Source organism: Lagenorhynchus albirostris, chromosome 1 (assembly GCF_949774975.1).
Source record: "Lagenorhynchus albirostris chromosome 1, mLagAlb1.1, whole genome shotgun sequence".
In the NCBI taxonomy this organism is placed as follows: Eukaryota; Metazoa; Chordata; class Mammalia; order Artiodactyla; family Delphinidae; genus Lagenorhynchus; species Lagenorhynchus albirostris.
The window spans coordinates 659,348-794,660 of NC_083095.1; the positions used below are offsets into that span (position 1 = coordinate 659,348).

The 135,313-nt window shown below is 59.2% G+C and overlaps 4 protein-coding genes and 1 long non-coding RNA gene across 18 annotated transcripts in view; 3 read left to right on the forward strand and 2 right to left on the reverse strand.

Annotated features, from left to right (window-relative positions):
- The first annotated feature begins 11,459 nt into the window (after nucleotides 1-11,459).
- On the forward strand, nucleotides 11,460-81,298 carry BRF1 (BRF1 RNA polymerase III transcription initiation factor subunit). 9 transcript variants are annotated; one of them, XM_060145930.1, is made up of 18 exons: nucleotides 11,460-11,682; nucleotides 20,052-20,132; nucleotides 37,939-38,112; nucleotides 52,405-52,436; nucleotides 55,570-55,642; nucleotides 64,788-64,937; nucleotides 65,999-66,092; nucleotides 67,293-67,419; nucleotides 67,761-67,800; nucleotides 68,112-68,204; nucleotides 72,202-72,471; nucleotides 74,004-74,065; nucleotides 74,626-74,707; nucleotides 74,852-74,907; nucleotides 75,258-75,514; nucleotides 78,124-78,301; nucleotides 78,880-78,931; nucleotides 79,451-79,589. In XM_060145930.1, exons 1-17 carry the CDS (start codon nucleotides 11,499-11,501, stop codon nucleotides 78,910-78,912), a joined length of 1,986 nt encoding a protein of 661 aa, XP_060001913.1. In that variant the 5' UTR covers nucleotides 11,460-11,498; the 3' UTR covers nucleotides 78,913-78,931; nucleotides 79,451-79,589. The 9 variants fall into 9 exon arrangements, with proteins under 9 accessions (XP_060001913.1, XP_060001835.1, XP_060002069.1 ...); XM_060145852.1 differs by having other exon boundaries at nucleotides 11,461-11,682; nucleotides 79,454-79,592; XM_060145757.1 differs by lacking the exon at nucleotides 78,124-78,301 and adding an exon at nucleotides 80,202-81,298 and having other exon boundaries at nucleotides 11,463-11,682; nucleotides 74,007-74,065; nucleotides 79,451-79,625.
- On the reverse strand, nucleotides 56,674-59,147 carry BTBD6 (BTB domain containing 6). The gene is made up of 4 exons (XM_060144849.1): nucleotides 58,740-59,147; nucleotides 58,562-58,652; nucleotides 58,303-58,421; nucleotides 56,674-58,133 (listed from the first exon to the last, which is right to left on the reverse strand). The coding sequence occupies exons 1-4, from the start codon at nucleotides 59,108-59,110 to the stop codon at nucleotides 57,101-57,103; spliced, it is 1,614 nt and encodes a 537-aa protein (XP_060000832.1). The 5' UTR covers nucleotides 59,111-59,147; the 3' UTR covers nucleotides 56,674-57,100.
- Nucleotides 81,299-85,832: 4,534 nt separating the features above from the next.
- Nucleotides 85,833-102,692, reverse strand: LOC132518358 (uncharacterized). Of its 4 annotated transcripts, none has more exons than XR_009539898.1 (10): nucleotides 102,099-102,692; nucleotides 101,715-101,834; nucleotides 99,963-100,073; nucleotides 99,455-99,792; nucleotides 99,248-99,366; nucleotides 95,402-95,786; nucleotides 94,422-95,201; nucleotides 93,654-94,035; nucleotides 92,535-93,269; nucleotides 85,833-91,662 (listed from the first exon to the last, which is right to left on the reverse strand). It is a non-coding gene; the product is annotated as an uncharacterized LOC132518358 (long non-coding RNA). The 4 variants fall into 4 exon arrangements; XR_009539899.1 differs by having other exon boundaries at nucleotides 92,535-93,057; nucleotides 93,151-93,269; nucleotides 99,455-100,073; XR_009539896.1 differs by having other exon boundaries at nucleotides 99,455-100,073.
- Nucleotides 102,693-106,705: 4,013 nt separating this feature from the next.
- Nucleotides 106,706-114,238, forward strand: NUDT14 (nudix hydrolase 14). Of its 2 annotated transcripts, XM_060146235.1 has the most exons (6): nucleotides 106,706-106,870; nucleotides 108,769-108,897; nucleotides 109,890-109,933; nucleotides 110,528-110,592; nucleotides 110,794-111,031; nucleotides 113,924-114,238. In XM_060146235.1, exons 1-6 carry the CDS (start codon nucleotides 106,790-106,792, stop codon nucleotides 114,162-114,164), a joined length of 798 nt encoding a protein of 265 aa, XP_060002218.1. In that variant the 5' UTR covers nucleotides 106,706-106,789; the 3' UTR covers nucleotides 114,165-114,238. The 2 variants fall into 2 exon arrangements, with proteins under 2 accessions (XP_060002218.1, XP_060002275.1); XM_060146292.1 differs by lacking the exon at nucleotides 108,769-108,897.
- Nucleotides 114,239-119,563: 5,325 nt separating this feature from the next.
- Nucleotides 119,564-135,313, forward strand: part of JAG2 (jagged canonical Notch ligand 2) — a 23,126-nt gene continuing 7,376 nt past the window's right edge. Inside the window, exons 1-12 of one of the 2 annotated variants that reach the window (XM_060146496.1) lie at nucleotides 119,564-119,680; nucleotides 119,853-120,203; nucleotides 127,460-127,517; nucleotides 129,313-129,564; nucleotides 129,719-129,779; nucleotides 133,142-133,272; nucleotides 133,381-133,500; nucleotides 133,650-133,763; nucleotides 133,940-134,053; nucleotides 134,170-134,283; nucleotides 134,363-134,409; nucleotides 134,508-134,678. In XM_060146496.1, coding sequence (XP_060002479.1) covers nucleotides 119,615-119,680; nucleotides 119,853-120,203; nucleotides 127,460-127,517; nucleotides 129,313-129,564; nucleotides 129,719-129,779; nucleotides 133,142-133,272; nucleotides 133,381-133,500; nucleotides 133,650-133,763; nucleotides 133,940-134,053; nucleotides 134,170-134,283; nucleotides 134,363-134,409; nucleotides 134,508-134,678 — 1,599 coding nt within the window. In that variant the 5' untranslated portion in view covers nucleotides 119,564-119,614. The remainder of the gene's footprint in view (nucleotides 119,681-119,852; nucleotides 120,204-127,459; nucleotides 127,518-129,312; nucleotides 129,565-129,718; nucleotides 129,780-133,141; nucleotides 133,273-133,380; nucleotides 133,501-133,649; nucleotides 133,764-133,939; nucleotides 134,054-134,169; nucleotides 134,284-134,362; nucleotides 134,410-134,507; nucleotides 134,679-135,313) is intronic. The other variant, XM_060146564.1, reaches the window with a different exon arrangement.

Here is a 135,313-nt window from a genome sequence, read left to right on the forward strand (position 1 = left end):
TGGGTGGAAGATGTGGTGTGGCTGAGGCACCATCACTGAAGTAGGGATGGGAACTCTTCACAGAAGCCACAGCAGACGACAAAGAGTGGCCCGGGAGGCAGTCCTCTTACAGGGAAAGAACAGCTGTGACCTCCCAGGGCAGGGCAGGTGTGCTGGGAATGCTGCGAGCCCGAAGTCTGTGTCTGAGATGCTCCGGGAAGCTGCAACAGGATTGCGGGCATCTGGCACCAGAGCCGCAGGGGTGGGTGGGCTCAGCTTGAGGGCAGCACCAACACTCCTTCTGTTGATATCCAACACAGGGTTAGAGATTCAGACACTTAGGATGCCTGCCTGTCTCATTCACCTGTCCACCCCGGCTGAGCTTCGTAAGCCAGGATGGCATTCAGCATCTGTCTCCCTGGGATGCCCTCTAAGTGGCTGGCATGGAGCAGGTGCCCCACTGATCCCTACCATTGACTGACTGTGAAAGAAGCTGGAAATTCCATCAGGAGCTGCCCAGTGAAAACGTCTCAGGTGACCTTTACAGAGCTGAGTGGAAAGGTTCAGACATTTGTTCACTTCATAAATGATCATCGGGCTAGTTTCCAACCCTAGGGACACAGGAAAGAAAAAGCAGAACCTGGTTCTTACCCCCATGGAGCGTACATTCTCCCAGGGAGAGAATATGAACAGGTCAACCAACACACAAAAACATTGTACTTTCCGATAACGGGTGTTTGGACTGAGAGAGCGTGGGCAGGGAGGTGACGTGGGGCTGAGGATGGAAGGACAGTGAGGTGCCAGTGGGGGAGGGCAGTGCCGGCCTGGGAGCTCCCTAGAATCCTGTCTGCTGGGCTCAGGCTCTGGAGGGCTGGAGCGTCCCCAAGAGTTTAGGGCGGGCCTGCCCTCAGCCGGCTGAGTGTTACTGAATAACAGAGAACAGAGACTGAGGACCACGGGCAAAGGCACAGCGGAGTGTTTACAGAGGGGCCAACGGCATGTCGTCCAGTGCGCTGGGGGCACAGAACAGAGTACAGGGAAAGGAGCCACAAGCCAACCAGCCGGAGAGGTCTGCGCAGGGGCACATCTCGGCGGCCTTTTCTATGCATACCCATACTTCTTCAAAAAATCTGGGTGGAAGTACAAGTACTGTATTTTTTTTACCTAACAGCAAACTATGAGCATTTTGCTGTATCCTTGAATGTTTTTCTAGAGTGCGGTTTTCAACGGCCTTTTGCTATTCTGTGATGTGGATATGGCACAATCTGTTTACCCAGATGTCCCTTTGCGGGCATTTAGACCAGCATCATATATGTGGTAAAGTGTTAGTGGCATCCCATTAAAATGGTCAGTTAGTCCTTAAAACGTTAGTAAGGGCTAATGTTTTAGTGGGAGGAAGGAAGAGGTTATACCGTCATTATGAATAGAATTTGGTTATATCCTGAGAAAATGCAAGAGAAGAACCTGGAAGAGTGCTGTAACTAAGCAGAAGTAAGCATGTTACAGGTTGTAAGACGCAAAGGGACGGTCCACCCCTGAAACAGCAAACAATAAAACAAAGTACCCCTCGTGGCAGAGAGAGCTAGTTGGCCGCAACATCTGTTCTCTCTCTCCCAGAGGGACAGAGCTCTTGATCTGGGGCTGAACACAGGAGGAGAGATCCCTTTTCCAGCTTTGGGAGCATACAGCTGGGTTGTAAAGGAATATTTGCCTGTGTGGACAGCAGTGCCATGTGAGGAGGCTTCTCTGGGAGGGGACTCATCAAGTGCTCCCCACAAACGGACGGGTCCAAAATGGTCAGTGCAGGGGGCTCATAGGGAATTTTGTGTTGACCCAATGGCCACCGGTGCCCAGATTAAGCACTGTTTCTGGGTGTGTGTGAGGGTGTTACTGGATGAGATCAGCACTCGGACAGGTGGACCTGTAACACAGGTGACCCTCCCCAGTGCAGGTGACCCCCCCCCAGTACAGGTGGGCCTCATCCATCCGCTGAGGGTCTGAATAGAACAGAAGGTGGAGGAAGGAGGGATTTGCCCTTTTGCACCCGCCTCACCATTGAGCTGGTCTCGTCTCATCGCCTGTCCTCGGATGGGAGTGATGCCATCGGCTCCCCCAGGTTCTCAGGCCCTCGGACTTGGGATGAATCGCACCACCTGCTCCCTGGGTCCCCAGCCTGCGAATGGCAGCTCGTGGGACTTCTCGGCCTCCGTGACCGCGTGAGCCGACCCCTCATAACAAACCTCCCTGTCGGTGTACGTCCTATTCGTCTGCGCCTCTGGAGAACCCCAAGTACTACAGGGAGCTTGAGAAACTGGTGCTGAAGTTCACCTGGAAGAATAAACAAGGGGTCGTAGCTGTGAGATGGGGTGACTGCAGTAGTCCGCCTTCTCACTTGTGAGACGGGGTGACTATAGTGCCCACGCTGCCTTGTCGTGGGATCAGCACGGGGGTGGGTGTGAACGTGTGGAGCTGCTGCCCAGAAGGCACAGGAGAAATGGGCAGTGTTGGCGTCATCGCTACTACCAGGCTTTGGAAGGGAAGCGGAGGTGTCCTAACCAACTGTCTCATGAGATGACAGTGACCGAAGCCATGCCTGTCACTGCAAGAATCCAAGAGGTGGTCAGTAGCACAGAACAGGTGAGAGGAAGGCTCTTCTCAAGGCTGCTTGCCAGAAAATCAGGTGTGAGCCTCCCTCGTGCAGAGCACCTACGCAAAACCCAGGTGGACGACACTGTTAGGCGTCAAATACGGCAAAGCCACCTCTGGACTTGAGGGGACTTTCTGAGCATAGCAACACTCTAGGAAGTCACTGGCTGATAGCCAGTGGTATCTGTGTACCTGGAGATGTCCACTGTCTCCGAAGCCAAAAATCCACTGTCAGCAAAGTTAAAAGGGAGAAGAATGTATGTCGTAGGCCAAGGGTGGTAACCTGGTTACCTAACGACCACCTACAAATGGATAGGAGTGATGCAGACAGGGGAAGGCATTCCAGAAGACTGGTAGATGGAGGTGGGTTGGCCGGCAGTCATGGGAATCGAATTCCCACATACAGAGACACCCGTTTCGCCCTGAGAATTTGAGGATCTAACACTGGGATCCCTGTGTTGGTGCTGGTAGGAAACGGGTGCCGGTGCACCGGAGGGGCTGTATCAGGCCCCCTCTGGGGGAACCGGAGGAGGAGGGGTCAGGAGCACAGGACCCCGCAGGTGGCACTGCCCTACAGCCACACTGCAGGAGGTTCCTGAGGTCACCTCTGACCTGTGGGAGCCTCGTAGGCCCGGGGCTGGGCCAGCGGGGCTTCTCAGAGTGAAGCCTGGAATCATGTCCAGGGTCACAGAGCCAGGGGAGGTCAAGCCGGCCACCGCACAGCCACCCCCTGGAGCATACAGCTGTGCAAAATGGTAAGTTAGGACATGGCTAAAAATACGATCCTTTTTGGTTAACAAAATGTATGTGTAAATGCATGTACGTGTAAAATGTATATTTACATGTAAGTGATTATACGTGTAAAAGACCTATTTTCAAAGTACAAGGACAATACGGAAGGTTAAAAATGAATCCAAAGTGTTAAGAAATTATCTCTTTGGCAGGAATTCAGTTGATCGAGCTTTTCTTTCTGCTTCTCTTTACCTCATATTTTCTCTATGATGAATATGTATTAATTGTACCACGAAAATAAAGGAAAAGAGTAGCAGCTTCTGTGGTCAAATGGCACGGGCGGCCCGTGGAACATGAAGGTGCGGGTAAAACGGGTGACTGTGCAGCCTCAACAGCGGGGAGAAAGCCCACCGCACATGGCTGTGTGAGAAAATCAGGGCGTGCAGCTGAACAGACAGCACCCCTGGGGTCAGGAGAACGCATGGGAGCCCTGCTGCCTCTTACTGGGGGGTGTTCTGGGCCCTGAGTGTAAGGGGCGCCTTTGTAGTTACTTTTTTTTTTTTTTTTTTTTTTGTGCGGTACTTGGGCCTCTCACTGCTGTGGCCTCTCCCGTTGCGGAGCACAGGCTCCGGACGCGCAGGCTCAGCGGCCATGGCTCACGGGCCCAGCCGCTCCGCAGCATGTGGGATCTTCCCGGACCGGGGCACGAACCCGTGTCCCCTGCATGGGCAGGCGGACTCCCAACCACTGCCCCACCAGGGAAGCCCTGTAGTTACATTTTAATACTTTTCTGTGTTCCCCACAATGGAAATTGTGTCACAATAAGTCAGTACAAGAGTTAAATGTTGGAAAAGAAAACAGCAAGGCCCTAACACAGAAATCAACAGACGACATTCCCGGGTAATTCACAAAAGCTGGAACACCATGGTGGCAGTGCCCATGAATCAATGTTCGACCTCAGTGCTGTTCAGATTAACATAGGAATGATTTCCGGTTTTCCTTAGAATTTTCTTTGTTTTTCTGATGTTTTACAATTAGCAAACATGTTTTTGATGCTTGAAAGCAACATTATTTCTCAAGCAGAAGAAAAAAAGTCGGACCAGTGGAGGGTGGGCCCTGAATGCCGGGCTTTGTGCAGTTTTAAGCAAAAAGAGACCTGAGTGACACAGCATTTTTCAAATATTGGTGTTGGTCGCATGGCACATGGGACAGGGACATCTGGGGCACCCGGGGTGCACTGCCACTGCTGGGGGTGGGCCTAGCTGGCTGCTGAGAGCCAAGGGTAGGTGGGCCTGGGAACGACCTGGTGGTCGTTCGAACGACCTTGGGTTTGGGGCAGGGGGAAGAGAGGAGTAAAAACCAGCTCAGGCTTGGAAACTGACAGTCTCCCAGGAGAACGAGCAAAATTCCTGAGGGGGAGATGCAGTACAGAAAGCAAAACAAACACACAAAGGAAAAAACGGGAGAGTGTCTGGGATGCAGAACGGTCAGGTGGGGAGCCTGGCCCTGTGTTGTACGCTGCAAAGGGACACCGAATCACACAGACACAGCACATCTCCCAGGAAACTTCAGGCTCTGCGAACTAGTGAGAGTCCCCTGACAGGTCTGTCAAGGGGTAACTTTAGCTGGGATGGGGAGGAATTCACTGGAGGCACAGAGAGTGGCACATTCACCCCAAGGGCCACCTGCATGACGTGGAGGGCGGGCATGAGCTCTGCGTGGCCAAGCCAGCCCAGAGGAGAGCGGGTGCAGGGTGGTCCTCGTCCAAGGAGGAAAACTTACCCATCCAGCGAATAACTAGTAGGTGTCTTCCCCTTTGGGGAAGATTATGTGTTTGTACATAATATTAAATGTTGCTGTAGGCTGGAGGTTTGCAAAAACAGGTTCAGCTAAAAAAAAAAAGCAAAAAAATAACCCCAGCTATTCTACTAACATTGCATGCTGATTTCTCTCATCCAGTATGACCCTGGCGCAGGGGCTGTGTCACCGCTGTGCTGTTCCCTCCCCAGGTCCTTTCATTCTTGGGACATATATTGGAGTCACGGGGGTCAGCCAGGGCTTGGAGACATGAGGACATCCAGGGGACCCTGGGCTTTGACCTTGGGGTACACTCCCCAAGGAGGCCTGGTGCGGCATTCCTCTCTCAGACCTCTGGACCTGGAGCATGCACCTGAAGGGGGCCCTCAGTGTGGCCCCAGGAACTGTCAGGGGAGGCGACACCTTGGCTGTAGGCGGCCTCAGAGCCGGAGAACCTAGCACCCACGCGTCCTTAGATTCTTCGTTTGTGCCAAGTCCAGTCCTTAACACCTTGGTCTTGATGACCGTCTTGCACGGGTGAGGATGGGGTGCTTCCAGCCTTGCTAAACTGTACGCGGCTGGCCGTTGCTCTCCCTGGCCCATCTCGGCACATCCCCAGGTGAAGGTCCTCCCGACAGTCGAGGGGTCACCTTCTCTGAGCAGATGGAACCAGGAAAGCCTCTACCCCCGAAAGGCAGCTGCCGCGGCCACACCCCTCCTCCCGAGGAGGCTCACTGGGCCTGCGGACGTTCCAGATGTCTGGAGTCCAGGAGCTGTCCAGCGGCCGCAGAATTCAGGCGTGGAAGGAGCTGTAGAAAGGGGTCAGGCCCCCGCCACCCCGTCCACGGGAGGAACCAGAGAGATGCAGGTGGGGCAGGTGGCCCGCTACACCAGGGACCCCTCTCACCCCTGGTGGAGGCGGGAGCCTGTGACTCACTGTGCATCGGCCCAGGAGGTGGGACACGAGGGCGCCGGCCCATGGCTTCTGTGGCGGAAGATGGACTGCACCCCCCCTCAGTGGCACGTGATGAGGGTGGGCAGGACAGGCAGAGACAGGAGCCTGCGTTCTGGGTGGTCTGCGATCGTCACTGCAGTCTGTGGCACGTACGCCATTTCCCCTGCTCTGCCCCCGCCAGTGCTGGGATGGAGATGCCATGACCTCTGCTATGCAGACGAGGAGACAGAAGCTTGGAGACCTCGCCCACGGGCACTGAGCTGCTGATTTTCAGGTGCGGTGATGGAAGCTTGCGTGCCCAGCCCGGTCCTCTCACCTGTGCTGACCGCCACACGGTGGGGAAGTGTTGTAAATGTGTTACCGACCAGGGTTCTTGCCCTCCTTAGTCGATAGAAATTGATCAGAGGCCAGACAAGAAATTCACGCAAGGCTTTACTGGGGCCCCTGCTACAGCAGGGGAGAGGGAGAAGTAGCAGGCCCCCTTACTTGCTCCCCGACGTAGGGCAAGCTGGTTCCTTCTAACGGGTAAGGATAGGGGCGTGTCCAGGGGTCAGGCTGCAGGGGTGGCTGAGGTAGTTTGCCTACCCTCGGGCGGTGCTGTGTGCAGCAGGCATGCGCAGTACCCTGCTTTTGCTCTGGGCTCTTCAGAAGCATCAGCTGGGCTTTTTGGTCTTTTTGTATCTTGTTGTCCATAATTTGCCCCAGCTGTTTGCATGCACGCATTTATTTTCAGTTCCTTATAGTTTCTGTGTATTTCGTTGCCGGAGGAGAGGTGTGTCCAGGTGCAAGCCCTGCAGCAAAGGGTCCCAGGTCCCAGCCCATCTCAAATGTACCCGAGATGTGTTTTAATCAGGTGTGGTAAGGTGACAGACACAGAGACAACTGCCTTTGAAAGAAGGTGCCTGAAAAGCAGGAAGGCAGAGAACGCTGCAAAGCCTGGAGTAAAGCTTGGAATCCTATCAGCGCCTGACTGCATCAAGGTATAGGTCGCCCCCACCTGTGTGACTCACTGAAGGAAAATAAATTCTCTCTGAATAACAAAAACATCTCCGAGCCTCACAGTTTTTCTTTACAACGATCATCATTTAGTCCAAAATTACCAGGTGTGCCAGGAAACGATTTCACATAAGCCAAGAAAAACGACAGACATAAATCCATAGGCCACCAATATTGGAATGATTAGAATGAACCTTAAAAGGTGATTAATATATTCAAGAAAATAAATTTTAAAAATGGAGAATTTCATCAGAGAATTGAAATCTAAAGAAAAATAATCATGAAAATTCTAGAACTGAAATATAAAATAGCTGAAATGAACAACAGAATAGATGGTTTCAAAAGCAGATTACACACAGCAGAAGAGAGGATTAGTGAAATGAAAATTATGTAAGTAGAAAATACCCAGATGGAAACAAGGAGGGGAGGAAAGAATTTAAAATACAGAGTATAGTATGAGGAACGTGAGCAACAGAATAGATGGTTTTAAAAGCAGATTACACAGAGCAGAAGAGAGGATTGGTGAAATGGAAATTACATAAGTAGAAAATACCCAGATAGAAACAAGAAGGGGAAAAAAAAATGTGTCAAAATACAGAGGCATATAGGACATAGCAAAAATCTAACATGGGTGTAATTGGAATCCTAGAAAGAGATTTAAAAATTTTAAAAGCATCCAGGAAAAAAATTGTAGCTTAACTTCAAAGTGCAACAAAACAGATAAAAAACAGACTTTTTCAACAGAAATGATGCAAAGAAGACCATGGAATGAGCCTTGAAATTGCTGAAGGGAAATGACTGACAGCTTCCAATTCTATCTTGGTTGCCGGCAGCGTGGCCACTCCCGCAGGGCCCTGTCCCCTCTCCAGCTGCTCAGCTGCTCCCACCTGTGTCCCACCACCAAGGGCAGCGGCCAGGCTGCAGGGTCCCTCGTGCACCCTACACTCATCAAGCCCCCCACACCCTCTCATATCCCCACCTCGGGCGTCCACACTGAGGATTCCGGCAGCTGGGCAGGTTCCCAGCCAGGACGAGGGGCGGGCTCCCTCCTCCAGGCGTCCCCATGTCTCCTCACAAGACCCCGGGGTCGACCCCCCACCCCTCTCCCCGAGGGATGGGGAGGAGAAAAGCCACCTGCCCCCAGGACTCCCTGCAAGGCAGGCAGGTGTCTCTCCAGCACCGCCCTCCCCACCCCCCAGGCCTGCAGCCTGCACCTCGGCCTCAGGAGGGAGGTGCCCTCCAGCCTGGTGCTCCAGGTGGGGCCTGGGAGCCCACTGCTCTGACTCGGGGCCCAGATGGCTGGGGAACCCCGCCCCATGCCCGGGCAGCCTCTCCTCCTTCCCTCTATCGGGTGACAGGTGTGGGAGGGAGACAGCCGTCCAGCGTCCTCCGCATCTGCTCGTCCGGGGCTGGCCTGGCTCTCTGTTCTGGACACTTCCCTCCTCTGTGTGGGTCGCGAGGCACTCTCGGGGCTCCCGGACCCCAGGTCTCTCCCGCGCCGGCTGCAGTGGGGTCCCCGCGCTGTTCCCCCTCCCTCGGAAGCCTGCAGGGGTCTGGGCGCCCAGGGTGGCGCTGGACGTCTGGTGCCCCGTGTGTGTGTCAGGTCGGGTCAGGGGGGCGGCCGGTGGCGCTTTTAAACATGTTCTGGGTCCTCCTCCCTCGGGTGTGGATAGGACGCCCATGTGGAGCTGGTGCAGCGACGGCACTGGCAGGTTGGTCAGCCAAGCCTCGCATCTCCTGTCCTGTGGGTCCCGGCCCCCGGCGCCCCTGTGAGGACGCTGTGGGGGCTGCCGGGTGAGGCGCTCAGGCCCCACCAGGAGCCACGTGAGGGAGCTTGGAGGCAGAGCCCCTAGTTCCAGCCAAGTCTTCAGAGGTCGCGGCCCTGGCCAACACTTTGGCCGTGACCTCGGGAGACCCCGGGCCAGAACTGTCCCACGAAGCCTCTCCCAGACCCCTGACCCACGGAAACTGTGAGATGATAAGTTTGTCATTTGAAGCCGCGAACTTTTGTGGTTATTTGTTAGACAGCAGTTGATAATGAGCATACAAAAAGTTGGCCAAAATGTGGAACAGTATTGAACTAGGAGACAGTAATTTCATGGGACAATTTTGGGGATCAGTTTGCCCATGTGTGGTGTGTTGAGCATAGGAATACTCTGCGCTCCAGTGATGCCCCTTGGGGAACATCCATGTGTGCATGGGGGCACGAAGACAAGGGTCATCACTGCAGCAACCTCTGTTTCCTCAGCATGAGACCGGTGACCAAAATTCTGCTCTGTCCTTCCAACAAAAGACTATGTTGTCCCGACCATACATGCACTGTCTTCTAGCTTAACCAGCTCGACTGTCCACACCCTGCGGTGAGGGCGGCCACCTGCAGGGTGAGGCGATGATGAGCCACACATCAATGGGGCTCAGAGGCCAGGCACCTTCCCATCATGACAGAGATCCACTGCAGATTTACAATACCCTCTTGTATCTTATTCCAGGAGTCATTGCAGTTCTGTTTCTAAGCTCAGCATTTAATGCCATTTGGGATTTATTTTTAAAACAGGGTGAGGTCGGGGCTCAATTTACCCTTTTCCTCCTCTAAACGGAAACCCCAGCCCCACTGAAAAGTCTGTCTTTTCCACAATGATTGAGGCCCCTAAATTTCCGTGTATAGTTGGGTTTGTTTCTGGACTCCTGGTTTTATTCCACTTGTCCCTGTACAAATACCTCGTGGTTTAATGGATGTAATTTGATATAATACTTTGATATACAGAAGGGCAATTTTCCTCTTCTTTTAGAATTTTCTTTTTTTTTTTAAATAAATTTATTTATGTATGGCTGCGTTGGGTCTTCGTTGCTGCGCATGGGCTTCCTCTAGTTGTGGTGAGTGGGGACTACTCTTCGTTGTGGTGCACAGGCTTCTCATTGCGGTGGCTTCTCTTGTTGCGGAGCACAGGCTCTAGGTGCGCAGGCTTCAGTAGTTGTGGCACACGGGCTCAGTAGCTGTGGCTCGCGGGCTCTAGAGCGCAGGCTCAGTAGTTGTGGTGCACGAGCTTAGTTGCTCCACAGCATGTGGGATCTTCCCGGACCAGGGTTCAAACCCGTTTTCCTTGCATTGGCAGGTGGATTCTTAACCACTGCGCCACCAGGAAAGTCCTTTTTAGAATTTTCTTGACTGTTCTTGTGCAGTATCTCTTCCAGATGACTTTAGGGTCAGCTTATCAAGTCACTTGAAAATCCTGTTGACATTTTGGTGGGGATTAAATCGACTTTACAAACTGACTCGTGAAGATTTTAAGTATTTACAACATTGCTTTCAAGTGGGAATAAGGCATTTTCTAATTCAGTTAGAGCTCCTGTCAATCCTACAGTCAAGGTTTAACGGTTTTTGAAAAACGTGGTCTTGGGAGTTCCCCGTTGGCCTAGCGGTTAAAATTCTGGGCTTTCACTCCTGCGACCCGGGTTCGGTCCCTGTAACTGAAATGCCGCAAGCCGCGCGGCCAAAAAAAAAAAAAAAAAAAATGTCGTCTTGCACATTTCTTTTCAGGCTCATTCCCGGGGACCGCATGGGTGTTTCGGCGACCGTGAATGGCACCTGAAGGTAACTGAGGGCGCGGGTAGAGGGACACAGAAACGTGATAACACCGGTAACGTGGCACAAGTGACTGTCAGGGGGTGGGGAGACACGGGGGGGGTCCACACAACAGGGGGCGGGGTTGCATGGGGGCGTAAGGGCACCGCCAGACGGAGCCCACGGAGCCAGTAAGAGCCGCGGAGCCTGCCCACAAGCCCGGAGGGAGGGGCGGGCGGTGGCGGGCGGTGGCGGGCGGTCCCGGGCGAGGGTCTCCACCCTCAACCTGCGCCAACCCGTCGCAGAGCTCTGCTTCTCAGACCCCGCCTGAGGCCCCGCCCACAAGGTACGCCCACAGTCCCTGGTCCCGCCCATAAGGCCCTCAGGTCCCGCCCACCACTCCCCTGCTCTCGCTCCTAAGGCCCCGCCCACAAACCGCGGTCCCGCCCATCTGGCCCCGCCCCCGCAGGCCGCTCAGCCTTTCCTCCTGCTGCTGGCGCGCTGCCGTTGCGGACTGTAGGTCCCAAGTTCCGAGGCCTGGTGGCTGCGTCCTGGCCCGGAGGCCGCGGGTTCGAGTAGTCGCGTCTTCGCCGCGGCCCCGGAGCCCGTGCCCGTTCCGCGGGGCGCGACCGTGGCGGGCAGCGCCGTCCCGGCCCGCGCGGCGAATCTGCCGCTGCGAATCGGCGGGCTCGGCGGCGGCGGCCTCGCGAGAGTCTGGGCGGCGCGGACGCGGCTGCGGACGGGCCCGCAGACGGGCCCGGCGGACGCGCGGGCCGGCGGGCTGACTGGGGCCGGGGCCGGCGGGCGGGGGCCCGGCCTGGAGCCGCCGGCATGACTGGCCGCGTGTGCCGCGGCTGCGGCGGCACCGACATCGAGCTGGACGCGGCGCGCGGCGACGCCGTGTGCACCGGCTGCGGCTCGGTGCTCGAGGACAACATCATCGTGTCCGAGGTGCAGTTCGTGGAGAACAGCGGCGGAGGCTCGTCGGCCGTGGGCCAGTTCGTGTCGCTGGACGGTGGGTCCCGACGGGGCTGGCGGGGCGGAGGACCGCGTGGCCAGTGGCCTCCGTGCGTGTGCGGTTCTGGCTTTAGTAACGGAACTTACCGGAACAGGGGACAGGATGCGGCCTGGGGTCGGGGTCGTGGCCCATCCCCCTCAGCGCAGTCCCTTCGCTCCTTGGGGGGACAGTTGTTTGAATCTGGGGGTCGGGGACGTCAGCGCGTCCCCCGTCTCAGTCATCATAGTCGATCCAGCTCCTTTCGGGTTACAGTTGTATGAATTTAAACACATTTGGATTCGAGTAACACCACAGCGAGGATAGAGTTCCACAGCCCCACGCCTCCCCGCAGCGGCAGCTGCCCTCCGTCCCTGCAGTCTTGTTTTTCAGGAAGGCCGCGTAAATGGAACCAGCCCGTGGGCCACCTTCGGAGACTGGCATCTGTCCCTCAGCCCTGTGCCTTTGGGATTCGCCCAGGCTGTTGCGAGGATCTGGGCTCCTTCCTGTGCACGGCCCACGATTTGCTGAAGGACCTTTGGTTTGTTTCCAGTTGGGGGTGATTATGAATAGAGCTGCTAAAAACTTCGAGGATGGCTTCTTCCGTGGACATAGGTTTTCATTTCTCTAGGGTGGTTACCCAGGAGTGGATGGTAGCCGTATGTTTAACTTTATAACAAACCACCAAATGGATTTTCAATGTGGCTGGCACCGTTTTGCATTCTCACTAATTGCTTCACCAGAACTTGGTGTTGTCTCAGTATTTATATATATTTTGGGTGTGTTTTTAGTGTGTTGTGGTGCCTCATCTCCGTGTTGATGCATTTCCCTAATGCATAGTGATGTTAAACAGCATTTAATGTGCTTATTTGCCATCCTTTAATCCCCCTTGCTGAAATGTCTGTTCAAGTAGCTTTTTGCTCATTTTATATTCAGGTTGTTTGTTTCCTTACTGTTGAGTTTTGAGCATTCTTTAAATGTTGTAGTTACAAGTCCTTTGTTAGATACGTGATTTGCAGAGCAGAAGTTTAAAATTTTGATTAAAAGTTTTAAAATTTGATGCAGTCCACTTTATTGATTTTTTTTCTTTCATGGATTGTACTTTTCTCTTGTTGCAGAGCATGGGCTCTAGGCACGCGGACTCAGTAGTTGTGGATCGTGGGCTCTAGAGCACAGGAGCAGTAGTTGTGGCACATGGGCTTAGTTGCTTCGCAGCATGTGGGATCTTTCCAGACCAGGGCTCGAACCCGTGTCCCGTGCATTGGCAGGCAGATTCTTAACCAGTGCGCCACCAGGGAAGCCCCCGGTAGTAAGTCTTGAAATCAGATGTTGTGCTTCCTCCAGCTTTGCTCTTCCTTTTCAGAATTGTTTTAGTTATTGTAGTTCCCTTCCCTTTTCATTCAATTTTAGAATAAGTTTGTGTATATTTACAAAAAATCTTGCTGGGGCTTTGACTGGAATTGCATTAAATCTCTTGATAAATTTGGAGAGATTTGACATTTTTACTATATTGTGTCTTCCAGTCCATGAGCACAGATGTCTCTCCATTCATTAGGTTTCCTTTGATCTTCCATCATCGTTTGAAGTTTTCAGCATATAGCTCCTGTACATATTTTAGATGTTTACCTGAGACCCAAATAGAGCTGTTGTCAATAGTATTTTTCAGAAATTCAGTTTTCAGTTGTTCATGGCTGGCATATAGGAATACGGTTGATTTCTGCCATTGGCCTGTTTCCTGTGAGCTTGCTAAACTTATTAGTTCTAGGAGTATTTTTAAAAATAGATTCCTTGGGGCTTCCCTGGTGGCGCAGTGGTTGAGAGTCCGCCTGCCGATGCAGGGGACACGGGTTCGTGCCCCGGTCTGGGAAGATCCCACATGCCGCGGAGCGGCTGGGCCCGTGAGCCATGGCCGCTGAGCCTGTGCGTCCGGAGCCTGTGCTCCGCAACGGGAGAGGCCACAACAGTGAGAGGCCCACATACTGCAAAAAAAAAAAAAAAAAAAAAAAAAAAAATAGATTCCTTGGGATTCTTGATGTAGACAATCATATTATCTATAAATAGGGGCTGTTTTCTTTCTTTTGTTTCTGTTCCTTGCTTTTGAGCAGACATGCTTGCCTTCTTCCCAGTCTTAGAGGGAAGCATTCACTCTCCTCCCACGCAATATGATGTTAGCTATAGGTTTTTGGTACCTGTTCTTCATCAGTAAAGTTGAGGAAGTTCTCTTTCCACTCCTAGTTCGCTGAAAGTTTTTATCATGAGTGGATGATGAGTTTTGTTTTTCTTCCTTGGTCTGTCAGTGTGGCTGGTTTTTGAATGTTCAACGTGCTTTGCATTCCTAGGGTAAACCCAATTGATCACTGGGTATTATTCTTTGTATGTGTTGCTAAATTAGATTTGTTCATATTTTGTTGGGGATTCTTACATTTATGTTCATGTGGTATATTAGTGTGCAATTTTCTTGTAATGTCTTTGTCTGGTTTTGATATCAAGGTAATGCGCCTCCTGGAATGAGTTGGGAAATGTTCCCTTCTCTTCCGTTTTCTGGAAGGATTGTGTAAAATTGGTGTTATTTCTCCTTTGACTGTTTGGTGGAATCTACTGGTGTAGCTATCTGGGCCTGGAGGTTTCTTTTTCAGAAGTTTTTAGTTACAGGTTCAGTTTCTTTAATAGTTGTAGGTTTTATTTATATTTTAGAGTATCTCTTTCATGTCGGGTGAGTTTGTCGTTTTGAGGATTTGGTCCATTTGATCTAAGTTGCTGAATTTATGCACGTAGAGTTGTTGGTACTATTCCCTTATTCTTTGGATGTCCGCAGGGTCTGTAGTGGTGTCTCATTTTCCTTTCAGATATTGGTGTTTTGCATCTTTCTCTCTTTTTCCCTTTATTTCTCCTGCTGGAAGTTTATCAATTTTTTTGATCTTTCCAAAGAACCGGTTTGGGGTTTCATTGCTTTTTTTCTCCTGTTTTCTGCATGGCACACGTCTTTGTGTTCTTTTTTTTTGTTGTTCTTTGTTTTTTTTTCGTCTTTGTGTCCTTCCTGAGCAACTTCCTGGGACTGCTGTGGCGGAGTCTCCCTGGCACTGTGTTTGCAGCTTTGTCACATGTTGCCAAACTGCCCCCTCAGTCATCCAAGACTTTGATGCCTGTTGGGAAGAGAGTAACAACGACAGTAAGAAGGAATAATCATAGTAGCTGACACTTAGGGTTTCCCATGGGAGGCACTGTGCTGAGTGCATCCCTTGTACCTGATGACAGCCTGTCCTCACTGCAGACGACAAAGCTGGGTGCAGAGGAGTCCTGGACGTGAGAGATGTGCTGCCACCTGTGGGCAGTGACGTTGGTCCCACGGCCTGTGAGCACAGGCTCAGAGCTGGGTGCCCTTTGGTGGTGTGATTTAAAGGTGGTATGAACCCGGGCTGGCTCTGTCCGGTGGGCTCACTCTCTGGAGGGAAGCGCTGCAGGGGTTGTGGGTTCTCAGCTCCTGTGTAGAGGGCGGAGAGGGAGGGGCGAGGGGCGCTGCCTCCTCCAGCAGCCCCTCCCTCCCCTGGGTGGATCCCTCCCAGACTCCTGGCCTCCTCCCTTCCCCATCACAACAGCAGCCGCCCCGGTAGTCGGCTCTGGCTGCTGTCAGCCTGCCTGGTGCGGAGTGTATGCCCAGCTGGCCCCCCAGCTCTTCCTTCGCTCCAGCCTCATCCTGGAAGCTGGGCCTTCTCTCTGGGGTGCCCTTGTGCAGGGCCCAGGGCCGCTGTCTTTCTGAAGCGTTCTTGTTTACTCTTTGAGAAGGAGTGGTGGGTGGTTAGCTCCTCAGTTCACTTGAGAATATGTAAATTAGACGTCAGGGCCCTGTGGCCAGCGGCCCTGTCACCAGCTGGGTTTCTGACTGTGACCCAGGCCCAGGGTCCAGAGGCGAAGAATCCCAGTCCCCCTGGGTCCCCTGGTAGATGTTTGAGGATCGGCAAAGTGTGAGTCCAGCGTCCCAGGCTGGACTCGCAGAGTGGTGGCAGCTAGGGTGGTGCTGGGGACGCCTGGGCTGTGTCTTTCAGTTGATGGGCAGCTGGTGAGGGGATGGGCGTGGCTGAGAGAAGGGATGGATGTGAGGACTGCAGGATGGCAAGGTGGTGGGCAGAGCTGGGGCAGCTGGGCCTCTGCGGGCCTGAGGAGGGTCCTGCTGAGTCATGGGGGAAGGGCTCACCAGAGCGTCAAGGAGCTCAGGGGCAGAGTAGGGCTTCCTGGCACAGGCCCACGCCAGCATCCCGTCCCTGGTGTCGGTGCTGAAGGTCTCGAGGACAGCAGGTCTTTCCCCTGGGTGTCCCCTGCAGTTGATGGTGCACAGTGAGCCCGTGGGCCCCTCCCGGGAGCTGTACCTGCTGCTCCCCCAGGATGAAACCCAGAGGCAGAGGGAGCTCCTGCTTCCCTGGGTCCTTCCCTTCCTCTTCTGGGGTGCACCCCCATGGGTTCCATGACCACAGCTTTTAATCGCTGCAAACTTTGTCCCTGAAGTCAAGGTGTCTGTAAGTGCTAGTGTTCTCGTGGTTATGAGTAATGAGGTGCTTTCCATGCGTAAAACGATGAGGAAGGTTTGGTGCCCAGCTCTGGTGGGGGTGGAGCCTCTCTTGCTCGCTGGGGCAGCTCCCTGGGTCCTAAAGAACAGCAGACCCACCTGCCCTCTGCCTGGCTTGTGCCCTGCCCGGAGAGGGTTCTCTCGGGCACAGCCTACCAGGTGTCCTGGGCAAGCTCTGGTCCTGGAGTTTCAGAGGTTCTGCATCTCTGTTTCTATCTTGTGGCCCCTCAGAGCCCCACTGAGTCCCTGCGGGAAGGGACCTGCTCTCAGGAAATGGCCGAGTTTTGTCCTGGAGGCACTTGCGTGAGAGGAATGTTGTTCCTAAAATGTCATTTGCTGCTTTTATCACCTGCCATGCTGCATGCTGCGTGGTTTCCATAATCAGACTCTTAATCGTGACGAAACAGGCTCTTCAGGAGCTGTGTCTGGTTGACAGAGGTTTAGGCTGCCGCCACTGTTTAGCTGTTGATCACCGACCGCAAGAGGTCTGTGTCCAGCCACGGCCCCATGCCCGGGGCTCAAGGTGGACTTGCTGAGTGTTTCGGGTGCCTTAGGGGAGTTATGCCAACGTCCGAGCTCAGGTCGAGGGGCCACTGGAACCGCCCAGCTGGACCTCTGCAGTTGTCCCCCCTTAAAAGGAGTTTCACAGCAGTGACAGAAACCCCTCACTTTAAATAAAATGAATACAGACTTAGGAAAGGTTTCGCTGACCCACGTGGGAGGGATCCGTGAGTGAGCTGGAGGACGGGGCTTTGTGCTGCTCTTCTGTTTGTGGTCTTGGGGTGTTGGTGCTGCTGGCTTTGTCCTCGGCGCTCAGAGCGGCCGGGAAGCACCCGCCCCCACCAGGCGGCAGGGCTCAGGCCTTTGCGCCTTCTTGCTTTTGCGGCGGCAGCCGGGAGGGGCCCAGGCGCATCTGGGTGGAATTTCCGGCCCCTCCCCTGCTGTCCACAAGGGGGCAGTCTTGGCCCGGCTGTGCGGATAAGAACTGCAACTTCTACTTGTTAGATGTAGCTGGTTGTATCTTGTTTGTTACAGGATCTTGTTATAGAAAATACCAAATGTTTTTAGAAGTAGAGGGAATAATATGAAGGGCATCTGAAAGACAAGTACAGCGTGCATTGATGGTTTTGGTCAGAGGTGGTACTCAAGCTTTCTTTCACTCTTCAGGGGACCCTAGCCCCGTGGTGTTAGCTATTTGAGATTTGCTGAATAAGCACTTTTCATAGGCGCCACCACTGCTTTCCAGATGTTATCTACTGTAACCAAATCCCCAGTGGGTAGTATTTGTTGAATAAAAGAATATGCATCCATTTGGCAAGCAGGTTTTGACCTGCCCCCTCCCTTCCCCCAGCTGGCCGGACCTAGTAAGGCACCTTCCTTGCCAGGACTTAGTCCCCGTTTCCCTTGGGAGCACATGCAGGACTGAGGCTACGTACAAGGGCCTTGGAGAGCACCAGGGTGGTGTGTGTGTATATGTGAGCGTGTGTGAGTGTGCACGGGGGCAGGAAGCATCAGCTCCCAGAGCAGGTGGGGCCGGAGCAGCCCCAGGAAGCGTGACTGGGGCGTTGGGGAGAGACAGGGAAGGACAGCACCGCAGCAGGAAACAGAGGTCCTGGAAGTGCAGGGGGGAGCGCCTGCAGAGAGTGCAGGGGGGGAGTGAGGGGAGAGGGTGAGGGGAGGGCGTGACCTCTCAAGGTCTTGCAGTGCCTTTAACGCTCACCCAGAACGAGGCTCTGCTCTTACTCAGCAGCATCTTCGGGTGACCTGCCCTGGTCGCTTCCCATCTGTGTCTAAGCAGGGAGAGGTGGCTGGGAGGAAGGCCCCCCAGGGTCCTCGTGCCTGGAAGGTGGGGCTTCAGGGGATTTATACCCTTACGTTGTTCTTTTTCTAATGCAACATTATTGTAATTGTTTGCTTAAAACATGTGCTGATTTCCGCTAAAACAATGTGGTGATTTTTTTTCCTTTTTCTCAAATAAAAGTTGGGCAGCACTGCACGCAGGTCAAAATGTGGCCGTCCTCGTCAGGGGGGCTGAGGGGTTGTGGCCTTCTTCAGTGGTTCCTACGTCCAAAAGATCACAAATATAACAATCCTGAAGTGTATAAAAGCTGCCACAAAATAGGGGGGTACAAGATGCAGACCCCCAGTCTCAGGCCGGTGAGCCCCTGTCGGGCTTCTGCAGAGTCAGAGGTAACACTGGAGTGTTGGAGGCTTCTCATTTCTGGGCCGGGTGGACAGGTCTCCCCTGGGCCCTGCACTGCTCCTGGCCCTCTCCAGGCCCCCAGTGTGCCCTGCCTGGCCCTCTCCCTCCCTGCCCTCTATGGCCAGCTTCTTGAAGACACTAAGTTTGTGGTAACTTGTCAGGGCAGTGATAGAAAGCCAACACACCCAGGGTGACAGCAAAACCTTCCCCAGGCACTGCCACCTGTCCCCAGGCTCCACATCCTACTGTGAGAGAGCCATGGGCTCCCTGCCAGTACCCACTGGGGCCGGCGCCTAGACCCCACCATCGGACCACAGGAGTTGGTGGGGGACGCTGCCCAGTCCTGGGCCTCAGCCCCAGGGAAGCTGCTGAGGCAGGGACGCTGGGTGCTGGGGCCACCACCCAGCCAGCCCCCTGCTATGCTCCCGGCTGCTTCCAGCTGCTCGTAGCCCACTAACTGCCCAGCCAGGCCTATTTGTTGCTCGTTTCAAAGTTTTCTTAGCCCGTCTGATTTCTTTCTTTCCCAGCTGACCTTCAGAATCGTTTTGCTGAGATCTTTAAAGAATCTTGTTAGTGCTGGTTTGGGATTTGGTTGCAGTCACAGAGAAGCCGAAGGCCGACTTGTTCTCCGCTGTCTGTGCTGGTAGCCGGCCTATGGATGACCCAGAGGTCCCTGCTGGCCCCAGGAGGTGGGCCACGTGTTCTCCTCAGGGGCCTATTCTCAGACTTCAGTGATCTGGCTTCCCAGATCCCTGTCACTTCTGAGTTTCCATTTCATCCTCCAGCAGGCCCTGCACCCTTACCTCCCCCACGTGGCTAACAGTGTGGGGTTGTGTTCCCTAACTTCAGGAGCCTCTAATCCTTTGCTCTGTACTTCGTAACAGACACACTGGCCTGTGGGATGCGCAGCGCTTCCCCGCTCCCCCGCCTGTGCCTGGCCGCCTGCGCCCCTCACTTAGGCGTGGCGCTCGTTTGAAGATCGCGCTTCAGCGCTGGGGTTTGTAAGTCTGGTGAACAATCTGGATGTCCACCTGGCTGTCTTCACAGGGTATCAGGGCAGAAGTCCCCGCCCTGAAGCCTTGCAGAGTGGAGCACGTGAGACGTCCTGGGGGGGCTTGCCGTTGGTGGGAGGTTCAGAACAGAGCGCCCGTAGGTGCAGCTATAGCTACGCGTTGGGTTCCAGGGCTTCCTAGGTTGCTGCTCTGTGGGCGGGCAGCACACAGATGGGTAGAGGTGCGAGCGTCTCCTGCAGACTGGCTCCTGCCCTCCCCCCCCGCCCCCCGGGAGATGGATGCGATAATAAATGTGAATTGGCTGGCCCGCGGCCCGCAGAGGGCCAAGGTGAGGGGCTGGGCTGGGCCGGGCCAGGCCTGGGCCGTAGTTGGGAGAGCTGTGTGACAGTCTCTTCTGGGACATGGTTAGAGAATGCAGATGGGCATGGTCCACGCCCTCAGCTCCAGGTCAAGGCCACGACCCTGTCAGCAGGGCAGAGGTGTGAGTGGTGCGGTGAGATGCTCGCTGCTGCCTGCTGCTCTGAGTCTTGCTCCAGAGACACTGATGCACGAAAGGGCTGTTGACACAGATCTCTGCCCAGTGTCGGCTCATGAGTCTGATTTGTGTCTCCAGGTGCTGGCAAAACCCCGACCCTGGGCGGCGGCTTCCACGTGAACCTGGGAAAGGAGTCAAGAGCACAGACCCTGCAGAACGGTATTTCCCGCCGTGGGTGCTGCTGGAAGAGGGTGGGCTCCTGAGGCGGGACAGGGACGTGGGACGAAGGATAAGAGTGACAGCCTGCCGTGACCCCCCGCATCCTTGTCACCAAGCCAGTGCAGGCCCCACTTCTGGGAGGACTTGTTGGCGGAGTCCCCTCCCCGGGTCGTCAGGACCCTGCCTGGGTGCCCTGCAGTGCCCTGGGCCTCCTGTAGGGGCTCTCTGCCAGGGCTACTCTGAGGTCTCTGGACCCTAAGGGGCCCACACCTGTTACAGTTTCAGTCGCGATAAGCACAGGAAAAACAAATTTATAGCAGTTTGATGTGTGGTGCCACTTTTGTTGTATTTTGTAACCATCCCAGTCCACAACAGATTGGAGAAATGTCTGTTCAAACCTTGGCCTGGGGGCTTCCCTGGTGGCGCAGTGGTTGCGAGTCCGCCTGCCGATGCAGGGGACGCGGGTTCGTGCCCCGGTCTGGGAGGATCCCACATGCCGCGGAGCAGCTGGGCCCGTGAGCCATGGCCACTGAGCCTGCGCGTCCGGAGCCTGTGCCCCGCAACGGGAGAGGCCACAGCAGTGAGAGGCCCAAGTGCCGCTAAAAAAAAAACAAACCTTGGCCTGTTTTTAATTGGGTTATTTGTCTTCTTATTGAATCGTAAAAATTCTTTATGTGTTTTAGATACAAGTCTCTCTTATCAGTTATATGACGTGCAGAAAATTTTCACCCGTTCTGTGGGTTTCTTCACTCTCTTGGTGGTATGCTTTGAAGCACAAAGGTTTTCAATTTTGATGATGTGCGGTTTATTTACTCCTTTGTTGCCTGTGCTTTTTGTGTCGTAAGAAAGGTTGCCTGATTCAATCCAAATCACAAAGATTTATGCTTATGTTTCCTTCTGAGTGTTGTGGTTTTAGCTCTTAGGTTGAGGTTTTGATCCCCTCTTAGTTTTTGTGTCTAGTGTAAGGTAAGGGCCCTACTTCACTCTGTTGCATGTGGATATCCAGCTTTCTCAGCATCATTTGCTGAACAGACTGTATTCAGTTGGCACCCTTGTCAAAAGTCAGTGACCGTAAACGTGAGGGTTTGGATTCTCACCTCTGTTCCATTGGCCTGTGTCTGTCCTTTTGCTAGTATCACACTGTTTTGGTTATTGCATCTTTGTAGCAAGTTCTGAAATCAGGAAGTGTGAGTCCTCCCAATTTGTTCTTCATTTTTAACATTGTTTTGTTGACTATTCTGAGTCCCTTGAATTTACATATGAATTTTAGGTTCAGTTTGTCAGTTTCTGCAAAGCAGCCAACTGGGATTCTGATAGGGATTTACATTGACTCTGTAGACCAATTCGGGGAGTATTGCTGTCTTAACAAGATGAAGTCCTCTGAGACCTGAACGTGGAATGTCTTTCCATTGATTTAGGTCTTCCATAATTTGTTTCAACAATTTTTATGGTTTTCAGAGTATAAGTTGTACATTTCTTTGCTAAATTTATTCCTAAATATTTTATTCTTTTTGACTATTGTAAATTGAATTGCTCTTTAAATTTCATTTTTTGGTTGTTTGTTGCCAGTGTATAGAAATATGAGAGGTATTTGTATATTGATCTTGTATCCTGCAGCCCTTGAAAAACCCACATATTATAATAGTTTTTTTAGCGGATTCCTGAGAATTTTCTATATATAAGATCATGACATCTGAAAATAGATATAGCTTTGCTATACTTTCTAATCTAGACACTTTTATTTATTTATTTTTTTGCGGTACGCGGGCCTCTCACTGCTGTGGCCTCTCCCGTTGCGGAGCACAGGCTCCGGACGCGCAGGCTCAGCGGCCATGGATCATGGGCCCAGCCGCTCCGCGGCATGTGGGATCCTCCCGGACCGGGGCATGAACCCACGTCCCCTGCATCGGCAGGTGGACTCTCAACCGCTGCACCACAAGGGAAGCCCTAGACACCTTTTAATTTTCTTCCCTGACAGCCCTGGCTAGAACCTCCAGCACCACGGTGAATCCAGGTGTCTTATTCCTGATTTCAGGAGAAGTGTCCAGTCTCTCACCATTAAGTGTGATGTTGGCTGTGGTGAGCTCAGGCAGGGCCACCCTCTGCTGGGACCTCTCAGACACTCTGTGAGGACGCTGTCAGGAAGGTTATGGCACATAAGAGTGCCTCCGTCTTGGGCATGTCCCTAAGCGCCGCGATCTTCACTTGCACGCTGGGAAGATGGGCTTGGTGACTTCCAGCATCCTTACCTATATGCTGGTCACCTTCTCCTTGGCTCTCGAGGACCCGCCTCCTGTTGCTGCTGTGGATGGGAGTGGCCAGCATAGACTCGGCCAGCAACTCCTCCGTCCAGTAGGGCTGACATCCACGTCGGCTGACTACCGTGAGGGCAGGTGGTGGGCTTCCAATTATGACTCGCATCAAAATGTTTTAGTTTTTCCATTGAGCTTTTTCCTTTGACCCCATGGGTTTATTAGTGTTGTTGGCTCTTCCAGCTTGAATCTTCTGTGTTTAGAGCTCATACTCTGTTGGATTTCAGTCTTTTGAAATGATTTGACGCTTGCGTTATGGCCCAACATATGGTCAATTACAATCAGTTTGGGCACTTGAAAATATTTTTCTGCAAAAAGTGGGGTGTTCTGTACATGTCACTTGGGTCAGATTTCCTCCCAGTGCTCACTGATTTTGGTTCTGCTTGTCTGTCTGTCTGTCACTGAAAGGGCATATTAAGATCTCCATGATGATTGTGGGTTTGTCCATTTCTACCCATAGTTTTGTTGGTCTTTTGTTTTGCCTGTTTTAAGACTATGTGTATAGAAGTTTAGCGCATACAAACTTATTTATTTATTTAGGCCGCTTGCCTAAATAAAGGCAGCTTGCAGGATCTCAGTTCCTAAACCAGGGACTGAACCCAGGCCACGGTGGTGAAAGCCCGGAATCCTAACCACTAGGCCACCAGGGAACTCCTTAGTGAACACAAATTCACAATTATTCCTGGCTGGTAGCTTGAGTCTCCATTGCTAAAGTAGTGCTCTGGCCTTCAATCCCACTTGTACTGGCCTACTTCCACCTGCTTTCTTCTAGCTGGTGCTATCACATAATGTTTCTTTTTCTCTGTGGCTGACTTTAAGATCTTCTGCACATGAAGAAGTTTATCCCCTATAGAGAATGTATCTATTTCCAGACTTCCCTGGTGGCACAGTGGTTAAGAATCCGCCTGCCGGGCTTCCCTGGTGGTGCAGTGGTTGAGAGTCTGCCTGCCAATGCAGGGGACACGGGTTCGAGCTCTGGTCTGGGAATATCCCACATGCTGCAGAGCAGCTAAGCCCATGCACCACAGCTGCTGAGCCTGAGCTCTAGAGCCTGCGAGCCACAACTGCTGAGCCCATGTGCCACAACTACTGAAACCCACGCGCCTAGAGCCTATGCCCGGCAACAAGAGATGCCACCGCAATGAGAAACCTGTGCACCACAACGAAGAGCAGCCCCTGCTCGCCGCAACTAGAGAAAGCCTGCACGCAGCAACAAAGACCTAACACAGCCAAAAATAAATAAATAAATAAATTTATAAGGAAAAAAAAAAGAACGTATATATTTCCAAAAACCTAGAGTAGGTGGTACATTGGACTCAAATCAGTTGTAGTTGTAAAGAGCAGCATTCATGCAGACGTATTCATGGAAGTGAAACTGGAAACTAGCAATAAAGGAAGAGAAATAACCCACCTAATTAAAAAAAACTTCAGATAGCCCTTGGTTTAAGTACAAAATCAAAGCAGAACTCGCGGACTCCTCGGAACGGGCTCGCTGAGGTCTGAGGCCGAGGTGGAGCCCACTCAGCTGTTCGGGGAGGCCCAGAGCCTGGGGGGCAGCCTACTCTGTCGTCTTCCTCACACCTTTCCTGGGGCTCCTGCCTGGGGTCAGCGGCCAGCGGCCTGGCCCCTGAGGAGGGGCTGGCCCTCCCTCCGCCCACCGTGGTAGGTGTACCCTTCTGTCTTCGGCTGCCTTCCCCGGTGTTATCGTCCTATCTCTGTCTGGGTGGGGGCTGCAGGGACCGAGGGGTGCCGTCTCTCCACAAGGTGCCTCTTTTCTCCGGACCGGACCGGAGCTGACCTGTTGTCCTCCCCCGGGGAAGACTCCTGTCTTTTCACTTCCCACCACCCACCCCCAGTCTGTTGGATTGGGTTGAAATCTATGGATTTAACTTCAGCTGTTACTCTTTGTGTTAGGTTTTGGGTGCCTTTCTTAGAAAACAAGAGTTGGGAGAGGAACAGACGGCTTGGACTGTGATTCCGTTCACGCGGGGGTCTGCGCCTCCTGGCCCCCCTCCCTCCCTGGAGGTGTGGTGCCCGCGCAGGTCCCTCTCTAGGGCCGTCTCTGGTTTACTGGGAACGTGCTCAGGTCCCAACTGAGGTGCAGCTCAGTGAGAGAGAAGCCCTGGACTCTTCCCTCCGGGTGCCTGGGCGGGGCTGGAGCGGGCGCCCCACTTAGCATGGAAAGGGCATCCTGGGTGCCAGCGAGGCGATTTGGTCCAATCTGAGTGTCCGTCTCACTCTCTTTTTCTTGCTTAATTTGGCCCTTTTGGGGTTTTCTGTCTATCTTGGAAGTTCTGAAATGCTTCTAGGCTGGAGCATTGGTCACTGACTTGATGAACCCTTTCACATGGGAGGCATTTCTCAGGGAAACTTTTTATTCTGTTCTTTTTGTTTGTCTGTTTTTCTTCATATAACGTATGTATAGTAAAGTGCGTAAAATATACCAGCCTTAAGTGAACTGCTTGATTAATGTGTATGACTTAAGGCCTGGGCTCAGATCATGGTTGAGCATGTTTCTTGTACCCCAGGAAGCTCCCCACTGTCGATTAGTTTTACTTGGTTTTCTGCTTCAGACAATTAGAATCACATAGAATGTCCTTTTGGTGTGTGTATTTCAGCAGTTTGTTTATTGCCACGTAGGATTTCATTTGTGAATATACCACAACTTATTTATCTGCTTTTCCTATCCATGGACGTTTGGCATCTCCAATTTTGGCTGCCGTGTGTGTTCTTTTTTTTTTTTAATACGTTTTTACATTCTTTATTTTTAACATTTATTTTATTTTTTTGGCTGCATTGGGTCTTAGTTGTGGCACGCAGGATCTTTGTTGAGGTGTGCAGGATCTTTCTTTGTGGCGCTTGGGCTCTTCGTTGCAGCGCTGGACTTCTCTCTAGTTGCGGCATGTGGACTCTGTAGTTTGCGGCGCATGGGCTCTCTCGTTGAGGTGCACGAGTTCAGTAGTTGTGGTGTGAGGGCTTAGTTGCCCAGCAGCACGTGGGATGTTAATTCTCTGACCAGGGATCTACCCGAGTCCCCTGCATTGGAAGGCAGATTCTTTATCACTGGTTTCCTTTGCTGTGCAAAAGCTTGTAAGTTTGATTAGGTCCCATTTGTTTATTTTTGTTTTTATTTCTGTTGCCTTGGGAGACTGACCTAAGAAAACAGTGGTACAATTTATGTCAGAGAATGTTTTGACTGTGATCTCTTCTAGGAGTTTTACGGTGTCATGTCCTTTATTTATTTATTTATTTGGTTGTGCCGGGTCTTAGTTGTGACAGGCAGCCTCCTTAGTTGCAGCTCTCAGGCTCCTTAGTTGCGGCTCACCAGCTCCTTGGTTGCAGCATGCAGGCTCCTTAGCTGTGGCATGCAAACTCTTAGTTGTGGCATGCATGTGGCATCTAGTTCCCTGACTAGGAATCAAACCCAGGCCCCCTGCATTGGGAGCATGGAGTCTTATCCACTGCGCCACCAGGGAAGTCCCTATGGTGTCATGTCTTATGTTTAAGTCTTTAAGCTATTTTGAGTTTATTTTTGTGTATGGTGTGAGTGTGTGTTCTAACTTCATTGATTTACATGCATCTGTCCAACTTTCCCAGCACCACTTGCTGAAGAGATTATCTTTTTCCCATTTTATTTTCTTGCCTCCTTTGTCGAAGATTAATTGACTGTAGGTGTATGGGTTTATTTCTGGGCTCTCTATTGTGTTCCATTGATCTGTAAGTCTGTTTTTGTACCAATACCACACCATTTTGATTACTGTAGCTTCGCAGTATTGTCTGAAGTCTGGGCGAGTTATGCCTCCTGCTGTGTTTTTTTTCCTCAGGATTGCTTTGGCAATTCTGGGTCTTTTATGGTTCCATATAAATTTTTGGGTTATCTGTTCCTGTTCTGTGAAAAACGTCATGGGTATTTTGATAGGGATCACATTAAATCTGTAGATTGCTTTGGATAGTACTGCCCTTTTAACAATATTAATTCTTCCAGTCCAACAGCATGGGATATCTTTCCATTTCTTTGAATCCTCTTTAATTTCCTTTATTAATGCTTTATAGTTCTCAGCATATAAGTCTTTTACCTCCTTGATCAGGTTTATTCCTAGGTGTATATGTATATATATATTTTTTGGTGTTATTTCAAAAGGTATTTTTTTTTTACATTCCCTTTCTGATATTTCATTGTTGGTGTAAAGAAATGCAGCCAATTTTTGAATGTTGGTCTTGTATCGTGCTACTTTGCTGAATTCATTTATTAGGTCTAGTAGTTTTTGTGTGGAGTCTTTAGGGTTTTCTATATATAGTATCCTGTCATCTGCATGTAGTGACAATTTTACGTCTTCCCTTCCAATTTAGATACGTTTTATTTCTTTTTCTCGTCTGATTGCTCTGGCTAGGACTTCCAATACTACGTTGAATAGAAGTGGTGAGAGTGGGCATCCTTGTCTTGTTTGAGATTTTAGCAGGAAGGCTTTTAGCTTTTCACTGTTGAGTATTATATTGGCTGTGGGTTTGTCATAAGTGGCTTTTATTATGTTGAGATATGTTCCCTCTATTCCCACTTGGATAAGAGTTTTGATCATAAATGGATGTTGAATCATGTCAAATGCTTTTCTGCATCATTTGAGATGACCATGTGGTTTTGGACTTTTCTTTTGTTAATGTGGTGTATTACATTGATTGACTTGCGAATGTTGAACCATCCTTGTGAACTTGGGATAAATCCCACTTGGTCGTGGTGTATGATCTTTTTTATTTTTATTTTTTTTGTGGTACGCGGGCCTCTCACTGTTGTGGCCTCTCCCGTTGCAGAGCACTGGCTCCGGACACGCAGGCTCAGTGGCCATGGCTCACAGGCCTAGCCGCTCTGCGGCATGTGGTATCTTCCCGGACCGGGGCATGAACCCGTGTCCCCTGCATCGGCAGGCAGACTCTCAATCACTGCGCCACCAGGGAAGCCCTGTATGATCTTTTTTATGTGTTATTGGATTCGGTTTGCTAATATTTTGTTGAGAATTTTTGCATCTGTGTTCATCAGAGATATTGGCCTGTCACTTTCTTTTTTGGTGGTGTCTTTGTCTGGTTTTGGTATCAAGGTGATGGTGGCTTCATAGAATGTCTTTGGGAGTGTTCCCTCCTCTTTATTCTTTTGGAAGAGTTTGAGAAGGATTGGTATAAATTCATCTTTGTATGTTTGGTAGAATTTGCTTGTGAAGCCATCTGGTCCTGGACTTTTGTTTGTAGGGAGGTTTTTGTTTTGTTTTGTTTTTTTAACAGATTCTATTTCACTTCTAGTGATTGGTCTGTTCAAATCATCTATTTCTTCTTGATTCAGTTTTGGTGGGCAGTATGTTTCTAGAAAGTTGTTCATTTCTTCTAGGTTGTCAAATTTGTTGCTGTATAGTTGTTCATAGTATTCTCTTATTTTTTTTTTTTTTGTATTTCTGCGGTGTCACGTGAGATTTCTCCTTTTTCATTTCTTATTATGTTTATCTGGGTTCTCTTTTCTTCTTGCTGAGCCTGGCCAGAGGTTTGCCAATTGTGTTTACCCTTTCAAAGAACCAGCTCTTGGTTTTACTGATTTTTTTCCCTATTTTTTAAAATCTCTATCTCATTTATTTCCTCCATGATCTTTATTATTTCCTTCCTTCTGCTGATTTTAGGTTTTGTTTGTTCTTCTTTTTCTAATTCTTTTAGGTGGTAGGTTAGGTTGTTTACTTGAGATTTTTCCTGTTTTTTGAAGGCCTGTATTGCTATGAACTTCCCTCTAAGAATTGCTCATGCTGTATCCCATAGATTTTGTATGGTTGTGCTTTCATTGTTGTCTGTCTTAAGGTATTTGTAGCATGTTAGTCTTCATGTAGTCTTCTTTTTTTTCCTCATTTCTTTCCTGTGGTTGATGTCTAGTTTCATTGGCATTTTGGTCAGAGAAGATGCTTGAAATAATTCCTGTAGTTTTAAATTTGTTGAGGTTAGTTTTGTGCCCTAGTATGTGGTCAGTCCTAGAGAGTGTTCCATGTACGTTTGAAAAGAATGTGTATTCTGGTGGTTTTTTATTGGATGTAATGTCCTGAAAGTATCAATTAAGTCTAACTGTTGTATTATTTAGGACCTCTGTTGCCTTATTGATTCTGTCTGGAAGATCTGTCCATTGAATGAGTAGGATGTTAAAGTCTTCTACTGTTATTGTATTCCTATCTTTGTCTGCCTTTATCTGTTAGTATTTGTTTTATGTATTTGGTGCTCCTATATTAGGTGCATGTATGTTGATGAGTGTAAAATCCTTTTCTTGTATTGATCCTTTTATCATTATATAGTGTCCTTTATCTTTCCTCATGGCCTTTGTTTTAAAGTCTATTTTGTCTGATACGAATAGTGTGACTCCCACTTTTTTGTCATTTCAGTTTGCACGAAATGTCTTTTTCCATTCCCTCACTTCCAATATGTGTGTGTCCTTTGCCCTAAAGTGGGTCTCCTGTAGGCAGCGTGTTATAGGCTCTTTTTTTTAAAAAAAAATTATTTATTTATTTTTGGCTGTGTTGGGTCTTTGTTGCTGTGCGTGGGCTTTCTCTAGTTGTGGTGAGCGGGGGCTACTCTTTGTTGCGGTGTGTGAGTTTCTCATTTCGGTGGCTTTTCTTGCTGTGGAGCACAGGCTCTAGGCGCGTGGGCTTCAGTAGTTGTGGCACATGGGCTCAGTAGTTGTGGCTCACGGGCTTAGTTGCTCCGCGGCATGTGCGATCTTCCCGGACCAGGTCTCGAACCCGTGTCCCAGGCATTGGCAGGCGGATTCCTAACCACTGATCCACCACCAAGGAAGCCTGGCTCTTGTTTTTTTAAACTCCAGTCTGCCACTCTGTGTCTTTTGATTGGAGCATTCAGTCTATTGACATTTAAGGTAATTATTGATACATATATATTTATTTCCATTTCAGACCTTGTTTTGCAGTTGATTCTTTGTTTCTTCTTTGTTCCTTTCTTTTTGTTTTTCTTTTTGTGGTTTGATGATTTCCTTTCATGCTTGTGTTCTTTTCGGTTTTGGTAAATCTGTTGTATATTTTTGATTTGCGGTTGCCCTGTTTTTCAAGTGTGTCAACGCCTTCTTATATCTGCTTGCTTTAGACTGATAGTCATATAGGCTTAAACACATTCCAAAAAAAAGAAAAAGAAAAAGAATCTGCATTTTCTTACTGTCCTTCCCCACATTTTATGATTTTGTTGTCCCTTTTTACATCTTCATGTTTATCCTTTTGTTGTTCCTTGTGTTTATCATTGCTTTCACATATAGGTTTTTTTTCTTTTTGATCTGTTAACTGGATAATTTAAGTGATTTACTGTCCGATTGTGATTTCCTCCTTCCTATATCTTCTTGCTGCTTTTCTATTTGGAGATGACCTTTCAGTATTTCTTTCAGGAGAGGTTTAGTATTGCTGTATTCTTTTCGTTTTTGCTTGTCTGAGAAGTTCCTTATCTCTCCTATTCTACCTGGCAGTCTCGCTGGGTAGCGCGTCCTCCAGGCGGTGGCAGAGGTTTCTCTTTCAAGACTTTGAGTGTATTTTGCCACTCGCTTCTGGCCTGCAGTGTTTCTGCAGAGAAATCAGCTGATCGCCTTACGGGAGTTCCCTTGTAATTAACTCTGTTTTCCTCTTGCTGCCTTTAGAATCCTCTCTTTATCTCTACATTTGTCATTTTCATTGCAGTATTTCTTGGTGTAGGTCTGTCTGGGTTCATCTTGTTTGGGACCCTCTATACTTCCTGTATCTGGATGTCTGTTTCCTGCTTTAGGTTTGGGAATTTCTCAGCCATAATTTCTTCAGACACATTCTCGGTCCCCTTTTCTCTTTCTTCTCCTTCTGGAATCCCTATTATGTGTACATTGGCTTGCTTTATATTATCCCATATGTCTCTTATATTGCTTTCATTCTTCTCATTTGGCTTTCTGTCTGCTGATTTGATTGGGTAATTTCCACTATTCTGTCCTCCAGGTCACTTATTCTTTCTTCTGCATTATTCATTCTGCTTTTCTGCCTTTAGCTCAGCTTTTGTCTCGGCAAGTGAATTTTCTAATTTTCTTTGCTCCTCTCTCTGGTTCTAGTTCCTTTTTACAGTAATCTGCATTTCTGTCAATAGTCTTTCTTAACTCTTTCAGTGTTTTCACTGCTGACTTTTTGAACCTGGTGTCTGTTAGACTGAAGAGGTCTCGCTGTCCTCCTCTGTGAGAGTGCCTCCTCTTGCCTCTTCATTTTGTCTGCCCCCTGCCCTGTGAGCGCAGGAGAGACAGATCTCTACTGCCGCCCCGGAGGGCCCTGTATATGCTGGCGCACCTCTGCGTAGCTTGCGGGTTTCATGCGTGTTTATCCCCTTGAGAGGGGCGTGCAGGAGCATGGCCCACGCGCATGCTCCCGGGGGGGCGGGGCAGCGGTTGGCTTCTGGTCACGGGTCCCTGGTGGAGGCAGCTGGCTGCACGTACTCCGGGGAGACGGGGCAGTGGTTGGCGCCGGGTCGAGGGACCCTTGGCAGTGGTGGGCTGCCCATGCTCCGGGAAGGTGGGGGCAGTGACCTGCACCTGCTCACAGGACCCTCGGCAGCGCTGGCCCGCACTGCCTCTGAGGTCTGAGACGGCAGCAGCGACTAGCGCCTGCCCCTAGAGCTCTTGCAGGCGGTGCCCTGCCGCGTGAGAGCATGGACAGAGAAGCTCCTATGGTGGGCCTGTTCCTCTCCTTGCGTGCCCCCCAACAGTGGTGCCCTGCCTCTCTGGACTCCCTCATTTGTGGCGCACCACACCCCAGCCCCCTCAGGCTGTCTTCGTGCAGCCAAGCCCGGTCCTCTCCCCAGGGTCTGACCTCCAAAGCCCAAGCCTCAGCACCCAGCCCTCACCGGTCCCCGTGGACGGGCGTCTCAGACTGTGGAGAGCCTGTCGGCACCGATCCTCTGTGCAGGTCTCTCTCTGCTCTGCGCTCCCCTCTGTCCTGACAGATCTCCCCACCAGTGAGGGGACTTCCCATATGTGGAAAGCTTTCCTCTTTCACAGCTCCCTCCCAGGGCAGAGGTCCTGTCCTGATTCCCTTCTCTCTTTCTTTTTTCCCTTGTTTTTTTGTCCTACCCAGTTACGTGGAGATTTTCTTGCCCTTTTGGAGGTCTGAGGTCTTTTGCCAGCATTCAGTAGATGTTCTGTGAGAGTTCCACAGGTAGATGTATTTTTTATTTTTTATTTTAAAAAATTTTTTGCCGCACCTCGCAGCATGTGGGATCTCAGTTCCCTGACCAGGGATCGAACCCGCGCCCCCTGCCGTGGAAGCGCAGAGTCTTAACCACTGGACCGCCAGGGAAGCCCCTGTAGATGTATTTTTGATGTATCTGTGGGAGGTGAGCTCTGCGTCCTACTTCTCCACCATCTTGATCCGCTCCCTTGAGGTTTGCATTTTTCACTGTGGACATCCAGTTACAACACCGTTTATCAAAGAGACCATTCTTTCCTAGTCAATTGCATTGGTCCATTTGCCATAAATAAAGTGGCCGTAGACAGAGGAGTCAATTCCAGACTCTGGTAAGACACCACAGACACACTCTGTAACTGCTGTCGGTTGGTCTGTCTGTCCTGAGCTAGTGCTACATCGTCCTGATCGCTGGGCATTCCAGTGATAACGTGGTGGTGTGAGTTCTCCAGCTTTGTTGTTCTAGCTCGTTCATTCTAGCTCCTTTGCGTTTCAAAATAAATGTTAGAATCAGCTTGTTGGTTTCCACAGGGAAACCTGCCGGTTTTTTGATTGGGATTTGCATTGAATCTATAGATCAATTTGTGGAGAATTGTTTCGTTTACTTATGAAATCTAATAGTTTATAAATTCTCTCCTTCATTAACACTCATGTGGTCTGGGACTAGACATTATTGCTTCTTCCTTTCCCGTCTTTATGGTCATCATTTATTTTCAGGGCTTTGTTACACTTTTATTGCTGTGTGTTGCTACACTCTCCAGGGAGGTGCTGAATAGAATGGTGGGATTGGGTGTTCTTGTCTGATTCCTGACAGTGATGGGAAGTGGTCAGTATTTCTCTGTTATTGAGAATGATGTTAGCATTTTGTCACATGCTTCTTTGTATTATTGAAATGATGATATATTTTTTCTGTTAATTTTGTTATTGTAATTGATTACGCCGATTGATTTTGTGAATGGGAAGCTCACCCCACATTTCTGGAATAAATCTCATTGGGTCTTGACACCTTGTTCTTTTTTTTGTTCTCTTAAGAGCTGTGTGTGATTTACCTGTTTCTTCTTTAAATGTGTGGAAGAATTTACTAGCGAAGCCATCTGGGCTTTGAGTTTTCCTTGTAAGGAGATTTTAATTACAGATACATTTCTTTAACAGGACAATTTTAAATAGGATTTTACTGGGCCCACTTAGGTTTTCTATTTCTTCTTGTCAGTTTTGGTAAGATGTGCTTTTCAATTTAATATCTGTTTCAGTAATTCAAATTCAGATTTGTTGCCATAGTCTTTCATAATATTCTCTTATGCTTTTAATGTGTTTCCTGGATTTTTAGTGATGTTCTCCTTTTATTCCTGACATTAGTAATTTATGATTTATCCCTTTTTCTCTTGATTGATCTTGCTAGGAATTTATCAGTTTAGCAATTGTGTTAATCTTTTCAAAGAGTGCATTTGGCTTTGTTGATCTGCTGTCTGTTTGCTATTTGATTGGGTTCTGTTCTTTATTATTCTCTTTCTTCCACATCTTCTGTGTAGTTCATTATTCTTTTTTGGCTTCTTAAGTTGGAAACTTCATCAGTTTTTCAGGCTTTCTTTTTCTAATATTTGCATTTAAGATGTACATTTCTCTAAGCTTTGGTCTAGCTGTAACGTCCAAGTTTTGAGATAGCTATTTCTTTTTTTGTTTTTTTTTGTTGTTGTTGTTGTTGTCGAAGTATAGTTGATTTACCATGTTGTGTTACAGATAGCTATTTCTCCTTTTAGTTCTATGGATTTTTTTAAAGTTTTTATTTAAAATGGTGTCAGACCTGCAGACTTACAGCAGAGTTGCAGATACAGCGTCCTGAGCATTCCGGTTCCCAGCTTTCCCGGTAACACACACATGGTCCGTAACCTTGGCACAGTGATCCATGCTGAGAAGGTGTGGCACGTGGCACAGGGCTGCTGACGACGCTGCACACCTGGCTCCCTGTCCCGGTCTGCCCACTCATGCCCTCTCTGCTTCAGGGTCCAGTCAGGGCCCCCGGGATGCATGTAGCCTCACCTTCCATAGTCTCCTCCCATCTGTGACAGTTTCTCCCAACCTGGACACACGGGAAGAGTCCTGGGTGGGTGTTTTATAGAAGGTTCCTCAGTTTGAGTTTGCTGTGGATTCTGGGGGGAGATCCCACAAAGACGTGGCGCCTTTCTCTTTGCCCCATAACAGGGCTACCTCAGGTCATGTGACTTGGCTCTGGTGATGTTGGCCTAGAACACTGCCAGGGTCCTCCACAAAATGTCTCACGTGTTTCTTTTCCATCCTCTGTCCCTTAGAAGCAACTGAGTCCAGCCGCACTCAGAAACGGGAGGGAAACTGAGTCCACCTCCCCGGGGAGGGGGGATGTTAATGTGCACATGTTACTGCGAGATTGCAGGGAGGAACTTAGTGGCTGTGCAATACCCTGCTTCTCCCTGAAGCCTTGCCTGCTGCTCCCAGTGGCCCTCAGCAGATCTTTCCTGCAGCAGCGCCTTTTGTGCTAAGGCCCTCATCCCTGCACCATTTTAGTCTTCGGAATTCTGTCAGGTAGCATTGTCCCTTTCCTGTTAGTTCTGTCAAGTTTTACTTTGTATGTTTTGAAGGTAAGCTATTAAGTACATACTGTTGCCCACCTTCAAATACAACAGCCAGTTATGTTACCAGCAACATGAGTTTACTCGGGAGAGGCAGGGGAATTGCAGTTCGGGACCCCCAAGCTATGGCAAACCACAGGCAAGTCCTGCAACAATGGAGAAGAGCCTTATTTTATGGGTGGGGGGGGCGGGGGAAGGAGGAAGTTGGGCGGGACTGCTTTGAAGGTTTTCCAGTCTCCATTGAAGGAAAGTGAGAGTTGAGGGTGGTGGCGGTTTCTCATTGGCTGGGCTGTTGCTGGGCCGGGAGAAAATCTTCCTTCCTCTTCCCAGGGCAGCGCACCAGCTTCTTCCTGCCCAGAAGCGCGAAGCAAGCTGGGAAGGGAGCGCCCCTTTTAGGGATTCCTGCCTCCGTTTTAAGCGAGTTGCCCTTATTAATTTCCACACTGTAGGGCTGTTATTTCTTCCTGTGGTGTTCGTATGTTCTTATCACATGCCCTCTTTATTTCTAATAATCCTTCTTGCCTAAGAGTCTGCTCCCTGTCTGGAGGGAGAGGCCTGCCCATGTCAGCTGTGAGCCTCCCTCTGTGGTTTGTCACCTGGCAGCTGCCCTTCTCCTTTGGGGCTGCATTCTGGGAGGGTCCCTTCCTCCAACTCCTAGCTCTCTTTTTATTTTTATTTATTTATTTATAAATTTATTTTATTTACTTATTTTTGGCTGCGTTGGGTCTTCGTTGCTACACTTGGACTTTCTCTGTTTGCGGCGAGCGGGGGCTATTCTTCGTTGCGGTGCGTGGGCTTCTCACTGCGGTAGCTTCTCTTGTTACGGAGCACGGGCTCTAGGCGCACGGGCTTCAGTAGTCATGGTGCACGGGCTCAGTAGTTGTGGCTTGCGGGCTCTAGTGCACAGGCTCGGTAATTGTGGCACATGGGCTTAGTTGCTCCACTGCATGTGGGATCTTCCTGGACCAGGGCTCGAACCCGTGTCCCCCGCATTGGCAGGCGGATTCTTAACTGCTGTGCGACCAAGGAAGCCCCGGACTGTGTCTTTTTAATTACAGCCTATTCATACATTTCTATGAATCGACATCTTTCTAATATTTTGAGGTTATGATGGGGCTTGCCAAGCTCTCTTCTGTTAGCAGTCTGCTTGTGGAGCTTGGTGTTTCTCCCTCTTCATGTTGGCGTTTTCTACAGATTCTCAGTTGTTAGTTCATGTTTATACGAACGCGGGTCTTAAACTGAACTCTTTACATCTGTCGCCCACCTGGGGCACCCATTGGCTTCTGAGTGCCCCTGGATGTGACCATGGGAGTGGCTTCTAGTGTGTCGCTGCGTGGGGACAGGTGTGACATGCTAGTGCACCGTGAGTCAGGCCAGCTGCACAGGCCTGGCTGGCGCTGTGAAGGTCCTTCTGGCCCGAGGGAGGCTTCTGGGGGAAGCCCTGTGATGTCGTGGCTTAGCTTCCTGAGCTGGGCCAGGTTAGACCCTCCTTCCACATGTTCCCGGGGCACTTGCCTGCCCGCATGCTGCTCTGTGTTCATTCTCGTGCTCTCTGCCGTCACCACCGTCCTGGAAGGATGCTGTTTGGCCACCGTCTCGAAGGGAGAAGCAGGCCTTATTTTTACAAAATGTCAAAAATTTGAACACCCTATGTGCTAGTGCGTTGCCTTTTTGCATTCATTTACTATTCCAAGGAGAGGAAGCTGTGGTTGGTTAATCAGGAGTCTGTTTTACATGAGTTTGCATTTGTTAATAACATCTTCGTGCATTTGAAAGCTGCACACATGCCTGTGTCATATGATTTGTTCAGTCTGCCAATTGTGCTGCTGAACTTGCATGAATTAAAAACTCATTTGGGGGGGTGGGGAGTAACTGCCAGTGGGTACAGGGTTTCCTTTTGGGTGATGAAAATGTACCAAGGTGTGGTAAGGGTCGCACAACTCTGTGAACATACTAAACCACTCAACCTATAAACATTTTAAGTGGGCAAATGTTACAGTACGTGACTTACATTGCAATAAAGATGTTATAACTTACTGTAATAACTTCAAGCCCCCCAAGCTGCTGGGGGGGCCCTGGCCCATGGTGTGGGGGGTGGGGTGGGTCCTGGCGTCTGTGAGCTCCTCTGGGGAGCATCTCTCTCTCACCTTCCGTTGCAGGAGCTCCCAAACGCGCACTGAGGAGCTGGCTGGGAGCGAGACCCCGGCATTAGCAGGTCTCCCATCCGCCGCCCCGTTTACCTCCGAGCCGGCTGGGCTGCGGAGTGGACCGCGTTTGTCTGTCTGGTGTGTCTGGCGTGAGAGCATGCAGTGCTGACGGGGAGCCAGTGCCCAGCCTCTCTGTCTCTCTGTCCAGATGGTCAGTATGTCGGCTGTTCCCCGGACTCGGCTCTGGCGCGGCGAGCGTGATCCCTTGTCACTGCAACCTGACCAGAGGCCTCAGAGCTGTGTGGGCTCCAGGCGAGCTTTGCTGGGGGTCGAGGGAGCAGGGCCACAAAGGGCAGGGACGCTTCTGGGACATGCTGACTGCCTGATGCCACGGTCGTCAGGCCCATCCCTGGGCTGCCAGTCTGCGTGCCTGTGGCCGGCTCCCCGGGGCGCTGGCTCTCTGGGTGCCCACCTTTGGCCGGCGGTCAGTGTTGGCGTGTGTGGGGTGTGTGGGCCATACCGTTAGCGGCCGAGGCTGGAGGAGACCACACAGCCCTCGCTCCCCTGAGCCCATGGTCCTTGTCAAAGAGCGCAGCGGAATCGGCTCTTAGCTCTTTGTGGGCGAAGCAGAGGTCCCTGGCCCAGTGTAGGGCGGCCTTTGCCAGAGGAGAGAGGGTCTCGGGTGCCGAGGACACTGGGTGGAACTGGAGTCTGTGCTGGGACCTGTCTGCTCGCTGTGCCAACACAGCACATGGAGGTGGGTGTGGGCTGGGCCTGGAGCAGAGACGTAGGAAGCTGTGGGCGCTCTGGCTCACAAGGGCAACGCGCTGCCGCGTGCGGGATGGCCCACGATGGCTCGCTGGTGTGTGGGCAGCATGTCTGCTTCCTCTCTTGCTGCCGTCTTTTGGCCCACAGCTTCTGAGATGGCCTTGCTTCATTAAGAGGTGTGGACGCAGACTGTGGCCCGGGTCAGCTGACATCCTGGCCGTGCGAGGGCCCGCGCCCCTCCCTCCCTGAATCTGCCTGTGCTGTCCGTGGCCTCACCGAGGCTGGCGGGGGGGGCCTTAGGGAAGGCTGGGTGGGCGTGACCCACCCCCTGGCTGTGGGAGCAGGAGGCAGAGCCTGGGGAGCTCACCCACGGGGAGGGGGCGTTTGAGGTTGAGTGTGTGGAACTTGCTGGCCATATTGTTTAATGGTGTTCAGCACCAGGCTGGCCGGCCTGCACAGAGCCCTTTCCAGACACACTGAGCTCAGGGCCCTTGAGAAGGGCCCTTGCCCCCTGGGCCTGATGCCACTCCAGCCTGGAGGAGAGCGTCTCACTGCACGTGAAATAATAGGAAATTTGCATCCAGTGTCCATACATAAAATTTTACTGGAACCCATGCAAAAAGTGAACTTAAAAGTGTAAAAGGAAAAGGGTAGATCTTCACTTTCCATCTTAAATTGCTGAGGCGGTCGTGTGACCCTTTTATTTTTAACAAAGTTGTCAGTTAACGGACAGTTGGGAACCCGCGGTAACGTTTCATGTTGTGTCCTAGGGAGGCGTCAGATCCATCATCTGGGGAACCAGCTGCAGCTGAACCAACACTGCCTGGACACAGCCTTCAACTTCTTCAAGATGGCCGTGAGCAAGCACCTGACCCGTGGCCGGAAGATGGCCCACGTGATCGCGGCCTGCCTCTACCTGGTGTGCCGGACGGAAGGCACCCCGCGTATCCTTTGGTTTGGGGACCTCTTGGAGGACCCCATCTTGGCTCTTGGTCAGCCTCCCTCTGCTGTCGGGCTCCGTGTCCCAGTAGCTTAGTGTTTGTGTTTAATTGGAGCACCTTGTTGGATTAACCGTCTGGACGGATAGGAGACTTTCACAGATTGAGGAGCTGGGCAGCTGGGTGCCCGTCCCCCCTCGGCCCCTGGGGAGGACTCTTCAGCATCTTCCTGCGGTTGGCCAGTTGTAGCCAGGCCGGTGTCCCGAGGGGCTGCTGCCCTCATCCCCTCCTCGCCAGCCCCGCCTTCTCCGAGAGCACGGTGCTCTGCTCTCCCCTTGTGCCTGGACGGTGGGGCGCCCTCGGCTGCCCTGCAGGCGTTTGCGTGTGTCGGGAATTCTGTCCATCGCGCCTTCCTGAAGAGGGCCTTCTGGGGCTTTCTGGCCCCTCCACTTGGCCTCTGCTCTCGCTGCCTCCTCGTGTCTCTTTTCCCCTCGCCTCTCCTTGCAGGACCCACGCTCCTGGCCCTGTGTCCTCGTACTTATGTGACAGCACTTGCCCCGTGGCTTCTGAGAACGGGCGCCTCTGAGCATCTGACCCTCTGTGGTCTTCCTTCTGCCCAAGCTTTGGGGATAGTCTGGCAGGATTCTGGGCTGGAAGTTGGTCTCCCCAGCACTTGGACAGTGGTGCCCCTAGTCTCCCTGCGTCCCGCGCGCCTGTGGGACAGGTAGGTGGATGCCCTGGTTCGGCGTCCTCTGTGTGGGACGCTGCGTTGCTCTCCGGGCTGTAGCACCTCCTGTTTGTCTTCAGGCTCAGAGGTCCACGTGCGGTGCCCCCAGCGGCCCTTCCCCCGCGGCCTCCCGTCTCCGGCTTCTGGAGTCACTGTGGCTTCTCCCTTTGTGTCTTCTTTGTTCACTCTGCTGCCCTGCTGACCTGTCTTCTGGTCTCCTTTCCTGTTTCCCACTTACTTACCTTCTGCTTTGAGAGAGTTTATCTTCCAGCCAGGCCTGCGTTTCTGCTTTCACCGTTTCAGCTGGAGCAGCTCCGTGTTATCCGCACCCTTCCTTGTGAGGCGGTCCTGCGAGGCTCTCGTGGGAGCCACGGCGTCTGGTCTCTCGTGGGAGCGGTGGCCTCTTCGAGCTCTGTCCTCCCCTGCTGTTCCTTCCGTGTGCCGCGCAGGCTTTCCCCGATGGCGGGTGGCCTGGCCGTCGCCCCCGTTTGCATGGAGTGCTGGAAGGGTCCTCGAGACAGTGTGCGTGGGTGGGCGACCCTCAATATCAGAATCTTTCACTAAAATGTCTTTCAGTTTTTGAAAGGTACCGTTTCAGCATAAAAGCGTTTGTTGCTTGACGGGATGAAGCTGCGCGCTCTGCCGGTCCCACGAGGTGGCGCAGTGGAGCTCCGTCCGTGGTCACCGCCTTGCCCCGCGGCGAGGCCTGCCCCGGCCTGGCTCGGGCGGGGTGGGGAGCCGGGGGGGGGGGGGGAGGGGGGCTGCAGGGAGGTGCGGGCGCTCGGGTCAGGGCCCCGCTCTGCCTCCTGAGCGTGGCCCGAGCCGGAGCCGGAGCCGCGGGGGCCGCAGGGGCGGTCGGGGAGCGGACACAGGTGTACGGGCGGGCGGGGCTCTGGAGGCGGCTGCTCCATTCCCCGCCTCGCGCTCCTCCCGCCCCCCTGGGGCGAAGGGGCGGGCACCTCGTCCAGGGGTCCAGACGTGGCCCCGCCCCCGGGTGGAGGAGAGTGAGCGGGGCCCAGCAGCCCCGGCTCGCCCACACCCGAGGGGTGGGTGCCTCCCACACGGTGGAGCGGCGTGCCGCCTGCAGAGAAACGTGACCCTGGATGCGGCGCGGCGCCCCGTGGAGGAGCCGCACTGGAGGCCGCACGTTGTGTGATTCCCTGAATACCAAACGTCCAGATGAGGCAGATCCAGACAGAGCAGATCCGTGGGTGCCGGGGACTGGGGGTGGTGACGGGGGTGGGTGGGGGTAGGGGCGGTTCTTTTTGAGGGATAAAAATGTCTTTAAGTTAGATTATGGTGATGTTTGCATAGCTCTGTAAATAGACTAAGAGCCATTGAAGTGAACACCTTGAACAGGTGCATTTGTGGCCCTGACCTTGTGAAGCTGTTGAAGATGAGACAGCAGTGTGCGGGGAGTCCAGCACTCTGGCCGCTGGGCCTGCCGGTGGTCCCCTCAGGATAGCCGTTTGGGGGCGGCGGGGGGGGGCACAAGTGTGACACGGTCTTCTCTGTCCTCTTCTGGTTGATGACACTCCCCTGCCCCCATCCCCCAGCGGGGTCCCCAGACTTGTCCGACGCCCACCAGTGCCACCTCCTTTCCTTCCACGTAAATTCCAAGCCCCTAGAGCGCATCTGAAGGCTTCATTCACTCTCTTCTCCTTGCCCCAGGTTGCCCTCCTGTTTCTGCTGCCTGGGGCTGCAACGGCCCTGCAGACAGCGCCTCCCCTCCCCGCCTCCGACCCACAGAGGGTAAAGCCTTCGCCGGGGCAGGCTGAGGAGAGACCTGCTCTCTAGACCGTCTGTCCCTGGGTGGGTATTTGGCAGAAACTTTCAGGCTGTGAGTAGACACCCCTGTTGCTGCCAGGCCGGTGACCCAGCCAGTGCATCTTCCCGAGCTGTGTGTCCAGATGGTTACTGCAGCTTTTTAAAAATGTATTTATTTATCTATTTTAAAATATTTATTTATTTATTTATCTGTTTTGGCTGTACCAGGTCTTAGTTGCAGCACGTGGGGTCTTCAGTGTGGCATGTGGGATCTTTAGTAGCATCATGCAAACTCTTAGTGGTGGCATGCATGCGGGATCTAGTTCCCAGAGCAGGGCTCGAACCCAAGCTCCTTTGCATTGGGAGCGCAGAGTCTTAACTACTGGACCACCAGGGAATCCCCCCCCTTTTTTTTTTTTTTTTTTTTTTTGCGGTACGCGGGCCTCTCACTGCTGTGGCCTCTCCCGTGGCGGAGCACAGGTTCCGGACGCGCAGGCTCAGCGGCCATGGCTCACGGGCCCAGCCGCTCCGCGGCATGTGGGATCTTCCCGGACGGGGCACGAACCCGCGTCCCCTGCATCGGCAGGCGGACTCTCAGCCACTGCGCCACCAGGGAAGCCCCCCCCTTTTTTTTTAACATAGGCCATCTTCAAAGTCCCTATTGAATTTGTTACAATATTGCTTCTGTTTTATGTTTTGATTTTTTTGGCCTTGAGGCATGTGGGATCTTAGCTCCCTGACCAGGGATTGAACCTGCACTCCCTGCATGTGAAGGCAAAGTCTTAACCACTGGACCGCCAGGGAAGTTATTTATTTATTTATTTATTTGGTTGCACTGGGTCTTAGTTGCAGCAGGCGGGCTCCTTAGTTGTGGCTCGTGGGCTCCTTAGTTGTGGCTTGCCAGCTCCTTAGTTGCAGCACGTGGGCTCCTTAGTTGTGGCATGTGAACGTTTAGTTGCGGCATGCATGTGGAATCTAGTTCCAGGACCAGGGATTGGACCCGGACCCCCTGTATTGGGAGCGTGGAGTCTTATCCACTGTGCCACTAGGGAAATCTCACCACAACTTTTCGTGAAACACATCCATGGGAGGTGTGTTTTTGCCCACAGCTATTTTTTAAGTCTTTGGTATTTATTGGGTTCCAGCCGAACTGCCAGCTGGCCTGTGTATGAGCAAGTGAGCCCTAGCAGTGGTCTAGGCCAGGAGGCTGCTGTCATCTGTCACCCTTTCTGTGTAGAGTGTGCCCACGGCCACAGCCGTGTCCTGCCCACCGTGACCTTCAGATCTTCTTCTCTCCCAGGCTTCAGACACCCAGGGTCTTGTTAACAGCGGGTTCTGGTCTGCAGATCTGGGGCGGGGGGGCTTCCAGAATGAGCTTCTGTCCCTCTTCTCAGGTTCACCTGGGGATCTTCTTTCTTGGAGGGCAGTGAAGCTGGGGACTCCCTTCTCCCCAGCCTACCATTACCTGCTTCCCTCCGCCCCTCCCCCTCTGCTTGCCTCCCCAGGGACAACCTAAGAATTTGAAGAAAAAAATTTTTTTTAATTAATTAATTAATTTATTTATTTATGGCTGTGTTGGGTCTTCGTTGCTGTGCACGGGCTTTCTCTAGTTGCGGCGAGCGGGGGCTACTCTTTGTTGCGGTGCACAGGCCTCTCATCGCAGTGGCTTCTCCCGTTGTGGAGCACGGGCTGTAGGTGTGCAGGCCTCAGTAGTTGTGGCCCATGGGCTTAGCCGCTCTGCAGCATGTGGGATCTTGCCGGACCAGGGCTCGAACCTGCGTCCCCTGCATTGGCAGGCGGATTCCCAACCACTGCGCCACCAGGGAAGCCCTCCCTTATTTCTTGAGGTGTTCTCTGCTGTCTCTCATCTTTGATGAGGAGGTCTTGCACTTTGTTCGTTAGATTATTCCTAAGTATTTGTGTTCCGAGCGCGGGTAATGGTGTCTTTTGCTTCCAGTGTATAGAAGCGCAGCTGAGGTATGTTGACGTTAGATCTAAAAATACAAAACGCAGTGAGTAGTCTCAATAATTGAGCTTTGGGATCTCTTGCTTTGTTTTCTTTTTCTTTTTTTAAAAATTTTATTTATTTATTTATTTTTGACTGCGTTGGGTCTTCGTTGCTGCGTGTGAACTTTCTCTAGTTGCGGCGAGCGGGGGCTGCTCTTTGTTGCGGTGTGTGGACTTCTCATTGCGGTGGCTTTTCTTGTTGCAGAGCATGGGCTCTAGGCGCACGGGCTTCAGTCGTTGGGGAATGCGGGCTCAGTAGTTGTGGCTCGCGGGCTCTAGAGTGCAGGCTCAGTAGTTGTGGCGCATAGGCTTAGTTGCTCCATGGCATGTGGGATCTTCCCAGACCAGGGCTCGAACCCGTGTCCCCTACATTGGCAGGCAGATTCTTAACCACTGCACCACCAGGGAAGCCCTCTTGTTTTGTTTTCTTAATGTATACAGTTGTGTCTGCTGCCAGTTTTAGTTGCTCCCTTCTGATCTGTATGCCTGTCGTGTGTTTCTCTTGGCTGTCTGCATGCCTGTGGTGCCCTGTGGGGTGTGAAGGGGTGAAGCAGGGCGCAGGAGCGGGGGTGTCCTCGGCTCTGTCCTGGCTCCCAAGAGCGTTTCCAGCGCCTTAGACGTGTGCTCTAAGATGCCTTTATCAGGTAACAGGTTGAAGGTGTTTCCTTTTCCCTAATTGCCAGGAGCTTTTATAGTGAAGGGTGTTGAGTCATCTGTGTATGTATTGGTATGATCATCATGTGGGGTTTTTCCCCTTAATCTGCGCCGAGGTGAATTACACTGACCGATTTTTTTGGGGGGTATCATACCACGCGGCTTTCGGGAGCTTAGTTCCCTGACCAGGGATCTAACCTGGGCCCCCGGCAGTGGGAGCTTGGAGTCCTAACCATTGGACCACCACACTGACTGATTTTTAAGGTTAAAGCACCCTTGCATACCCAGATGTGGTCATGCCAAGTTACCCTCTCCAGGTATTGCTGGTATTTTGGGTGGAGCTGTGCAGGTGGCCTGTGTTCTTGCAGTGTCCTCGTCAACTGGGTGTGTCGCAGCCGTGCTTGCCCCGACACCGCTGGGAGGTGCCCCCTCGTGCTCTGCACCCTGGGCAGTCCAGTGGTGACCAGTACTGTTTCCTCTTGAAATGTTTGGGAAAACTCACAGTGAAGCCATCGGGGCCTTTAGCTTTCTTTGTGGTAAGATCGTACTTGTGGCTTCAGTTTCTGTAGTAGATGTGGAAATAGCCAGCCTTTCTGCTTCTCATTCCAGTTTTGCTAGGTTGTATTTTGCAAAGGCTTTGTCTGTGTCACTTCAGAGACCAGATGTATCAGAGTAAAGTTATCCTTAACATTCCCGGTTTCCCTTTCGTGTCTGCGGCACTTGTAGTGACGACCCCTCTGTTATGTCTTATGTTTGTAATTTTGCCTTTTTTTTCTTTGCTCCATGTTGCTAGGGGGTTGCCAGTTTTATTAGTCTTTTCCTTGGTAATGGCTTTGTTGAGATGAAGTTCACCCGTTATGTTGTGCAAGTCACTGGTTTTCAGTTACATGCACACAAGTGTGCAGCCATCCCCACGGTCAACGCTAGAGCATTGTCATCGCCTCAGGAAGCATGTCTCTCGTGCCACCAGTCCTAAACAAGCAGCAGTCTGCTTTCTGCCACTCTGTGTTTGCCGTTCTGGACATTTCATGTACATGGGATCGTGTAAGCTATCATTGGAGCTCTGTGTTTAACTGTGAGGCACGGCTGGACTGCTTTCCGAAGTAGCTGGACCATCTTGCATTCCTGCCAGCAGTGTAGGAGGGCTCCAGTTCCTCTGCAGCCTCACCAGCGCTCTTACCAGCCTTCTTAAAGAACCAGACTTCCGCTGTGTTGTTTATCTGTATTGTACGTTTATTTTATATTTCATTGATTTACTTTTATTATTTCGTTCCTTCTAGATTCTTTCAGTTTAATTTACTATTTTCAGCTTTCTTAGGTTCTTGATTTTCATTTTTTCTGTTTCTCCTAACATAAGCATTTGAGACTATAAATTTCTCTCTAGGCAGGTTTTAGTTACATCACACAGTTTTGATGTGTCACATTTTTACTATGATCAGTTCAAAATATTTTCTAATTTCCATTTTTATTTCTTTTAGATATTAAGTCATTTACAAGCGTACCACTTGTTTTGAAAACTGTTGGGAGTTTTCTATTATCTCTGTGTTATCAGTTTCTAGTATAATCCCATTGTGGTCAGAGGACAAACACTGAATGATTTCCCTTTTTTCCCAGTGTGCTGAGATTTGATTTACAGCTCAGTGCATGGTCTATTTTGGTGGCCGCCGTCATGTGCACTTCAAAGGAATGGGTATCTGCACCTGTTGGGTGGAGCGGTCTATAAATGTCCATTAGGTCAAGTTGGTTAGTCCCGTTCAAATCATCCTTACCAATTTTTCGGTCCCCTGGTTCTAAAGAAGAGTGTTAAAACTCCCACTGCAGATGTGGACTTATCTACTTTTCCTTTTATCTTGTTGGTTTCCCATTATATTCTTTTTTTTTTTAATAAATTTATTTTATTATATTTATTTTTTGTTCTTTTTGGCTGCGTTGGGTCTTCATTGCTGTGCGTGGGCTTTTCTCTAGTTGTGGCGAGTGGGGGCTACTCTTCCTGCGGTGCACGGGCTTCTCATTGCGGTGACTTCTCTTGTTGCGGAGCACGGGCTCTAGGCGCATGAGCTTCAGTAGTTGTGGCTTGCGGGTTCTAGAGTGCAGGCCCAGTAGTTGTGGCTTACGGGCTTAGTTGCTCCGCGGCTTGTGGGATCTTCCCGGACCAGGGCTCGAACTCGTGTCCCTTGCATTGGCAGGCGGATTCTTAACCACTGTGCCACCAGGGAAGCCCTCCCATTATATTCTGATGCTGTGTTAAGAGGATACAGATTCAGGATCCTGTATCTTCCTGGTGGAAATGACGCTTAACGTTATAAAATGTCCCTCTTTATCACCAAACGCTTTTCCCCTTAAATTCTGCTGTGTTGGGTGTTAGTATAACTATACCCGCTTTCTTTTGCTGAGTATGTGCGTGGTCTGTCTTTTCCCATATTTTAAAATTCAATCCTTCATGATATATTTAATGTATCTCATAAGCAGCATATAACTGCTACTGAACCAAACTTAGGTCCTCTTGCCCACACGCAGTAAAGCCAACCTGCTGACACTGGTTGTGGTGAAGGAAAGTGCAGGGTTTATTGCAGGCGCCAAGCAAGGAGTCCAGGCAGCTAATGCTCAGCAGAGCCTAACTCCCCAGAGGCTTTCAGGGAAAGGTTTTTAAAGACAGAGTGGGGGAGGGGGTTGTGGGGGGCGTGATCAGCTCATGGACGCTTTTCTGATTGGTTGTTGGAGAGCTAGTCGGGAGTCAACATCCTCAGCCTTCTGGTTCCGACTGGTCTGGGGTCTCGGTGCTTGGGGGCAGCATGCAGTTAACTTCTTCCACCTGGTGGGGGTTTCAGTATCTGTAAAACAGTGTAGAGGACGGTGGCTCAGAACAGTATCTCTCACCCTTGAGGAGGAGCTAAAGGTCCTTGACTTTGTTTAATGGCTAAACTATTATTATTTTGTCTTGCTTGACTGTTTTCCTTTCTTTCTGCAATTTTCTTCACTGCTCTGGTTAAATTTATTCTTTGACTAAAGTTTTTCTACAGACGAAAGGCAGGTGGGCGGCTTGTCTGAGGTGGAGGAGTCCTGTTCTGGGAAGGCCCCACAGGGTCCTGCTCGGTTACATAATTGTGTGTATTTGTCTAATTTTTTTTATCGTCTTAAAATTTTTTTTTTTTTTTTTTTTGTGGTATGCGGGCCTCTCACTGTTGTGGCCTCTCCTGTTGCGGAGCACAGGCTCCGGATGCGCAGGCTCAGTGGCCATGGCTCACGGGCCCAGCCACTCCACGGCATGTGGGATCTTCCCAGACCGGGACACGAACCCGTGTCCCCTGCATCGGCAGGCGGACTCTCAACCACTGCGCCACCAGGGAAGCCCAAGTCTTAAAGTATTTTTTATTGGAGAATTTCATCCATTTAAGTTCAGTGTGCTTACTGATATATTTGAATTTAATTCTAATATCTTACTATTTTTCTATTTGTTCTCTGTTTTTCCTTTCTTACAACCTCTTAGTCAAGTATTTCGTTATTCTGTTTTCCTTCAAATACTTTGTTATTTATTTACTTATTACTGCTTTGGTGGTTACCCTAGAGACTGTGTCCTGTGCCCTTGACCTTAAGTTAGAAGCTGGCCTTTCCTGGCAGGACATGCTCTTCCGGGCCCTGCTAGGGGCGCTGTGGGCACTGCTTCCCCAGCCGTTAGTGTGTTCACTCACACCTACCCGCTCTGACCCTTTCCATTCCTGTGTTTCTGTGGTTTCATCTGGGATCATTGTCCTCTGTCTGAAAAACAGTATGCCTCCTAGGAGAAGACTCCTTCAGCTTTTGTTTATGTGAAAACATCTTTGTTTTGTCCTCATTTTGAAAGGTATTTTCAGTGAGTGTGGACTTCTGGGGCAGCAGATGTTTCTCCTGGAGCTTTACTGCTGTCATCCCGCTTCTGCCTTCTGCCTTCTGTGGTGCTGTGGAGTGGGCGTTACATCGTCTTGTCACTGTTTGAAAGTTACCATCTCTTATCACTACCTGCTTCTAAGAAATATCTTTGTTTTTCTTTCAGGGGTTTGACTCTGATGTACTTAGATGTGGTTTCCTTTGTATTTGTCCAGCTTGTTATTTGTAGAACTTCTGGTATTTGTGACTTAATGTCTTTTGTCTGTTTTGGGGAAATCTTGGGAGGTATCTTTTCAGACATTTCTCTGCCGTTCTTTCTCTGTTCCCTTTCTAGGATCCCAGTTGCACACACGTTAGACCCTTTCCTTATGTCTCAGGTTGTGTTGTGTATTTTCCATTCCGTTTTTTAAATTTGTCCTGTCTCTGTTTCACTCTGAATATTGTCCAGTGACCTGTCTTGAGTTCTTTCATCCTTTCCTTTGCAGTGTCCAACTGGCTGTTAAACCCATCTGTTAACTTCCTAACTTCAATGCCTGTTTTACATTAGATTCTTTAGATTAGATTCCAGTTCTTTGGTAAAATTCTCCGTCTCTGCAGTTATATGAAAGCCTTTAGTAACTCCAACAGCGGGGTCATTGGTGGTTCTGTTTTTTTTTTTTGCGGTACGCGGGTATCTCACTGCTGTGGCCTCTCCCGTTGCGGAGCACAGGCTCCAGACGTGCAGGCTCAGCGGCCATGGCTCACGGGCCCAGCCGCTCCGTGGCATGTGGGATCTTCCCGGACTGGGGCACGAACCCGTGTCCCCTGCATCGGCAGGCGGACTCTCAACCACTGCGCCACCAGGGAAGCCCGGTGGTTCTGTTTTTATTGCCTGGGTTTTGGTTATTTGGTCCTGTCTCTTGTCATGCTTGGTAAATTTTTATCGAAGTGCTGGATATAGTGTTTGAAAACCTGTGGCAACTGTGGGTAATTTTGCCCCCGCAGGGGACTTCGTTTCCTCTGGCAGGCAGAGAGTTGTGGGGAGCTAGCCTGGGTCCAGTGGAGGCTGGCCTGTCTGGGTCCTCACTGCACATCTTGGGGTGTGCTCGGCTCAGGACCTGGGCAGGACCTGGCAGTGCCATCACAGGGGTCCCTGCCCACTTTCTCTTCTCCAGGCTGACTGCCGCTGGCCGTGGCGTTAAGCCTCTGCGCCCTTGTGCCTGTGCGGAGCAGGACCTGACCAGGGCCTGGAGGGAGCCTGAGTGCGTGGTGTTTGGCCCACTTCTCGACAGTTGGGTGCCTCGAGGCTGGCTGTCTTGGAGGTCCCCGAGCCCTCCATTTCATCTTCCCCCGGGTGGGGCTCTGTGAGCTCCAGGCTGTGGCTTTGGCCTCTGCCTGGTGCCGTGGGGGCAGCCAGTGCCCTGAGGGGGAGCAGGGGCAGCTGGCAGGGCCCCTGGCGCAACGGGAAGCCCTTCCTTTTCCTCGGTGGCTCCTGGCTGCCGCCCACCACACCCCCACGACCCCCCCCCCGCCCCGCTGCCCCGCAGCCCGCGTCCAGGCGCCGCCCTGCCTTGTCACACAGCCCTGTAACTCCCCTGGATGCCTGCTTCCACTCCCGGCCCCTTTGTGGACTGCCTCCAGGACTTGGGTGATCTCTTAGAGACTTACATCAGGGCTCCATGTCGCTGTGCAGGTACAGCGGCACTGCCCAGAAATAACCGGTGCAGGTGTCCTGGTGGCCTTTGTCCTTGGTAGGGCGTGGCTGCGAGCTCCTGCTCTAAACAGGGCTGTGGGCCGGCTGCCTGGGGAAGGGCTCGCCAGGGCAGGGGGGCCCCGCGGGGTTAGAGGGTGGGTGGCTGCTGGGCAGGTCGTCCTCAGGGACGTCGAGGTTCGGCTCATCAGTGCTGATGGTACTGTCGTTCTGGGACTCACCGGCTCGTGTCCGGTGCGGCCCCGGGAGGGTGCTGTGGGCTCACGTGGCTGACCCCTGGCCTCACTGTCCTTCCTCAGGTGTGGCGTCCACGCACACACATGACATTTCGAACCTTCTGGATGGGCAGGGGCAGTTTTTCACCCGGAGAGACACTGTATCAGAGGCAGCGTAGAGGAATATCACGCTCTTTTGACCTTTAGTTCTGCCTTATTTAGATCTCTGTAAACTTTTCCTTTGACCAAAAATGAGTCTCAGTTTAAATCAGGTCCCGTCTGTGATTGTTTTCCCAGCAGTGCTGTGTGGGCCCGCCAGAGGGTCTCCCGTCCTCTCGGGGCGGAGCTACTCCCAGGCCCCAGGGACAGTGGTCGCCCAGCATGGGCTGCCGCGCGTTTTCTAAACCCACTGGACGCACTCTGGCCTTTGGACCCTCAGGAACGTCCAGGATCTTCTGAAGGTGTTCTATCCGCCACCCGTCTTTGTGCCGATGCACCTCTTCTAGGACAGGCACTCAAGTGGGTGTTCGTTGAGCAGAAGTGCCGCCCGCTAGAATACGGCTAGGCCCCAGGAGGACGGGAGGGAGACAGAGAGGCCAACAGAACGACACTCATGCTGAGCCAGGGCTTCACGCAGGCCTCATCTGTGGGCTTACTTACCGTCCCAGCAGGTTTGGGGGTCTGGGGTCTCTGCACCGAGGTTGGATGCAGCTGCCTAGCAAAAGGGAACGGCTCCTGGGAAGGACACTGGCCCAGGGGCCGGCCAGACAGGAGACTTTTCCAAGCCATAGAACCCCAAACGCCCATCAGTTGGACCCACTGAGGCCCAGGTCCCGGGGGCGCTGGTGGGCTCTGGCCCAGGATGGGGCATGGGTGGGGGGGCTCGTTCAGGAAGCACGTAATTCAGATCACCCCACTCCGAGAGGAACCAGGGCTGTCTAGACGCTCCTGTGGGCACGGGCCAGGTGCCCTGCCACTGTCATTTCACGGACAGCAAACTGCCACTGTCATTTCACGGACAGCCAATGTCATTTCACTGTAAGTTGGTTAGAAGTTGAATCCCAATCTCCTTTATAAAATACACACATCCCCCCCCATCATTTTATTATGAAAAATATCAAACACGTGGCAAAGTTGAAAGGAGTGATTATGCAGTGGGCGCCCCCCACCCCAGCGTCTCCATCCACACCTTGCTAGTCTATGCTCGGCCCCCTCCCACCCGCCAGCCATCCCTCAGCCTGTCCTTTTTTGGTGTTTTTCAAAGTAGGGTGCAGACATCTATTCAGTGCCCCCAGGCCCTTCAGCAGGCAGCTTATTAACTGACTAGAAACCAGTATTTGTTTATGGTTCTTATTTCCTTTTAAGGTAAAATTGGCATAAAATGAAATGCACAAGTCTTCATCGTGCCATTTGATGAATTCTGAGGAGCGCATGTGTCTGTGCGACCAGGTCTTCTGTCAGGATGCAGGGCGGCGCCAACACCCCACCCCAGAGGCACCCGCTCTCCTGGTGACGCCCGTGGGTTAGTTTTGCTTGTTCTGGAACGCCCTGTCCGGGATGCGGCTGTGTGCTCTTCCTGCAGGTCTGTCGCCTGGCAGGCCTCTGCCGTCTTGTCTCCATGGGGCGAGTGTGTGACAGGTCATCGGTGTCTCTGTCGACGGACCCCCGGGCTGTTCCCGGTCTTTTGCTCTTGTGCACGGAGCTGCTGTGAACATTCTGTTTTCCTCTCCACGTGGTCGGAGGCCCTCGAGCAGGGCCTGCGTCCGGCTGGGCGCCCTGCCGGCGGGCGTGGCAGCTGTGGGCGTCTGTCGCTGTTGTAGGGGTGCTTTAGTTTGCTTTAGTTTGCTTTAGTTTGCTTTTCTGTGATAGCTGCTGGGGGGGCTCTTTGCTTCTCTTATGAAACATCTGTTCAAAACTTTTGCCCGTTTTTTGCATTTATTTTATTAGTATGAAGAGCAGTTTTAGATTCATGAAGAAATTGTGCAGAGTTCCGTATTCTCCACCCAGCACAGAGTTTCCCTGTGATCAGCTCATGTCAGTGTGCTGTGTGTTATAATTGATGGACCCGTGTTGGTACAGTATTGTTAACTGAAGTCCATAGCTGATGTGAGGGCTCACTCTCGGTGGTCCATGCTCCATGCGTTTGACGAGTGAAAGGCCACGTGTCCACCATCGTGGTATCATACCAGCAGCTTCGCTGCCCTGAAAATCCCCTGTGCCCCGCCTGTTCATCCTCCCACCTGACCCTTGGCCACCCTGACCCTTTCACTGTCTCCACAATATTGCTTTTTCCAGAATGTCATAGAGTTGGAATCTTAGGGCGTATAGTCTCTTGGCTATGTTAATTTGTTCTGTTGTCACTGATTCCTGCTTATATATTTACGGTGGTCTTCCTTTCATTTCTTGTGATTTCACTTCTCTTTTTTTCGAAGTGCTTCTCACTAGTTTGTTGGTCTGCACTGTAGCATTATCTGTCTTACTGTGACTACACTCTCATGAAACGTCTGCCTTCAGACTGAGAAACGAGGTGCCTTTGATTCGAGGACCTTGGAGGCCACGTTCCAATGCTGGCCGCCCGGTGTGAGGCTTTGGCACTGGGATTTCCTCTCTCCTTGCTTTGCTGGGCCCAGGCTTTCCCTCTGGACACCTGGTCTGGGCTCTGGTTCAGCATCGTGGGGATTTCTTTCTTAGTCACTTCTCAGAGCCATAGCATATCCATGAATGACGCTAAGTTCACTTCATTTGACAAGTTGCCTTTCTCAGTGGCTCGTGTTTTATATTTCTGTGTATGTGTCTGGCTGAGTTTTGAATTGCTTAGGACATATTCTGGTTACTACTTAACCATCTGCTGAGAGCAAGGATAGGTCCCACGCCAGAGTCCCCACAGCTGCCCCCTCGAGAACCAGTACCGAAGTGGTGCCTACCGGCCACCGAAAGTGGCAGCCTGGTGTGTGTGTCTGTCCCCCAGGAGCCTTGAGTCCTGGGACACAAGACATTGCTGGGCACCCAGCAGCCGCTCAGCGGATGCTCGTGAGATGCAGTGAGTGTGGTTGCGCACTTCTTGGGCAGGCCAGGGCGGGAGGCCCCTCGGAGCAGGGGACCCCTGGCTGGGCAGGGCCCACACAGATGCGGGAGCCACCCCGCCAAGGCAGTTGCACTCCGAGAACCGTGTTGCAGGCCCCCACCCCAGCTCCACTCCCCCTCGTCCGGTACTGACTCGGAGGTCTCCCAGAAGTTGAGCCCTGACGCGGCTGCCTCACTCTGCCCTCACGATCCAGTGCCGAGCTTAGCCCTACAGCAGGGGTCTGCCTCCTGGAAGCTGTCAGGCGGCCGGAGCCTGTGGGCCGGGCGCTGCTCCTTGACTCCCCTTGCAGACATGCTCCTCGACCTCAGCGACCTGCTCCAGGTAGATGCGTTTCCTTTCTCAGCCCTTTCCTGCCCCGGCTGGGAGGGTCCACAGGTGAAGGACACACAGGGTGTGGGTCTCTGTTTGGAAACTGGCAAATGGAGTGGGTAGGGAGACAGTGGACACAGGGTGATGGTGTTGTCCCGGGGGCTGGGCAGCCCTGGCCTTAGAACCAATGGAGAGACCCAGGTGAACTTTGTCCAAGGCAAGGGAGATTCTTTAAAAGAAAAAAAAAATGGACTCACATGCATACATTTTAAACAATATAAAAACTTACATTTACAGTCTATTTAGGGAAACTTGCTTTCTGAGTTCCAGGAAGGCACCTCTCATTTCCAAATGCCTGACGGTAATGGAAAGACCCAACAAGAGGGACACCTGTGTGGATGGGACGCTCACGGGGTGGGAGCAGCGCCGGGGCGGAGCCACCGCAACTCCGCACTTGTCCCTGGTGATGGCGCTGGGGCTGGGGCGAGCTTGGCCCCGTGCCCTGGAGTTGGGCTCTGTGGTGATCACTCCACTGAGGGCTCGGAAGGAAAACGAATGTCATGGAAAGCAGACGTGACTGCAGTGTGAGGACTCATGCAGAATTCGTAGGAATCCCACCCCCACGGGGAAGCTTCCTCGCAAGCCCGGTGCTGGGCCTTCAGTGCCCTCGGTGCCGGCAGACAGACCTTCACTGAACTCAGATGCCACCTGCATTTGTGTTCTCCCAGGTGCCTTTATAAATGGCATCTCTCAGGAGCCCTGCTGAGATATTCAGGGGTCACGCTAAGCATAATCCCTTGGAATCGTGAAGATCCGGCACTCCAGTGCTGCGTTTGGTCAGGGCAAGGCCACGTGGCCTGGTTTCCGTCCTGGTGACTCCCAGGAAGGACAGGAGTGAGGGCTGGCGCAGGACAGCGCCAGAAGTGCATGGGCGCTTGGGAGGGGGAGGGAGGCGCTCCAGCACCTTCTTGCTTCACACCTTGGGAAGTGGGACACCAGTCAGGGTTCAGGTGGGAGAGGGTGACAGAGTAGATGCACCCACTCACCTGGGGCTGGATCGGGGCCCAGCGGAGAGTCACTGTGCTGACCAGTGAGACCCCGTACGTTCAGGCTGGACACACACAGACAGTTCTAACACCTCAGGTGGAAGGGTGCGCCTCGGGCCCCCTGGTCTTGGGCAGAGCCCAACCTGGGCACTGGGAAGGTGGGAGGTGACCTGGCAACCGTCACCCCCCAGCCCCCCGCTCCCAGCCTCCCACGCGGGCCCCGCCCTCGAGGGGCTGGGACAGGCTCAGCACTCACAGGACACACGTGTCTGCAGCTGATTGTGGGTGTGGAGCACGCGTGTCGGGTGAGGGTCCCACTCGGAGGCTTGCACTGCCAAGGGCTGAGCGCTTAGAGGACGTGAGCTGAAGGCTCAGGGCTCACTCCGTTCTCACTCACACGCGCACCAAGGTGGGCTTCTCCCTGGGTTCAGCTCACAGCCAACACCCTCTGGCAGGAGCTGTGGAGGGCCCACTGCACCCTGAGGGTCTTGGCAGGATGTCCCTTTGTCCCCCCTTATAGTGAGGCTGACACATAGGCACTCACGTGCCTGGGCCCCGGCCCCTCAGAGGCAGAGCCAGGAGCCCTCAAGGTCTGCGGAGCCTGCCCGCCATGTGGTAGGGGCACAGGGAGGGCTGGCCACCCACACACAGCCGCAGACACAGGAGAGTGACCATCAAAGCATCTCTGGCAATAACCACACATTTTACAGGCATATCCTTTTTAAAATTTGATTTTCCACTTGAAGTTGTTCAGAGAACGCTTTCCTGCAGCATTCAGGCTTCGTCTGCCTAGGTCCCGGGGTTGGGGTGGTGGGGGTCATGGCGTGGGCAGGCAGGGTCGGGATGTGCTGCAGGGAAGGTGAAGACAGCACGCCGGGTGGCAGGTCCGTTCTGCTCTGGCCTCAGCAGAGGATGAGGCAGGAGGGTCGGGATGCAGGAGCCTGGTGGGAACCCAGCGGAGGAGGATGCACACTGACACGCGTGCTTTGGTGGCAGGCATCCCCGGGAGCCCCCAGCCCTTGTGATGGGGATCTTGGAGGACAGAGTGACTGCCGGTGGGGTGGGGGGTGCCCTCTGCTGCCTGGACAGGGAGGCCTGACCTCCGCTGGGAAGGCCCCAAGCTGCCTGGTGCCCACAGGTACCCTCATCTCCTCTCCTAAGGAGACTCAACATTGTACCACTCCTTAGCACCCTGGTCCCCTGGTGGCAGCAGGCGCCCGTGTGCCATGTGCAAGCCCCGTGATGGATATGACGCACAACAAGGTCTTCACTCTTCCTCAGCACGTTTTCTGGCGCCCTCTTGGGTGCTGGGCCAAGGGGCTCACAGGCCAGGCTTGATCAGGTGAGGGAGCTCTCTGAGGAGGTCAGAGGCAGCCCTCCTGCGAGGCCCGAGTCCTGTGGGCAGGGCTGGGGTGAAGGCAGGTGGGCAGGGGTTTCTCCAGCTCAGGCTGGGACGGCGAAGCCCACAGCTCGGGCCTGGGGTGAGAGCCTGGGCTTTTCTCAGATCTGCACGCCATCCGAGTCTTCCCTGCACTACTCCTGCCATCAAAGTCCACTCAGCAGCGTCCTGCCCACGAGCTGCCCAGCCCTCGGCCAGCACCAGGCAGGCTGGGAGGACAGTGCCTGGCCAGGCCCCGGGCTCAGTCGCACCCGGGGAGGTTCTGGCAGGTGACTGGGTCAGGGGCAGGCTCCACGGTGGATTCGGACCTGAGGTGGGAGCAGTGTAGGGTCACTGAGGCCTGCAGAGCCCCACAGCCAGGACTGAGCTGGCCCGTGGGGACAGAAGAGGATGCCCCCGTGAGCCCCTGGGAACGGGGTAGAAGAGTGGCCGTGGGCCCCGCAGGCGTGGCGCCTTGCGCCCTTGATGATTCTGCTCGGCCAGCTACTCGAGGCAGCTTTTCTTCTCAGCAAGTTCAGTCGTTGCTGAGATAGTGGTAGAGTCTAAAAAAGCCACCTGGGGGAGGGAAGGAGTGCCCTGGGCTGCTCTGGGGGCTCGTGGGGGGCAGCAGGGGGGACTCTTAAAGACTGAACGATGAAGTAAGAAGGGAAACATTTCCTGCACATGAACGCCCTTCTTAGTTGTGGTGTCTTCACGACAGGTGAACGTTTATGTGCTGGGGAAGACGTTCCTTCTTTTGGCGAGAGAGCTCTGCATCAACGCACCAGCAATAGGTACTGCGGGGCTCACGGGGCGCGCTGCCGGTGCTCTGGGTGGGAGGGCGGCGTGTGCAAGGGCAGGGACCTAACAGGGAAGAAGTGTCTCACCTGGAGGCTGCCAGGAGCCCAGCAGCCTGGGGGGTTATTTCTGGTCTAAAACCAGAATGCTGTGGTCAGTGCCCGCAGGTAGGGATGGAGTGAGACGAAAGTGCTGCGTGGATGGGGGCCTGTCTCTCCATCTCTCGAGGAGCACCCCTGGCAGCACGGTGCCTCGGGTGGGCAGGCCCCCTGCAGATGGAGCCGGGCCTTTCCCAGCCACGGTCGGTCGGCCTTTGTGGCAGCTTTACCGTGAGGACTGTTTGCACAGTTGGCTTGGAGGGGCTGCTCCCTCCTTCGCCCATCAGCGTCTAGAGGCACCTCCTTGTACTAAGGAGGTGGTGTGTGGGGCCAGGGAGGGTGGGCAGGGCGTGCAGTCCTGGGTCACCCACAGGGTGGTCCCCTGGGGCCGGGAAGGCACGGTCCAGCAGGGTGGGCCCGGAGGAGGAGGGCCACGGGCACGGGGGGACCTGGGGCTGGGGGCTGTATCCCTGTGCCGAGTGACACGGTCCCTCCCTCCGGGGGTCATGCGGAAGTTTTTCAGAAACAAATGCCCAAGGAGTTTGCAGCAAGGGAGGATAGAGGCAAGAGGCCCAGCGAGCCTGCCTGACGCCACAGCACGCGCCTGCAGGCTGCTGCGGAGCCTGAGGTGGGAGGTCCGCTCTTGGGGGCAGGAGCCCTGGGCCCGGCAGAGCACCCCCCACGCCCCCACCCAGTCGAAATCAAACAGTAGGATTCTGAGCAGCTAGTGACACTTGAGGAAGTAGACACAACCTGACACCTGGCTTTTTCTAGAGCAGTCTGGCTGCAGCCCAGAGAGCAAGCCCTCCCAGATGGCGGAGGCCCGGGCTGCCGGCAGAGGGCAAACTCGGGGACGGGTGGGCCTCTTGGGACTACCCACTAAGCACTGTTAGGGCAATTTGAGACTCGCAGTCATTTATCTATGGCTCTCATTTTGTTAAAACTTTATTATGAAAATCCACTTAAACAGGTGAACTACTTTAAGTGACTTTTCCCATTTTAGATTTGAACAGAAGATCTTAAGCTTAGAACCACTTAGAATAGAATCCAAGAGGATGCGAGGGACGGCAAAGCCCTCAAAGCAGGCGGTGTGGGTGCCCCTGGGCGGGAATCTGGAGCCTGCCTTGTGCCCCCCAAATCTGCCCTCCACCTGGGAGGTGCGCCCCAACGTACAAGAGATGCAGAGGCCGAGGCTCTGGCTGTGTAGGAAAGCATCTTGTGTCACAGCTTCAGGCTCCAGCCGACTACTTGCAGAGGAGGCACGCCGCGAGCGCAACCTTTGAGGTGGCCGGTCACGGGCTGCCTGTAGAGAAAGGGCCTGCCACTCGCAGTGCGTCCCTGCCACCCCACAGCGCCTCAGGCGTAGAAGATGAGCTCGGGGATCTGCCCGCCCTGGACCCCGGTCCCGTTGGTGCTGTCGGAAGAGCACTGGAACTGGAAGGTCACCTTCCCGCACTGCACCTCGGTCATGCCCTCCTGCCCAAAGTAGCTGAGCTCACTGCCATCCAGGACGGCGCTGGCGGTGTAGAAGGTGTCCTGCTCCACCTGCACGGGGTGTTCAAACCAGACTGAGAAGGTGCTGCTGGAGCCGTCGGAGACAAACGTGGTCAAGTTCTGCGCCAGGACCACCCCCAGCCGCTTGAGTTCAATCTTCACGCTATACTCCGCTCTCCCAGAGCTAGAGCCGTACAAGCCCAGCCCCGCAATAAATACTCTCCTGTCCACGGCAAACTGGATGCTGTCGCAGCGGCCACGGTAGCGCCACTGGTTGCTGCGGTAGGCGGAGGACTGGAAGCGGTGGCACCTCTGTGGGGCGAGGCCCTTCCTCTTGGTCAGGGGGAATTCGAGGAGGGGCTTGTTGGCTGCCGTGTACCACAGGAAGATGTTGTGGGTCTCCTCCAGCGTCAGGATGTCCGACTGGGCGGCGCCGTTGGCAAACTCTTCCAGGGTCATAGTTGGAATTCGGACCAGGTAGAGGGCTGGCCCCAAAACATGCCTCTTGTTGCGCGGGGTGGCCGGCAGGCCCTGCCTCTTGCACTCTGCCTCGGCCCAGCTCAGGACTGCCTCGAAGACCACAGCCTCCTTGGTGTTGAGGGCCTCCCGCATCACGATGATCTCCAGCGTCTGCCAGTCAATTTCACAGAAGCCTTCGGACCTCAGGGCCATCTCAGCCTGAGCATCGATGACCTCCCAGCAGCGCTGGGTCAGCTCGGGCTCCTCAAACAGCCGGCTCTGGGACAGCAGCACACAGGCGTTTTTGGCTTCCAGACTCGTCTCCAGGAAGTTGACACAGGCTTTTGCTAACGCGGGGACAATGTACTTCTTGGCGGCATACAGAGTGGCCAGCACCGTGTCAGCTTCCAGGTCAATCTCGTCACTGTACATGTACCTAGGCAGGACGGGGCCAAGTCACAGGCCGCGTGGGGCACGCCGCGCACCCAGGGCCTGGGAGAGGAGCCCTCCATCCTTGTGGACTTCAGGAGGCTGCAGGCAGCTGGCTGGCGGAACCAGGCAGCGAGGAACCGCCCCATCCTTGCACCCTAAGGAGGCAGACTTACTTTAACAAGATGAGAAAAGCTGTAGGTTCCACGTCAGGGATGTGGATTTCTGACTTGACTTCTGCCAGGTCCCCGTAAAACATGGCATAAAAGACAGAGCTACCCACGGCCAAGACATACTGTGGATGAGAGAGAGAGCTGCCCTGAGCCCTGGGCCCTCCCTGCCCCCAGCGGCTGCCACACCCGGGAAGAGGACCGTCCATACTCGGGGAGGCGGCCGGTCGCCTTTGGGAGCTCAAAGGGCCGAGCCTCTACCAACCTTGTGGGCAGGCACCCTCCGGGCCGCGCCCGGGGGCCCCACGACGAAGTGCACGTCGGCCATGAGCTCGTTGTTGAACATCAGCGCGTTCCTGCAAAGGGCAGAGGCACAGGACACGGCTCGGGGCTCGGGTCGGCGCGGGGCGCGGACAGGGGCGGGGGCGCAGGTCCGGGCTCACCTCTCGCGCAGGGTCGGGTGGAAGGACTGCCAGTTGGGGCTCTCCAAGTTGTTGTTGTCGAGTGCGGGCGGCGCGGGCGCGGGCGGTGGCAGGGCGGGCAGCGGGGCGCTGGGCCGTCCCTTCCTGCCCGCGGCGGCGGCGGCGGCGTTGCTGTTGGCGATGTCCGTGGCGGTGGCGGCCGCGGCTGCGGCGCCGGTGGGCGCGTAGAGCTCCGCGGCCATCTTCGCGGGCAGGGCGGCCTCCGCGCGCGGGGGCGGCGCGCCGTGCGCCCTCGCGCCGCGCCGGGGCCTCGGGGGCGGCTCTGCGAGCACTAGGAGCGCGGTGAGGCACTGCGCCACCCGGCCGTGCAGGCAGGCCAGGGGCAGCAGCATGGGGCCGCGGCGGCCCTGCGCGCGGGGGGCCGGCCTGCCCGGGGCGGCGGGCGCTGCTCCCTCGCGCCGCCCCGCCCGCCGGCCGGAGCCTCCAGCCCGCCCGCCCTCGCCCGCACCGCCGCGGCGCCCGCGCGTCACGCCGCGGCCCCGCCCCGCGCGGTCGACGTACTCGCCTGTGGCTCCGCCCCCTGCCCGGCTGCGCCCCGCGCGGCCGACGTGCTCGCCCGCCCCTGTCCGGCCCCGCCCCGCCCCGCCCCGCCCCGCCCCGCCCCGCCCCGCCCCGTGCGGGCGCTTGCTGGAATCCGGCCGCGAAGATGCGGGAGGGACCGTGTGGGCGCGTGCCCGCGGCGGGACGGCCGGCGGCGGCTTTGGTGATCTTGGCGTGGTCCGAGCTCCTACGTAGGGGCTGCCCCTCTTCGAGGCCCACCCTGCAGCCTCCGCGCCTGTGCTGTCCGGAGTCCGTGGGACTGTCAGGGGCGGAAGGGACGGGATGAACTCCCGGAGAGACGACCCCCTGGGCGGCCGTCCTAACTAACAGGTGAAGTGCTGTCTCACGGTGGGTTTGAGTCCCTCACGGTCAGTGATGTGGAGCACCGCGTCAGGTGCTTGTTGGTCACCTCTGTGTCTCTGGAGAGAAGTCCCTTGGACTCCTTTGTCTCTTTTTGAATCGGGTTGGTTTTGTCATTGCTGAGATTTAGGCGTTCTCTGCATATTCTGGAGATTTATCCCTTACCGGATGCATGATTTGCAAACACTTCCTCCTGTTTTGTAGGTGGCATTTTTCACTCTGTTGACTGTTTCCTTTGCTGCACAGAGGGTTTTAAGTTTGGTATAGTCCCATTTGTCTGTTTTTGCTTTTGTTGCCTGTGCTTTTGGTGTCATATTCAAGAAGTCATTGCACATTCCAATGTCATGCTCTTCCCCGACGTTTTCTTGTAGGAGTTTTACAGTTTCATGTCGTACGGTTAGGTCTTTAATTCATTTGGAGTTGAGTTTTGTATATGATGTGTGAGATAAGGGTCCATCTTTTTTCTCTTGTATGTGGGTGTCCAGTTTTCCCAGCACCATTTGTTGAAGACGTTACCCTGTCCCCATTGTGTAGTCCTGGCACCCTTATCAGAGATCATGTGACCGTGCATGTGTGAGTTTGTTTCTGAGCTCTGTATTCTGTCCCATTGGTCTATATATCTGTCTTTGTACCAGCACCATAGTGTTTTTGGTTTTATCTCCTAAAATTCTTTTCCTGGTGAAAATAATTTACTTATGCATTTACTTTTCTTTATTACTTCTTTTTTCCTGTATTAATTTTTTTTCTTAAGATGGAGGTTTTTAACCTGTTTTTTTAATGTTTCATTTGGCTTTAGAAGTAATATTTCCATTTCCCCTTTTTTAGCCCGCTTTGCAACGCTCATGTAATCTTTTTTTTTAGTTAGCTTTTTTTGAAGTATAGTTATTTACAATATCATGTTTCAGGTGTACAGCACCTTGATTCAATTATATATAGATAAATATGTATATACATATATATGTGTACTTTTTCAGATTCTTTTCCCTTATAGGCTGTTACAAAATATTGAGTATAGTTCCCTGTGCTTTACAGTAGGTCCTTACTGGTTATCTATTTTATATATAATGGTGTATATGTGTTAATCCCCACCTCCATCCCCCGCCCCTTCCCGTTTGGTAACCATAAGTTTTCTATGGCTGTGAGTCTCTTTCTGTTTTGTAAATAAGTTGGTTTGTATCTCTTTTGTATTTTTTAATATTCCACATATAAGCAACATCACATGGTATTTGTCCTTTTCTGGTTTACTTCACTTAGTATGATAATCTCTACGTCCATCCATGTTGCTGCAAGTGGCATTATTTCCTTCTTTTAAAAAAATTTTTTGACTGCATTGGGTCTTCATTGCTGCACGCGGGCTTTCTCTAGCTGCAGGAGCAGGGGCTTCTCATTGTGGTGGCTACTCTTGTTGCGGAGCACGGGCTCTAGGCGTGTGGGCTTCAGTAGTTGCATCACACGGGCTCAGTAGTTGTGGCTCGCAGGTTCTAGAGCGCAGGCTCAGTAATTGTGGCGCACGGGCTTAGTTGCTCCGTGGCATGTGGGATCTTCCCAGACCAGAGATCGAACCCATGTCCCCTGCATTGGCAGGTGGATTCTTAACCACTGTGCCACCAGGGAAGTCTCTTTTTCTTTTTTAAGGCTGATTAATATTCCATTGTATATGTGTACCACATCTTCATCCACTCCCCTCTCAATGGACATCTTGGCTACTGTGAATAGTGCTGCTGTGAACGTCGAGGTGCATGTATCTTTTCCTGATATATGCACAGGATTGTGATTGCTGGGTCATATGGTAACTATATTTTTAGGTTTTTAAGGACCCTCCATACTGTTCTCCATAGTGGCTGTACCAATTTACATTCCCACCAACAGGGTAGGAGGGTTCTGGGTTCCCTTTTCTCTATACCCTCTCCAGCATTTATTATTTGTAAAGCTTTTTTTGTTGATGGCCATTCTGACTGTTATGAGGTGGTACCTCGTTGGAGTTTTGATTTTCATTTCTGTAATAATTAGTGATGTTGAGCAGTTTCTCATGTGCCGGTTGGACATCTGTATATTGTATTTGGAGAAATGTCTATTTAAGTCTTCTTTTTTGCCTGTTTTAAATATTTCACTTTGTCAGTTTTTTATTTAACTACTTAGTTCATTATTTTGTCCTTACCTAAGCACTTAAGTCTGTTAAGTTACCTAGAAAATTGTTCTTTAATTTCCTAATAGTTTGTCTGGAGGTGAGGGGGCTGTGTACCCTTGTCTTGCTAATTTTTAGTTTTCTTGCCCTTGAGGTCAAAGGGCACGTCCTGTGATATTTCTGTTCTCTGGGATGTAGGGAGGGTTTCTTTGTTCTTTAATACACGGTCAATTTTCATAACTGTTCCACAGACTTTGGAAAAGAATGATTACTTTTTGTAAGGTACTGACTTTAAAACATATTTGTTAAATTGAGCCTATGGTGATGGCATCCAGTTCCCCATTTGGTCTTTTTTTTCCCCTAAGCCAGTCTGTCAAATTTGAGGGAATTGTGTTAAAAATCTCATATCATTGTGGTTATGTTAAAATCTCATATCAAGTGTGGAAGTTTCTGTTTCCAACACTTCCTGCTTTATTTAATGCTTTCTCTTTCCCGGTGTGTCTACAGATTTGTGACTGTCCTGTCTTCTTTAAGATTATCTTGTCCTTTCCATCATAAGAAACATTCGTCTGTGTCCCTTCCAGTGATCCCTTGCCCTGAGTCCCGTGTTGCTGCTCCCTTCACAGCTGCCCTTTTTCTCCTGGTGACCTGCTTCATGGGTCCCAGCATAGCCTTTTGATCTTCACCTTTTTGCATTATTTTTAAGTGTCTCTTGTAAACACCATATCCTGGTTTTAGCGCTTTTGTGCAAGCTGATTAGGGAATTTAACTTACATTGTGGGATCTATACTTGTGGTTTGTTGTTTTCTCCTAGTTTTTTTTTTTCTTCTCCCTACTTTAAATGCCCCAGTCCATTCCACACCTATCCCAGACTGCTGGCATGTTTGCCTTGAAATTTTTACCAGTACTACAGTTTTCTATTTCAAGAACTAATCAGCGTCAAAGTTCCACCCAAATCAGGATGAGATCTTTTAATGTGCTTTTAATTTAATCCCCAGTTCTGATGGGTTTTGTTTTATTGTATATAACTAGAAACCTTAGCAATTATATTTTTAAAATGTTTTCTCCCAATAATATCTTAAGCAAGCAAATAACCCTCCAAAACCCCAAACCAACCCAAAACAAAACACCCACAGTGGAAGTAGGTGTAGCTCCAGAATGCCTGGGCTCGACTGGCTCTGCCCCATCTTGGCCACCTTGCCGTCTCTGAAAAGGGGGTTAAGTGGTGGTAGCTGCCTGTTGTCAACCTAAAACAGCCAGTTACGCTACCAGCAACATGAGTTTACTCGGGAGAGGCAGGGGAATTGCAGTTCGGGACCCCCAAGCTATAGCAAACCACAAGCAAGTCCTGCAACAATGGAGAGGAGCCTTCCTTTATTGGGGGGCGGGGGGGGCGGGGAGGAAGTTGGGCGGGGCTGCTTTGAAGGTTTTCCAGTCTCCATTGGAGGAAAGTGAGAGTTGAGGGTGTGGCGGTTTCTCATTGGCTGGGCTGTTGCTGGGCCGGGAGAAAATCTTCCTTCCTCTTCCCCGGGTAGCGCACCAGCTTCTTCCTGCCCAGAAGCGCGAAGCAAGCTGGGAAGGAGGGCCTGGTGTGGGAGCGGCCCCTTCAGGGCTTCCTGCCTCCGTTTTACTCGAGGTTGCCCTTATTAATTTCTACACTGTGTTGGCTGGGCTGAGCTGGGTGGCTGTTAGGATCCGGCTGGCATAAGGCAACCAAGAGGCACTGTTCCGCTCCCTACGCCACCACAGCCTTCTCGGTCAGTGCAGGGGAGTGTCCGCCTGAATCCATGCGGTCCCGGGCAACCCAGGCTGCTTCAGGGGTGGCTGCCAGTCGCTGTGGCCTCAGAAACCTTCCCTGGGTCCTGTATGTGAGCCAAGGCCGGCAGGGATGGAAGAGGTGCTCGTAGGATCTATGGGGCTTCCAGGGACCAGAGCTCAGTCATGAATGCCCTGTAGATGTAGGGAGGCCAGGAGAAGTGGGCAGGCTGGGGCCCAGAAGGTTGGTGCTGGGTGTTGGCAAACAGCTGGGGTCTCTGACACACCTGCTTGCGCTGCTGTTGGGGGGGTCAGAGATGAGCTGACCAGTTCCCTTTCCTCCTGTGCCTCCCAGGGTCTTCCCGACCTGCCCTTCATCCTCCTCCGTCCGCCTGTACACACCTGCTTCCAGGCCAACCCGTCCCCTCCTGGAACCCCCTCCTCGGGCCTCCGCCACGGCCCCCTGAGCACAACCTTCCTGGATGATCTTGTCCAAAGGAGGTCTCACCCCGCTATTCTCTGTCATAGAGCTCTGTAGGGTTCCTTCAGTTGCCTATGGCAATCCAGACGCTTAGCTGAATTGAGTAAATTACTTGGTGGTTTTTGCCCGCTCTGTGAAGCTTCTAGCCCAAAGCTGCGTGAGGAAGTGCTGGTAAGGAGGGAGAGGGTGTGTGTGCAGGCGGCTCTGGTCCCTCCTGAGCCGGGCTGACACTCCCTTAGTGAGAGACGTGTTCATCTGAAGAGGCGCACACGCCCGTAGACAGGAGGGCAGACGATATAAGCTGGCATTACACAAAAGTAAGTGCAGAAAATAAGTACGTAAAAAACTGGCTGACTCACAGCAGTCCACGAACTGCCAAATGAAGCAGCTGGGTTTTGTGTATGTGTCTGCGGGAGCGTGTGCGATGTGCACGCGGGCTTGGGGCCCCCATGTCACGTGGCAGGGCACGCACGTCCTGCCCACCGGCTCCACTCTGGGTGCGGCGGCTGCCCGGCCGCAGTGTCTGCAGCTGCTCCAGGAGGCTGCGTGTCCAGGAGGGGGGCTCGTGGCGGAGGAAAGGGGCCCTGGGGAGCCTGTGCAGTGGAAGGGCGGGCGGGGGGGCACCTGTCGCACCAGGTGGGTTTCCGTGTGCTGCCAGATGTGGAGCACATGCACCGCGGGGCCTCCTGGCGCTGCACACTCCTGTTCCAGGGCGCGTACGGCCGGCTGAGGTGCGTGTCTTCCGCAGACCCCTGCCTGTACATCCCGCGCTTCGCCCACCTGCTGGAGTTCGGTGACAAGAACCACGAGGTGTCCATGACGGCCCTGAGGCTCCTGCAGAGGATGAAGAGGGACTGGATGCACACGGGCCGGCGCCCTTCGGGCCTCTGTGGGGCAGGTAAGGCGGCCTCGGAGTCGCGCTGGCTGCGTCCCGCTGCCAGTGTGCGGGTGCTTTCTGTCCCGACTCTTCAGCAGGCCGAGCCGGTAGGTAGTGGGCTGTCACCAAGGCTGCCTGCTGGCCTCGCTTGCCCGGCCCTCACCCGGCCCTCGGGGACTTCCACCTGCTTCCTGTTGGCCTCCCCTCTGTCTTGGGGAGCAGGCAGGACCCTCAGAGGCCAAGTGGGCTGCCAGGCTTCCTGGCCTTGACCCCAGGCTTGAATGTTGAGGTGCAGCCGTGCTGAGTCATTGCTGCAGAGGGCACCCCGGGCTTTCGGGCTAGCTCCCCCGTTCCCCAAAGGACAGTTGTCTCATCTCCCCTCCAGGTGGCAGCAGCCCACAGACGGCCCTCCTGCTCTGTTCCTGACGCTCCCTGGACCTGGAGCCCCTCCCCAGGAGGGCCGTTACCCTTCCTCTTAGCCTCTTACCTTGGCCCACAAGGTCGAGTCCACTCCTTTCCAGAGCGCTCAGCAGCCAGCAGGATCAGTGCTTCCTGAGATGCATTTTCCATCTCTAAGCCCAACTCCCGAGTTTGCAGTCCAGAATCTGGGCGCCTCCTAGGGTCCAGCCAGTTGTGGTCACCAGCACAGCACACCCGGGCCCACTCCCTCTCTCCCCGATCCCTGGCTTGTCCATCACCAGCCAGCGTTTCTCACACAGGTCACCTCAGAGTTCACTCGTTTGCTTTGAGAGGTTTACACAAAGTTCTCAAAAAATGTATTTTAATTTTTCTCGCGTTTAAAAAGGGAACGTGCGGTACTTCTTACGTTTTTAAAAATTATTGTATAATTGCCTGCAAAGCGGTTGGTGGATCTTAGGTGTTCTGACAGTCGTGCAGACCGTGCAGCACCGCCCACAGTAAGGTGAGGAGGACGGTGTCGCCCCAGGGGCTCCCAGAGCACCCTCTGGCACTGTCTTTCCAGCTGGTCGCACTATGGGGTCATCAGCCCTCTGCGCACGGGATCGGTCCTGTTTTGGACAGGAGCACCCTGTTTCTGAATTTTCCATTGTGTTCCTTTCCAGCACTTCTAGTTGCAGCTAGGATGCATGATTTCCGGAGAACGGTCAAAGAGGTCATCAGCGTGGTCAAGGTGTGCGAATCCACGCTGCGCAAGAGGTGGGTCGCTCTTGTCACAGCCGGGGGCTTGGGCAGGCTTCCCTGCACAGCGTCTCAGTCCGTCCAAGTGGTGGACCCTTTCTTCCACCCCGTGTCGAGGTGGACAGTGGTTTGAAAAGTCACCCTGACTCACAGGTCAGGAAACAGGTACTGAGAGTGGCCTCGCCTGTGTCCTGGCTGGTGCAGCCTGAGTGACCGGTCTCTCTGGAGGAAGCCGGGCTCAAGCAGAGGGCGACTGTGTCCCTGTAACGGAGTGGTCGGGCGAGCCCCTGCTTTGGGTACCGTGTTCACAGGGTCATTACGGCAGCTCCAGCGGGGCTCCACGTGGACTGTGGCGAGAGAGGCACCGGCCCAGAGTGGCTGGCACGGCCGTCAGCACCGGGTATTTACCCTGAGTCTGGAGCTCTTGATGGCTGTCTTTCAACTGCGATCATATCCTGTGGCAGTTTTCAAAGGCAGAGGGAAATTTATTTTGCTTATTTGAACTCTGGTTCTCTTTAAAAATTTTTCTGTTGAACATTTTGAAGATTGTATAAAATGTAGGAAACGGACAAGAATTAATTATGGCCGGGCACACTGCAGTGCAGGAGCCCTGCCCGCCTGGGACCCGTGGCTCAGCCGCCTTCCTTCTGGGGCCTTCTTGAGTCAACTGTGGGAGCAATGAGGGTGCCATGCCTTTTTCTCCCTGGGGCCCAAGCTATCGGCAGGATAGAGTAGGGGCTGAGAGGCTGCCGGACAGCCCCCGGGCCTGTGCTCACAGCTGTGTGTGGCAGGGTGCTGGGCCTGGGAACCAGCACCCCTGAGGGACTTTTGTAAACGGGGTGCTGGGTTTTTTTAAATTTGTTTTATTTATTTTTTGGCCGTGTTGGGTCTTTGCTGCACGTGGGCTTTCGCTAGTTGCTGCAAATGGGGGCTACTCTTCGTTGCGGTGCACGGGCTTCTCATCGCGGTGGCTTGTCTTGTTGCGGAACATGGGCTCTAGGCGTGTGGGCTTCAGTAGTTGTGGCACGCGGGCTCAGTAGTTGTGGCTCATGGGCTCAGTGGCTCCGCGGCATGTGGGATCTTCCTGGACCAGGGCTCGAACCCGTGTCCCCTGCATTGGCAGGCGGATTCCCAGCCCCTTTGCCAGCAGGGAAGCCCTGGGTGCTGGTTTGAGCGCTGTTCTCGGGCACCATCTTCCCTTTCAAGCGTCTGTTTCAGGCTCACGGAGTTTGAAGATACCCCCACCAGTCAGCTGACTGTGGACGAGTTCATGAAGGTCGACTTGGAAGAGGAGTGCGACCCCCCGTCGTACACAGCTGGGCAGAGGAAGCTGCGGATGAAGCAGGTGGGCCGCACGCCCGTTTCCTGCTCTTCCTTCACAACAGTGGCTTAGCTACGAAGACTGAAGGGGGGGCCAGGGTGCACCACACTGAGCGCAGTCCATCCTGGGCCCCGAGCCATCTCATCTGCTGATGGGGTCTCCCCAGACCCCCCCTCAGTGCATCCCATACAGTTTCCGGGGCAAGCCGCCTTCCTGAGGGCCCTGGTGCTCATGTCTCTGGGGGCCTGAAGCCCGAGTCCCTCTCGTCAGGCTGGGGACCTGCGTTGGGGTCGAGAGGCCTCCGGGTACTGGCAGGCACCGCTCTCGCTCCTCTCATTAAATGCATTCGTTCTGTGCCTTTTCAGCTGGAACAGGTCCTGTCAAAACAGCTGGAGGAGGTGGAAGGTAAGCAGCCCATCTTAATGTGCGGGTGCTTCAGGTCCTTACAGGAACGGACTGTATGCTTGCTTTCAAAAAAAAACATTTTATTTATTTATTTGTTTCTTTGTTTGTTTGGTTCCACTGGGTCTTCGTTGTGGTAGACAGGCTCCTTAGTTGTGGCTCACGGGCTCCTTAGTTGCGTCACGCATGTGGGATCTAGTTCCCTGACAAGGGATCGAACCCGGGCCCCCTGCACTGGGAGCGCAGAGTCTTAGCCACTGGGCCACCAGGGAAGTCCCCTGTGCTTACATTTTGCTGTTAATTTATTGCTTCAGGTGAAATATCCAGCTACCAGGACGCAATTGAGATTGAACTAGAAAACAGCCGGCCAAAGGCAAAGGGGGCCCTTGCCAGCCTGACAAAAGATGGTGAGTCCAGCCACGTCTCCTCGCCCACTGGCTCGGTTCACCCGTGTCCGGCACCTGCCCCTCCTGCCGCCCCCACCGTGGCCGTGCGTCCTGTCTCTTGGCTCCACCCCCGCCCCAGGCCTCCACGCACCAAGCTGGGCGTCAGCTGCTCCCAGGACACCCCGAGCCACCCTGCCCCCAGCAGCTCCGGGGCGGCCAAGTCTTCTGGACCAGTCTCCTGTCCCCGTTGCCCTCAGGGTACTCACTCATTGGCAGACGCTGCCTGTGGGAAAGAGCGCGCCCTGCTCCCGTGGCCGCGGCCCACACAGCCCTCCCCGCTGCCGCCTCTCCCCGCGTCCCATCGCAGCTCTTGTGCACCCCCGTTTCTGGTTTGGGGCCTCGCGAAGCTGCCGTGAGCCCCCTCGGACAGATCTCTTTGTGCATGTGTGGTTTCCATTTCTCCCACGTTGCCTCCCTTGCCGTGCTCCAGGGACACCCCGGCTGGTTCGGGGCGCCCCCTCCGCTCACGCGCTGCGGGTCCGCGGCCGGCGCCCTCCCACCCCCTCTCTGGCTCACAGGACAGGGACGGGTGCTGAGTAAGCGTCGGTTCCATCAGTCATCCAGTCTGGAGGGCGAGCACCTGCTCACCGCCTCTTCCCTGGGGTTTGTAGCTGCCCTTGTTCACTTTCTCGCCCGATCTTTAGAGTCATCCTGGCCGCTGCCTGCGCCAGCCCAGCTCTCCACTCTGTCGATCACCTGGGGCAGGTTGGCGCCTCCTCCCCCCGAGAGCGAGAGTGGGGTGTCTCCCTCCCGGGGGTTTTCTTCCGAGTCTGAGGCCTTGCCTCAGGTGCTTTGGGTCCCAGCCGCACTGCCTTCTCTGTTGCTGCCATAAGTGGCGTCTTCAACGGCGGTGTTTGTGGAAGATGCTGATTTCTAGGTGCTGCTTTCATGCTCCTGTATGTTAGGGATTCTGTTACTGCTCTTAGTACTTCTCAGTTCATCATTGGATTATTCAAGTAATTGGTGAGTTAGGTCGTCTACAGATAGTGGTGTTTTACTGCCCTTCACGATTTTTAGGCCCCTCCTTTCTAGCTCTTGCCTAGTCCATTGCTTGACCCTTAAAGACCATGCTGAGTCTTGCCTGTGACAACGGGCACGTCATCCGGCTTCCCTGCAAGGCCTCTGTGCTGCCCGGGACACACACCACACGCTTTGGGCTGAAATAGCACATTGTCCTGTAAAGGAAACACCCACCGCCGTTTTCACTGAACCGTCCCGTCTCAGCCGTCGGGGAGTGTTTCTGATGTCTGCAGGGTCTGCGGAGAGAAACCCAGGGTTTTCCTGGGTCGATGAATGTGATCCGTCATTTCCGCAGTGTCCCGTGGTTCTGGGAAGGCCTTGCCTGGCCAGACGGTGTGCCTCTCTGTTCTCAGGCTGCCACAGCGTCCCATCCAGGCACAGGTTTGGACAAACTTGTATGTTATGATACTTTTGCCTTTATTGTTTCTCTGGTTGATTTCATCTTTATCCTTTCTTATTCTGCATAGTTTGTTTCTGTGTATTTTAACCTAGCTAGGTTGTTGATTTCCCATTCAAGCAGCTCTTGCACTGATTTATGAGGCCTGCTGCCTTCCTGTACGCTGTTGGTGATTTCCGCTTCCGTCTGCTCTGTCCTCCTCACAGCTTCTCTCCTTGCTGGAAACTGAGGTTGCTGCCAGGCTGGTTCCCTCTGACGCACGCATGCAGGGCAGGGCCCGAGCGTCGTCGGAGCTGCGACCCGCCGTCCTGGCACCAGACGCTTCGCGCCACTCACAGTCGCGGCGTACATTTGTCTTTGGTGCTAAGAGTCAAGTGAGGGAGTTAAGAGTTGGGGCGGGGGCTCTTGCGCTCTGATTTTGTTGTTAACTCCCACACGTACCGCGTTGCGGCCGGGTGTGCTGCTGGCGCCGTCCCTCCCTTGTGCCATCGACTCAGGTGCGCTGGTTGGAGACACCAGTGGTGCTTGGGAGGAGGCCCCCTCTGCTCCCATCCAGCCGGGCTGGGCTCTGTGTCTGTCGGGGCGTCTCACTGGTCATGTCGTCAGTTTTGAGGTCCTCTTGCAGACAGAGGTGGCCGCCGTGTTTTAGCTGAGGCTGGCTTGTTTTTGGTGCCTGGCGCCCTCCGCGGCCTGGGGGCACGCCTGCTGGTCCCTGCTCTGCCTGCCGCGCCTCTTCCGTCCGTGTCCTCCTCTTCTAGAAGCAGAGAATCGGGCTCTGCTTTCTGACCCAGCCTGCGAGCTTTTTCTCTCCCAGCAGTGGAAGCGAGCTCTTTTATGTCTGCTCAGGTGCCTTTCTGCTTGCTGTTCTCTGGACCTTGGGAAGCTCTGGCTTTTGTCCCAGTGGTGTCCTTCACGTGGTTTCTTCAGTCCTCTGTTTCTCGGGCAGCACCTGTTCGCACCTGCCCAGCCGTGGCGAGGATGCGGGCTCGCTCTCCTGCCCGCGCCCGGCTGCCAGTGGCCGCCGTCGCGCTTACCGGGCGCTGTGGAGGGGCCACTCATCTCCTGCTCCAGTTCCAGCTTTTCACACGCTTCCCTTCTGGGGAGACCGTCGGGGACGTGTCCTCCTCCATGCCCCTGCGTTTGGTTATCTGGACCAGCTCCACGTTGCGTCCGTTGTCTCAAGAAGGAAGGGCCGGGCCTGGCCCGCCTTGGCTGCGGGTCTTGCTCCTCGGATCCGTTGCCGCCTCGCGAACAGCCCCTGAGCCTCCAGCCCTGGCGAGGAAGCCGCAGCTCCCGCGTCCCCTTCTCTGCGGTGAGGACGGAGGCTGGGCTGGAGGAGGGGTGGAGGAGGACGTGGGCCACGGACGCAGGTACGAGTCCTTCCCTGCGGAGGACGTGTCGCGTGCGTGCAGGGCGCTGGGCCCTGGGACCCCACGGCGGACAGAGTGGACCGACCGATGTCCTCCCTCTGCTGGCCCTCCTGTGGGATGTCTGGTGACACACACGGTAGTGGCGTGGGCTTCCAAGCAAGGGGCCGAGAGGGTGTGAGGGAGCTGTGCGCGTGGTCGGGGGTGTGTGGCCCAGGCCCAGGCCCTGGCGAGTGCCCCCCGCCGTGCAGCTGCCTCCTGTCGCTGGAAATCAGTCATGTTGTTTACGCGCGTGGGATCGTGTAGTGTGTGCCCTGTTTCTCTCCTGGCTTTTTCACTCGGTGTAGTTGTGAGCCATCCGTCGCTAGATCAGCCCTCTTTGTGGAGTGGTGGTCCCCGAGTGCACCCAGTGCTGGGTGGAAGGACCCTGGGATTATTTCCAGTCTTGGACTGTTGCACGTAACCCGCTGTGAACATTCGTGTAACTGTCTTCGTTTTTTTTTTAAATTAATTAATTTATTTATTTATTTCTGGCTGCGTTGCATCTTCGTTGCTGCATGTGGGCTTTCTCTCGTTGCAGTGAGCGGGGGCTACTCTTCGTTGTGGTGCACGGGCTTCTCTTGCTGCTGAGCGTGGGCTCTAGGTGCGTGGGCTCGGTAGTTGTGGCTCGCGGGCTCTAGAGCGCTGGCTCAGTAGTTGTTGCCCACGGGCTTCGTTGCTCCACAGCATGTGGGATCTTCCCAGACCAGGGCTTGAACCCATGTCCCCTGCATTGGCAGGCAGATTCTCAACCACTGCACCATCAGGGAAGCCCTAGAGTTCTCAATTTTGATGAAATCTGACTTATCAGCGCTTTATTGATTCTGCTTTCGGCGTCACGTATAAGAAGTTTTTGTTTAATTCGCAGTCACCTGTCTTCCCATTGTTTCTCTGGAATGTTTCTGGTTTTAGCTGTTAGGCTCACAGCTGATCCCTTCTGAGTGAACCTGTGCGTCGCGTGTGCGGTGTGGGCCGAGGCCCGTTCACGGGCGGGTGGGTGTTGGGCGTCCTTGGGACGAGGCGCGTCTTCTGGAATAAGTGCCTTTTGCTGCTGGGCGGAAACGCTCCTCTTCACCAGGCGGGCCCTCTGGCCTCCTGCCTGGTTAACACGTGGTGCGTGAAATTGTGTCCCTAGGCTCCGTTGAGGACACCACATCCAGCTTATTTGGTGAGGAGGACGCTGAGGATGAAGAGCTGGAGGCCGCTGCCAGCCACCTGAACAAGGACTTTTACCAGGAGCTCCTTGGTGGAGGCATTCCTGGCAGCTCGGAGGCGGCAGGAGGCCCTGAGGGAGGCGGTAGGCCCCCCGCCCTGGAGTCCCTGCTCGGCCCTCTGCCCACTGCGGCCAGTCTGGGCATCTCGGACTCCATCCGAGAGTGCATCTCCTCCCAGAGCCGGGACCCCAGTGAGTGCTCAGGGACTGGGGGAACAGGGGGGATGGAGAGACGGTGGGGGGCTCCTCCGGGCGCGTGGGGTGGGGTTTCCTGGCCTGGGTCGTCCCCGCCTGCCTGTGGGAGTTGGAGGTGCTGCTTCTGAGGGGCCTCCTAGAAGGGTGGGCTTGGGAGGGGCACTGCCAGCTCTGCTGCAGGCTGTGTGAGCAGTCAATGACCCCAGCTGTGCTGATGCCTGAATGCCACAGAGCTTGTCAGCATCTCCGGGACCCGCCTCCGCTGACCAGAGCCCTCAGTTAGGCCGGGCTGTGGCTGGAGGCTCCTTCCTGCCCCTGTGCAACTCGGGAGGCCTCAGTGCAGAGGGGCCACGGGGACAGACTGGCATCCCCTGCCCGCACCTTTGCACCCAACCTGGTGGGAAAGTGTCGGCCAAAGGCAGCATCTCCACTGGTCAGACGGATGTCACTTGCTGGGCTCCAGTGCCTGCAGTGCCGGGGTGCCTGTGCAGGGGCCCAGCTCTTCCTCCCCCGGGGGGCCTGGTGTGCAGGCAGCTCCAGGAGGGCGGTGGGTTTGGTCTTGTCTCATTTTCACCGTAAGGTGGGCCCTGCTTCCTCTCCTCTGGGCACCAAGGGCTTGTCGTCTGTGTGCAAGGAACCTCTGTGAGAGGGACGCTGCTCAGGTGTTCCTCCCGTGCCCTGTGGCTGGGCGTGGCGATGGGCGGTCATACGCCTACCCTGGTGGCGGTGGTGGTCTAGAGGGGAGAGGGATGTGACACAGACCCAGCCCATCAGTTAGGTACATGTGGGTTGTACCCCAAAGGGGCTGCCATATGAGTGGAACCCGGGGCAGGTCCCACAGTGCACTGAGCAGAGGGCATGTGCAAAGGCCTTGAGGCAGCTGGGGGGCACTGCAACCTGGACAGAAAGAGGCCAAGCTGGCTGGAGCTGAGAGAGCAAGGGGAGCAAGGCTGACCGCAGAGGGGCGTGGGGGTGTGTCCGAGCGCCCTGCCTCAGCCGCGGAGCGGCAACGTGACAGGAGAGCATCCCTGACAGCCTGCTGGCAGGAGAGCATTCCCAGTTCCTGTCGGGCTGGAACCAGCAGGACGGGGCAGAGAACCGTTGGATGACGAGGGGCAGCCCACAGGAGGGCCAGCCCCGGTTTCTGGGCTGTGCAGGTTGTGCTGTTGACCAGCGGGGGCAGGAGGGTGGTGGCCGACAGGTTTTGGGGGTGTCCTGAGCGTGGTCCCGGAAGGCTCTCCAAGGTCCCCTCTCTTGGGCTTGTTGATCTGAAAAGCGCTCTATACGGGAGAGCGTGAGGACTGGAAGGTCTTCCGAGTTAGCATCGCGCCTCCTCCGCAAGGTGCTGGGGTGTCGCCTGGGCCTTTGCCCCGCACTCGCAGGAGTGGGGCCGGGACCGGCCGGCGGCCGGGAGGAAGCGGGTGCTAGAAGCCCTTGGCTGCACCCCGGAGTCCTGAGACGGCCCAGGTGATGTATGCGTTCATTTAACTGGACGTCGGCCCTAAATGCCAGGCTGTGCTTCCCTTTAGAAGATGCTTCCGGGGACGGTGAGCTAGACCTCAGTGGCATTGATGACCTCGAGATTGACAGGGTAAGCGCCGTGAGCTCTCAGTGGCCTTTCCGGGGGTGCTGGTTGGGGTCCGTGGGGTGCCAGGCTGTGCCCCATTGGGAAGCTCCTGTGGGCTGGGGGCACAGCTCCCTATCCCCCTGGGCCTGCCGTCGTTCGGACGGGCTCTTAGCAGTTTGTCCAGCAGTGCTTGTTCCCTGGCAGGCGGGAAGCCTTTCCCCTGATTTGTCACCAGTCACCTTGTGCCTGAAGCCACCTGCGTGTTCTTAAGTCGGCGTCTTGAGCCCTCACCTCAGTTCCTTCTCCGGGACCTATGTCCCTATGCTCTGGCTGGCCTGGCTCCCGTGCCCAGGGGGACCGCAAACTGCCAAGAGTCGGGGGGCGTTGGCTGCGGGGTTGGTTCATGGATGTGGCCCTCAGGCCGGCCTGGAAAGGGTGAAGGACGCCGAGGTGTTAGCTGGGTCTCCACACACGTTCCGTCTTGGGTCGGAGGCCTGCTTCCTGACCAGTGTGTATGAAGGGGAGCACGTTGGCGGAGCTGAGCTCTGGGCGTGCCCTCTGACTGGTGCTGCGCTCTGCCCCAGTACATCCTGAACGAGGCCGAAGCCCGCGTGAAGGCCGAGCTGTGGATGCGGGAGAATGCCGAGTACCTGCGGGAGCAGAGGGGTGAGTGCCCCCCAGGCGCCCTGGAGCACGGGCCCCATGCACCCCCACCCGCCCAGGCGCCCTGGGACGCGGGCCTCACGGACCCTCACCTGCCCAGGGGCCCTGGGGCGCCAGCCGTGCTGACCCCGCTCCTTGACCTTTCAGAGAAAGAAGCGAGAATCGCGAAGGAGAGGGAGCTCGGCATCTACAAGGAGCACAAGGTAGGGCACGGCCTCTTCCTCAGGGACCTGAGAGCTCCCAGCCGCCCAACCTGCGCTGTGCTGGCCTCCCACTGGCAGACGCCCGGCCAGCCCCCACCCCCACCCTGTGACCTGGGAAAGCCTGCTTGGGGCCCAGCCCGGCCGGGGCTCTGCACGGTGGGCTGTGGGCAGATTGCAGCTGCCCAGTGGCCCCTATAGCGCTGGACTGCCCGGGTGCCCCACTCTCCAGGGAGAGTAAGACTCCCCAGCCGACCCCGATTGTTTGAGCCCCGCTCCCACGTCCTGAGTGGCACCTGGCAGGTTCATAGGACCAAGACCTACAGGAAGCGTAATGTTGTGTTTCCATTGAGCCCAAGAAGTCTTGCAAGCGACGGGAGCCGATCCAGGCTAGCACGGCTGGGGAGGCCATCGAGAAGATGCTGGAGCAGAAGAAGATCTCCAGCAAGATCAACTACAGCGTGCTCCGGGACCTCGACAGCAAGGGCGGGGGCAGCCCACACAGGGAGGACGCCCGGCCTCAGGAGAGGGCTGGCGCCAGGAAGCTGTCTCGGCGGAAAACGCCAGCCAGGAGGAGCAGGGCTGATCCCGTGGCCAGCGTGGGGAAAAGGTACCGTGCCAGGCGGGCTGGGTGTCGGGCGGGCGCGGGGCTGCGGGGCATTCCCCACGTGTGTGCTGGGAACCAGTGTCGGTGTCCAGCGTGGCCCCCGCTGCCCTGGCCAGGAGCTGAGCAGGGTTTCAGCCCTGGAAGGGGTCCTGCTACATTGGGGTCTGTTCTGTTTGAAGAGACTTGTGGGCCAGGCCCATTCTCCACCCCAGGGGTCCGTTCTCCCGGTAGGGCCCCCCGCCTTGCTCTGCGCACTGCCTGCCCGTCCCCCATCCCGCTGCTCTCTCTGCCGAGGGAGAGCAAACCACTGATGGGGCAAGTGGGGTAGGGTGGGGAAAATACGAGCTCGACCACAGGGCCCTCCTGATGGCGGCTGGTGGGGCCACCCCTCCGCTGTGGAGCCAGGTCCTGGCAGCTCTGCAGTGCCCCTCGCCGCAGGCCGAGAGCCCCTGCCGCGGCCCAGGCTGGTCCGTGTGCCCGCAGCCTGGCTCCAGGCTATGCTCGAGGGGGATTCCAGAGGGGAGGGCCCTGTGGGGCTGCACTCCCACCACCCCACCCCCTCTCCGCTGTCGCTACCGTTTTCTAGCGCTGACTCATTTGAGAAGTAAAGATGTTCTGATTTGCATTTCTGTTCTCTAAAGTGGGAGTAATCATTTTTCGCAGTTTTTGCGACACTTTTTCTGTAATTTGGTGACCCCACTCCCTTGTTCCTCGAGTCCGCACGCCCCCAAGTCCCCAAGCACCCAGTACAGCCTGTCAAGTGTCCGGACAGCTGGTCCTGGTCCTGTTGGGTGTCTCCGTGCTCCCTTTTTTTTTTTTTTTTTTTTTTTGCGGTACGCGGGCCTCTCACTGCTGTGGCCTCTCCCGCTGCGGAGCACAGGCTCCGGACGCGCAGGCTCGGCGGCCATGGCTCACGGGCCCAGCCGCTCCGCGGCATGTGGGGTCTTCCCGGACCGGGGGACGAACCCATGTCCCCTGCATTGGCAGGCGGACTCTCAACCACTGCGCCACCAGGGAAGCCCCCATGCTCCCTTGTGATGACAGGCACGAGAGTGGGCACTGCGGGAGGCGCACGCCCGCTCTCCTGGAGCCTGGGAAGCGCCCCCCCGCCTGGACGCGGCGTGGCCGCTGCATGTGCCCCCGGGTCATGGCAGGCAGCCTTGTCCTGCTCAGCCTGCCCTTTGGCGAGGGGGCGCCTCACCCCCGAGCTCGGCATCCCCTGCCCCCATCGCCATGCACGGGGGTGAGGGGGGCTGCTTTCCCAGAGCTCAGGTGCAGCCTGTGTTTGTCAATGGAAGGTGCTGTGGCCGCACAGTCCGGCTGTTCCTTCGTGGACATGGTGTTCGCCGTCCGGCCGTGAGCATTTTGGTGGCTGGCGCCCACAGTGCATTTGCAAAAGTGGTGGGGCAGTGGCCCTGTGGGGCAGCCACGGGTCCTCCAGGCCACCGGCTGGCTGGGGCTGTGGGCTGAAGGGAGGAGCGTGTCCCCAAGTGCTCGCAGACCCCCCTGAGAGGCCCAGCCAGTCACCTGGCTGCACGCAGGACCGTGTGTGGACGGCTGCCGGATGCGCCTTGAGAGGAGGGCCCGAGACCCAGACCCACCTCCTGCCGGCCCTCACGTCAGGAGCCCCTCTCACCCCATCCGCTAACGGCGCGCTCTCCCAGCCAGGCTGGCTCTCGGTCGGTAGGGAGCACGCCACTGGCTCCCGCCTTCTGGGTTCTGGGGACTCTGGACTTCTCTGCTGGGCCTCAGGTTGTTACGGCTGTGGCTCCAAGCTCACGTCTCCCCAGGTGACAGGTGGGGACCTGGAGAGCCGTCCGTGTGGGAGGGGCTTTCTCTGAGCTTGGGCACAGCCTTGCGTGAGCTGCCGCCTTGTCCCCTCCAGGCTGCAGCCCCAGACCGTGTAGAGCGAGGGCTTCCTGTGAGACCCCGGAACCACTGCTTCCGACGCCCTCACGGGGCGGGCTGCCCAGACCTGGCCTGACGGGCCAGACCCCCGCCGTCAGGTGTCCACTGTCGGCGGCTGTTACGGGGTCCACTCCCCGTGTGCCCAGCGTTCATTGGCACGTCACAGCAGGGCTGGGCCAGATAGCTAGGAAGGGTCCAGGGTAGCGGGTGTGCGGGGCTGGGGCCGCCGTGGGTGCAGCTCGATCACCTGCGCCCCCTCCCTGCCCCCGCCCATCTTCCTTCAAACTGCCCTGGAGGGAAGTGGCTGCAGTATGGGCTCTGCCCCAGCCCTGGCCACCCCGCACAGGTCTGGTGGGCGGGTCCCTGGGTCTGGACGGCTCCTGCGGCCAGCGCTGGGAGGAGGACCTGCCTCATCTCCCGTGGGAGTCCCGCCGTCACACTTGGGCAGGTCAGCGGCATCCGGGGAGCCTTGGTGTGCGCCCCCGGCCCCTTGCAGTGGGTTTTGTGTAGAAAGCGCCTTGAGTTTTGTGTTTGGAGGGTCCGAGGGAGGAAGAACAAGCCCACTGAGGGGGATGCTGTGGGCCTGGTGGGGTGGAGGGGGCAACCAAGGCTCTCAGGCTGGGAGGAGAGGGGAGGGGAGGGGTGGGGCGGGGCGGGGCAGGCTTGGGTCTTAGAACGTGCCTCTCCCCCTCCTCCTCTTCCAGCAACAGGGAAAACTCAGGATGGACCAGTGGGAGGACTGAACAGGGGTCTCCCACAGCAGCTGCTGCCCGCAGCCTCTACACGTTCTCCTGGAAGTATGGGGGGTGGCAGGGAGCAGATGGCCCAGGACCGCTTCAGAAAACAGCTGGCCTGGGGGACCTGGAGTGCCTGGGTGGCAGGGCAGTGTGATTCCAGTTTTTAATCCTTCATCAAGTATTGACGAATACATGGGGGTTCTGTCCAGAGGGACCTTCTGTCGCCCTGCAGAGTGGCTTCAATGAAATTTGAATTTGCTGCCAACATTTAAAAAGAAGCTTTCATACAAAAATCCAGATTTCCGGCTGCTTCTGGCTCCCCGCGCCCCCATCCCAGCACCCAGTGCTCGCCCAGGCCCCGGGGAAGAACCTTGCCTGCGCCGTGTCTGTTGGGTAGACGTGAAGAGGCCCAGAGGGCGGCCCACTCACCCAGCCACCTGCCCAGCCGGTGGGGTCGGGGGAAGGACAATGCAGGGGCTGGGGCGGGGCAGGGTGGGCTGCCAGGCCTGGGTGGAGGAGGTGACAGGACAGCGCTCAGGGCCCAGGCGCAGCCACTGGGTGGACAAGACCCAGTCAGGGTGGTGCCATGGGAGCCTCAGTACACCGTCATCCTTTACATCTGGCCAGATGCTGCCATCAGAGAACGGGCCTTCCAGCGGGGCCGTGTCCTCGTGGCCAATGGTGCAGCCTGGGCTGAGGCCACGGCGTTGTGCTCTCTTCCAGGTTGAGGCCGATGGTGTCGACGCAGCCAGCTAAGAAGGTGGCCGTGGGAGAGGTGCGTTGTGTGGACATAGCCGGGGGACAGGGATCCTTGGGAAAGAGCAGACGCCCAGCACCGCATCTGTGAGCAGCGTGTCAGGGAGGGAGGGCCAGCACCGCTGCTCCGGCAGGCCCAGCCCAGCCCAGCCAGGGGAGGCCTGAGGCCCAGGGGCGGCCCGGGGCCTGAAAGCCTGAGCCCACCGGCGTGTCCCAGCCCACGGCCATCGCAGTCCTCCGTGAGGGAAGCCAGGCCCAGGTCCCAGGGTCCAGCGTGGTCAGTGGCCTTCCCTCTTTCCTTGTCTTGGGGTTCAAGGGTCTTCCCTTCTTATTGTTGGGGTCCTGGTCTGGCCTAGGAAACAAAAGGGAGAGGCAGGGCCCCTGCGGGGTCCCAGGGCAGCTGCAGGGGCAGGCTCGGGGGATCGGGTGTCCTTGCTGACCACTCTTGAAGGGTGGGGAGTGTCCCCCCTGCCCCGGAGAGCACTCCCCTGCGGTGGCCTGGGAGCCATGCTCTGTCCCCAGCTCACCCACTCGCCAGCAGGCCTTGCTCCCGAGTACCCCCTCCCTGGAAGCCGAGCCCGTCAGGCCCACAGCGGTCGTGGTGGAGAGTGGGCCAGTGTCGTACCACCCAGAGGAGGACGCGGACGAGGAGGACCCCGACGAGGAAGATGGGGAGCCCTGTGTCAGCGCCCTGCAGATGGTGGGCGGCGACGGTGAGCGGCCTCTGCAAGGGCAAGCGGCCGGGGCCGGGGCGGGGCGGGCGGGGCGGGGGCTCCCGGAGGAGGCACAGGCCCCTGCCTGCAGATGATGGGCGGCGACGGTGAGCGGGTGAGAGCCTCCGCAAGCGGCCGGGGCGGGGCAGGGGCTCCCGGAGGAGGCACAGGCCCCTGCCTGCACCTCGGAAGGGAATTTGAACTGGCGTCTTACGATTGGCTGTATTGGTTTTGAGGCCCAGGCTGCTAGAAGCAGCTGGCCAGGACCTGCTTGCTGTGCAGACTGGGGGCTCTGGGCTGCCCGTCCAGCAGGAGAAAGGTTCCCACTCTGCATCGCTCATGTGGGCGCTTGCGCCCGGGACCTGCAGAGATGGAGGGACCGACGCGGTGGTCCCCGTCAGTGGTGGTGGGGCCCGTGCAGCTGTGGCCTGCGGGGCTGGGGCTGGAGCCTCGCTGGGGCGGCCGTGGCCTGGGGCGCCGCTCACGAGGTGGGCGGTGGCGGGTGCAGCGTGCGGCGCCTGGGCTGCTTGACCACGCGGCACCCCTCAGTGTCCATGACTCTTTTGTGCTTTGCAGATTACGGCTGTGACGGCGACGATGACGATGGCTACTGAGGCGTGACCTTGCTGCCGGCAGTGTTCTGAGGGGTCAGATGGGCCTCTGGGGCCAGCTCACAGGCGTGAGCGCCGAGACTTGGTGACAAGATGGGTGCCGGCCCGCCGGCCCTGCCGCCCTCTTCCACAGCCACACGCGGCCTTTGTGGTACTTGCTGTCTGTTGCGGCCGTGTTTTGAGCAACGTGAGGAGTGTTTCTGCCCAGCAAGGGGAGCCAGACCAGCTGTCTGTATCTGCTCAGAGGTGGGTCTCACGGCCCAAGAACCCTTGCAGGTGGCAATGTCGTGTCCCACGGAAGGAAACTAAGGCACAGGGAGCCCCAGCCACTTGTCCAAGTGCGTGGAGGGCTGGGCGGGCTCCAGGACCCTCCTCTGCCTGTGTGGAGCTGGGTTCCCTGCGCCCCTCACCTCGTTGCCATGTCTGAGAAGCACTTTGTGTCCCGCTGGTCCAGAATTGATTGTGTATCTCCAGCCGAAGTCCCCAGCCACTGCCTGGGCCCTGGGGACCCCACAGATCTGCACCGAAGAGCCTAGAGGCTGCTTGGCCAGCCGGCATCACTCGGCAGACACGTGCACAGCCACCGCGGGTAGCCTGCGTGGCCGGCCTGGGTGAGGGAGCCAGAGGTGCTTCCTGTCTGAGCTGCGATCAGGCTCGCCGTCCACAGAGGCATGGCCGGCAGAGGGGCCTCGAGCTTGGCAGCCCTGCTCTGGGTGGTTCCTGCCACCCAGAGCCTCCCGGGCCGGGCCTCCTCATTGGAAGGCCCAGGGACCACTCTCGGTCTGGGCTTGGGCACCGCTTCCCTGGAGGTGTCCTTGGGGGGAGGGCAGATGCTTCTGCCCCACCAGGGCCCAGCGCCCCCCCCACCCCTGGGGTGGGCAGACCCCTCCTAGAGTGCACCCTCCCGGAGTGCATCAGAGTTTGCGGGGGGGGGGGCGTTTTGAGGCCATTGGCTGTGCCCCTTGGCCTGTACCATGCAGCCAGCCTGGACTCCAGGGCTCCTGCAAGGCTGGAGTGGAGGGTTGGCTTGGTGAAACAGAAAGATCGTTCCTTAAGCAGAAACCCACTGAGTCTGTGGTCTACAGTTCCCTGTCTGGCTCCCTGGAGGAGGGAGGCTGAGGCAGGGGTACCTGTCCTCCAAGCCCCATGCTCCTGGCCTTGACTGATGGGGGCCATCAGTGACATGTCCACTCTCACAGGAAGTCCCTGCGCCATTGTTCCCAGCTGTGGGCCATCCTGGCCCTGGGCCCCTCTTGGGACTAGGAGAGCTTGCTTGGCTGCAGCGGCTCTTAGAGGAGCCTCACGGGCTGGGGGCTCATTGCACTGCGCAGGGAGCAGATGGTGGGCCGGACCAGAGGTGACCAGGGAGGGGCATGCTCAGGGAACCTCCCGGGAGGTGGGCTGGCGGCGGGGGAGGGGGGAGGGGGAGGGCTGGCTTCCTTGGTGCGCGATGGCTGTGCCTGGGCCGGGCTGGCTCTCAAGACAGAGCTGTGGCTGGATGGTTCCCCTGGGAGGCTGGGCAAGAAGGGGGTCCGGGTGGAGGCATGGGAGGCTGGGTGGGAGGGACCGGTGCTGCCCAGCCCCGTAAGGTGAGGCTCAGGTCTGCGAGCGGGTGTTCCGTGCAGAGGAGAGGCCGCCGAGGCCGGAGCGGAGGGGAGCGGGAGGTGGGGGAGGTTGGAGGGGAGCACCGAGGCCCAGAGGTGAAGTGAGGCTGGTTTCCCAGCCCTGCCTCCTCCCCCGCTGGGGACAGGACGCTGGGAGGCAGGGGGCTGCTGGAAGGGGAGGTCTGGGGGCTGGTGGTGGTGACCGGGGATGGCGTCTGGTTGGAGGAGTCAAGCCCCAGGGTGGCTGGGGGTGCCTCTGGGCTCAGCCCACGCCCTGTGGGCAGGCTACCACTGCCACAGGCTGGCCCAAGGGGGACGTGCAGGCCCGTGTGCACCTTCGTCCCACATCTGCATGCCATCCTCCCACCCCGAAGAACGACCTGTTCGTCTGACCCCAGAATCGAGGGAGGGGAGGCCAGGAGACAGGGCCCCAGAACTCACACTGCCTGGCATCTGCCGAAAGCCGGGGCCTTCCAGCCGCTGGCCCAGAGCCCTCCCAGGTGCAGGCCTTGGGGAGTGGCCCCCAACAGGGAGGGGCTCAGGCTACCACTCCCTCCCCAGCACCCTGCAAGTCTCGGCCCCTTCCAGGATCGCCAGGGTGTGGAAAGGTCCTGCAGCTACGTGGACAGGACACCAGCCTGACGGCTCTCCCCCCGCCCCCATGTCTGCAGCCCTGCTGGGTGCGTGGCAGCAGTGGGCACTGCAAGGGCCTGGGGAGGCCTGGGGAGGCCTGGGCAGCAGGCCAGGAGAGGGGCCCTGGCGGCCCCCCATGCTTCTCGGTGAGCAGAGCTGGGCCCTCAGGAGACTCTGACGTCTGATGGTCAGGGTCACTGAGGTTCTCATTGTGGTGGCAGCGATCAGGCCTGGATGGGGGGTGGGGGTCCCACGGGGGGGCATCTGGCAGGGGCCATTTTGAGGCCTCCAGTTTCTCTCCAGGCCCCTCCTTCCCCACTGCTGCCTGAGGCCCCGCCGCGGTGCCATATGGGAGGGCCTTGCTTCCCCTGGGGCTCGGGGCCTTCCCTGGGAGCTGGAGACAAGATGGCTGGCCACGGTCCGAACGCGCATGGCCGCTGGTGCTGACTCCGGGACTCCCAGTGGCTCCCGATGGGTGGGCCCCAGTCCCATCCCCGTCTCTCAGGTGAGGCCAGAGAGAAGCATGAGCTTTGACACCACCCACGGTCACCTAGCTGGGAGGTGGCCTCCCTGCCCTGACAGCCACGGCCTCCCTGTGGAAGTGGGCCCAGGGCGCGGGGCCCGGCTGGACCCACTCTTTTTTTTTTTTAAGATTGTATTTTTAAAATTTATTTATTTAATTTATTTTTGGCCACATCGGGTCTTAGTTGTGGCACGTGGATCTTTTGTTGAGGCATGTGGGATCTTCCGTTGGCGGTGTGCAAGCTCTTTGTTGCAGCGCTGAGCTTCTCTCTAGTTTTGGCAGCAGGTTTCCTTTCTCTAGTTGTGATGCGCAGGCTCCAGGGCACGTGGGCTCTGTAGTTTGCGGCACACAGTCTCTCTAGTTGAGGCGTGCGAGCTCAGTAGTTGTGGCGCGTGGGCTTAGTTGCCCTGCGGCATGTGGGATCTTAGTTCCCTGACCAGGGATCATACCCACGTCCCCTACATTGGAAGGCAGATTCTTCACCACTGGACCACCAGGGAAGTCCCTGTACCCACTCTTGACGTCAGCAGGGTCCTCCGTGGGGCCTGGCTGGGGAGCGCAGGCTGGCTCCTGAGGAGGGCACGCGGCTGGCCGCCGGCCTCGGCACGGTGCTGGGGAGCAGCTGGGAGAAGGCGGCCTGCTCCCCGCATCCAGGCCCAGCTGCCTGGGGCCCAGGTCTGCCCATCCCTGTCACGTGCTGGGTGGGGCCACGTACCACGCTGTGGCTGACACGGGACAGGCGTTTGCACACATACCTGTGTGCACCCCTGCGCCCCCCCCCCATTATCCAGGGTGAGGTCCAAGGCCTCCAAACCTCTCTGCCTGCCTCCAACGTGCTGCACTGGCTCCTCCAAGTGCGAGGGTCCTACCCATTCCTCTTTCCCGGGTTTCCTGCTCTCCCCGAACTCATACGCACCTTCGCCAGCGTGTCCCCTCCCCAGAGGCCTGTGGGGGAGGGCCAGGGCCAGGGCCAGCCTGGAGGGGACACAGCACACGGCCTCCACACTTGCAGGTACGCACCTGTGCGCACAGACATACATGTACAACTCATACACGCCTGCGCCCCTCCATGTACTCATGCATCTGTGCACACACATTTATCCATTCGTGCCTCTGGACCACCCTTCAGGGTGCTGGGTGCTGGGCTCTGACAGGACCCAGATCCGCACCCCAGTGGTGGCCGAGCTCAGATGCCCATGGGCCTGATGGTGCCTCTCGCTGCAGGGCACGTGTGACAGGGCTGCCCCCTCCCCAGAGAGGACGTGGCATCTGCTGGTCACCCAGCCCACACCGTGCCCATTCCTGCCCGTCTCTGAGCCACAGATCTGGGACCACGGGTAACCTTCCTGGCAGGGTTGGGTGGGCCCCAGTGACGTGCCACTCACTGCCTCAGGCTCCTCCAAGAATTGGGGGGCAGGCCTGAGGGCCCTCCCCCACCCCCGCCAGGGCCCTCAGGTGGGAGGGGGCCACATCCTGAGCCAGCCTGCTCTGTGCTGCCCTAGCTGGAGCCTTAGCACCTTGGTCCCAGGCGCCCTGAGCCGGCAGTGGGAACCCGGGGGTGGGGGTCAGGGGTCAGGCAGAAGGAGGGCTGGAATGATGGAAGCGCCCCTCTCTGCATCCACCTCCCGAGAACTGTCCGCAGTGGAGGGCATCTATACAGTCATTCAAAGAGGTCAGCCTCAGCCCTTTCCTACCCTTTGCCCAGCTGCCACCGGTCAATTCCAGGTCACACCAACTTGCTCAACCTCAGCCCGTGTTCGCCCTGGACCTGGGTCCGCACACCTGCCTCTGCCCAGCTGCTCCCCGTGTGGCCCCGCAGTGGTTTCTGGATTGGCTAGGCAGGCAGGCAGGCAGTGGGACTGAGGGCCACCCACCGCTGCCAAGGCCACCTGTGGGCAGGGGGAAGGCCTCTCAGGGAGGGACAGGTGCTGGGTGGCCCCAGAGAACGAAGGTCCGCTGACACCTCTGCCTCAAGGAGCCCAGCCTGAGCCCCCAGCTGCACCCTTCCCACCGGCAGCGCCATAAACGCTGCTCCCACCAGCTCGGTGCCACGTGGAAAGTTCCAGACCACACCTCCCTGCATCTCGCCATCCCAGGGCCGGTGCCCCGTCCCCCTGGGCACCTCTTGCTCTCCCCCCAGTCTCTCTGCTGTCCTCTACACCCTGCCTCTCCTCCGTTTCTCAGTAGGCTGGAAAAGCGGCGGAGCGAGGGCTTGGGTGTGCCAGGGAGTGGGGGCCTCTCGTCACTGGCCGACTCTGGGCCAGGTGCCCACTCCTGCGTCGATGGGGACCCCGGGAGGGGTGTAGACGGTCCCGTCGCCCCCTGCAAGGCTGGGGATCGCCCTACGGATTGTCCAGTAGGCGTGCTGAGAGCACGGCTCCTGGGGTCACAGTGGGACAGATTCAACGGACCCACCGAGAGAGTGGCAGGGTATGCAGGGATCTATGCTTGCGGGTCCCCCAGCACGGCTGTGACCACGTCGGGAGAAGCCGGGGCCTCGCCCCCATCCAGCACTGGCTGAGTCAGGGCCTGGTTGCCCCCCAGCCCCATAGCCGCGGCCACACGGCTGCCCAGACCAGTCCACCTGGCTTCCCGCTTCCAGGCCACAACTGGGGTTCAACAGAGACCGTGGCCCCCACACCCCGAGGACACCCTGTTCCCTGGATAATAAAGGCTACCCTCAAAGCCACGGGGCTCAGTTCAGGGCCTTTGTTCTCTGTCACCGCTGGGCCCGGGACTGCTCTGCCCACCGAAATCCCAGTGCAGCGCTGCTGGGTCCAAGCGTCACCCCAGGCCCCCGCTGCCCAGGCTCTGGCCACCCCTCCACTTGCAGCCACACCCCAGGCAGCAGGGGGCGCCCCAGGACCAGCTGGGCTTGGTGGGGAGGCCTGGCCTAGCTGGGGCAGGTCCTCTGCCTGTCCCCTATCCTGCAAGGGGGCCTTGGGTTCTGGGCACCTACCCACCAGGTCCAGCCCAGGTGTCCTGCCAACACCCTCCCAGGCCCCAAGCTGCCATGTCAGTAGGACACTCAGCCACCCTGCACACACACCCTGGCCCCTTGGGGGACACAGGGGCCAATGCTTCCTGAGGGTAGGAGCTCCTGAGGGACGGCCGTGATTGGGGCTGTGCCCGCGTGCGGCCGGCAGCTTCCCTGCCTGGGCAGTGCCCGCCTATGCTGTCCTGTGCCTACGTGCCTGCAGGGTTGGCCGGTCCTGGGGAGGCCTGGGCCCCGGCCAGGCTGGCAAGGGGTGGGGGCCGAGGAACTGGCTCCGAGGCTGCAGGCCTCAGGCGCTGACCGCCCAGGCCCTTCAAAGGGGCCGTGGGCGGTGGCAAAGTGGAGGCCTGATGGCTTTCCTGCTGGGAGAGGAACCTGGCTCAGGAAGCCATTGTCGCCACACAATGGGCCCGGCTGGACCCTGTGAGGGCAGGGGCCCCAGATTGATAGGACCTGACCCTGACCTCAACCCTGACCCCAGCCGTCATCACAACCTTGACCCTGATCCACTGGGAGGATCCCAGTGGGAGGCCGTGAAGGAGGCACATCCTGGGATGGCCCCACGGGGCTGTGGTGGAGCAGCGAGGGTCATCACGCCTCACAGGGAGCAAACTGCTACGGCCACGCAGGCTTCACTGGAGCCCGGAGGCCCTGGCTGACGAGAGGAAACGCCGCTTTGCCAGACAGCGTGGGGACTACACTCCCCTTGGCGATGAGGAGCCTTCACGCTGACCAGAGCGAGTAATCGCTCCCGCCATCCAGAGGTGAATAAGGACGTCGTCTGCCAGGTGCCCGCCTTGGTGGGGCCTAGGAAGACGACGGTCCGGCGCTTCACAGGGTGATGGCACTGTGGCCCTGGCCTCCAGCCTCAGCAGGAGTGTGGAACTGAGCTGGCAGCTGGGGGGATGCCCCTCGGGCGGGAGGGCTTGGGTCAGCGAGGGCCAAGCCGGCAGGACCCACGCCATCTGGCCAGGGCCTGACTGCAGAGGGAGGTGGGCCCCCTGGGATCAGCAGCTGCACGTGCCACGTCACGGCAAGTGATGGGAAATGGAGATGTTAGCGTCTGCCTCTGTGTCCATCCCACCCCCCAGGCCTCCCTGAGGTCTCACCACTTCTGGGTTTCCCTCTGCACCAAAGCCCCTTACCAGGACACTCCATCCAACTACACGCAGGGCTCTGGAAAGTACGTATTTCCCATTCAAGGCCTCAGCAGGCCTTGGCAAAGCCTCATGGCAAAGCTCCGAGGCTCTGAGGCTGGTCGTGGGACCGGGGACACGGCAGGGAGGGAACAGCCTCCACGCTGTGGGGAAATGCAGCAGGCAGGGCATAGAGGGTGAGCAGTCGGTGTGCAGCGGAGGGCGGGGCAGAGGTTCGAGGCCCGCCAGAGGGAGGGGAGCCAGGCAGGGTCTGCGCAGGAGGCCCCTGTGGCTGTCACTGGGGGATGGGGGCCGTGGGTTCAGGGGCCTGCTGGGTGTGCAGGGCAGCCGATGGAAGAGCTTGAAGTGACGGAAAGGCCACACAAGGGGTGGAGATCCGGAGCACACCAGCCTGTGGATGGCATTCAATCCCCCGCCCCCGTTGGTGCGCCCCCGGCCTAGCCCTGGGCAGGACTGCTGCTGTTCAGAGACAGATTTTCCAAACGACCATCACTGACCTCGGCCTGGGAATGTGAATGTACGAGAGGTGGCATGGTGGTCACAGGGCCCAGGCCACGGGGTGCAGAGGAGTGCACACGCACACATGGGCACATGCCGTGCGAAGCACCCACTTCCTAGCCCCGCAGGCTCGGCAAGTAGAAGGGGGTGCTGCTTGGTTAGCCAGCAGGCGGTGCTACAGGACTCCCGGGTGGGCCTGAGTGGGCTGGCTGCGTGTGCACGATGAGGACCATTTTGCAGGTTCTGTGTGTGCTTGTGCGCACGTGCTCGTGCATGTGCGGGTCAGTCCCACAAGGAGCCCTGCTCCAGGGAGGGGTCGGCATTTCTTTGGGAAGGGGCCCACGCAGATGGCTGTTTCCTTTGCCATTTACATCTGCCCCGGACCTGGGGCGGGGCGCCCTGCGAGTTCAGACCAAGATGAGCTTCCCAGGGCCCCCTCTGCCCTGTGTCCCCAACTTCAGTTACCGTCCTGACCCACGCAGTGTTGCCGGGCGTGCTGGGCGAGGGGTGCACTGGGGCGAGGGTGGGAGGTGGGTTCTGCCAGTGAGCAGCAGACTCTGGGTTCCCGCTGAGGGTCCAATAAAGCTCAGAGACGAGTTCCATGGACTGGAGACATCCCTTGGGAGGCCCCAGGGTGGGAGGATTGTAGGGATTAGACCAGGAAGGCTTCCTGGAGGAAGAGGGGTCCACACTGAGACCAGAAGGAGGAGGAACTGGTCAGGCCGTGATGGGGCACAGGGGAGGTAGGTGCGCTGCCAATCTGGGCTTGGGTGACAGGGTGTGGGGAGAAGCAGTGAGAGCTGAGGGTGGGAGGGGTCAGGGTCCTCAGAAGGTGCGGTGTGGTGCTCCTTGCAGAGCTGGGGGACAGCAGGGCCCGTGGGTAGGGAGCAAACTTGTGGCCGCCTAGGTGGGCAAAGCAAGGAGCTTGTGCTCAGCCCTGGTGGGCCCTGCAGCCCCGGCTGCCCACCCTACTGGCTATGAGCACTTGGGACTGGGGGGGGGGCACAAAGAGGTGGGGGCACCTCAGCCCTGCTTGTCGGGGATGGGGGAGGGAGGGGAGGGCTAAAAGATGGGGAAGATGCTGGTGGGTGGAGAATGGTGGGAGGGCCAGGGAATGGGGGCTCAGGGTGGCCCTGCCAGCCAGGTGTGGGCCAGGGTGAGGGCGGGAGTTCTCAGGAGGCAGGAGGTGTGGGCCAGGGTGTCCCCAGGCCGGGCTCTCGGTGAGTCACTGCTGACCTGGTGTCCCGGCGCCACGGGGCCCAGGCCTCGCTGGCCGCAGGAAGCGTCGTGGGCTGATAAAGAGCGGGAGTCAGAAGCCGCCAGGCCTCCCATTTCCTGCAGCCCGAGCAGCAGGGCCCGGTGCTGGGCAGAGGCCAGGCAGGTATCTGCTCACGCAGACCCAGGTGTCTGTGGCTCGGCCCGGATGTCTCACAAAACAACGCAAATGTGACCCATGAGCACCTGGCTGTGCTTGCGGAGGCCGTAGCGGGGGACATCGTGGTGGGCGCGGGGCGTGCCACGTGGCTGCTGGAAGGAAGGGTAGCCGCAGTTCCGAGGCTTTGGATCAAAGGGTGAAGTGGAGAAGGTGGTCAAGGCGAGGACACGGCTGGGGCCAAGGTTGCTGTTAAGTCAGGCTGTGGGTCAGAGGGTCAGGTTGTGTCCGCTTGAGGGTTGGGCTGCATCCACCTGAAGGCCAGGTGTGTCCATCTGCCCAGGCCACTGAGGGGTCACGGTTACCTAGGTTACTCAGGAGATGGGGCACTCACAGCACGCGGGAGGGGCAGGAAGAGTTGGCAGGAGACACCTGGTTCCTTGGAGGGCATGGCCCCAGGCCACTTAGTGGAAGTCTGGGCAGCCTCTCCGAGGCACCTGGAGCCACGTGGGCTGCCCTATGGCACCACCCCCAGTGACCGCAGCCCCAGCAGTCTGCCATGCTGCCACGCCCGTGGCCGCAACCTGCCAGCCCACCAGCAGGACCACCACTGTCAGCCAGATGGTGCCCACCACCACCGCCACCAGCCTGGACCTGCATCTCCAGGGCCGCAGCCTGCACCCTCTACGCAGCACCACCGTCACCATCACTCCTGGCCCAGCCCAGCCTCTGGGACGCTGACAGAGACACCATGCAAGCACTCTCCTCCCAATGGCCACCTTCTCCACAGGCCCAAGGGGCAGCTGTGTCAGGGTGATGCCTGGGGCCTGGCCACACCCCCCGGCCCCCTGGCTGTTCCACCTGCGCTCCTGGACCCCTTGCCCTTCTCCAAACACCTGGCTCCTCCTTGTCTCCAGCCTGTGTCTGGGCCACTCCCTCTCCTGGTGGGTCTATCCCGTCCTGTCCTGGCAAATGCAACACAAGTGTCACCTCCCCCAAGAAGGCTTCCGATGGCTGGGGTCAGGGCCCGCTCGTGGGCCCTGCAGCCTGCGAGTGTCCCTCTGCCTTGGCTTTGCCCACCCTGTATCACCCCTATCCTGGGGAAGGCTCCCACCGGGGCAGGGGCTTGCTGAAGGCGGGGCTTGCAGGCTGGTGATGCCAGGAAGTAATGGCAGGGCTGCGGGCTGGACACACACAACAGGAGGCTGCTGTGGGCCCGAGCTCCCCAGATCCCTGCTCTGCCTGGGGCCTGCCAGGCTCAGAAGTGGGCCGCCTCATCCTGCCGGGAGGAAAGAGCCTATCTCAGTTCTCCCAAACCTCTAGGCCTTGCCCCTCTCAGCCCCTCTCCTCCCCTGCAGGTGGCCAGGCTTCTTCTGGAAGATGCTGTGACCCCCCTTCCCAGACGTACACACACCCTGCCACATTCCCTGACTACAGTTCTGTGCCTGCCTCTTCACAGAGCCTCCCAGACTGGGGGGGATGACCTGGTGCACCTGGGCCCTCCAGAGCCAGCGCGGGACTGACTCCTGACCTCAGCTCCACGGCTCGGGCCTGGGCAGGGGCCCCCGCTCGTCTCTTGGAGCTGGCTCTCAGCGCCGGGCCTCCGCACACGGAGCTGCACCATGTGCACCATGTGTCCTGGTGCCTCCGGAGGAGGGGTGCCTCAGGCAGGCGTGCGGACCAGGCTGCCCCCGGAGCACAGCGAGCCGCCCGCGACCCTCGCAGAGAGCCAGGGAGTGCGGGGAAAGCCGGCCGGGCCGCCCTCCCGGACTGTTCCACCCAAAGTAGGCGAAGGAAGCGCAGCGAGGCGCCGACTTCCGACGCTTTTAGAGGGGAAAACGCTTTCCAGAGCTTGGTTTCGTTGGCCCGCCCAGGGCCCAGCCGGGCGGGCGCGCCGGGCCGGGCAGGGGGCGGGGCCAGAGCCGCTTGGAGGGGCGGGGACGCTCCCCGGTGAGTTCCCGGATTGGTCCCCGAGCGGCCGGCGGGGCGCGCCGTCTCCCCATTGGCCCCCAGTCCGCGGGGCGGGGCCGCGCCAGCCCTGAGCTCCTGCCGCGGATCCCAGAGCCGGTCAAGCTTGCGGAGCCGTCTTATCAGCGCGGGCAGCTGGTGGCCTGTCCGTGCGCGAGCGCCCCGGCCCAATTCAATGGCCATTGTCCGCCGGCCTCTTTGTTCAGGAGGCGGCCACTTCCTGAGGGGCTGGGCTGGGGCTGGCGGGCAGGAAACGCTCTGAGCTGAGGCCCAGACACAGAGGCCGTCCGAGCCCGGGGTCAGAGGGGACGGCCACCTGCCCGGAGCCACCCTAGGCTCGCTGTCGGGGCCTCCGAGCCGGACCAGGGGACGAAGCTGGGCTCAGCTCAGCCCTTTCCTCTGGGTCTCAGTCTGCCTGTCTGCAGGGTGGGTGGATGAGCCAGAATGTCCCCTCCTGGGGAAGACTTGGTGGGGGCTGGGCTCGTGAGATCAGATCCTGTAGAGCTGGGGGAGGGGCATGGGAAGGAGGAGAGAGACCCTCTGGCAGAGGGGTGCTCCTCCCAGGTCTGGGCTCTTCCTCTGATCCCTGGCAGGGGTTGCAGGCCTGAAGAGGTTAAGCACAGCACCAGGCGGGACTCAAGCTCCGGAGGGTGGAAACTCAGCTCCCACTGCTCCCCTATAGAACGAGAGGAGGAGCCCACTGGGACTTCAGCCGGGAAGCAGGACTGTGGCCCGGCGGGGGAGTGAGGGAAGCAGGGCCCCCGCGCTCCCCACCTGGGCCACGCCGCCCCTCCCTCCTTCACCTGGGCTCTGCCATGCAGTCCTGCCCATCGTGGACAGGCCGTCCACTTGGGGCCACACCAGGCCTCCACTTCCGTCGTGCCCTCTGCCCCAAGGTTGCCCGTTCACCGGGCCCCGTCAGTCAGCCCAGCGCAGCTCTCTGGCTGGGCCTCAGTCACATGCTCACCCACAGCTGAGAGCGGGGTCTGGGAGGGGATGGGAGACGGAGCTGGCCCCAGAGGCACGGCGTCCCGTCCTCACCATGCCAGCCAAGGCGCACGCGGCCCAACTGCTGCCCGCTCTCCCACCACACAGTGCGGAGCTCTCTGGGCCAGCCCCCAAGCCCGCCCCTCTCCCCAGCGCCCTGGAACCTGCTGCGGTTCCTTCCTCTGAACCCCCCTGTGGCCCATCCTGCAAAACCCTCCCGGACTCAATCCAACCCAACCAGAAAAAAATCACTGCGGGTAGTTCAAATGGCGGGACTTAACATGAGGAGTTGGTCCCAGAGGTCTTGGTTGCCTGAGGCCAGAGGAGCCCAGGGTACAGTTGTCACCCAAAGCCCACCATGGCTGTGTCCCCGCGGTGCTGGGCTGCTGGCCGAGCCCCTCTGCAGCCTCGGGCAAGCCTCAACCCCTCTGAGCTCAGCTGTAACACCGGGGTTTGCGCAGAGACTTGAGGTGTCAGATGGAGAACACCCAGCGCAGTGCCAGGACATCGTAGGTGCTGTGCAAAGGGCAGCGAGCGTTCACAAAGGGCCTGAGCACCCACCAGGGAAAGCGGGGAGCTGTGCCACCCTGGAGGCTCCTTGGCTGGAGGTCACAAGGTCCAGGAGAGGCGGCGGCGGCTTGAACTTCATCCCATGTGAGAGGCCAAGTGGGGAGCTGATGTGGACGAGATCCTGGGGGGAAACACCTGTGAAGAATCAAGTGGGGGGCCAGACCCCATGCAGGGTGCCTGCCCCCGGGGAAAGCAGGAGAGGCAGGAGGCCCGGCAGGAGGGGCCTCAGGCTGCTGTGCGGCTGCAGGAGAGGGCCTCTGCACCCCTGCCGTGCTCCGTCTCTCCCTCGGGGGCAGGCAGCAGCCGTGGGCAGCGAGGCCTTGGCGCCAAGGCCCCGTGCATCTGGAGGGCAGCAGCCGGGCCACCGTCCACCAGCCTCACAGCGGGATGTCCTAGTGAAGCCTCATCTCAGCCACACCGTCCCAGCCCGCAGTGGTGTCATCGATGCCTGCATAGAAGGGCCGTGTGTCCCCAAAGCAGGGCGGTTGGTCCCACCATCTCTGTGTTTTGGGCCCTGAAGGGGAGGAAAGTATGAACCGGAGCGGCCCCAGAGCTCCAGGGAGGGGGTCTGGCCGTGGTGGGGTTTGGGTGTGGGAGTGGCAGGAACCTCAGGCGAAGGCAGGAGGGTGGTCGGCCAGGGCCTCCCCCAGGAGAGACCAAGAGGCAAGTGGCCACAGGGCGGGGCCGTGGGCCGGGCTGCTCGCGGGTCACATGAGTCCTTGTGCCCTGGGGACAGAGAAGGGTTGAAACATGGAGGTCAGGGGAGGGCCCGACAGGCTGAGTGCCCTGGAGGACGCATCAGAGCTGGGAGGCAAGGGGAAGGGGGGACCAACAGGCAGCCCTGTCCTCAAGTGTAGAGGTGGGTGGGGACAGCGTCCTCATCACCCGGCCCAGAGGACTCCTCAGTGTGAGCCTGGGCCCAATGCTCTGTCCCAGGTGCCCCCCACGCCCTCTCCCAGCCCTGCTGCCGCCTGAACAGCCCCCCACGCCCTCTCCCAGCCCTGCTGCCGCCTGAACAGCTCCGGGGCCTCTGAACATATCCAAGCTGCTGGGGCTGGAGCTGAAGCTCGGGAAGGCAGGGGCTTGGAGGACGGCGGGTGGACCCCTCACCTGGCCCCGGGGCCCCAAGGGGTGCAGGGCCCTTGGGGCACCTAGCCCTGGCTGACTTGGCTAGAAGCTCCTCTTTGTGGGAGGTCTTGTGTGAATCACCCCTCAGGCGAAGGCACAAATGCAGGAAGTCGCCATTCTGTTAAACTCTATTTTCTCCCACAGAGGGGAAAGTCTGTCACACGAAGGGCATTGTTCCCGGGCTCGTGCTTTCCGGGCGGGCTCAGCTGCAGTGGGGCTTGCGCGTTCCCGGGGCTCCTGGCGGAGCTGTTTCCCTTCGAGACCCCGGGGCGCCTAGAGGTTGGGAATGTGGGGCCTCGGTCCAGCCACCGGTGCAGGGCGACGCCGGCACGTCCACAGGACGGTGCACGTCCAGGAGCAGGCCCTGTGCGGGGCCAGAGCGAGGTCAGAGCTGGGGTCCCGCACGCCGCCGCTGCGCTCTCCACCTGCCTGTTGGCCTCGGGGTCCGGCCCAGGCCCTGCCCCAACTCCCCCTGCCTCCCCAGAAGGGCCCCCCAGCCGCGCCCTGCACCACCGGCAACCTCTGAGACCGGCCAGGGGACTCTGGCCAGTGGGCCCGTGCTGTCCCACGGCCCCAGCTCAGCTCGTCTCTGGCCTGCACGGGCCACTCTGTCCCGGGGAGACCTTGCCACGGCTGGGGGTCTGAGAGTCCAGACTATGCCGTGGCCCAGGGGGAAGCGGGGGGGGGGCGGGCGGGGCAGGCAGCCCTCACATGACCACACCCCCGCCCCGGGGCCACATCGAGTCCCACCTGGGTGCGTGGGCCACGGTGTAGTGAAGGAGCAGTGGTGTCGCCTGCATGTCGGCTCAGCTGTACGCGGGGAATGGCCGGTGACCGAGGGGCCGCCACGGGCACCCTGGGCGGCGTCAGTAAGGGTCGCGGACAGCAGGCACCCCCTCCCCGCATCCTGGGGGACCCCAGTGAGGAGTCTGGGCACCTGGGGTGCAGGTGTAGGGCTGCCCCCAGCACTGAGCCCCAGATTAGCGCCGGCACGGGTGGGGGGATGGGCAGGGGCTGAGGCCGGAGGGCGCGGGGGCTTTGGGGGCTTAGGATGGGTGGAGGCAAGCAGGAGGGGCTGGGCTGCTGGTCGAGGCCCTGGTGGGCCCTGCGGGCAGGGTAGGGAGAGGGCCCCACCCCTTGGTCCTGAGCGCCTCTCCCAGCTCCGCAAGCTCTGTGGTGGAGCCCGGGCGTCCAGGCCGAGGTGGAGAAAGAAGCCACGGGTCCGGCTGTTCTGGGCGGAATGACTGACCGGACGGGGCTTCACAGAGAAGCCCAAAGGGCAGGGGCTCAGGAAGCCGGAGGCAGGAGCCAGGGCTCAGAGAGAACCGAGAAGAGGCACGGACTCGGGAGGGATGAAGGGCCACCCTGACGACACAGCGATGGATGGAGAAGGATGGGGAAACAGCAGCAGGTTCGCGATTCCCAGAAGGAGAAAAGAGGCGGGGACTCTTCTGAGACACAGAGTCTGAGGATTTGCCTTCATTGAAGATGAGGACTCAGGGCTCCAGTGGTTAAGCCTCCGCGCGTCCACTGCAGGGGGCGAGGGTTCAAACCCTGGTCAGGGAACTAGATCCCGCATGCCGTGCGGGGTGGCGGAAAAAAAAAAAAAAGCTGAGGACTCGGTGGGGAGGTCCTGTGATGTGTTTCCACACTGCCCCCTCCCGCCCGTCCTGCACGTCCCCGGGTCACCTAGGCCCCCCCACCCCCGTCCCTCTCACGCCTCCTCCAACCTGGCTGTTCTGAGTAGATCCCAGGCGTCACTTCACACTTCAGCTGTATTCCCACAATGTAGCTATAATGCCGTCAGCACAGAGAACCTCTCAGGTTCCAGGCTCCTGGACGCTGCTAGGAACGGCGTTTGTACAGTTGGCCTGACGGAGATGCACACGAGGCCCACGCGTTGCGACCGCCGGCACGCGTCTTGAGCCTCTTCAACCTCAGGTTCTCCCTCCCGGCTGTCTTGAGTTTGCCCCGACCATATATCTTCTGTGGACCAGGACTGGAGTGTGGTCCTTGTGGAGGTGGTCGCTCATCAGTGGTTCTTCAGTCAAGAGGAACGAGGCTCTCTGCTTGTTTTTTTGTGGTGCTTTTTTTTTTTTGTGGTGGTTATTATACCTAACATAAAATTGATCGTTTTAACCATTTTAAATTAGGAGACAGCAGGATCCAATATTTGTGAGATAAACAGCAGATCAAAAACATACAACATGTATGCAACTAAAAACATAACCTCAGAGACTTCCCTGGTGGTGCAGTGGTTAAGATTCTGTGCTCCCAACGCAGGGGGCCCGGGTTCGATCCCTGGTCAGGGAACTAGATCCCACATGCCACAACTAAGGAGCCCATCTGCCGCAAGTAAGGATCTGGTGAGTCGCAACTAAGGAACCCGCCTGCCACAACTAAGATCCGGTGCAACCAAACAAATTAAATAAAATAAATATATTTTTAAACTCAAAAAACAAAAAAACCCCATAGCCTCAGAAGACAGAAAACAATAGGTGACAACTGACCCAACAGCGGTGGTTGGAGATGGAAACCCTCCAACTCGCCTCTCAGACACTGACAGCTCAAGCATCACAAGCAAAGTTGTGGACTGTGTGGATAACACAAGAAATAGAAAGAGGCACACTCTTGTTTTTTTTTTTTTTTTTTTTTTTTGCGGTACGCGGGCCTCTCACTGCTGTGGCCTCTCCCGTTGCGGAGCACAGGCTCCGGACGCGCAGGCTCAGCGGCCATGGCTCACGGGCCCAGCCGCCCTGTGGCATGTGGGCTCTTCCCGGACCGGGGCACGAACCCATGTCCCCTGCATCGGCAGGCGGACTCCCAACCACTGCGCCACCAGGGAAGCCCGAGGCACACTCTTTTCTAGTACAAATGGGACATTCTCCAAATTAACATATATTATTAGGTCCCCAAAGAGGCCTCAGAATGGCTTGAGAAGTGAAAGCAGCCACCCTGGAGGTAAGTGGACAAGGAATCAGTACCTATGAAGTGCTGGAGGAAAGTGATTTCCAACCTAGAATTCTATACCTGCCCGAGCTATCATTCAAGTGTGAGGGTTTCGTAAAAACTTCTCAGACATGCAAGGTGTTAAAATGTATCTTCCACGCATGCGCTGTGTCTCAAGCAGCTACTGAAGGATGTGCTCCATCAAAGCGAGAGTAAACCAAGAACTAGACCAGGCGAACGGACCTCCAGCATCTAACTCAGGAGCGGGGGAAGGTGAGTGCACAGGGGGTTCTGAAGGGAGATGTCTGTAGGACAGCCGTGCCCCTGGGACCGTCAGCCACCCAGGTCAGACAGTGTGATGCAAGAGATGGCACGGCGGGGTTATCTGAGGATGGGGCTTCCCCAGGAGTGTCTCCTTTGGCCCATCTGACCTGTGCCAAAGGACTGGGAGATGGCCCTGGTGGGTTCAGAAGCAGAAATACAGGACAGCCCAAGCCCCAGCCAGATGCCCCGCCTGTGGGGGGGCTGGATATCCCTAGGTCATCAGTGTCCCTGCCCACTGATGGCCCCAGAACAGTTCCTAAAAACCCTCAGGGAGGCTGAGGCCAGACCTGGACCCCATGGCTCTGCTCGGCTGCTCTTCTCCTGGTGCCTCCAGGTGAGCTTGGTCAAAACAGAAGAGACTATAGCTCGGGGGACACACACCGAATGCTGACAGGTTCAGAAGAGGCAGTGGACAGTCTACCTCGTCTGGAGGAAGTTACTTTGCTGGGGGCAGGGTCCTCCCCCTGCAGCTTCCAGGCCACCAGGAATGGGCTATATTCCGTGACCTGGCTCTTATTCTTTAAACTGTACTTTATACAAGGACATTTTTCATTCTCTTCTGCATGTACACATTTCACGTTTCAGTGTTTGTGAATCAGTGGCGCTCCTTCCCATGGCAGTAAGCCAGCAGGATCCTGATAGAAAGCAGGGCAGTGCTCCCAGCAGGAGGGAAACCACGCAGGAGTGGGTCAGCCGGCAGAGAGGAAGTCTGGACGTAGGCGATCTGGAGAAGCGAGGAGAGCTGCTCCGTCTGGGCACACGGGGAGCCGCGCAGACCCCGAGTCTCTCCCAGGTGACTGCAGACCCGATGCCACCCCAACTCACCTTCCTGCCATTGGTTTTGTCACACTTGTTCTAACATTTGTAAGGAAAAAAGTCAATGATAAGTAAGTTAATTCTGAAAAAATGCCTGTAGAACCAGGCATCAAAACCACAGCACTGGTGGGCTTCCCTGGCGGTCCAGTGGTTAAGACTCTGCACTTCCAATGCAGGGGGCCTGGGTCCGATCCCTGGTCGGGGAACCAAGATCCCACATGCCACACAGTGAGGCCGAAAAAAAAAAAAAAAGCCAAACCAGAGCGATGAGACAGGCTGATGCTGGTGCAGCCGTCTATGGAGGGTGGCGGGGTAGAGAAGGAAGCTTGAAGACACACCCCCCCGGGCGTCCACAGGTCACTCTGCTCTGTGCCCAGGCCGGGGGCCCAGGGCTCCCCTTTGGAGAGAGACACCAAGAGGCCCACAGAAAGGACCCCCCAGCACTGAAACCTGGGGGCCCCACCGGGGAGCTGGTTCGACAGTTTGCAGCACGGCCCCCCCAGTTGACAACACACCCACCCAGACACAGACGGGGTGCCCCCAGCTCCCGAATTAAAGGAAACAGAGAGAGTGAGTGTGGGCCAGAAAAACCCAACTGTACCCACAGTCGGGTAGAAGACACGGAAGGGGGAGAGAGAACAGCTCCCATCAGGTTAAAAATACAACGGGAGAGGGCGTCCCTGGTGGCGCAGTGGTTGAGAGTCCGCCTGCCGATGCAGGGGACACAGGTTCGTGCCCTGGTCCGGAAGGATCCCACATGCCGTGGAGCGGCTGGGCCCGTGAGCCACGGCCGCTGAGCCTGCACGTCCGGAGCCTGTGCTCCGCCACGGGAGAGGCCACAGCAGTGAGAGGCCCGCGTACCGCAAAAAAAAAAAAAAAAAAAAAATACAACGGGAGAAATATGGAAACGACAGATGGACTGAAAGATAAAACTGAGAAACTCTCCTGTAAAGACAAAGAGACATAAATAAAGAGGAAAGTTAAGAAAATTGGGATCGTTCCCGTAATCGAACATCCAACTAACCGGAGTTCCAGTCAGAAGAGAGAAAATGGAAGGAAAAAAACGATCAAAGAAACAATACGAAGATTTCCCAAACGGAAGGGCACCTGTTTCCAGACTGAAACGGTCACTGCCTACTTGGCCAGGGATTGAGAAACCCAGGATATTACGGAAGCTGGGGACCCAAATGGCTGCAGAGGGAAAGGAGTTCCCCACAAATGGTCAGGGACTAGAAAGGCACGGCGGCTCAGCGGTCAGCCTGGTGCTGGAAGCTTCGTCGTGGGAAAATGACACTCCTACCAGAATTACCCATCTGGTCAGGCATCCATCAGGGTGAGGGGCTGGTGACATTTCCACGCACGTGAACATCCTCCCTAATCAGCTTTCACGAGGCATTTCGAGGACAAGAAGGACATGCACCAGCGAAATGAGGAAGGGAACCAGGGACGGGGAGGCATGGGGCCAGCGGCCTGGGGCTGGAACTCACCTGGGAGATAGGAGACCCCTGGGTCCTGGAGGAGGAAGCGCCAGCCCAGGGCGAAGGGAGGAGGGCCCCGGGGAGCTGCCACCAAGACAGACCAGCTGCAGGACAAGCGGGGCGTTGACCTTGGCGGGGGCGACAGGTTCTCCAGAGAGACAGAACGCACATGTGATATGTGTTACAGACCAGCTGCAGGACAAGCGGGGCGTTGACCTTGGCGGGGGCGACAGGTTCTCCAGAGAAACAGAACGCACATGTGATGTGTGTTACGTGTAGAAGTGTAAAGCAGGCCGGATATATGCACCCATTGATTGTGAGGAGTTGGCTCACGCACTGTCACGGAAGCTGACAAGTCCCCAGGTCGGCAGCGGGCCAGCTGGAGACCCAGGGGAGCCGGACGTGCGAGGTCCTGCCTGAGTCTGTGTCCAAAGGCAGGAGGCCGCTGTCCGAGCTGGAGTCCGTCGGGCCAGGAGAGCCGATTCTGCATCCCTCGCTTCTGCTCTGTTGAGGCCTCCGGGACTGGACGAGGCCCACCCGCGAGGGGAGGGCACCTGCTTGCGTCAGACCACCCGTTCAGATGTTACTCTCAACCGGAGACGCCCAGAAGAAAGTCTCACCAAGTACCTGGGCACCCGTGGCCCAGCCAAGTCCATACATAAAATTAAACATCACAGAAGGAAAGGAGGAGAAGGCAGGGGTTAGATCAGGAAATCAGAATTACCTGTGGCAGGAAGGGTAACCAGAATGCACTTCAGATGCTACGGGGTCCACCCTCTCATCAGGGACAGTGACACCCGGCACTGACTCAGCTGGCGGTCCTGAGGGGGACGCACTGGGAGAGAAGGAAGGGGACGTGCGGGTGTGGAGCCCTCCAGGGGCGCGAGCCTGAGGCAGTGGCCACCTCTCCCATGTCCACTCCCTCCCTCCTCACCTCCTCTTCACAGTCCTAGCCTGGGGTTGGGGGCATTCACCCTCCCTGGCGTGTGCTCAGGGAAGGCACTGTGCCCCCCACAACCTGGCCCAGATCTTAGAGGTGAAAGGTCACTGGTCCTCACAATGGGGGGCTTCTGGGCAAGCGTTTCCTCCTAATTTGCAAAGAGACTCTCCTCCCCTTTACTGATGCCACTGCGTCTGTAGGTGATGCCTGGGCCACAGCAGCCATGTTGAGATCATGAGGTTGAGTAGGGGCTGACCTGCTGTGCCAGGGGGACGTGCTCTGTGGAAGGCTTTGGGGCCTCCTCCTTCCAGACTTCTCGTGGGAGACTGCCGACCCCACGCTGTTGGAGCTATTCTGGTGGCTCTCCTGGCTGCCTGTGGCTGAGCTGGCCTGACCAACGCAGTCAGAGAAAAATGCCCACAACCAATAAATCAAGAAATGGCCGCGTGAGCAGAGACGCTTGGAGGAGAAACATCAAAAGGATCAGCCTGAAGGCTTGACAGTGGCCGCCTCTGGGGGGGTCGGACTGTGGAGAGGGCTGGGCTGGGGGCTGGTGGTTTTGTGTGTGAGTCTTGCACTAACATTGAACGTTCCTCTTTTTCCTTTTGCTGTGTACGTGCATCACTTTGAAAAAGAGCAAAACACTCAAACCAAATGAAACTAAAACTCCAGCACAAACAAGAAACACTTAACCACCACTAAAGCTCCCTAACTCAGGTGAAAGGAAAAGCCTTCTTGGGACTTCCCTGGTGGTCCAGCGCTTAGGACTCGGTGCTCTCTCCGCTGTGGCCCGGCTTCAGTCCCTGGTCGGGGAACTAAATGCTGCGAGCGGTGTGGCGCGGCCATAAAGAAACAAGAAAAGGCTGCCCCAGGTGCCCAGAAAGATCGGGGGTTGCATGGCCCCTGCTTTCTGTTGCTGCCCCTGGCACCCGCCTGAGGACCTCAAAAGGTGAGACCTCTAGCCCCAGAAGGTAGCCTTACTGCGCCTGGGCCCTCAGCCCTTTGCTTAGCATGCCAGACCCACTGGTGCCCAGCCTGGATGCCCTTTGCTCCTGGCTGCAGAGATGCAGAGGGTAGGGTGCCGCCCCTGCAAACACAACACTTGGGGGCAGCTCGTCATCAGTAACCAGGTGGCGTGAATCCAGCCCCCTGCCAGCTGCCCCAGGCCCTCTCCTCCTCTGCCCACTCCCTGCTTTTGGGGCATCACTATTCCTCTGGACCTGGTGTCTGCTACACCCCTGTAGCTCACCAGTGTCACCCCTGGAGCCCCGCCCAACCCCTCACTCGGGCCCCGTCCTCAGGCTTCCTCTGCACCCACTTCTGCCGCCAGCCAGCAGGCTCCCACGCCCACGCCCCTGACCTTGACCCTCCCCGACTGCCCCGTGGCTCAGCCTGCGTCCAGGCTTGAGTTCTGTGCCTGTTTTGGACGCCCAGCCCGACTCCCCCGCTTCCCGCTGCCCGCCAGCCCCTCCGGTCCTCACCACCCTCCAGCCCTGGGGTCTGTCACATCAGGAACTCCCTGACCAGTATCCTCACCTCTCTGGACCCACGGGCTCCCCGCCACCCCCTCTGGGCAAAGGCTGAGCCCTGGAGGAAGCCGATGTCCACCTGTCCACTTGCCCAGGCTGGCGGCGCCGTCCGAGGGCCTCCTCCAGCCTTGCGCCAGTAGGAAGCCCCACTCACCAGGCGACCGGGACTCCAGGCCCCCGGCCCCGTGGGGTCCACATGCAGCCACCCCCTCCACCCGCCCCACTCGGTAGATGACCTCGTCCCTGCCTCCTACAGAGGCAGGGGAGGCGGCGGCCAGCAGGAGTTTCCCCCAGTCCTGCCAGGGCCCAGCAGGCTGAATCCCACGCGGGACCCCGCCCTGGCTCTCGCGTCCACACCGTACTCCCAGAACCCTCGAATGGGGAACCTTACACGGCAAAGACGCAGTTAAGTGAAGGACCCTGAGGCAGGGGGATCCAGGGTCATGGGGAGGCCGGTGTCGTCACGGGGTCCTTGTGGGGGACGGCAGGGGGGTCAGAGTAGAGATGTGACAGCAGGAGGCAGAGCCCTAGAGAGAACAGGACTGCTGGCCGCTGGCCGGGAAGGTGGAGGAGGGGCCCGGAGCCGAGGCGTGCGGCCGCTTCCAGCTGTTAGAGGCCAGGAAGGGGTTCTGCCCCGGAGCCCCCGGGAGGCAGCCCTGCCTGTGCCTCGGCTCCAGCCCAGGGAGGCCCGCTTCGGCTCCCGCCTTCACGGCTGTAGGATAGCCAGTCTGTGCCGTCTTACGCCGCCAGGCTCGCGGCGGCCTGTCCCGGCAGCCCTGGGGCCCTGACGCTCAGGGTGAGGGTCTCCAGCCCGCGCTCACCTCTGAATGCGGCTCGGCGGGGTCTCCAAAGCCCCCTCGTTCCCAAACCCAGAGGCGGGTTTTCAGAGGCTCCTCGTGGCTCGGGCCCCGCCCCCCCGAGCTGTCCCCCAGCCAGCCACCTCCGCCTGCACCTGCCCCCACGGGGCCCAAGGCCAGCCACCTGCACGCCCCGCTCTGGACGACGGCCCAAGTCCCTCCACTGGCCTCATGCTCCCCCGGCCGGGCGGCCACAGCGCCCTTCCAGAGGCAGAGCCCAACCACTGCGCCCTTGTCTGGGGCCTTCCACGGCTCCCAGTGCCCTCCGAGGGGCCCAGCACAGCCCGTTGGCTGCCCCGTGGGCTGTGGCACCCTCTTCCATCCTGTCCTTCTCGTCCTCCTGGATCCTCGGGTCTCTGCGAACAGCGCCTCATCAGCGGGCCGCCCCGCAGCCCGTGCCGTGTTCTTGTCCTAACGCCCTCCGAGCCCCAGTTCCACGCTGCCCGCCCCCACCGAGCCCTCCAGACACACGGCTGAACTCCCTGTGCCTCTGAGGAACGCCCCGCCAGGCCTCACTCCAGACCCCCACCGTGCGCCCTGTCCCCAGGCCCATGGCTAGGCTGCAGGGGCCTGGTCCCGACCTACCACAAAGGGCCCCGGGACTGCAGCTGACGGGGCTGGTGTCCATGGCCAGCGTGGAATGCTCCGGAACAGTCTCACTGATGTACTTTTCCTTCTTTAAAAAAAGTGAACTGAAATTCACATCACCTTAACCGTCTTACCTTGTACACTTCGGTAGCACTTAGCACGCTCACAGTGTATGTAACCACCAGTCTCCCTAGTTCCAGAACATTCTCATCACCGGAAAGGAAACTCTGCCCCATTAAGTCACTCACTCCCTGTTCTCCCCTCCCCCAGCTCCTGGCAGCCCCCAATCTTTCTGTCCCTGTGGATTTACCTACCCTGGACGTTTCATATAAACGGATCATAGAACGTGGGGCCTTTCGTCTGCCTTCTTTCACTCAGCATGACGTCTTCAAGGCTCCTCAGTGTGGCAGCACGTGTCAGAATTTCATTCCTTTTTTAAAACAATTTTTATTGAAGCATACTTGATTTACAGTGTTGTGTTACTTTCAGGTGTACAGCAAAGTGATTCAGTTACACACATACATATATCCACTCTATTAGAGTCTTTCCCATATAGGTCATCACAGAGTATTGAGTAGAGTTCCCTGTGCTCTACAGTAGGTCCTTATTAGTTGTCTATTTTATAAGTAGTAGTGTGTATATGTCCATCCCAATCTCCCAATTTATCCCTCCGCCCCATCCCCCTGGTAACCATAAGTTTGTTTTCTACATCTGCGATTCTATTTGTTTTGTAAATAAGTTCATTTGTAACTCTGTAGGGTTTTTTGCCTGCGTTGGGTTCCCATTGCTGCACGTGTGGGCTTTTCTCTAGTTGCGGCGAGCGGGGGGCTGCTCTTCGTTGTGGTGCACGGGCTTCTCATTGCAGTGGCTTCTCTTGTTGTGGAGCACGGGCTCTAGGCATGTGGGCTTCAGGAGTTGTGGCTCGTGGGCTCAGTAGTTGTGGCTCGTGGGCTCTCAAGCGCAGGCTCAGTAGTTGTGGCTTACGGGCTTAGTTGCTCCGTGGCATGTGGGATCTTCCCAGACCAGGGCTCGAACCCATGTCCCCTGCATTGGCAGGCAGATTCCCAATCACTGAGCCACGAGGGAAGCCCCTGTACCATTTTTCAGATTCCACACATAAGTGATATCATATGGTATTTGTCTTTCTCTTTCTGACTTAGTTCACTCAGTATGGTAATCTCTAGGTCTATTCATGTTGCTGCAAACGGCATTATTTCCTTCTTTTTTATGGCTGAGTAATGTTCCACCGTATCTAGGTACCAACCTTCTTTATCCACTCTTCTGTCATGGACACTGAGGTGCTTCCATGTCTTGGCTATTTTAAATAGTGCTGCAACGAAAACCTTCACTCCTCTTTACGGCTGAGTCACATCCTCCTGTGTGGCTAGACCACACTGTTTATCTGGTCATCAGCTGATGGACACGGCTTGCTCTGACCTTTTGCTATTGTGAATACTGCCAGTATCTGTGAGTCCGTTTCGAAGCCTTGGATAGACACCCGGGAGCAGAATTGCTGGGTCACCCAGTAACTCTCTGTTTAACTGCCTGAGGAACTGCCCGGCTGCTTCCTGCAGGGGTGGCACCTTGCTGACACTCTGAAGGCACACACGTTCTGCAGTCTACGCTGCCAGCTGTCTGAGCCTGCATCAACGTCAAATGCTACTTCCCCCCAAATGTGGGCAAAACGAGGCTCTGTGGAGCTGCTGGTTCTTCCCTGCATCTTAGCTGCAGCTTCCCGGGGGCCAGCCCAGCCAGTGGGCGGAGGGGCTGGGAGCAAGGCTCCTCCTTGGTCTGAGCCGTTGCTGTGCAGGCTCTGTGGCTGGTTCCCATTTTCACACAACCACAGGAGGAAATGGCCTGTGCTTGAGGGAGGGAGCACACCCTGGGTCCCGCGTGTGTGGAGGAAGAGGCCCGCCTGGCTGTTGGGCAGGATGGGACCAGCTTCCAGGATGGGCTCTCTGGTGGGTGCTCACTCTGGCCCCCAGGACACTATGTGGCCAGGCCAAGGCTGGGAAGTGCACTGCCCTACAGAGTTACGGGGGTGATGGCTAGTCTCTTACGATGGCCCTTATAAACCATGTGTCCCAGGTCGCCTACCCTTGGGAAGTACCCCCCCCACCGGAATCTGGGGTGGCCAGGACTTACTTTCTGGCCCATAGGACGCAGTGCTGTCAGATGTCCCGGGATGGGTCGTGAGAAGCTTGGCCCCGTGACCGTGGGCTGGGCAGCTGCCATGGAATAATCCCACTACCCTGAGACCGCCATGCTCCCAGGAAGCCCCAGCCGGCCACACGGAGAGGCCACGCTCGGGGAGAGGGCCAGCCAGCCACCCAACTAGGGCAGCAGACATCCTGGACATGCATCCCTCAGAAGATCCCACCCCAGCTGCTACCTGACCACACTGCAGAGAAGCCCCCAGGGGGAGCCGCTCAGCTGAGACAGGGCCATCCACAGACCAAGACAGAGAGGAACAAAGGGGGGCTTTAAGCCATGAATTTTGGGGGTGCTTTGTTACACAGCAATGGATAACGGGGACATGGGAGTCCATTTCAAGCCCACCTGGGCTGTCCCCCCTGGGGCCATAGTTCAGAGAGCAGGTGCAGGTCAGGGCTCGGCTGCCCCACCCCACCATTTGTGCCTGTCCCTGGGGAGGCAGTGGCCGCATTTGAAGCAGGTCCTTGGGATCCACATCCAAGCAAGGAGGGGGCCCTTCCTCAGCAGGGAGGGGCTTCTTGGGGGAGGGAAGAGCACTTAGTTCCTGCCGAGGTGGAAGAGGGGCAGCCCCACAGACAGCGAGTGGCAGCTCCTCCCAGTGGGGCAGGCGGGGCAGGGGGACAGTCTGGCCCAGGCCAGCTCCCCGCCAGCCCGCCGGAGCCCCGCGGGGAGGGCCTGGCTCTGCCTAGACCCTGGTCCCTCTCCCTTCCCCACTCAGGCTCCTCTCACCTTGCCCTCTCTGAGAGCCTTCTCTCCCTCCACCCAGGGGCCCCTAGAGGTGTAGACACTCTCTCCCCACCACGGCGCACGCAGGACCCCGTGCGCAGCCCCGAATCCACCTCTGCCTTCCTCCTCCCGGGGCTCGGCGGCGAGGCAGCTGGGACCGCCAGCTTCTCTCTTCAGGGCCTAGTCGCTCCTTCCCTGGAGGCCCGCCCCAGCCCCGGACGACCCAGTCTCCGGGTATGGTCAGCCCCAGTGGGGGAGGCGTCCGCTCGGCTCATCCTCCCTTCCCCCAGAGCTGCGCTGCGTCTCCCTCCCCCCAACCAGGACGCCCAAGTCACCCCCCGACTCCAGCACCGGCGGTCACCTCTCAGCCCGTCCCCTCCAGTTGCGCCCGCCCCGCCCCGCCGCACGCTTGGCTGACCCCCTCCCTGTTGCGGGGCCCACCTGGCGAGCCCCCCTCCCTGCTCACACCCTGCGCGACTCCGGGAGTGCCCCGCGATCACGAGCCCCCCACGTGCACGGGGACCGGGGCAGGTGCTACCTGCGCGCTGGGCCCGCCCTCCCTGCTCGGCGCCGCCCCGCGCCGCCCCGCCCCGCGCGCACCGGGCATGCCCAGAGCCCGGTCACACGCCCGCCCGCTCGAGTCCTGAGCGGACCCTGCCCGCGTCCGCCCCGGGCCCGCGCTACCCCGCGCGCCGCCATGGAGCGCATCGAGGGGGCGGCCGTGGGCCGCTGCGCAGCCTCGCCCTACCTGCTGCCGCTCACGCTGCACTACCGCCAGGTGAGCCCGCCTTCCGCGTCTTCCGCGCCTTCCGCGGCCTGACGCCGGCCCCGGACCCCGCCCACGCGCCCATGGCCCCGCCCATGGCCTCGTGCCCCCGCCCCGCGGACCCCGCCTCTTCGCCGAGCGCTCTGCCCTTGAGTCCGCGTTCGCAGAGCCGTTGAGCGTCCGGCTCTGGGCAGGGACACGTCGGGGGACCACTCATTCCTCCAAGGAGGCTTTGCTGGGCCCCGGCCCTTTTTTGCGGTGGGACATGTTGCGCGCCCCGGGGATCAGGGAAAGCTTCCTGGTGGTGGTCTCCGTTCTGGGCAGAGGAGGCCGGCGATGGAGCTGGTGAGCCCTGGGGAGCCTCTCCAGGTGGGCTGCCTGCCGGGGCGTCACCTCCTCCTGCCGGCCCGCGAAGGGAGTGCAGGACCACACCGCCTCCCGTGGCGCTGTGCAAGTAGTAGGCTCACAGGAAACACTTGTTTGTCCAGTTCGGGCCCCCACCTTTTGCTTGCCGCTCCACCGAGTTCCTCCACGCCATCCAGGTGAGGACTGCACTCCTCCGAGTCTGGTGCAGCCCCTCCCTGCCCCCTCAGTTAGGACAGGTGGTGCAGGTCTTTGGCGCCCCTCTGCCGGGCTGTCCCTGGCCTGCAGCATCCTGTGACCCCCCCTCCTCCCCAGGCCCATTACTCTCACTAACCTGTGAAGCCCTCTTGACGCCCAGCCTGACAGAGGCTGTACTCCAGTGTCGCCTCTCCCTTGTCGCTGCTGTCCCGTTGGCTCTAGGGGACAGGGAATTCCTATCCCCAGGATGGACCCAAGTTGGCAGCACCGGCTGGGGCAGAAGCCAGGGTTGGTTGAGGGCAGAGTGCAGGGACACGGGGGTTGCTGGCCTTTCCCTGGTGTTGGCCTGGGGCAGGGCTGCCTAATGGTGGCTGCACAGCCTCCAGGGGCTGGGGCTCTGGGGCCAGCAGGTGGGCACCGGGTGATCCAGGCACGTAACCGCTGTGGCCTATGGCTGTGGCACCCTCCCCCACTTCCTGTGGAGTGTGGATGGGTGCTGGTAACCAAAGCTGAGCCCATGCGGGCGGTAGGCTGCGATGGACACAGGCTGGGGGCCGGGGTGGTGTTTCCCAGGGGCCATGGGACACTGGGCTGGGTGGTGAACGTCACTGAGGGGCACCTGCAGCCTTTGGTCAGTAGCCACCCATGGCCAGGGGAGACCTGGTGGATGGATAGACAGACCAGCCAGAGGCAGGGCACCCGCGTGGCTCTGAGGGGGAGGGGCTGTGTTTAAACTCCAGTCCTGTACCTCCCTCCCAGGGCCCTGGAAGATGAGCCAGGCCTGGGTCCTGACCCTCTGGGAGGGGCTGGCGGGGCCTCAGTGGGCCCCTCTGGACCTTCCCCTGCACCCTGCCTTGGCTGGACCTGAGGGTCTGGCAGATGTTTTGACCTTGATCCAAGAGGGTACCTGAAAGCAGCACGAGATGACTCGCCCTGGGGGAGGCAGGGGCACAGCTGGTACGTGGCAGACTGGGGGGCAGGCCCTCCCCGGAGCTCGTCCTGGGGGGTGGCTGGCCCTGGGGTGGCCAGATTGCAGGCAGGCCCAGGCTTGCCTCTTGGGGGTGGCGTCTCACAACGGCCTCCCGGGCAGCCCGACCTGCACAGGGCAGGCCATCGGCTCTCCCTCCTGCTTGGAAACCGAGGCTCCTGCCCGTCCAGAGCACCTCCGCCTTCAGGCCCAGCTCAGACCAATGTCCCCAGCTCCCCTCAGACCAGCATGTGGGCCTCTGCCTGTCAGGGCCCACTGCTGGGAATGAATGCCCTTTCTTTTCTGTGGGGCCTGGTGCAATGTCACCTCCTCCAGGAAGTCCTCACACAGGCTGTTCCTTAGTGTCCTTCCTCTTTTGCAGCCCCGGTTGCCCTTTCGGTGTCTCTGGTGCTCAGATCCATGTGTGTTTCATGGCTCGGACGGGGCCTCAAGTGTGGGGCCAGCAGCTCGCCAGGGCGCAGGGCTGACCCAGTGGCTGAGCAAGCCGGTGGTGGGCGTCCACAGGGCTGGGCTCTAGGGCCCCAGGGCCAGCCCCATCCTCAGAGACCCCTTGGGGAGGGGTCAGGGCCAGGCGGAGCAGCCCGGAGGACGGGAGCCTACCTCACCTAGTGGTGTCCCGCTGGCAGGGTTCTGGCCCCTCGTGCCCCCTGCCGGCTGGAGCCCCGTAAGCATGGGTTCTGGCTGCCCCCGGTGGTGCTGGCCCAGGCCCCGGCCCCCCGCACTGCCTTTTGTTCACTGAATGCTGCTCAGAGCCCTGGGAGCTGCTGGGACGGGGCATCCAGGGTCGGGGAGCAGGGGGGTGGAAGGAAGTGACAGAACAGCAGGACCACAGGACACAGGACAGACAGCCCGAGACAGAAACCGGGCCGGGGAGAGGGTCATCCACTGCCCAGTCATCATCATTGAATCGTCATGTCCTGCGGGCTGAGATTCTGCCCGGCGCGGGCACACCCTTCCCCAGCTGCTCCCGGGGCTGCTGCGCTCTCCGGAGGCCCGCCTGCCCCTCCTGCCCTCCTGTCGCCCTTTGTCCAGTGGCCCAAGGGAGCTTCAGCAACGAAAACCTGATCTCTCCTCTACCCGCTTGGGACCCCTCCTGCCCCTCGCCCCGACTGTGAGGACATGCCACGCCCGCCTCTCCCCACACCCCCGTGGCCCTTCCCGCACTTGGCGGCAGCGTCGTCTCTCTGCAGCTTCTCGTGCTCACCTGTGCTGGGTGCTGGCTCATGCTGTGCCTGGGACGCCTTCCCACCCTTTGGCCTGGTTTTCCGCCTCACCCCTTGAGAGCATCAGGCTGTCCTGGACTTCCCTGCCCACCCTGGCGGCTACGCTCTGCCCCACCCGCTGCAGCTCCTCGCTCCGAGGGGCCCGGGGCCATGACTGGCCGGGTACGGTGGGTCTGTGTGGCCTTCTCGCTCCCTGGAGCACCTCCACCCACGCTGCCAGCCCTTCAGCCCTCCCTGACCGCTGCCCTGCCTCTTGCAGAATGGTACCCAGAAGTCGTGGGACTTCATGAAGACCCATGACAGGTGAGGGCCCAGGCTGGCTGGCCGCCGGGGAAGCCCCAGGGTGATGTCTGCAGGGACACCGGGCCCAGGGGCACAGAGCCCCACCCGCCTCTGCGTGTCTGAAGTCCCCACTTTCCCTGTCGTCTCACTGAGGGGTCACCCGAGGCCTGGAGCCCGAGCTGGGTCCCAGCTCAGGCCACCTGGACCACCTCTTGGGCCTGAGAGAAGCTGCCCAGGGGCCCTCGCCCCCGAGCGTCGGAAGGAGGGGCTGGCGGCAGCGTGGCTTCAGGAGCGGGGCTGGCGGCAGCGGGCCAGCAGGGGCCACGCGTCCCGTCAGTCACCCGTCCTCGGCTGCTGCCACCCCCGGCCTGCCCAGCTGCCCAGCATGTCCTTCCCACCCCCCGGCCCCCGTCCTGCCAGCTGGAATACAGGAGGCCTGGGTCCTAGCCTGACTGTGTGACCCTGGCAAGCTGTGACCCGGCCTGGGCCTCAGTCTGCCCATCTGAGCAAGGGACACCACCTTCCTGGGTTGTGGAGGAGAGGAGGTGGGCTGGGCCCCCGGGGGGTGAGGTGAGGGGGCTGCTTCTGTGCTGAGCTGGGTCCCTCCCCCTGCAGTGTGACCATTCTCATGTTCAACTCTTCTCGAAGGAGCCTGGTGTTGGTGAAGCAGTTCAGGCCAGGTGAGGCGGCCCAAGTGGGGTGTGGGGGGAGGGGAGGCCTGCAGGCTCACGTTCAGGCCCCTGGTGTCCTAGGGTCAGAGTGCAGACGTGGGGAGAGGGCTCTAGAGGAAACTGAGGCCCGGCAAGGGGGTCTGGCCAGAGCGGGTCACGTGGAGCTGGCCACCACAGGGCGGTGACTGCGGTCTGCCTTCCCCCAACCAGCTGTGCACGCTGGCGAGGTGGAGCGCCTCTTCCCGGGGTCCCTGGCCGCCGCGGACCAGGACGGGCCCCGGGAGCTGCAGCCGGCACTGCCTGGCTCGGCAGGGGTGACATACGAGCTGTGCGCCGGCCTCGTGGACCAGCCCGGGCTCTCGCTGGAGCAGGTGGCCTGCAAGGAAGTGTGGGAGGAGTGCGGCTACCACCTGGCCCCCTCCGGCCTGCGCCGGGTCGCCACGTACAAGTGAGTGGGGCTGGGCCCGTGGGCCTGCGGGGCTGGGGAAGGGCCGTCTGTTGCCAGCGCAGCCCAGGGGATGGGACGAGCTGCCTGGGAGGCAGTGAGCACCCAGTTCCCAGGGGTGTGCAAGCAGGGCGATTGCTCCTTGTTTTTCAACCTTCCCACGCTGGGGAAGGTTGGACGGAACGCACCTCAGGGCGTGATCTGGGCTGGAACCCGGGGCCCTCGGGGCTAGTCCTGCAGCCTGCTTGGCCCGTGCCCTCCACCGCGGCGGGGCCGCCCGGCTCTGCTCCGGATGGCAGCTGCTGCCGACAGATGCCTCTGCTTCCTGTGGGATTAAGCGCTGGGCGCTGGGGGTGGGGGTGAGTCTCGGGTCTGCTCTGACAGCGGCTCAGGGGCGAGGGAAAGGCCAAGCCCTGGGCCGGGGTTGGGGGGCGAAGTGCGGCCCGCCCCCGCCAAAGCCCGCCCCTCATTCCCCCCGTCCCAGGACAGGATGTCGGGGTGCAGCCCAGCCTTGGCCTGAGGATGTCACAGTGGGTCCCTGACCTTGGTGAAGTCCGGGGACAGCAGGAGAGTCTCACGGTGTCGCCCGATGCTGAGCCCCTGGCGGCCTTCCCCAGAGGCGGAGCCGCCCTCCTCGGCCCAGCAAGGGGCCGCTCAGTGTTGGGCCTGGGCCCCCTTGGCGACACCCAGGGCCTCGTCCAGGCGCCCCCGGCCTGGGAACTCAGGCCTGGGATTTCTACACCAAAGAGCCAGACATCTTGGTGTGAGGGCCTCAGTTACCTGCGGGCATCCTCCGCGTGGCTGGCCAGTGGCCACGTAGCCTCTGAGCCTTTGGGCTGGCGGTCCGGGGGGTCGGGAGGATCCAAGGGGCCTGACCTCGGGTAGGGGGTGAGCCAGCGGGCAGGCCAGGAGGAAGGCAGGTGGAGGTGCCTTGGAGGGTTGGGGTCCCCCGAGCGGGTGAGTCTGGGGGGAGTCCTGGCAGAGGCGCTGCATGGCAAAGGCTCAGGGGCAAGGGGACAAGTGGCCCTGGCCTCTGGGCTACGGCCTGATCCTGAGGGTGCTGGGTGCCGAGGAGGGCTCTGGACAGCGAGTGGCCTGCTCAGACTGCACTTTCGAGGTGAGGGTGGCTGGCTGTGCGGAGGCAGGGCCGGACGGGGCTGGCGTGGAGGCCAGGGCAGCTCTCCCTGGGAGCCCGACGGCGGGCTGCATGAGCAGGAACTTGTGCTGCCCTGGGGTGGGGCCCACGGCTTCCTTCCGTGGCCCCGGGGGGGAGCCAGGCCACTCATCTGCCCGTCCCAGGTGACAAGACCCAGTGCTCGTCTGAGATCCCCCAGCTGAGGACGTGTTTGAGTGAGCAGGGAGAGGCAGTGCCCGGCCTGGCCGGGCACATTCTTCTCGGCGCCGGTGTCCGTCACACGCCGGCGGAAACTGGGACTGGAAACCCCACAGACCGCTGCTTCCATCAAAGGCGCAGGCTGTAGCTGCCGGCGGAAATGGGCTGTCAGGAAGGGTCCGAGGGAGATAAGGGGCGGGAGGGTGGAGGAAGCAGCTGGGTGAGGTCAGTCTGGGTGGGGCCCCCGCCTGGGGGTGGGGGGCTTGGGGAGTGGGAGGGAAGCTCCTCCAGCTCTGCTCCCTGCCCCATGTGCAGGGCGCACCTCGGGGCCGCGTCCACCCTGCAGGCCCCGGCTGGCCTCAGCTAACCTCCTGGGGTGGCCTGGGGTCTCCCTGATCCCCTGGACGTCTCCCCAGACACCCTCTGCCTCCCCTCTCCCCCAGCAGACCACGCTCAGCCCTCCCCTCCTGTCTGTCACCCCGTCCTCATGGCCAGCTGTCACCATGGCTGCCCACTCGTTACCTCCCCCAGCACCGGTCTGGGCCCCTGCCCTCTGCCTGGGTGCCTGTCCCCCTCCTGGTGGCCAGAAGCCCCCTCCTGGCCACCACCTAGGGAGGGAGGGGACTCCTTGACAGTCCTCTCCAGCCTGTGAACCCTGGTCCTGGCCCTGGGGACCGCGCCCCACCCCGCCCGGAACAGGCGTCCTGCGGGTGCCCACATGGGAGTGCTCGCAGACCCAGGCTGCGCCGGCCAGAGCCCCGGCTGCGACCCGGGGCCCGCTGTGTGGGGAGAGGCCTGGCTGAGGCCCAGCGTGAGCAGAATGTCGGTGCGCAGGACCGCCCTCCAGACTCAGCGGCTTCCAGCGACGCCCATTCACAGCCTCGCGGTTGCTGGGGGTCGGCAGTCGGCTTGCTGCAGACTCGGCCCACCGCTCAGGGCCTCGCAGCCTGACCGCCAAGCTGCGGTCAGGCGTCGGCCAGGCCGAGGTCTAATCTGGGGCTGAGGCTCGTCTTCCCAGCTCCCCGTGGCTGTGACTGAGGGCGCTGTCTCCCGCTGGCTGTCAGCCGGGGGCCCGTGGTCGGCTCCTAGCCCATAGGCCCTGGCACGTGGCCCTCTTACAGCATGGTGGCTTACCTCGTCTTCAGGTGTCTCTCTGACTCTTTCCACCTCTGACCCCTAAAACCGGCAATGAAGAGCTTGCCTGACTACGTCAGGCCCACCCAGGATCACCTCCCTTTTTGATGAACTTAAAGTCACCTGATGAGGGCCCTTAATGACATCTGCAGAATTTCTCCTCCATCACCTGACCTAACCTCATCACATGGGAGCCTAATCACGGTGGGAGGTCACATCCAACATGTTCCTAGGTTTCCCCCACACTTGAAGGGAGGAGATTACATGGAGTGTGTACACCACAGGGGGGAATCTGGGGGGCCAGGGGGCATCCTGGAGCACTGCCTACCAGGGGCTGGAAGGAGTGGACAAGAGAGGCCTGTGGAAGGGGCAGGGGTGGCCAGCGGGGCCTGTGTGGATGCCTCAGCAGATGCTGTCTCGACCCGTAGGTCTGGTGTGGGACTGACCAGCTCCAGCCAGACCATGTTCTACGCAGAGGTGACAGATGCCCAGCAGGGTGGCCCAGGCGGGGGCCTGGCGGAGGAGGGCGAGCTCATTGAGGTTGTGCACCTGCCCCTGGATGGTGCCCAGGCCTTCGCCGATGACCCGGATGTTCCCAAGACCCTCGGCGTCATCTTTGGTATCTCGTGGTTCCTTAGCCATGTGGCCCCTGGCCTGGGTCCCCAGTGAAACTCCAGGCGGTCTGGACGAGCCCAGTTCTGGACACCTGCTCCGCAAACCTAATAAAGGCTGGTGTAGCTCTAGCCTGTGTCTACTGACTCCGAGCTGTGACCATGGTGGGCTGGGGGGCGGGGGGTTGCGGTCTCCGTGAAAGCCCCTCAGCTCCACTGGGGCAGAAGCCTTGTCTGCAGGTTGTGCAGGGGGCAACTGGGGGTTGGCGGCTGGCAGAGGGCTAGGCCAGGCCCTGGGTAGTGCCCCAGGCTGAGTGGGGGGCAGGGAGGATGGTGCCGTGCAGTGCCACTTCTGGGGGTAGGAGAGGTTGCGGACGGGCTCAGCCATGTCAAGCGCTCAGGGCCCACTGAGTACTGGGCAATGGATGGAGCTGTGGCCTTAGGAGCGGTGGCTGCGCCAGCCACGTCAGGAGAGGATGTGGACAAACCCACAAGGCACGTGCTCCCTGCTTCTGGGGCCAGTGAGGGGTCCCCTCCGTGACTGGGGCTCTCAGTAGCCCTGTGTCCCCTGTGTTGGTGATGAGGTCTCACTCCACCTGCCAACCTGTGTGTGGGGTAGCCTGAAAGCCCCATAGGACCCCTGCCTTGCACACCGGCACGCACTTGGGGCCGCAGGAGGGCTGGATGTCTGCTCAGCCAGGCACTGAGTAAGACCTCCGTACATAACGGGTGGGCTGGAGCCCGCCATGAAGAATGTGTGCTGGTCACCATGGTCACGGGCATGTGTGGGCGTGGCTGGGCCATCAGTTGGGGATGAGGGCCCAGCCTGAGGGCCAGGCAGGCTTCTTGGAGGGAAGGCCGGCCTGACCTCTTCTGAGGGTGGTGACCTGGCCCGGCCTTTTCCCAGAGGCCCCCAAATCCTCTGGTCAGCCCCTTGGGCAGTGCCCTAGGGGATGGGATGGGGGCAGCCTGGGTCATGGTCCACTGACCCTGGAGCGGGCAAGGGGATGCTGCCCGGCAGGCAGGTGGGGGCTGGAGAGCTGGAGTGACCGGGAGCTTTGCCGTGAACCTGACTTCGTGCCCTGTGCCCAGCGTCCCCTGGGACTGGGCCCTGGGCTGGAATGCTAGAGGATGCCAAGACAGGACATGCTGCCCTGGCTTCCGCTGAGACCCTGTTGTCAGGTGGGGGTACTTCCCCGGGGCCGCGGCCACCCTGCCCTCCTGTGCCCCCAGGCAGGCGGGCACTTTCCTTCCTGCTGGCCTTCGGAGTGTGTGTGGCTGAGCCCCACCGGGAGTGGCTCAGTGCCAACAGCCCCCGAGCCTGGCATTCGAGGCTGCCTTGGGACAGCTGCGCCCAAGGGGCCCGCTCAGGCAGCGTCACCTGTATGCAAAGGCCGGCTGTGACCCAGCTGGGGCCACCCAGGTGGGGCCTCCTGGGAGCCCAGCCCGGCACTGACACGCTGCTGGGGAGGGGCACTCAGGCACGGGTGTGCGTCCAGGGGGCCGGCAGGGTCGCGCTGCACTGGGGTCTTGAGCAGCCCAGCTCCGCCCCGTCCAGAGGAGGCCTAGTGGGCCGCCCCGGGCCCCAGGACACCTGGAGAATTCCCAGGGCAACACGGCCCACCCTGCCTGTGTCTTGCGGACTGCCTGATACTCACCTGAGCTCCGCTGGCCTTCTGGGCTGGGCTGCAGGCGCTGCCCACCCTCTCAGAGGGGCCCCTAGTGGGTACTGGCTGGGGCTGGGGGCTGTCTGTGCCCTGGGGAGCATGCTGGGCTCCAGCCTGGCGGGGCGGGGGGTGGGGCAGGGCCGCGGACTTGGGTGCAGTCCAGCCCCGCACTCTGCTTGGCAGCCCGACGGGGCGGGTCAGCAGGCACCGCCGCCGGACCTAATGGAGCTGGCATCCATTTCCCGGCACAGGGGTGGGGGGGCTGTAACCGGAAACTCCCCTCCCTGGCCGCTATATTTAGCACCGCAGAACACGGGCGGAAGCGCAGCTCACTCCTGAGCCCAGCCGGCTCTGTCCAAACGCCCAGCAGCTTGCACCCCGGCCTGGTCCTGAAGCCCCCTGGCCAGGCGGAGAGGCCTCCACCTCGTCCGTGCCTTGTCCGGCACAAGTTGAGACCCATCCCAGGACTCGCCTGGTGTGAGGCGCCTGGAGAGGGAGCCCTCGGGTTAGGGGGCAGGTGGGGCGGGGAGACTGAGGGGTGTTGTGGCCCAGCGGGCCCCAGAACAACGCTGGGGGTCCTCCTGGAAGAGGCAGGAGCCTGGCTGCCTCTGGATCTCCGGCCCTCTGGCCCAAGGGGTGCAGAAATCCCTGTAGGAGGGGACCCCAGGAGGGAGGATCCCCTCTGCCAGCAGCCCCAATGCCTTCCCTCAGGAGGCCAGCTTCGTGTCTTGAACCTCTCCTGGGTCCCTTAGGTCTGGGCTGTGGCTTCTAGGGGGCAGGAGGGGGAAGGGGACCATGAGCGCGAGGGGGTTTCTGTTCCCTGGGCCGGGAGGCAGGGACCCGTCCCATTCCCAAAGGGCCTGGCTGGAGGCAGATGGGGCCGGACCACTGTCTCCCCAGGGTTGCAGGGCGGGCGGGGGCTCCCTGTATCCCTGAGGCAGGGTTGGCCAGTGGGAAGGGCTCCAGGGCGGCCGCGTCCCCTGGCAGGTGGAGGTGGAACCTTGAGATGCGTGAGCATCCCTCACTGGTGCCTTCGTGCCGGAGACGGCCCTGAGCAGGGGAAGAGCCTCAGCTGAAGCGCAGCAGCTTCTGGAACTGCCGCACAGCAAGCCCAGCGTCAGCCACACCACCCGCCGTGTGAGCTAGTCCAGGCCATCGTCTCCTCCCACAGCTGGCCAGGAGCAGGAAGCTTCGGACGAGGGAGGGGCGCACGGCGGGGGGCTCTTCTCCAGATTCCGCCTCTTACTTGTGCTGGAAGTCCCCCCTCCTCCACCTCTCCACAGCCAGGCCGGCCACCGGCCCCTCTCGTTTGCACTACGGCAGTGGCCGCCTATGGCCTCCCTGTCTGACCTCGCCCTGTGCTGCCCCTCCCCCCCAAGCCAGGGATCTTTGTGACAACGTAAATCACAAACGTGCAGCCCAACCCAGCTCAGCTGCTTTCTGTGACTTCCCGTCAGTCTTAGCAGGAAGACTCTAGCCAGGCAGGCCCAGCACAGCCGGCACTCACCACCACCTCCAGCCTCCCCCTCTGCCCCTCACCTGCTCTGCCCTGGCCATGTGTTCTCCTCAGCCCCAGGGCCTTTGCATGTGCTCTTCCCAGCCCCTCACCTGGCTGACCCTGGCCTGCCCTCTGGGTCTTAGCAGGCTTCTTCCCCATGTGCTGCTGCATGCCTCACCCTTACAGTTTGCTGTTCTGCATTGTTTGTCTATGTTCTCTGCCCACCCCACCCCCCAGCCCCCACTGGCTGTGTCAGCCTTGCTCACTGCTCGATGAGTGCAGGAGAGCGGTGGGTGTAGGACAGCGGGCATGGGCAGGGTTGGAGCCCTGGACCCCTGGGACAGAGCCTCCAGTACTCAGTACTGTCTCTGGGCCAGAGCAGAGGAGGAAGCCTCTCCCCGGGGAACCCCCTGTCCCCACAGCAGTAACCGCTGCCCACCCTCAGGAAGACAGCAACTGGAAGGCTCTGAACACAGCTCACATTCCCTTATTTGGTGGGGGTCACTGTGCATGGCGGTGCCTGGCTTGTGTCCTGCCCCCTCCCAGCCTACAGAGGGGCTCAGGTAGGGATGGGCGCTTGGAGTGAGCAAAGCCAGGCCCATTCCTTTAGGCCCCTGAGGCCTGGACCCGCAGGCTGGGCGGTGAAACCAGGGCATTAGGCCCCTTAGGCTGCTGCTGCGCCCACATATCCTAGTGTGAGAGGGGGCAGTGTCTGTGCTCCTGAGTTCCTTCTGCCATTGCCCTTGCCCCTGAACCTGGCCTCCTTCAAAGCTGTCTTCCTCCAGGAAGGCTTCCAGCCCCACGCCACCCCCCAAATTGTAGCAGTGACTAGCTCCAGGCAGGGGTTGCACCCCCAGCATCCAGCCCAGGGCCGGAGGAGCCAGGGGAATGAAGAAAGCCCAGTTACTACGGAGGTTGAGCGGGAAGACCCCGTTGGACCGAAGCGGTATCCCTAACGGCAAAGGCGAGCTCCAGCCCTGAAAGGGACGCTGACTGGCGGAGAGGCTGGGATGTTTGGAGACAAGGAGCCTCGGCGGGGGCGAGGCGAGGCGAGGTTACTCCAGTAGAGGGCAACAAGGTGATGACAGAGGGTGGGATATGGGGGCCTGGCGACCGGGACAGCAGCCGGAGCCTCTTTGGGCGGCCCTCACCTTGTCCATTTGGGGGTGCACTACCGTCCTTTATTCGCCCCGCCCCGCCCAAGCCCCGACACCCATCCTGGGCGTTCCTCGAAAGTATGGCCTGGCGAGCCCCGCACCAGCACCGAACTGGGCACACAGTCTGCGCGGAGGAACATTCGTTCCCTGGCTTCCTGACCCCCCCCCTCCACCGGCAGTGAGGCGGGGAGGGCCGGGGCGTGGGAGGGGAGCAGCGCCCCCTGCGGCCGGAGTGGAGGTGGTTGGAGTGGAGGCGGTAGGAGCGGCACGGATGGGGGCACTCACAGGGGAAGGGAGTCGCGCAGTAGGGCCGGGCAGGCTCGGGTCCCAGGCCGCGCCTGCCCCGCGTGGGGCCGAGCCCTGATTTGTGCAGGAGGCAGCATCTCCTTTGGGACCGCGAGCAGCGCGGCGGCGGCGCACCGATAGGAGAGGACCACGGCGGTGACCTCAGGGGGCGCCCCACCTCCTGGCTCCTGACACCCGGCGGGGCTCGGGCGAGGGGAAGCCGCTTTGCGGCGCCCAGCACCACTCTCCCGGCTCGGCGGAGGCTTTAGTGGATCCGCCGCCGCCGCCGCCCCGCCGCCCGAGGGCGCCGGGAAGCGTGCGCCGGGTCCAGGCGCTGGCAGGAGGAGTCCTCCGCCGCCTTTAAATCCTGGGCGCCCCCGGCACCCCCCCGCAGCCCCACCCCGCGGCGCGGCCCCGCCCCCTCATGCATATGCAGGTGCGCGGGTGACGAATGGGCGAGCGAGCTGTCAGTCTTGTCCCGAACTTGTTGGCTGCGGGCGCCGGGAGCGCGGGCGCGCAGAGCCGAGACCGGGACCCACCGCCGCCGCCGCCGCCGCCGCCGCCGCCGCCCGCCGCCGCCGCCGCCCGCCGCCACCGCCGCCGCCGCCCGCCGCCACCGCCGCCGCCGCCGCCGCCGCGAGGGAGCTGGGTCGGCGCGGCACCCTGCGAGCCCGAGCGCCGCCGCCCCCGCGCGCCCGCAGCCCCAGCGCGCCCGCCGCCCGGGCCCGCGCGGCGCCGCCTCGACCCCGCCCGCCGCCGCCTCATCTGCCGCTGCCGCTGCCGCTGCCGCTGCTGCCGGCGCTCGGAGGGCGGGCGGGCGGGCGGGCGGGCACTGGGAGGCCGGGGCCGGGCGCGCAGGGGCGGCGGCGGCGGCGGGCCGGCGGGCGGGGTCGAGGAGGCGATGCGGGCGCGGGGCCGGGGGCGCCTGCCCCGGCAGCTGCTGCTGCTGTTGGCGCTCTGCGTGCAGGTGAGCGGGGGCGCGGACGGGGCGCACCGGGCCGTCTCTCGGGGTCGGCGGCACCGCTTGCGGGCGCCGCGGTTCGGAAGCCCTCGAGGCTGCGCGGCGGGTGGGGGCGGGGCGCCCCGGCTCGCGACCCCGGCCCGCGCTTCCCTGCGCTCTCTCTCTGCCTTATTTTTAGGCGGCGCGGCCCATGGGCTATTTCGAGCTGCAGCTGAGCGCGCTGCGGAACGTGAACGGGGAGCTGCTGAGCGGCGCCTGCTGTGACGGCGACGGCCGGACGACGCGCTCGGGGGGCTGCGGCCACGACGAGTGCGACACGTACGTGCGCGTGTGCCTCAAGGAGTACCAGGCCAAGGTGACGCCCACGGGGCCCTGCAGCTACGGCCACGGCGCCACGCCCGTGCTGGGCGGCAACTCCTTCTACCTGCCGCCGGTGGGCGCCGCGGGGGACCGGGCGCGGGCCCGGGCCCGGGCCGGAGGCGACCAGGACCCGGGTCTCGTCGTCATCCCCTTCCAGTTCGCCTGGCCGGTATGTGCGCCCCCACCCCCCTCCCCCAGCCCTCCCCTCCCTCGGCGCCCGGCTCCCGGCCCCGCCCTGCCCGCAGCCCCTCGGCCCCTCGGCCTCCCCGCACCTGCGGCCCCGGCCGTAAGTGCGAGCCTCGCGCGCCCGGACCCTGCGGGTGGGGCCGGCAGGGGGCGCCGCGCGGTGTGCGGACCCCGGGCGCCTGCTCCGTGGGGCCGGGTCCGCGCCCGGCCACGTGGGCGCGCGGGGGTCGCGGCCGGGCGGGGTGGCCTCGGCCCGCGTGCACGGCCGCCGGCGGCGTGTGCCTGCGTCGCCCTGCGCGTGTCTGTCTGGGTGGGGAGGCGCGGCCAGGCGCCTCGGGCCTGGGCAGGCCGGGGAGGCATGTGCGCCGCGCGTGCTGGGGCTGGTCTGGGGCAGGCCCCGGCGGAGCAGCCTGGGCCCTTGGCCAGCCTGCGCCCGCCCTGCAGTTTCCTGGATGCCCGGGGGCGGGGGTGGGGGGTGGCAGCTCCGGCGGGCACCGGGAGACCTGGGCCCGGGCAGACCTAGGGCACGTGTGCTGGTGGCAGCCTTTGCTCCTGGCCCAGATCCGGGGGGAAGGTTCAGTGGGCCCTGGTGCAGTGATTCTTTGTCAGGTTTCTTACACTTTGCAGTCTTGGGTTTTAGGTTTTATTCTTTTGTGGGAGCGGGCTTGGGGCTGGCCTGGCAGGCAGGAGCCTTGGGCCTGAGAATGCTGGTAGGGATGTGGTTCATCACCGTGGGCTGCAGGGAGCTGTGGTCGCGCAGGTGGAGGCTTCCTGCTGCCTGATGTGGCCCTCCCAGGTCTTTGTGCTGCTTGCATGGAACTGGGTGGGGGCAGGGATGAGAGAGGACCCTGTAAAGCGGGGCCTCGGTGTGCAGGAGCAGGTACCCGCAGCTGGGGTGGGTCTGGCTGTAGCAAGATGCCAGGCTCCGACTGAGAGGCTGTCCTTCTGACTAAGGACCTTTGGCTGGACCAGCCAGCGGGAGCCAACAGGAGTGTGTCCGCCTGATGTCTTGGTCCCGGAAGAGCCGGGGGGTCGAGGCCGGGCTGGTTGAAGTTGGGCCCGACGCCCTCCTCCCCCGCCCGGCTCTGAGCGCTGTGCTGGCAGCTTCTCTGCCTGGGCCGGGCCCCCGTCTTATTTACCCCCTTCCTGACCCCTGGCTACACGCCCCTGGGGCCACAGCCCTACCCCCACATACCTGGCTGGCCTCTGGGGTCTCCCTTGATCCTGGGGCCTCAGGCGGGGAATGTGTCCCTGGGGTGGAAACGGCAGGGGCGGCCTGGGAGGCCCCGGGCGCCGGGATGAGCCCAGCCCCCTCGCCCCCGCAGCGGCGCGGCAGGCAGGTCTGAGCAGGGCCCGCAACCTGTCATCTGCGCTTGGGCCGGAGCCAGCACGGTTCGAAATCGCTACCTGAGGATGTGTTTTCGGCTCGAGTTGGCAGCAGTGGCCGTGGGGGCAGGGAGGCCTGGAGGAATGTGGCGGGCCAACGCGTGTCCCTCAGGCGCTTGGCCCCGCTGGCCGGCCAGGGGTGGAACGGGACGGGGCAGGCCCTGGTCTCCCCAGGCAGGAGCCTGCAGACTAGGCACCGGGTCCTGGGCCAGCTCCCCTCCCTTCCTCCTGCCCCCAGCTGGGTCCTCTCGGAATGAGCAGGTGGCCCACCCTCCGGTCGGGGGTGAGGCTGGGGGGCAGCCATGTGCTTGGGGGGCTGCACTTGTCCTCTTCTCCCTGCCAGTGGTGTGGTCTGGCTGCCAGGCCTGCAGCCGGCGCGGCGATGCCAGCGCCCTGGTATTTCCGCTCGGCCGGTAGCAGCCCTGGGGCCACACTGCCTCTGCTGCTGCAAGCCCAGCTCCGTCCCGTGAGCTGGGGTGAGTTGAGCTGGGGCGAGTTTGGAACCCAGTGTGCCCACTAGGGCCCTTGACCCTGGCCGGAGAAAGCGAGGACTGTGTTTGGTGCCCTGGGGACCGAGGAGGGGGCCGGGCCTTGCCTCGGGGCTTCAGGTGGGAGGGCGCCCGTTCAGGACCCTGGAGTAGGGGTGTGAGCGGGGCCTTGAAGGCGGCTGCAGGTGCACGGGTGTGGGGAGCCGCCCTCCTGCACCCGACCCAGGCCCCTGGAGGGGGAGCGCCCCCGTGCGCCGCTGCCCCAGGCCTGGCTGGGGCGCCCTGACCTGGCCGCGTGGGCCCGGGTCCTGCGCCGTCCACCGCCTGTGGTTTCAGGTTGGTGTCGGGCTTAGCTTTCTGGAGAGGGGCGTGTCCAGGGTCTTGGAGGTGAGGGAGGTGGGGTCAGCCTGGGTGTGAGGCCTGCCTCTTCTCTCCTCATCCGGCCCCATGGATGTCTGTATGTGTCCCGCTGGTCCCCGCAGGAGGTGGGTGATGCCGTGTCGGCCCCAGCGCCTGGCCTGTAGCTAGTAGGGCGGAGGCCACTTTTGGTCACGTGTGTGTGCACGTGCACACGCGTGAGTTCTCTGGGTGTGGTAGGTGGCCACTGGGGGTGTTGGAGGGGCTGGGTGGGGCTGGCCGATGGAGGTGCAGTGTGGCATCGGGGGTCCTGAGTGAGGGGGCCTGCTGCCTAGCTAGAGGCCGCACCTGCCTACTTGTTTGCGCTCTGGTAGCGGGGACCCCTGGAGCTGGCCCGCAGGTCGAGGGCCCCTCTCCTGGAGCGCGCCCTGTGGGTTCGAGGGGGTGGCACAGATGGCTGCTCGTGAAGGCCAAGCTGGAGTCGTGAGGGGAACCGAGGTGGGCCTGGGCCTGATCCCGTTGCTGACGGTGTAGCCAACCTGAGATCGTGGGCCAGAGCAGGTCCTGGGACCTGGCCGCGTGGTGCAGCTGTGTGGGCGTGTGGGCGGGGGACAGGGCTGCAGGGCTCAGTGCCCAGCCTGGCCTTCCAGCTGGCCTAGTCTCCCCGCTTCCTCGCCGGCTGCCCATCAGAAGGCCAGAGTCCCTTGCGGGGTCTGTGATGTGCTCAGGAGTGGGCAAGGGACTTGGGCCAGTCGGGGGCATGCACACCCAAGGGGGAGGTCTGCCCAGCCCCCCCACGTCCGACTGCCAATGGGGCTTGTCAGCGGCGCGAGCCCCCATCCCAAGGTGGGCCAGGCCAAGGTCTGCGCCTGGGAGCGCCTAAGCTGCCCTGGGTGGTGTGTGACACTGCCCTCTGTGTGCTCCCGACCCCCAAGGAGCTGGGGACTGGGGTGGGGCTAACGTGGACCCTGGCCCCTTCCCCACACTGCTCCCGGGGCCTCCTCTGCCCCCTTCCTCTCCATACCTTCCCACTGGGGCCTTGGGGTCCTGCCCAGGTGACCTGCTGCGTGCCGTCACCTGCCCTGTACTTCAGGGGTCTTGGTCGAGGCTTTGATACTGGGGCAGCAGGGCGGGGCTCTCGGGCAAAGTGGGGACACCGGGAGGGCTGCACCGGCCAGTGGAGCGCTTGGATACGGGCGGGGGTTTTGTCCCTGGGCCTGAGAGGTGGGTTGGGGAGCGAGGCTGCGGCGTGGCAACGAGGAGCTTGCTGGAGGGTGTGGGCAGCGGCTCCTTGGAGGGCTGGTGGCTTTCAGGGAGCCTCTCAGGGGTAGTGTCTGGCTGAGGGTAGGCTGGGCCAGTGAGGGGTTTCCTGGTAGAGACAGGCATCTCTAATCCTCAGGCCTGAGCCAGGGTCCACGTCCCCCCAGACCCCAGGTACACTGGGGTCCTCATCCCCCGGCTACCGTGAGCCTGGTGTGACCAGGGTCGACCTGACTGTGGGCTTTGCAGCCCCGCGACGTGCGTGTGATGAGGTGTCGTGAGACCGTGGGCTGCCGGCCCGCAGTGGGGTGGGAGGGGCACGCCCAGGCAAGGCCCTGTCTGGTCCCTGGTGCGGAGTGTGGGTGTCTGGCTTCCCTTTGGGGAGGCCTGCGGTCCGCTCCTCCTGCGGGGGTGCCGGGGCCCAGCGCCTTGAGGGGAGGCGGCCCCCTCCCCTCCCTGTCGGGTGACAATGGAGGCAGAGGCTTGGCTCTTTCTGAAGCTCGGGTTTCAGGAAACGTATCTGTGCTTAGAGCTCCTGGCGCCGGCGTGAAGCTCTGCTTCGTGGGGGGCCGGGCGCTGATGCAGGGTGCTGTGGGAGAGGAGCCAGGGCAGCAGGTCCAGGGTCTGTGCTAGGCCTTCTTGGCCTGGGGTGTCCTGGGCCGTGGGGTGTGGCACATCCGGCCCCACGTCTGCCCTGTGCCATTTCCATGTCTGAGGGCGGCTGCCCCATCATCCTTTCTGGGGGGTCAGACAAAGGGTTTGGACCTGGCCTTGGGGGTGGGTCAGGAAGAAGGCCGTGGTCGGGCTGGGATTCTGGTGTGGGTAGGTCAGGGCGGGCTTCCTGGAAGAGGTGTGGCTGGGTCTTCAGGGACTAATGCCAGCCGGCTGGGTGGGCCTCTCGAGGTTGGGCAGGCTGGTGGCCCAACTGTGCCTGGCCAGGGGTGTTCCCCTGCCTGCTTCCTAAGGAACCCGCCCCCGGCCCCTAGCTGTCATCAACCCTGCCCAGGCACCCACCCCCCCAGCCCGGTCCCTGGGATGACAGTGTGCCCTCCGAGGCCTCCCGTCCAGGCCTGTTGCCTTTTTCCTGTTCTGTAGAGACCTGGGGTTGACAAAGCCCTGCCGGGCCCATGGCCCACAAGGCAGCAGCAGTGGAATGAAAGGTTGCCATTTGCAGAAGGGAAACTGAGTCCTAGAGGCCAGTCGGGAGGAGGAGAGGAGGTGCCGCCTCACCCAGTGGCTCAGGTTCTCTCTGGATGACTTCCTGCCGTCCAGGTGTAGGGAACCCAGCTGGCGGGCGGTGGGGCCCTTGCGGGTGGGCGGGCAGCACATGTCCCCGCGGGAGCAGGTAACCGGAGCCCTGGGCTCTGGCAAAGGTGGCGGTAATCCTACCTGAGTGGCTGGCGTGGGGTTTCCTGGGAGCCAGGAGGCGCTCCCTACTCCCCGAAGCCCAGGTGTGGGGAGGTGGGCTCCGGCTGCCCCAAGGGGTGAGCGCCCTGTGGGATGGGCAGCCCGGCCTGGGGCGTTCCTCCACCTGCCCTACTGGGGGCCTTGACCGCCATGGTCCCGCCCTCTTGGGCGCAGCCCGTGTCAGCTCCTTGCTTCCTCCTGTGTCCTGTATAGCCCGTTCTGTCAGGTGGCCAGCACGACTGCTGAAGCCCCGTTGGTCTCTGGCCTCATTCAGACCCACCTGGCAGCCCCCCACTTTGCTCCAGAGCGTTAGCACCAAGACTGGCGCCGGGGCTGGCAGCCCCGCCGTCTGACTCTGGGACCCCTGTTCCCACATCCCTGCTCTTCCAGCCCGAGGCCCTGCCACACGGCTTCTTCCCGTACTCTGCAGCCTCAAGCCCAGAGGCACCCTCTCCGCGGCCTGCCCTGACCCCCTTTTAGAACAGCAGCTCCGTGCCCCGCTGACTCACCCGTCTGCCGGGAGCATTCCAGGCAGGGGGATGGAGCCGTGTGTGCAAAGGCCCAGGGGCAGGGTGGGCGTGCTGGGTACCTGTGAGGAGGGCGCACGCCACGGGGAGCCCCAAGAGGGCTGAGCAGTGCGGGACATGTGGACAGAGCCCTGGGGATCACTGGGGCTCCTGTGAACGGGGGTGTGGAGGCCCCAGTGTCTGCCGGGAGCCCTTCTGGTGGAGATGGGCAGCCTGGGCACAGATCCTGATGGCCTGGCAGAGGGCGGTGGCAGGAGTGAGGGAATGGGTTTCAGGGAGACTCAAGAGGTGGGATTGAGAGCCTGGGGACAGTTCCATGGGGGTGAGGGGCGGGCTTCTAGAAGGATGGAGGGTGGTTCCCCGCTTCCCGCTCATGCTTCTTGGGTGGGTGTGGGTCCTAGGGCGGCGGCTGTGAGCATGAACTCCTGCGGGTCGTCCAGGGGTGTCTGGGAGACAGCTGCTGGGGGGCTGGGCTCAGGGCAGGGGCAGCGGCGTAGGTGAGCTGAGCGAAGTTGAGGGTGGGCACGTGTGCCCTGGGCCCTGAGGCCGTGTCGTGGGAGGGGCGGGAAGAAGAAGGGCAGCTGGAGGCATGGGGTAGGGGACAAGAGGAGGGTCTCCGAGGGAGGACCACGCTTGGGTGTCCAGGGGCTGTGGGTGTGATTGGATGTGGCAGGCAGCCCACGGGGAGCTGCCTGGGGCCGGGATGCGGGGACGACAGAGCCAGGGCTGAGTGGGGTGGGGTACCAGCAGGCAGCTGCAGGGGCGAAGAACCCGGCCTGCGGGGGCTGGGAGCTGGGGGTGCCGAGGGTGGGGAGGCGTCTGGCCTCCCCAGGGCAGTAGCCCTCGGGCAGGAAGCCGGCCAGCCCGTGTCCCAGACGTGGCCCCGTCCTGTGAGCCCCCGGCCCAGGTGGGGCGAGGGCCGGGGGGTGGTAGTCGGCGCCTTTGTGGCTGGCCCGAGAGGGGGCCGAGCAGCGTGGAGCGGGGAGCCACGGAGCGTCCCGGCCGGCCGGGGAAGGGCTGGGCAGGGAGGGGTCAGGCGAGGCGCGAGTTTGTGCCGGGAGCGACTGGCTGTCTTCACGGCCGGGGCGGTGGTGTCCTGGGGCTGCTTAGTGACGTCAGCCCATCGTTTGCCTGGTGCCCGAGGGCTGGATGGTCTCGGGGGCAGGGAGCGGGAGAGAGCATAGGCTGAGGCTGCCTTGGGCAGTCCCTGGGCCTCAGTTTCCCTATCTGTGCAGCAGGGGCCGCTTTCCGGGTCTTGGGTGAAGCAGGCTAGTGGGGCAGACGTTCACTGTGTCCCGGGGCGGGGGGGCGGGTGGCACCAGCCTGCCCCTGCCGTCCCGTGGCCTGGTGACGGGGCATCGTCCCTCCGGGCAGGCTGGGGGTGGGCCCTCCTGTTCCCCACGGGGGGTTGGGCCCCTGTGAGCTGCCGAGGGGCCTCCCGCTCGACCCCCTCTGGTCCCCGGGCACCTGGCCCCCCTGTCTGCAGCTGCTCCAGCTGTGCCCACCTTCTGCCCGCTGCTCTGTCTGGGTCACTCTCCCTTCTCTCCGTCCTGACCCAAGCCGGTCAGGCTCGCCGGTGGGCCACGAAGCTGCGGGAGCCACGAGCTCACACCCCCTGAGCCTTCGTGACCCGGAGGGGCAGTCCTCCTCCAGGGGGTCATCTCGGGCTCTGCTGAGGAGACCCCTCCTCAGAGCTGAGGGATAAAGTGGGGGTGTGGCCGAGGCGTGGTGGTGGTGGGGGTGGTGGTGGTGGTGGGAGGGTTGGGCTGGGGCAGGGCTTCGGGTACCTGACGGGCCCCTCCTTGTGTCTGCAGCGCTCCTTCACCCTCATCGTGGAGGCCTGGGACTGGGACAACGACACCACCCCGGATGGTGAGTTAGCCCCGGCTGGGTGGACTGCTGCCTGCAGGGCCTCCCTCAGGGCACTGGGAGGCTGACCCCCTCGTTCACGGAGATGCACGTAGCCAGGTTCCTGGTCCTTTGCCTGCTGGGGACACAGGCCCACGTGGCATGAAAGCTGCCTCTACCCTGAGGATCTTTGTGCTGTTTCCCTTTTTGCCCTGGCTGCCAGGAAGCTCTGCCACACTTGTGATTTGCTGAGCTGCGCGTGCACTGCCCTCCTCCCCAGTCTCAGCTTCCTCTGTGTTGTTCTGATGGGCGTGTGTCCTCACTGAGGGCCGAGGGCCGCACCTGGGCCTCCCCAGCGCTCCCGTAGCCTGCTGATGCCCAGACCCGAGCCTGTTCTTTTGAGGCTGGGTCAGTGGCACAGCGGAGTGGTTTGCTGCTGAGAGCTCTCTTTGGCTTTCTGAGCCCCTCTCTGCCCATCTGCCCTGGAACTTGGGGCTTGGTGGCCCTCCCCCGCAGGCTCACCTGGTGGCTGGCCGACCTTGCATGGCGTCTGCGGGGCCCTGTGGTGGTGGGGCAGAGAGGTTTTCCGTGGACAAACGGGGAAGAGCATTTGCGTGTGCGGCAGGAGCAGTAAATGCCAAGGCCCTGAGGCAGGAGTGAGCCCGGTGCATCTGGAGAAGAGCATGGGGCCCTCACGGCAGGGGTGGAGGCAGCGATTAGGTCAGCAAGGCCGGGGTCAGGTCGCGGAGGCTTCGTGGGCTGGCTTTCTCCTGGAGCGGGGTCGCTCAGGCTGCTGCTGGAGGGCGGGTTGCAGGGCCGGCGTGGAGATGGGTGAGGAGGCGATTGTGTGAACGCAGGTGGCGGTTGGGGGTGCTGGGACCAGGAGCAGCCTGCGGGGTGAGAGGGGCTCCGGTCGCTCTGAAGGCCAAGGCACGGGGCTTGCTGGTGGGTTGGACGTGGTGAGAGCGGGCAGGGGTGGCCTGAGCAGCCGCAGGGCCGAGAAGCTGTCGTGCGGACGGGCCGGAGCCCAGTTTGGACATGCCGCGTTTGGGGGCAGTGTCACGCGGGCAGTTGGCTGCCGAGGCAGACCGAGCCCCTGGGTCCCACGGGTGACGACGCTGTGGGGACGCAGAGGAGCCGCTGGAAGCGGCGGTCAGCGGGGCTGGCAGGGCAGGAGTGTTCCCCGGAGGAGGGCGGGGATGGGTCGGCCCGGGGAGAGACGCTTCAGGGAGGGGCCTGGCCTTTCCTGTAGCTCGGGGGTGGGGGGGCGCACGGGATCCTTAGCCTCTTACTGCAGACTTCCCCAAACTGGTACGAGCGTGTAGGGAGACGTACCACGAGCCCTGTGCCTGTTGCCAGCTCAGGGCGTTTGCGCCCACGCGGCAGCTTGGTTTGAAGGGAGGCCCAGCCATCGGGTCGCTGGATCCATGCGTGCTCGGGGCCGAGGGAGGCTTGTTCTCAGATGGGCAGTAGTGAGTGGTGCGGCTGCTGCCGGGAAAGCCCTTAGAGAGAAGGGGTCCCGGCAGGGGCGGGAGGGTGACCAGAGACGTCCACTGGCGAGGGGTGGGCGTGGTGCCCGGTGGCGGTGCCGGTGGGAGCAGGCCGCGGGCTGCGGGGCACAGGCGGGGTCACCCACACCCAGCCCTGCCGGCCCCGCCTGCGTTAGCGGGGCAGGAGGCCCCTCTAGCCCCGCGCTTCCTGCGGTGGCCCTGCTGTCCCGGCTCTGTGGCCTGGGCCGCTGGCCGCGTGGTTTGGCGGGCTGTGCGCCTCCGAGGGGGATGTGGCGGCTGAGCCGGCTCACTCTGCCGCCCCCCCCAAGAGGAACTGCTGATCGAGCGGGTGTCGCACGCGGGCATGATCAACCCGGAGGACCGCTGGAAGAGCCTGCATTTCAGCGGCCACGTGGCACACCTGGAGCTGAAGATCCGTGTGCGCTGCGACGAGAACTACTACAGCGCCACCTGCAACAAGTTCTGCCGGCCCCGCAACGACTTCTTCGGCCACTACACCTGCGACCAGTACGGCAACAAGGCCTGCATGGACGGCTGGATGGGCAAGGAGTGCAAGGAGGGTGAGCGGGCTGTGCAGGGCCCCGCGGAGGGGCCCCGCGGAGGGCTGTGCGGGGTGCCACCTGGAGGCCCCCCACCCCCGCCCCGTGCCTGCCTCAGGGCTGTGGGGGCCCGTGCACGGCTGGCAGCAGCGGCGCCTCTCTGATCTCTCTGCAGCCGTGTGTAAGCAAGGATGTAACCTGCTCCACGGGGGATGCTCCGTGCCTGGGGAGTGCAGGTGAGTGGGTGCCGGGCGCCTGCCCCGTCTCTGCTCCCCAGGCACACCTGCTCCCTCAGCGGGGTCTGTCTGAGCACCTGCCGCGGACACGGTGCTGGGGGCTGGGTGTTGGGGCCGCATGAGTGGGGACGCGGGCCCTGCTCCCACGCAGCTTGTAATCGGCACAGGGACGCCCGTGGCCGCCGAGCCTGGGCGTGCCCGACAGCGATAGCCCCACGAGGACGGGGGCGGGGGCCTGGGGAGGGGGCGGCCAGGGCCGTTGCACGTAACTGGGCTGGGATGGTCTTACACAAGGGGCAGAGGCCGGGAGGCAGAGAGCCGCCCGAGGGCAGGTGTCTGCAGCACAGGAGGTGCGGAGAGCACAGCGGCTTGTGCTTGTGGGTGGAGGACAGGGAGGGTGGTGAGTGTGGGGGGGACCTAGAAAAGAAGGGGGTGCTGCTGCAGGGCTTGGAGCTGAGCGAGGTGGGATGGAAGGACCAGAGCAGCTGCTGTGTGGGTGGGGCCAGGCTGGGGAGGGGGTGTGTGATGGTGACAGTCCAGTGGGAGGTGGAAGGGTGGGCAGGTCCTGCAGACGTCCTGGAGTGGAAGCGGGGGGGATCGGGGAGGACCCCAAGCCTTCTATACCCTGTGCCACTGGACACGGGGATGGGCTCAGGCGCCGCAGGCAGGGGTGAGAGCAGCAGGTGCCCCGCCCCGCCCTGCCCTGGGTTTGTGGGGAGAGGCCTGGCCCGAGACACGGATGGGCCCCTGAGGCACACGGCCGGTGCTGACAGCCGCCGGGGGCAGCTGGAGAGGAGAAGAGGTCCAGGAGCCGGTCCCAGTCTCCTGCTGGTGACAGTGTACGATGAGCTGGCAGAGGCCACCGGGCAGTGACCCAGGGTTGGCCGGGGTCAGAGGGAACCAGAGAGCGAGGGGTCCCCGCAGCCTCATGCAGACAGTGGAGGCCGTCGGAGACCTCGACTGGGGGAACGTAGAGTTGCCGGCTCGGGCAGGGTCTGGTGGCTGTGGGAAGGGAGGAGTAGTCCTGCCAGGTAGTGAGCAGAGAAGCGGGGGTTGGGACAGCCGGAGGGGCGGGGCCAGGCTTCGGAGCCAGGACGGCTTAGAGCGGGGCTCTCTAGGGTGTGTGAGCAAGGGCGGGCGCGGGGGGTGCGTGAGGATGGCCCGGGAGCTGGGCCTGGGGGACCAGGTGCGTGCTCAGGGGCGAGCCCCTGGGAGGGGCCCGCACGTTGGCAGAGAGATGAGCAGGTGCAGTGAGTGAGGCCTGTGCCTCAGCCTTGGGTCTCACTCATCCCAGGACCCCTTCTGGAGGGCGGGTTTGCTCCCAGGTGTGTTTTTCAGATAAGGGCGCTAAGCAGAGAAATTTAGTAACTCCCCCGTTGAGTTTGGACAGGGAGGGCAGTGTTTGGGATCCGGGGCCGGGACGGGAGGGTGACCCTCTGCTCGTCCTGTGGTGGCTTTGGCCTGGGAAGTGGCATGTGGAGCAGACCCGCCAGTCCCAGGGCAGGGAGGCGGGCAGGCTGCCCAGGGATAGGCAGGGGGATAGGGCTGCACCCACCCGGCCACTCACTCTGCCAGGTTTCAGACAAGCTGAGTGGATCTCCAAGTGGCGTGGGGAGCACAGTGCCGGTGAGAGGGCACCTGGGGGCCTGGCCCAGGGTGGGCTCATGTCTTGAGGGACAGGTACCTCCAGGAACCAGATCCTGGGTGGGGGACTGAGTGCAGCACTGCTCTCTGCCCTGGGCAGGGCCCTCCCCTGAAGCCCTGCCCTGTGACCCGTGTGGTGGGCATGAGCCCTGGGACTCGGGGCAGACGGGTCCCCACCTGGGTCGTGAGCACAAGGGGCAGGGCCGTGCTAGCGGCTCTGGGTGGCCGGTGACGGAGCAGCCGGGTGGGAGGAGGGTGGGAGAGGCCCGCCCTCCACTGCAGTGTGGGCTGTGCAGGAAGGCGCGGAGGGGGCGGGGGTGCGGCGCGGGACGCTTGGGACAGAGGCTTTAGGTGAGCCCTAGCCGCCTCTCTCCCTGGCCTGTGGGTGAGGCCCAGCTGCCGCCCGTGGCTCAGGGCTCAGGTTTCAGCGCAGGACAAACCCCCACCGGATGCTGCGGAGATGGCCGTGCCTTCCTGCCGTCTCCTCCCTGGGCTTTTGGGGCCAGGAAAGCTGGGGTAGGGGGGGCGTGGAGAGGGCTGCCCCACCCAGGGCCGAGAGCACGCCTGAGGGACCCTCGTGCTCCCTGGCAGGGGTCCCCCGGAGGGAGGGTGGTGGGTGGGGGCGTGTGGCCCAGGCGGGCACACACACCGCGCGCCCCGCCCCCGGGTACGGGGGGGCTGGAGGAGCCCCTTCTCACCGGCCTTGGTTTCCCTGTCCTGCACTGGCTGAGCTGGCCAGCGTCCCTGCTGGGTGCCGTGGGCCACGGGGGCGGCCCGGGAAGGGCCGTGGCTCTTTCCTTTTCCAAAAATAAATCCACGTGGTGGGTGATGGCACGGACGTCACTCCATCCTGCAGGACGAAGTTCTAGGGAGGGTCCCCTGGGGGTCACGTCCAGGGCCTGAAGGGCAGCCCGCCGGGCCCTGGGGCGTCCAGCACAGGGTGCTGGTCTCTCTCCCCCGAGACCAGTGCCCCTGGCTGGCTGAGCTCCGGGCCCTCGCTGACGGCCTGGGCGTCTTTCTGCCCCTCCTCCTGAAGGACTTCCCACAGAGGACGTTGGCCCACAGCTCAGGCAGGGCCCGGCCTCGGGGTCGTGGCCTTGGAGCCAGGAGGCCTTTCGAGGCCATTTGCCGGGAGCGGGTGTCTCTAGCCCAAGAGCTGCCCTGAACCTGGCTTCTCTCAGGGCTGGACTGGGGCGGCCTGTGGGCCTCAGTGTCCCCATCTGTGAGATGCGCCCGTGGTTGGGCCTTGTGGAGAGAGAAGTTACTGCCCTTGAGTCCCAGGTGAGGTCACGTGCTGCGCCCAAGGTTACCGGCTGGGGCCAGGCCAGGAGTCCTTTCCTGATGCCCCGCTGGCCTGCCCAGGCCTGGCAGCACCTGGCCCTCTCATTCCTGGGGTCCCGGCAGCGCCTTCCTTTCCTGGCGCTTGCTCTCGGGGCCCTGCTTGGGGTGAGTCCCAAAATAGCTCCGGGAGGAGTGACTGGACAGCTGCGGCCAACCGTGCGAGGCCAGCGGCCGGGAGTGCCGTGACGGTGCGGGCTGGCCGGCGGGACCGTAACCCCCGCCTGGCCCGGGGCCCGTTCCAGTTCAAAGGCTGAGGCTGCCGGCCCTGGGCGGCCCATGTGACTCTGCGCCCGTGTCCCCAGGCCACCCTGGGAGCGGCCAGAGCTCGCGGGGTCCGCTGTTACACACGTGGCCTCGCGGCCCTCGGCTTTCCCCAGGTGCAGCTATGGCTGGCAGGGGAGATTCTGCGACGAGTGCGTCCCGTACCCGGGCTGCGTGCACGGCAGCTGTGTGGAGCCCTGGCAGTGCAGCTGCGAGACCAACTGGGGCGGCCTGCTCTGCAACAAAGGTGCGCCTGGTGGGCGAGGGGCGGGTGGCGAGGCCCCAGGTAGGCGCCTCGGGGAGGGAGGGAGCGAGGGGCTCGGTCTGCTCCCTGAGCGCGCACCCCCGCCCCCAGACCTGAACTACTGCGGCAGCCACCACCCCTGTACCAATGGGGGCACATGCATCAACGCGGAGCCTGACCAGTACCGCTGTGCCTGCCCCGACGGCTACTCGGGCAAGAACTGCGAGCGGGGTACGTCGGGGCCGGGAGCCGGCCGGGCCCACCTCTCTGGCCTGTTGTGCGGCAGGCATGCCCCCGCTCCCACCTCGGGGCCTTGGGGGCTTGGGGAGGAAGGAGGGGGCCTGGGCCGCCACACCCACTTCCCGTGGTTCTCAACACAGCCGAGCACGCCTGCGCCTCGAACCCGTGTGCCAACGGGGGCTCTTGCCACGAGGTGCCCTCAGGCTTCGAGTGCCACTGCCCCTCCGGCTGGAGCGGGCCCACCTGTGCGCTTGGTGAGTGCCCACTCCAGTGCCTCTGGGGCACTCAGCCTGGCGTCTGAGGGGTCTGGAGGGTACGGGTGGAGTGGCCGCGTCCACGTGGGTGGCAGTGGTCAGGGGAGGGGTGACAGGAAGAGCCAGGCCCGTGTCCCTCCTTCCCACCCCACACCTCTCCCTCTGATCCTCTGCAGACATCGACGAGTGCACCTCCAACCCGTGTGCGGCAGGGGGCACCTGCGTAGACCAGGTGGACGGCTTCGAGTGCATCTGTCCCGAGCAGTGGGGGGGAGCCACCTGCCAGCTGGGTAAGGGGCCCGCGGGGCGCGTGTGTGCATGGGCTGTGCGCTGGGCATGCGCTGCTGCTGCGGGTGCCGGGGCAGGTGGGGCCTGGGCCCCATCGCTGCCCTTGTCTCGTTCACAGACGCCAATGAGTGTGAAGGGAAGCCGTGCCTTAATGCTTTTTCTTGCAAAAACCTGATTGGTGGCTATTACTGTGATTGCATCCCGGGCTGGAAGGGCACCAACTGTCATATCAGTCAGTACGGGTGGGCGGGCGCAGGTGGGCGGGGCTGGGGGAGAGGGAGTCCCAGCCGTAACCGCGCCTCTGCCCGCAGACGTCAACGACTGTGGGGGCCAGTGTCAGCACGGCGGCACCTGCAAGGTGAGGGCCGGTCCGTGCCGTGCGCGCACGTGGGGGGCGTGTCGGGGGAGCCGCCCGCGGGGGTGGCTGCGGGAGGTTCACCCCCCCACTCCCCCCAGGACCTGGTGAACGGCTACCAGTGCGCGTGCCCACGGGGCTTCGGGGGCCGGCACTGTGAGCGCCAGCTGGACGAATGTGCTAGCAGCCCCTGCCACGCCGGCCTCTGCGAGGACCTGGTCGACGGCTTCCGCTGCCACTGCCCCCAGGGCTTCTCGGGGCCGCTCTGCGAGGTGAGGCCTGCGTGTGCTGCCTGCCTCCCCCCTCCTCCAACCGCTGCCCGGGTGGCCCGTCCGAGTGGCCAAGACGGGCCACGGTGGTTGTCGGCCCTGCAGAGGGTCCGGCTGCCTTTCTGGGCAGGGGCAGAGCAGGGTCGCAGGGTCACTGCCTGTCATGATGAGCCCCTCCTGGTGGGGTGGGCGGGAGCCCTGGCAGGTCAGCCGGCTGCCCCAAGCCCTGTCTGTCTGATTCCCACAGTGGCTGGAGCACCTGGGCCCCTGAAAGAGGGGCCCTAGGGTGGGGTGGGGGTGCCGCACGCGGGTCTGAGGAGAGGCTCGCGCACCCACCGCCCTCTGACCTGCCCTGGCCGTTGCAGGGGAGACTAGTGGGGCTGCAGGGGTGCAAGGGGCGGGTCTCCTGGCCAGCAGGCTTCCTGGGGCCCAGGATAGAGGTCCTGTCCAGCGCCGTGGAGCCTGGCGGTGACGCTTCTGGGAAGGACCCACGGACGGGGCTCAGGGTGGCCCTGGTGGCTGGGGAGGGGGGCCGATAGCTGGCCTTCCTGCCAGTAGGAGGGGCGAAGGCCAGATGCAGCGGAAGAGGGCTGCCCTGGAGGCGAGGGTGGTGGGAGGGGCCTGGCCAGGCTGGGTTG

Bases quoted from the DNA above. Each gene is read 5' to 3' on its own strand.
- BRF1 (XM_060145583.1), top strand. From the start codon at position 11,499: ATGACTGGCCGCGTGTGCCGCGGCTGCGGCGGCACCGACATCGAGCTG. The intron at 68,205-72,201 runs GTGAGTCCAGCC...TTGTGTCCCTAG, and splicing joins TGCCAGCCTGACAAAAGATG to GCTCCGTTGAGGACACCACA. The intron at 79,626-80,201 runs GTGAGCGGCCTC...TGTGCTTTGCAG, and splicing joins GCAGATGGTGGGCGGCGACG to ATTACGGCTGTGACGGCGAC.
- BTBD6 (XM_060144849.1), bottom strand. From the start codon at position 59,110: ATGCTGCTGCCCCTGGCCTGCCTGCACGGCCGGGTGGCGCAGTGCCTC. The intron at 58,653-58,739 runs GTGAGCCCGGAC...TGCCCTTTGCAG, and splicing joins CACCCGACCCTGCGCGAGAG to GAACGCGCTGATGTTCAACA. The intron at 58,134-58,302 runs GTAAGTCTGCCT...CGTCCTGCCTAG, and splicing joins GCTTTTCTCATCTTGTTAAA to GTACATGTACAGTGACGAGA.
- NUDT14 (XM_060146235.1), top strand. From the start codon at position 106,790: ATGGAGCGCATCGAGGGGGCGGCCGTGGGCCGCTGCGCAGCCTCGCCC. The intron at 110,593-110,793 runs GTGAGGCGGCCC...TCCCCCAACCAG, and splicing joins GGTGAAGCAGTTCAGGCCAG to CTGTGCACGCTGGCGAGGTG. The intron at 111,032-113,923 runs GTGAGTGGGGCT...CTCGACCCGTAG, and splicing joins CGCCGGGTCGCCACGTACAA to GTCTGGTGTGGGACTGACCA.